At 43.9% G+C, this 144179-nt stretch overlaps 3 protein-coding genes across 3 annotated transcripts in view; 1 reads left to right on the top strand and 2 right to left on the bottom strand.

The window, feature by feature from the left end:
* Positions 1 to 12330, bottom strand: part of pnocb (prepronociceptin b) — an 18741-nt gene extending 6411 nt beyond the window's left edge. Inside the window, exons 1-2 of the mRNA XM_052024850.1 lie at positions 12280 to 12330; positions 1253 to 1395 (exon numbers count right to left, since the gene is read on the bottom strand). Coding sequence (XP_051880810.1) covers positions 1253 to 1375 — 123 coding nt within the window. The 5' untranslated portion in view covers positions 1376 to 1395; positions 12280 to 12330. The remainder of the gene's footprint in view (positions 1 to 1252; positions 1396 to 12279) is intronic.
* Positions 12331 to 40474: 28144 nt separating this feature from the next.
* LOC127574910 (serine/threonine-protein kinase PDIK1L-like) lies at positions 40475 to 55724 on the top strand. The gene is made up of 3 exons (XM_052024414.1): positions 40475 to 41420; positions 48359 to 48575; positions 50989 to 55724. Exons 1-3 carry the CDS (start codon positions 40878 to 40880, stop codon positions 51216 to 51218), a joined length of 990 nt encoding a protein of 329 aa, XP_051880374.1. The 5' UTR covers positions 40475 to 40877; the 3' UTR covers positions 51219 to 55724.
* A 5452-nt stretch (positions 55725 to 61176) lies between these two features.
* elp3 (elongator acetyltransferase complex subunit 3) lies at positions 61177 to 139315 on the bottom strand. The gene is made up of 15 exons (XM_052024394.1): positions 139185 to 139315; positions 135139 to 135238; positions 132356 to 132494; positions 131532 to 131602; positions 129764 to 129827; positions 128672 to 128740; positions 127851 to 128005; positions 119617 to 119778; positions 118261 to 118387; positions 103678 to 103871; positions 99216 to 99306; positions 97230 to 97295; positions 94871 to 95098; positions 93238 to 93319; positions 61177 to 62112 (listed from the first exon to the last, which is right to left on the bottom strand). Exons 1-15 carry the CDS (start codon positions 139204 to 139206, stop codon positions 62036 to 62038), a joined length of 1647 nt encoding a protein of 548 aa, XP_051880354.1. The 5' UTR covers positions 139207 to 139315; the 3' UTR covers positions 61177 to 62035.
* Between the last annotated feature and the right edge of the window lie 4864 nt (positions 139316 to 144179).

The raw sequence follows: 144179 nt of genomic DNA, 5'->3' as shown, positions 1-144179 counted from the left end.
GGGATTTTGGGGTGAAGGGAAGAGAGGGTAGGGGGCAGGGATTCGTGATTTCCCCTGGCTAGTGTGAAGTGGGGAGAAAGTGTTGGAGTTTATGGAGTCTCCCTGCTTATCACTTTCAAAAATCAGAAAGCTCCTGTTTGACTTCTTCCTCAGCAGGTTAAAGGAATCCCTGGATATTTCCATCAGTATATCGGTGAACTGCAAACCACATGGAGCTGCAACCCTCCCCGAGTAGGAACCGTAACCCATGTCCAGTCAGCTGGCATCCATCCTGGGCAAATGTACTGGAGAATATCCCTGGTCCTTGTCGAATGAGCCCTGCCAGAAGCACAGGGGGGCATGGAGTTTGGTTGTGATGCTGTGACCCATGGTTGAATGAGTGAAAACTACCTGCCTGAGGTTCAATGCACCCACCACACTTCAGGAAGCAACCAACACCTTCAGACGTGGAAGGGAGATACTAGAAAAGGAATTAACATGCAGAAATATTAAGATTCTCATTTTAATTACTGTACTGCTGCTTTTCCAGTTTTTTTCCAGTGCATTGCTTTCTATTCTAGAAAAGGGATATCATTGGTCCATGGATTGGGATTCATTGAAGAGTTGGAACATATTCTGAGTGGGTTCCAAGTCCCACTTCAGGGACAAGCAAAATCCAAGCTGAAGTCCCATGCAATGCTAAGGGAGCATTACTTGCTGGAGCTGACAAGGTATTAGAACCACAAAGGCCTGTCTCACCTCTCAAGTAATGGTCAAGAATCTATGGTGCAATTCAAAGAACAGCAGGAGACTCCTCCTGATGTCCTGGCAGTTCTTATCTCACTATATAAAAGAGATTGATTCGTCATCTATCATCTTCCTCCATACACATCAGCTGTTACATTTCCCTTTTGATTTAGTTCTGGAAAGCAGTTACATCCCCTTATTCCCTTGTGGAAGTATCATGCCTCCGCTTCACTGAATAAATCCTTTCTGCTTCAACACTCCATCCGTTTCATGTTCTCACGGCTCTCTCTATGTAAAAATCTCTTCTGAAATTCACCCTTGTACCTGTTGGGCACTATCTTATATTTATACTTCATATGGTTCTGGACTCAACCACATGGAAATAGTTTCTCCACATCCACCCTCTCCAAATTTACAGAATGAATCCCAGACTAAGCAACAGCATCGGGGAAAAGGATTTCCTACACATCCCGATAAAAGCAGGAAGATAAGAGAGTGAAATGGAGACAGTAATTCTGAGACTCACCAGTATATTGAACTGTTCTTGCTGATAGAGGTTCTTACAGGTAAGACACTCAGCCTTACAGTCTCCCTGACAAGAATAAATCAGGTGGAAGAGCACAGCAAGAGACAACAGAGAGGTCTTCATATCGGTTCAGTTGGGATCACCTGCAAGAAAAAAAAACATTAAGCATTCACTTTAAGCCTCAGCTTCATTCAGCAATCTGCGCATACCCTTCAAGATGTTCGACTCCTGTTAACTGAAACACAATACATAAAGAGAAACAAACTGATATTTCCATTGCTGGAATGGCAATAAGACCCTCCCTGAGTTACAAACGCCTGACTTATGGACACCCCGTACGTATGAACAAGCTCCCATAGATATTATTAAACTCAAACGAGAAATAGTCTTGAAAAGAAAACCAGTTTACATGTAACCTCCCCACAGTAATCAGACACCATTGTCTCTTAAAGATACCGGCTGCCAGTTTCACCACAGGAGACTACTTAAGGAATTGACAAACAATCGGTTCTATTGATACTTGTGCAATGATACTCTATTAAACAATGCTCCACTAATACTCCAAAACCATCAAAACCAGCCATTGAGTGTGGGCCATCCTGATTCTGTACCGTTGTAACTAGGCAGGTGGAGACAATAAATAAATGTTCATGTTAATTGGCCCTCATCAACGTCATTCATTACAATTCTGTGGGGGTATGATTACCATATCGAATGATTTCATGTATTTTCTGACTTATGGACAAAATTGACTGATGGCCATCTGTGAAAATGGAACACATTTATAACCCGGGACAGGAGGCATGGTGGTTATGTTACTGGATTAGTAATTCAGGGACCTGAGCTAATGATTCAGAGACAAGAATTGAAATTGCAGTAGAACATCTGAGAAATTTAAATTCAGCTAATTAAATACTATGGAGTAAAAAAACTAGTTTCAGTAATGGTGACGATAGCACTACTGGCTTGTTGTTGAAAAACCCAAGTCCGTAATATTTATGACTCTAATGCCTTGAGCAATCTGCTAGACACTTAGCTGCTTTCTCAGTTGCACTATTGCAACAAAACATACAAATAAGTGTCGACAGTCTAACATTATAAACCTAGCACAGTGCCTGTCAAAGGCACAAACAAGTCGCTTGACTGCCCAAGATAATTCCAGACAGTTGTGGTGGTACATTGGTAATACATCCAGTAGAGAGTGGCCCTAGGCTCTTCAATACTGACCTCATGACGTCCCATGGTATTAGAACAAACACAAGCAAAGTTTACCACCTCCATCCACTGATGAATCAGTGCACTTCCATGTTGAACATCAGTTGGAAGGAATGCTGGAAGCAAGTATCAAGGGCCTAGAATGTCATCTGGGTGGAGGCTTTAATGTACTTCACCTAGATAGGCTCAGCAGCACCACTATTGGTCTTGGCTGCCAGTTCAGGTTCTTGCCAATCTTCTTATAACCTGGCCCAGGTCCTGCCTTCTTGAAAGTGTCAGACAGCCCTCCATAGTGTTCTTTTCCAAGGTGTTAAATGGGACAGATTCATGACAGATCCAGCACCTCAAAACTGGACATCCTTTCAGTCTAATGGGCCATCAGCAGAATTGTGTTCCGTTATTGGTCTACAATCTCACAGTTCAACATATATCCTACTCTGCCATGACATCAAGCCAGGTTCCAATACTATTTCAATGAGTTTAGGACAGCACATCAAGAGGCAAGGCATCTTGCGCACTAGAAGTGAGGCCTCAACTAAACATTGGAAGGAGCATGCTATTGACAGTGCTAAGAGATCATCACAACCTCTAGGATGAGATCAAAGCTTTGCAGTCCTGCCTGTCATGAACTGAGGTGGACAATTAAGCAGCAAACAGGAAGATGGGGCCCCAGGAACAACCACCCTCAGTGATGGCAGAACCTAACACGTAAGTGCAGAAGGCAGATTAAGGCATTTGCAATCATAAGCCAGAGGCAACATATGTTTCATGGGTCACACTGTGTTCGGTATGGCCCATTGCCCCCACCCACCACACTTTTCCTATGGCTGAATTTTTGCCGCTGTACATTGACATCATGCTACTGTCAAAGGCCTTTGACCTATTTTTAAATGTGCCTTATAATCAGACATTTAAAATAAGCTCAAATAAATTTAAATAATTACAATTATTTTAAAGATAATAAATTAACTTAAAAATATCATACACAACGAGCAATCAAATAAGAACACTTACTTGCATTTGCCTTTCTAATCAAGGTCAATCACCCCACTCAAAGTCACATTTCTAGTGCCAGCCAGCCCTGGTGTAAAGCTGAAGGGCTGGTTGTGGAGTGCATCTGGCTATTCAGCTCAGTACGATGTACTTTCACCACCGAGACCAGCAGTGGTGGTCAGAAGCACTGGCATCAGACCTCCAGGTTATCTCTAACCTCTATGTTTCAATGTGAAGAGCAGACGTCAGAGACAAGCCAACTAACAAGAAGACATCACAATAGAACCAACAGCCACAGGTGTTTTAGCTCAAACCATTTCCACCTTGTCCTCAGGTCATCATCACCAAGGCCATTCTGTAGCACTTTTAAGTCAAACTTCATGTCAGGTTTTTGGAAAACATAGTACATAGAACACTACAGCACAGTACAGGCCCTTCAGCCCACAATGTTGTGCTGACATTTTATCCTGCTCTAAGATCTATCTAACCCTTCCCTCCCACATAGCCCTCCATTTCTCTATCAGTCATGTGTCTCTCTAAGAGTCTCTTAAATGTCCCTAGTGTATCTGCCCCCACCACCTCTGCCGGCAGTGTGTTCCAGGCACCCACCACTCTCTGTGTAAAGAACTTACCCCTGACATCACCCTTATATCTTCCTCCAATCACCTTAAAATTATGTCCCCTTGTGTTAGCCATTGTCACCCTGGGAAAAAGTCTCTGACTGTCCACTCGATCTATGCCTCTCATGGTAAAATATCTCTTTATGGCTCAGTGTCAAATCATGCTTGATACACTCCTAATGAGGAGCATTTTGAAATGTTGAAAATGCTGAATAAAGGCAGTTTGTTGTTGTTGTTGTTGAATTGAACACTGGGCTTTCCATTTCTGAAACAGAAGAATGAATGAAAAATAAAGCTTTCTTTTAATGATATTATTCACTTATGACAGTGAAATAATACCAGAAAATGCTGGAAACATTCGGCAGGTCAGGTGGCATTAGAATTTCAGGTTTATTTCAACAGAATTATATTCACCCCACAGGTGCAACTTGATCTGCTGAATACTTCCAGCATTTTTTTGATTTTATTTCAGATTTCAAGCATCTGCCATATATTTTGATTCTGAAATATACCGTATAACTCTCTAAATTAAACTGCAGATCTAGAAGAAATAAACACTCGTCTGTAAATGCAGATCAAATACCATATTGAATGGTCCAAAACTGAAGCATAGATTTACAGCAAACAATGAACAAGTCTTTGTATATCTGGAAGATATGAATACATAACACATCAATCTTTCTATGATACATCTCAAATAAAGATACCAAGTTTTATAGAACTGAAACACTGATATTAAACAGCTGAAATGTTGTGCTCTAATTGAAGTAGAGCAAATTAAATGCTTTGCTTTCCATGGCTAAAATACAATTCCATCATGCTGGTATTTTATATGTGAAAACCAAATACAGAACAAATAAGTTATTTCCTATAATATAAACAGATATAAACAAGCAAAGCATTGAGCTCGATATAACTGACCCACAGATATAAAATAGCTGAGAATTCCATACAAAGATATGGAACAATTAAAACAATCCATTCTATAACTGAAGCATGTAAATAAGCAAAAAAAAACTTGTTGTATCTAACAGTCACAGAACAAATAAAATACAAAGCATTCTGCAACCGACAGATATAGGATAACTAAAATACTGATCTTGGAGCTAAAACACATATAATGATTAAAACACAGACCTTCCAAAACAAATATACAGATATAGTTTGAATAAAATACTAAGCATTTTATGGCTGAGGGAGTGATTGAAGAAATAAAAGATTCTGCTTTCTACAAGTGAATTACATATATAAGGTAAATCAAACCACAAGATTTCTATAGCTGATTCTCAGAGATAAGTGTATAAACACTAAGCATCCTGTAACTAAAATACAGATGTTAAACAAATAAAAATTTGACTTTTTTGAACTGAAGCAAATTGAGTTAAAAACAAAATGAGCCTTCTGTTAGAGAAACTGATTTAGCACAAATAAGTCCTTTACTTTCTGCAACTGAATCAGATATAGAATAATAAAAATACTACTTTCTTTAATCATGTTAAATCTGTTCTCCAGGTGTAGAAAGACCAATTTCATTTACACTGTAAACAAAACACTGAGCTTCACAACTGAGACGGAAATGGAATAAATAATACCTTGAATTTTCTTTAACCAACACTGATAGTTATCAAATAAAATTCAGGTTTCTATTATGAAAACAGATCATTGCACAAATAAAACATTGCACCTTCTAAAATTATTTGATCTGAAATAAAACCTAAGTTTTTTTAAAATTTGGTTTACAAGTGAAACAGAAGGGTTCTCTAGCATGCACTAATTAAACAAGTAAATTAGTGAACCCTCTACAACTGGAAGTTATAGAACAAAAATTACCTATCTAACTGAACAGATGCAAACCAATTTGGGCAATGAGATTTATTCAAGTAAAACTCAGACACAAAAGAATAAAACTCAGAGCCTTCTATGAATGAAACATTTAGAACAAAAAAATCATCATATTTCTATAACCAGATGCAGATATATACAGTGAATAAAACTGTCCTTTCTAGAATTGATGGATATAGAACAAATAAAGCAATAAACTTTCTAAAAGTGAGACAGATAGTAAACAAATAGAAGACTAGATAAATGAGCACGCACATAGAACAAATCAAATAATATTCCTTTGTCAAATGTTACATATATGATGAATAAAACATTGAACTTGATGTGGTCGAAATACTAAAATAGCGCAAGTATGGCCCTGAGCTTTCTAGAATTTGAACAAAGATATTCAATGAATATATCTCATTTTTCTCTATCTGATACACAGATGTAAATCGAAGAACAGTCTGAGATTTCGAAATCTGAAAAATGGATAAAGATACAACAAAACTGCTATCTTTCCATAACTTACAAAAGGTATGACACAAAAAAAACAGAGCTTTATGAAGTGACGAATGAAAGAAAGAAAAATGAAAATAAGACTTGCCTTTCTAAAATATCTTTCATGACTTTAGGACATCCCAATGTGCTTATTACCAATGAAGTACTTTTAAAGTGTGATCACTGTTATACAAGGCAAGTGATTTGTACACAGAGAGCTCTCACAAAGAGCAATGCAATTATGATCAGATAGATAATGGAACAAATATTACAAATCTACTGCGCTTTTTGGAAACACTACCATGAGATATTTAACAGCTCCTGAGAGAGCAGACAAGGCTTCAGTTTAATTCCTCATTTCAAAGATGTTATCTCAGACAGTGAAGGGCTGTCTCAGTACAGTACTAGAATGTCAGCCTAGGTTTTTATGATCGAGATTCAGAAGTAGAACTTGAACACAAAATTTTCTGAGAAATTACAGTGCTTCCAAGTCAAAATTGGAAAGTATAATACCCAGGTTTTAATAATCGTAACACAGATATAGAAGAAATAAAACACTGATCTAGAACATAGATATAAGGAATACATTAAGCTGTCGAGAACGAGAATAGACATTAAATGATAAGAAATGTGAGCATTCGAGTTGAAACATACATGGAACAATGAAACACTGGCCAGGATTTTGAAGTTGTAATGACAATGAACCTATTACTGTTCCCTGTCATTACACAGAGAAAGTGAAAGCTTCTTCAGGATGTCACTGCATGCATGATTTAATGTGGATATGCTGACACCGTTGCTGGTGATTCAGTCTTTTTCCACAGTCACCACCGTTTTACACCCTTTTCAACTTGAATTAAGCAAAATCAATTGAACTTAAGGTATTTACAAATGTACAATATCCTGAAAATGTTACACTTTTTTGCTGGAGGTGTAGTTGAGTTTTTAATAGCAGGGTTTTTCAAGACAGCATTACCTCCATTTTATAGTCAAAGAAAAACTCTTGAATGGCAGTCAATATTATACTATTACTACTGTTAATATAGTAGGGAAGAGCAGCAGCCAGTCAGTGTGGTTGTACAAACAGACATGAGATAATGACCTGATAATCTATTTTTGAGCAGTTGGTTGAAGGATGAATATTGGTCAGTGCATGAGACAGAGCTCCCAGCTATTCTTCCAATATTCTCACAGGCTCTTTCATATTTTACTGAAGAGGGAGACACAACCTCAATTTAACATCTTATTTTAATGATGACTCCTCTGATAATGTGGCATTCTTGGAGGACAGCATCTGGATGTTGTGCTCAACAAGCTAAAGAAAGGGTGCTAAGGAATGTTGATGAACAGAGCGACCTTGGAGTTCAAGTCCATAGTTCTCTGAAAGTGGCAACACAGGTAGATAGGATGGTGAAGAAAGTGTATGGCATGCTTGATTTCATGGGCATAGAATATAAAAGTTGTGATGTTATGTTGCAACTTTACAAACACTGGTTAGACCGCACTTGGAGTATCGTGTACAATTCTGGTTGCCCACTATAGGAAGGATGAGGTTGCACCGGAGAGAGTGCAGAGGAGATTCACCTGGATGTTGCCTGGATTGGAGGACTTTAGTTATGGGGAGAGATTGGATAGGCTGGGCTTGTTTTCCCTGTTGCGAAGGGGGCCAAGGGGTGACCTGATAGAGGTATATAAAATTATAAGAGGCATGGATGGGGGAAAATAGAATCTTTTTCCCATGGTAGGGGTATCAAAAGCAAGAGGGCATAGGTTTAAGGTGAGAAGAAGGAATTTTAAAGAGGACTTGAGATGATCTTTTTTTACGGAGAGATTGTTGATATCTAGAACTCGCTGCCAGAGGGGTGGTAGAATCAGATACAATCACTCTGTTTAAGAGACATTTAGACAGGCACTCAAATAGGCAAGGCAGAGAAGAATACAGACCTAATGCAGGCTATGGGATTGGTGTAGACGGGCAAAACACTTGGCATGGATGTAGTGGGTCAAAGGGCCCGTTTCTGTGCCGTACAACTCTATAACTCTTTGAATCTCACATTTGATCTTTACTATGTTCCATTAGTTACTGGAAAATGAGAAGGAAAAAGAAATAGTATAATCCACCAAATAGAAATTGTGCTGTAACTAAATCTTTTTTGTTTCAGAAAATAAGTCCCACTGACTGAGGTTTGAGTCCTGTTCCATAATGGGCTAATATCATGTTTCATTCTAGGAGCTCTGTCCTTCAAGAGTATATAGAGTATGAGGATGTAGACATATACTTTGCGCTCTTAGTAACCTCCAGCTCATCTAAATACATTTCTCCATCATTGTCTTTGCTATTTAATGCTCCTGTGAATTGTTTCTCATTTCATTTCATGTTAGGGGCAATGCTAAACTTCCTGTTTGTTCTAAAGTCAGCGGTTTTCCTGGTGCTTCCAGTATTCCCTCAATGAAAGGTTAAAGCTGTGAAGTGCCTGCCATACATTAATGATAAATGTAAAAGTTGCAGCCTTTGCATAAAACAAAAGGACTTCCAGTCCTGAAGGGCATTTCCAATAAGACTGTTGGCAGAAATCCAAATCAATGGAGCAAGAGGCTATTTTCAGCAGTACACAATCTTTTAAATTGTTATTAGTTGACAAGTGAATGGTTATCCAAGTAGCTACTGCAGCATTAGTAATAACTTCATCTTCATACACAGTGTGTCATCTGTTTGCATGTGGCACTAGATTCACTTGTGAAAATATATTCTATGTTGGGACCTTGCCATCCATCTTCCCTTGCTTCTGTGTCACAATCACTGATGAGCTCCTATCGACAATAATGGAGATTTGGGATCAATAGGAGATTATTCAACCCCTGCTGGAAATGTGTTATTATTTGGTTAGTGCAATGCCTCTGAGTCAGAAGGCTGCGGGTTTAAGTGCTACACCAATGACCTGAGCACAAAAATGTATGCTCCAATGCAGTACTGAGCATTGCAATTCTGGAGGTGCTGGCTTTGGAATGAAACATTAAACCAAGGCTCCAGCCACCCTGTCGGGTAGATATTAAAAAAAAATCCACAATATTATTTTGTAGAAGTGCAGGCAAATTATCTCAGTCAATATTTACCCTCACTCACCACCACTAAAAACAGCTTATATGGGAGTTTGCCATGTGCAGATTGGCTGCTGCAAATTACAGTGATGTAGAAATTTACTGCATGAGCTGTAAAGTGCCTTGGGAGGCCCAGAGCTAGTGTAAGAAAGTATAGAATACATTATTCTATAATTCTTTGTTATATAACTCTGGGTATTATTCTTCCTTACCTCTAGCTACCTGCCTTGACTCCATATTTTCCATACCTTTACCTAAAAAGAATCTATCTGGGCCGACCAAGTACTAGTTGTTATCTACATCAGCAGCTTTTTGGGAATGGGAACTTCAGAATTCCAGGATCCTTTGAAAAATGTCTGACCAATGTTTAACAGTGTTAAACAAGGTATTAGTTTATTATTATTGCCGTGTGTACCGAGATACAGTGAAAAACTCTTATTAGCGTGCCGTCCAGGCAGATTGTGCCACACGTAATTATATCAGGGTGGTAAAAAGAAAACGGAACACAGAATGTTGTGTTGCAGCCACAGAAAAAGTGTAGCGCAGGTAGACAAATAAAGTGCAAGGGCCACGGCGTGAAATTAACTCTTTGTGTGAGAAAAGTGCATCCTCCTTTACTCCTGAATAGCCTGATTCTAATTTTAAGACTATGTTTCCTTGTTTGGATTGACCAGAGAAAATTGTGTCTCTTCGTCAATCCAAGTGAATCCTTTCATGGAGCAAAAAACAAGCTGTTGGAGGAACTCAGCGGGTCAGGCAGCATCTGTGGAGGGAAATGGTCCATTTTCTCCTCACTGAGTTTCTCCAGCAGCTTGTTTTTTTTGCTCCAGATTCCAGCATCTGCAGTCTCTGGTGTCTCTGAATCTTTTCATGATTAAACTAAACTGCATAAATCTAACCCATCCAAGCTCAAAGGAGTATTGCCCACATTTATGTTCTCAAACATAAGTTCCAAGTATCATCAATAATGCTAACACTCATTTTGTCAATATATGTATCCTCCTCTGAGCAAACTATCCATCAACAAGTAGTTCAAACACTTCAAAACAAACCAAATGGAGGCAATTAGTTGAAATAGTAATTGCATGAGTGAGGGTCACAAAAAGAAAGAATACTGTGGTTCCTGATCTTTGATTCTGGCTCCTGATACGATGTCTGAATCTCCTGTTCACTTTCTCTCTCTTTCCCTTCTCGACTGCAACTACAACCTGTATCAAAACCGTTCCTTTATCACAGAAAACCAATAGTGCCGACCAACATTCACTTCAAAACAAAATCTATCAGCTCGAACGTTTCAAGCATCATTTGATGCCCTGCATCAATAATCTTTCAGGATTAACAATTCCACTGCCCTTTGTGTGAAAAACGTCAATGTCTAAATTGTATTAAACAAGGTGAAAACTGATTGAGTTTACAGTCATTACAGCTCATGAAAGCAACTTTCTACCAATTCCTGCCCCTTTTGTTTATTTTGCATTTCATTTCTTTATCAGTGTTATTTAATTTTCATTGTTCTTTCCATTTTTCTGTTACAGAGCTTTCTTTCTATGTCCCTCCATCTCTCCTTGCCTGACTAATCGCGCCAGCCCTTCCTGAGTGAGTGACCCAAGAGTAGGTCTGGTGCACTGTGCTCCCAGTGCTACCGCCGGGGGTGGGGGGGGGGGGGGCGGATTGGATACTACGGTTAGATTCACAATGTCCACCCAAAGATACACACGCACACACACACACACACACACACACACACACACACACACACACACACGTACAGAACACTCATTAAACACACAGTCACACAGGAGGTTACACAGATGTCCATAACACAGATGTCCATGCATACAGACTTGAAGCTCAGTGCATAAATGCACACACACACACACTCTCACACACACTCACACACACACTCACACACACACACACACACACACACACACACACACACACACACACACACACACAAGCACATGGTGACGAGAAGCAACAGGACGAGCCGAGATAACTTCCTTGGCACCAACATGTGCTCTACAGCTATCAGCGGAGAGTGAACAATCCTGGATCCCGCTGCTCGGCGGGACTCTGTCATAGACCCCATCACCCTTTGAAGCAGCCCCATCGCTGCCCCCATCTGCACGTTCCACTCTCTCCTTGCCCCCGGTCCTGTTTACTGGCCCCGGACACCACAGCCCTGTCCCGCCGCCTCGCTTACTCCTGGATCCTGGCACCTCACCTCTCCCTCACCGCCTCTCCTCCCGGCGCCCAGCGTCCCCCGGCCGTCTGCCGACTTGTAAGAAAGTGGCTTCTGGCGAGAGATTGCACCTTGACAAACAACGAGGGAGTGCAAACCATCGAGAACCGGGAAGTGGGCGGGAATAAAGGTGGAAAACCCTGGGAGCGGCAGGTACAGGCGGTAGTGGGAGTGGACGGGAGACAAAATGTTTTACCTTACAATGGAAACACCGGTGAAGTTAAGGATTGGCGAAGGGAAAATGGGGACAAAATAGTGAGGTTTGCACGTTCCCATAAACTAGATGTACCCTTGCCGCAAGAGAAGGGATAATTTATTTATTTAGACCGTAAAGGAAAGGGCATGGGTGAAATGACAGAAGGATAGAGGGGAGGAGGGAGAGAGAGGGCGAGAGGCGGCGAGGGTTCCCAGAGAGAAGTTAGAGCTTAGCCTGGGGGATGAAGAGGGAGGAATAACGCGAGCAGTGGTCGTTAAAGCGAGAAAGTGAGCGGGGGGACCGGCGTCAGATGGAAAATCAAGAGCAAGTCGCCTACCTGAAACTGTCGGCGGACCGGGTACCTGTTCGAGCTCCGCTCCTCGCTCTCCCTCCCTCACTCCCTCACACACACTCACACACGCAGCAAGTTGCTCCGTCGGCTCAATCCAGAACCAGGTTGTGTGATTTAGCACTGCCCGTGTATCTCACTCCCTCCTGATATACCCTGACTGCACAGACAGATCAGAGGGCAGAGGGCAGACCTTCCAGGAACAGCCGCATTTTAATAGCTTCCTGGAACTCCTCACCCTCATTCATTCAATATCACAACATTTAGTCAGTCATCAGCCCCCTGACTCACAATGTCACCGACTTCTGAGAGTCACTCGGTTTATGACCCTTGAATTGTTCAGTCAGCGGCAGATCACTCAACACACGGTCATGTCAAGTGAGGGGAGCTCGGTTACTGGTCCTTGAGAGTCACTCAGTCACTCACACGTCACTCACACACCAGCCCCCAAAATTCACTCATTCACTAAGACATCACTCCGTCCCTACTCCCCAATATTCACTCACACCTCACTCAATAATTTGCCCCCCCCCCCATTCATTCAGTCACTCTACACGTCACTCAGTCATTAAACACGGAGTTACTCAGGTACCAACAGTCAAACGTCAATCTTGTTTTTACCTGTACTACATCTCTGCACTCTGTACTAACTCAATGTAACTGCACTGTGTAATGAATTGACCTGTACAATCGGTTTGCAAGACAATCTTTTCACTGTACCTCGGTATACATGACAATAATAAACCAATACCAATACCAACTACTGACAGGTAATGAACCCTAATGAGGGTGCAGTACAACTCAGGATCCAGGTCCGAACTGAACCGGTGCGATATAACTCAGGGACATGGCCTCGATGACTAGTTTAAGTTGCAGTGGATCCAACACAGATTGGGGACGAGGTACTGATGTCTAGTGTGAGTTAGTACATGGTTCAATATAACTCAGAGACTGGGCGGAATGGAATGTGCACCTGTTGCAATATAGCTAAAGGATAAGGGCTCCATGTCTCATCTGAATTAGTGCTTGCTGCATATTTGTCAAGGACCAGACCCCAATGTCTAGTATGTTAGTAGCCAGTGCAGTGTAACTCAGGGATCACGCCCCAATATCGACATTTCATTTGCACCAGATACGGTAGAACAAGGATCAGGTCTCCATATCTTGTATATGTTAAACACAGCGCAGTGTATAGGGACCAGATCCCATTGTCCTAAATGGAGTTTGCAACGGGTCTCACATCACTGAAGGATCAGGCACCATTGCCGAGTCTCAATCAGCACCTGGTGCAGTCTAACTCAGGGAACCAGCTCCAATATCTGGAGTGGGTTTGAAACAGGTATAGCATAATTCAAGGATCAGAGACCAATACCCGGTACAGTGTAACCCAGTGATCAGATCCCAGTCTCACTCCATCTCTGTATGTCCTCAAAGAAACCAATGGAAAATTGGCCTTGAACAATATCCACAAAAAGCGGGACTAGGTAGATGAATGAGTTCGCCTAATTATTTGAGTATTGATTAATGTCTGGCAGTTGGGAGCTGGAAAAAGGATGAAGTAAAGGTTTCTCTCCTCCTGTTAGATAGGTAGTGTTGCAACGGATCTTATTTCTGTCTGAGTGTAGAAGGAGTGATGAAAAGGAAAAGTCCTGATTTAAAACTGTGTCAGGTTTAGTCAACTAGTTGAATGTGAAACCACTTTGTTTGTTCTCATGGGATACTCAACAACAAACAATTCGTTTTTTATTTATATAGCATCTCTAACAGAGTAAAACATCCCAAAATACTTTGGAGTGCTATCAAACAAAATTTGACATGGAGTTACTTGAAGAATTAGAGCAGATAACCAAAACTTCATCGAAGAGGTAGACTCTAAGGAGGAAAGAGAGGTGGGGAGTGGAGAGCCTTAGGTTTAGGACCTTGGCAGCTAAAGGGATGAGCAACAGTGGTTCAGCAATTAAATTGGGGATGATCAAGTACAGGAGAGGAGAAGGGCAGATACCTCAGAAGGTTCTAGACCCAACAGGATTAGGGATAAAGGTGGATGGGAACAAGAGCATGAAGGGATTTGAAAACAAAGGTTAGAAGTTTAAAACTGTTTTAATGCTTAACTGGGACCCAATGTGGGTCATCAAACACTGGGGTTAACAGACAACAGGATGTTGGAGTATCTCAGGCTTACAGAGGACAGAAAAAGAGAGGCTGCCCATGACTGCAGTGGAGGTAACAAACGAAAAGGAGGTTGAAGATGGGATGGGAGTCTGCAAGGACTGATTGGTCAAATAGTCTCATGGGTCCGTGTCTGCGTGGGTTACCTCCGGGTGCTCTGGTTTCCTCCCACATTCCAAAGACGTATGGGTTCAGAAGTTGTGGGCATGTTATGTTGGCGCTGGAAGCGTGGCGACACTTGCGGGCTGCCCCCCCAGCACATTCTCAGTAACACAAAAAGACACATTTCGCTGTGTGTTTCGATGATGTGACTAATAAATAAATAAAATAAATAAAAGAAGAATGGGAAGACAAGGTTTTCCCTTCAGATCCCACCATTAACTCGGTGTCATTGCGGGCTGCCCCCAGAACACTCTACGCAAAAGATGCATTTCACTGTGTGTTTCCATGTACATGTGATTAATAAAGAGATCTTATCTCTTATCTAATACGAAGTCCCTTTCATTAAGTTCATTAATATGATGGTTAAGTATAAAGGTGACTTTATACTTAACCATCACATTAATGGCTTCATTCTTTTTCTGTGAGTGCCTCTGTCCCTTTAACCACTCCTTAGCTCCCAGTCTCTCACCTCTTGTGTATCATTCTCTCTTATCACTCCAGAATCAGTATCTGTGCTCTCAGATGCCTGGCCGCCACACCTTGAATTTCCCTGCAGTGGCCTCTCCTCCTTAAATACTTCCCCTAACATCACGGAGAAGTGGCGCAGCCAGTAGAGCTGCTGCCTCACAGCTCCAGCCACCTGGGTTTGATCCTGAGCTCGGGCGCTGCCTGTTTGGAGTTTGCCTGTTCTCCCCGTGACCACGTGGGTTTCCTCTGGGTGCTCTGGTTTCCTTCTGCATACCAAAGACATGCAGGTTGGTAGGTTAATTGGACGCTGTCAGTTGCCTCTAGTGTGTAGGTGAGTGATAGAATCTGGGGAGGACGGGGGAGTTGAGGGAAAGTTGGGGACAATAAATGGGAAAGAGTGCAGGATTGGTGTAAATGGGTGTTTGGTGCCAGCACAGACTCAGTGGGCCGAAGGGTCTGTTTCCATGCTGTATGACTCCGTGATTCTATACGTGAATAAGCCTACAGTCACCCCACATAATATTCCTTTCCTTGATGAGGTGTCTTTTCTGAAGCACCTTGGGATGTCTTCCTATGCCAAAGGATTTATCACAGTGAACATTTCTGTTGTTTTGATGCAATTTAATCGTCAGCTTTTGTTAAATGTTTTTAAACCAGAATGGATTATTGAGCTGTCGGAGAAACTGTGTGCTGTGATAATTCTTAACAGAATTTTAAAGATCTATCTGCCAGCATGTATTACTTCTTTGGGGTATCTATTCCACATCATGAAGTCTGACTATTGCATTGACTATTTTGATAAACTACTTTATGAAAAGATAAACTACTTTACGAGAGAATTGAACAGGCCAACAGGAACAGTTTCTTTTGCATCTTCCCAGCATTAGTAAACTTGTCTGAATATTGAGTCATTTAGCATTAACATGGACAGTGAATCGAGGCTTTGGATCAAATGAATGGTGAATGAAATCAAAAGAACATGTAAATTTCTCTGTCAAACAATGACCATCAATGTGGAACTCTCACAGGTCTTCTCAAATGTAGATGCTGGAATCTGGAGCAACAAACAACTTGCTGGGGGAACTCAGCGGGTTGAACAACATCTGTGAGAGGAAAGGAATTATCAACGTTTTGGGTCAAAACCCCGCATCGATCCCAAAGCGTTGACAATTCCTTTCCTCCCACAGATGCTGCTCAACCTGCTGATTTCCTCCAGCAGATTGTATTTCTCCGATGTGGCTCATGCTGGCAAAGATAACCTTTACATGCCATCGCTCGCCAGATCAGGAGGCTCCAGAGTGCTTTACACTCACGGACTTGCAGACAACTTTTAATGTAGGTCGCCCAGTCCCCAACTCCTCAGTGTACCCAGGAGTATAAAATGGATCTGGTTGAACTGAGAATTTCTTCTTCACAGTTAATGTTTTAGAGTGTGGGAATCGCTGGCAACACCTACATTTCTCCCCCACCCCAAACTGCCCTTGAGAAAGTGGTGGTAAGCTGCCTTCTTGATGCACTGCAGTCCTTCCGGTGAAGATACATCCACAGTGCTGTTGGGTAAGGAGTTCCAGGACTTAAAGCTCTTATCCATATGGTTGTACCTTTTGGTACCTTTTGGTACTGAATGCTTCAGCCAGTTTCTTCCCATTGCAGCATACCAGCCCATACTGGTTTACTTTCACCTCTGCTATAGATCCACTGATAATGAAGTAACATATTGTCAGAGCACACTCAGTGTCCAGGTGATATACTTTTCTCAATTTCAGCTTCAGCATTCAAAAGCACATTGAAATCACCACAGGAGTGCTTCAGGGAGGCAGTGCTTTGTCGTTACCTGGTGGTGTTTTATATCACTAAAAATTACTATAAAAACACACCTGATAGGTGATAGAATTTTATTTCATCCATTTGCACAGATGCAATATTCACTGTCTGAGCTGCATGTCCATAGTGAGTAAAAAAAAAGATAACATGCGTTGTGAAAACCTTCTTACCTTAACAGTTGTAATTCATGTGCTGAATCTCTGACTGGGTCACCTCGTGCCCTGCAAGCCATGCATCAGGAAGGGGTTGGACACACTGCAGGGCTTCTGATAAGAAAGATAATTGAGTTTGCACAAGGTACCCTGCACCTCATAAGTGAGCAAGAACAGATGGAGATGGAGACAGCAACAGAAAATCCTCGTTAGAAGCAGCAGGGTTGTCCAAGCCCTGCTCAGCTAGGCACAGATGGAGAGCTTTGTATGGTTATTGCATGGTTATTGAACAACATAATCCATATGGAGTAGCAGCAAGGAATAGTATCCCAGTCACATGGTGCATGCTTGCAGAGAAATTGGTCCTGAATATCATGCTGCAGGCACTTTCAATGGTGCCCTTGTCCATGGAGTGAGTGTCCACCTGCATGGACCATCAAACCCGGTAATCCAACAACGCAGATCTTCAACCAAAACTTGCGCACATTGAATCCTACCTTTAATAGGATGACATATACCCCAGCCTTGGAAAGACGAACAGGAGGGTATTTGACTGAAACATATAAGATATGGGGGGGGGGGGGGGTGGGGGTGCTTCTTGACAGGGTGGATACAGAGCGAATGTTCCCTCCTGTGGGAAAATTTAGAAATAAGCGGTCACCCACTTAAGACAGAGATGAGGTGAATTTTTTTCAAAGGCTATGAGTCTTCAGAACTCTCTTTCTCAAAGGTCAGTGGGAGTACAGTCTTTGAATATATTTAAGGGAGAGATAGATAAGTTCTTGATAAGCAAGGGGGTAAAGGGTTAACACAGAATGTGGATGTGAACTTACCATCAGATTATTCACAATTTTATTAAATGACAATAGAAATTTGAGGGGCCAGATGGGCTAGTCTTATTCATAAGATAAGATCTCTTTATTAGTCACATGTACATCGAAACACACAGTGAAATACATCTTTTTCATTGAGTGTTCTGGGGGCAGCCCGCAAGTGTCACCACGCTTCTGGCACCAACATAACATGCCCACAACTTCCTAACCCACACGTCTTCGGAATATGGGAGGAAACCGGAGCGCCCGGAGGAAACCCACGCAGACACACAGGGAGAATGTGTGTGGAGACACACAGGGAGAACTGGCTGGATTTGAACCCAGGTCGCTGGCACTGTAATAGCGTTACGCTAACTGCCACACTACCATGCCTGCCATAATCTGCATGTTCATATTTTTGGTGACCTCTTGACTGCAGTGAAGTTCTCAGTGACCCATTGCTAACAGGGAAGTGTGGGAGGGTCACAAGAGGATGGATGGACACACGGCAGGACCTATGGAAGTGGGGACTCAGCCCAGAGGGCTTACACTTCTCCTCGCTCCACCCATTCTCTCAGTCAGCACTCACCTGCTGCCTATATTACCGCTGGTCTTTAACAGCAGGAAATACTCAGCAGGTCAGCCATATCCGTGGAGGGAGAGACAGAGTTAATATTTCAGGTCAATGACCTCTCATCAGAGTTGAGTGAAGTCAGTTTATTTTACTGTTGCAAATGTTTTAAGTTGCAGATAAGGGGCAGTAGGGTTGTGAGAAGAAGCTGAAGTTGGCAGAATATCTGTGATTAGGTGGGGATGAAAAGAGGAAGGGAACTTTGGTCCAAGACCTTATCTAGAACAAGAGGGGAAACCAAAACCATTGAGGGTGAACACAAGAGACAGATGGAAATCCCGATGGAGGGAGAAGCAAAGCTTCCTGAAGGCAGGCGTCCTGGAAGAGAAGTGACAGTAAATTCAAAAGTAATCAAGAAACAAAACCTGCAAATTCTGGAGCAACGAACGCCATCTCAGTGCATCAGCCATGCCTGTCCTGGACAGATGCAGGTGATTCATTTTTGGAGGGACTCTTATCGATCCTGAAAGGACATTAGCTATTCAGAGGGGTGACAGCTGAAATCCAAGTGGGATGGACCAATGGGATGTCTAGGAAGAAAAGGGCCCCATATTGATGTTGGCAGATGATGATACATGTGTGTGCTTTATGTGATATCAGAACATTACATGTCCATTGTTTGTTTGGATCTTGTTGACATTTGCAGTCTGCAGGTGTAGTAATTGTTGAATGAGAGGCGTTCTTTCAACTTGCACAGTATGAGGACACCGAGCACTGACTTTGAGCGTTGGGGTTTGGATAAGGGATGATTGGACAGAACGCCGGACTTGTTTGCATTGGTGGTAGGGGATAAAGCAAAGAGGTGTCCAGTCAAGAAAATAGGATTACTGCTGGAGGCGGACGGAACATCCATAGATCCCTCAAGGTCGCCGCGCAGGTCGATAGGGTTGTTAAGAAGGCATATGGTGTGTTGGGTGGAATTCAGAGGATCCATGCAGTGATATGTACCCCTTCTTCTATGTTCCCTGCATCTCCTCCCTCTTTCTCCTTCTTACTCAAGGATCCTGTGACATTCTTTGAGGATGTGAGAAAGCACATTGATGAAGGTAGAGCAGTGGATGTGGTGTACATGGATTTTAGTAAGGCATTTGATAAGGTTCCTCATGGAAAGCTCATTCAGAAAGTCAGGAGGCATGGGATCCAGGGAAACCCGGCTATGTGGATTCAGAATTGGCTCACCCATAGAAGACAGAGGGTGGCAGTAGATGGAGCGTATTCTGCCTGGAGGTCGGTGACCAGTGGTGTTCTGCAGGGATCTGTTCTGGGACCCCTGCTTTTTGTGATCTTTATAAATGACTTGGATGAGGATGTGGAAGGATGGGTTAGTAAGTTTGCTGATGATACAAAGATTGGTGGTGTTGTGGATACTGTAGAAGGTTGCTGTAGGTTACAACAGGATATTGATAGAATGCAGAGTTGGGCTGAGAAGTGGCAGATGGAGTTCAACCTGGAAAAGCGTGAAGTGATACACTTTGGAAGATCGGATTTGAAGGCAGAATACAAGGTTAATGGCAGGACTCTTAGCAGTATGGAGGAACAGAGGGATCTTGGGGTCCACATCCATAGATCCCTCAAGATCACCATGCAGGTTGATAGGGTTGTTAAGAAGGTGTATGGTGTGTTGGCGTTCATTAATCGGGGTATTGAGTTCAAGAGCCGCGAGGTGATGTTGCAGCTCTATAGAACTCTGGTTAGACCACACTTGGAGTATTGTGTTCAGTTCTGGTCACCTCATTATAGGAAGAATGTGGAAGCTTTAGAGGGTGCAGAGGAGATTTACCGGGATGCTGCCTGGATTGGAGAGCATGTCTCATGAGGATAGGTTGAGTGAGCTAGGGCTTTCCTCTTTGGAGACGAGGATGAAAGGTGACTTGATAGAGGTATACAAGATGATAAGAGGCATAGATTGAGTGGACAGTCAGAGACTTTTTCCCAGGGCGAAAATGGCTAACATGAGGGGACATAATTTTAAGGTGATTGGAGGAAGGTATAAGGGGGATGTCAGAGATAAGTTTTTTACACAGAGAGTGGTGGGTGCATGGAACGCACTGCCAGCAGAGGTTGTGGGGGCAGATACATTAGGGACATTTAAGAGACTCTTAGATAGCCACATGAATGATAGAGTAATGGAGGGCTATGTGGGAGGGAAGGGTTAGATAGATCTTAGAGCAGGATAAAGTGTTGGCACAACACCGTGGGCCAAAGGGCCTGTACTGTGCTGTAGTGTTCTATGTTCTATATCTGTAATATGTATCCAACCCTTGCCGCTACAGATTGCAATAATGGTCAATAGACCACTACTAATCTTGGCACCCTGCCTGGTGTAAATTGAAATGCAGAAATGGCATCCAAACACATTGCCTGTGGCTTCCTCAGTAACATTTCTAGTGGAAGATGGATTTGGCTGGAGCTCCTCTGTGCTTGGAGTCATCAGTCATGTTTTCATTAGGATCCTTTCGACCCCCAGCAGCCAGTTCTTAAATCTGCTTGGGGTAATCAATACGCTGCAGAATGGAGGTATTATGGCAGTTGCCAAGGTCTCCTTCACACACCAGAAGAGAAGAGTACCTGTGGTTACAGCTATAGCATTGAACCCTTCCCAATGGATGAATGCTTCATGCTGCCCTGTGGCTGCAAAGCCAGGAGTTTGCTCGGTTGGACCGGTCTCATTGTCAGCAATGCTGATGTACGTGCCAACAATAAGACATCTGTTACCAGCCTGAAATGTTTCTCAGCAGCCAACTGAGAAGTCCTACATGTGACTCTGACTGAGCCCCAGAAGGCACTGATATTAAGGGTCGTGGTCACTTTCACAGCTGCGGGCAGTGTGTGTCCACCTGGTCTGATAGGCTTGCTTTAGAAGGTTGTAAAGCTCCACCACAAACTGGCCTGGTAGCTCAAGGCATTAGACAAAGAGCACCAGGAAACAGGCCCTTCAGCCCAACTGGTCCATGCTGACCAAGATGCCCCATCCAAGCTAGTCCGATTTGCTAGTGTTTGGCCCATAACCTTCTAAACCTTTCCAATCCATGTACCTGTCCAACAGTCCTTAAGAAGTTGTTATTGTACCTGCCTCAACCACTTCCTCTGGCAGCTCATCCCACATACATACCACCCTTTGTGTAGGAGAAGTTGCCCCTCAAGTTCCTATTAAATCATTCTCCTCTCACCTTAAACCCATGCCCTCTAGTTCTTGATTCCCCAGCCCTGGGAAAAAGACTGAGGGCATTCACCCTATCAATGCCCCTATGCTCCTCTCAAAACATTTTTTTCTAAAGGAAAGAACCAACACAACTCCGGTGAATGAAACCCTTTGCAGAGTCACTCCAAGGTGTAGCTGTGAAGATGCAGTATTTATACTGAGGTTACATTGTCAGCTCCCCAGCTCCTGCAGAACATGGCTTTTTCTCACCAGGGTTTCACTGCATCAGAGAGCTCACACTCTCCAGGTTAAGTCACAAAACTGCAGTTAATGAGTGATTCACAAATTTAAATTACCAAACTACTTTTCAAATAGGCGTTCTCTACTTGCTGCCTGACATGTTTTGATTAAATTCAGAAGTGAGCAATTTGACATCATGTTTTGAGGCTGCCACTTTGCAGATTTAACTCCCTCCCCCCCCCCCCCCACTTCCCCTTCTATAAAACCCACTGCAAGTGTCCAACTTTCCTCAAGCGAGTCCGAATGCACTCAAAGGTTTCAAGTGTACTCAGTGTTTTCATGTTTTCTCAAGCGTCTGAATGAGCTCAGGGTGTTTGAGTATACTTAAGGCTTTCCAGTGGATGCTGAAGCCTACTTAGTGGTCCAAGTATACTCTTCTGGTCAAGCATATTGTCAGTAGGTTTACAGGTGTGTCTGACTTGGGTTTGACAGAGAGAGAGAGAGAGTTGACAGAGAGAGAGAGAGAGAGAGAGAGAGAGAGAGAGAGAGAGAGTCAGAGAGAGAGAGAGAGAGAGAGAGAGAGCGAGGGGAGACAGAGAGAGAGAGAGAAGAGAGGAGAGAGGAGAGAGAGAGGAGAGGGAGAGAGAGAGAGAGAGAATGTTGGAGCTTGCTTGTGCACTTTCAAACCTCTATCCTTCTCTGGTGTCATGCTAACTCTCCACATTCTCGCTCTCATTTTCTCAAACCCCACCACCATAATTTCTTCTCCTCCCCTTCTCCCTTTACCTGCCTCTCCATAGCCCCACTCTTATTTTCTCTCATTACTCCCACCAGCCGACCACATCTCCCTCTTCTCTCCCTACGCTCTGTCACTTTTACAAGTGTTCCTGCTGTGGCTGGACTCAGAGCCCTTACCCGAATTCCTGGTGTTCGCTGAAAACAGTCCTGCCATCGAGGTAGCCGGAAGGAGGGAGAGGAACCAAGGACCAATGTCAGCTCGAGATAGGGAGAGGGGTGGTGCAAAGAGCCGGCCTGACTTTGGTGGTAGGGGGAGGGTGTTGGGAATGCATTGGGGAGGGCAAAGGTGGGGTATGACCTGACAGGGGAACAAAGACTTGCGAGGGGAACTGGGACCAGGGCGACATTGGTGGTGCTTGTTCAAGCAGGGAGGCAGTGGAGAGAGCGCCTGATTAACTGAGATTTGGCTGGTCAACAAGTACTGTGGAAGTAGGATGGCAATATAACGCAAATACACAATTTTATTTGATTATGCACGGTTATATGTTTTTGCTTAAGATTATTCAGAAGCATAATTATATAATTCTCCAGGGTGTCAAATGTTACAAATGGTTAATGGCTTTGCTGTGGAGCTGGATCAAACGTTCCTGAGAATAGGTGGTTATTGTGAGATGTACTTTTCTCACATGCAGTCGGAAAGGTTTGATTGGATTTGACACAAAGTGCCTTTTATCCTTCAGTGCTTTTATGGTATTGGCTGTTTTCGAAATGCCACAAGTATTCTTCTCATTGTCTGAACCAGCAGCTACAAATCAAGGTGAGGGATATTCCGTCACACCTTGGATTACTTTCTGCTGCAGCAGGTACCACTTTCATTGAAAAAGATCAATGCCGGGCACATAATCGGGTGCTTGTGATGTTTCAGGGCCTTAGAGACTAATTCAGAACCCAGCTCACTGCTGGAGTAAGCAAACATCGTGAAGGGGCAGGTCTCCCTTTACAACTGCAAGAGGGTAATCCTAACGCACTGCTAACGAGGATAATTGTAAAATTCATGGTGATATGTTGCAATGTTTTCCTGTGGAAAGTAGCTCCCTTCACAACTTCAGGACACCCAAATGTGCATGCCAGTCGGTGATGTAAAGTGTAGTCAGTGCTTCTTATCGAAAAGGTCAGTCACGGGGTCACAGCCTTTACTGGCAAGGGCAATAATTAAGATAAGATATCTTTATTAGTCACATGTACATCGAAACACACAGTGAAGTGCGTCTTTTGCGTAGAGTGTTCTGGGGGCAGTCTGCATGTGTCGCCACACTTCTGGCGCCAACATAGCATGCCCACAACTTCCTAACCTGTACGTCTTTGGAATGTGGGAGGAAACCGGAGCACCTGGAGGAAACCCACGCAGACACGGGGAGAACGTACAAACTCCTTACAGACAGTGGCCGGAATTGAACCCCGGGTCGCTGGCGCTGTGAAGTGTTACGATAACTGCAACTCCAAATGCCCTTGGAAAGGGTCACCTTCTTGAACTTCTGCTGTGCCTGAAGTGAAGGCAAACCTACAGTGCTGTTAGAAAAGCAGTTCCAATCCTTGAATTATATTGCGGCATGTTTATTCATCTCTCAAAAGTATAGATGAGGGACACTGGCCAAGGCTTGGAGTGCATTCTCTTCCCGTCCTCAGTGAGGGAACAGAGAAGGTAAGTGTAGCTTCAGCTATATTCAAAATTCTCAATATCGTCCAAAACAAAGCAGCCGATTGATCTGCACTCCTTTGAAGTGCTTAAGGATTTGCTCCCTCTACCCCTGCATAAAGGGTTCCTTCGGCAGCAGTTACCAAACCCATGCTCTCTGTTGTCTGAAAAGATAAGAGTAGAAGTCACAAGATCACAAGACAAAGGAGCAGAAGTAGGCCATTCGGCCCATCAAGTCTGCTCCGCCACCTCGCCATGAGCTAAACTATTCCCATCCAGCCCCAATTTCCGGCCTTTTCCCCATATCCCTTGATACCCTGACTAATTAGATACCTATCAATCTCCTCCTTAAACACCCCCAATGATTGGGCCTCCACAGCTGTATGTGGCAACGAATTCCATAAATCCACGACCCTCTGGCTAAAGAAATTTCTTCTCATTTCTGTTCTAAATGGGTACCCTCTAATTCTAAGACTGTGCCCTCTAGTCCTGGACTCACCCACCAAGGGAAACAACTTAGCCACATCTCCTCTGTCCAACCCTTTCAACATTCGAAATGTTTCTATGAGGTCCCCTCTCATTCTTCTGTACTCCAGTGAGTACAGTCCAAGAGCTGACAATCGCTCGTCATATGTAAGCCCTTTCATTCCGGGAATCATCCTTGTAAATCTTCTCTGAACCCTCTCCAACATCAGTACATCCTTCCTAAGATAAGGGGCCCAAAACTACACACAGTATTCCAAATGAGGTCCCACCAGTGCCCCGTAGAGCCTCATCAACACATCCTTACTTTTATACGTTATACCTCTCAAAATGAATGCCAACATAGCATTAGCTTTTCTTACCGCTGATCCAGCCTGGTGGTTAACCTTTAGGGTATCCTGCACGAGGACCCCCAAGTCTCTTTGCACTTCTGTATTTGGAATTTTCTCCCCATCTAGATAATAATCTGCCCGTTTACACAGGGGAACTCCCTCACCTGCTAGCTTGCCTCCAAGTGGCACAACATATTGCCTTGGAAATATGTCATAGAGCAGGCCCTTCGGCCCATCTCATCCATTTTGATCATGATGACTATCTACGCTAATGCCATTTGCATGCATTAGGTCCATATCCCTCCACTCCATTCCTATCTCAGGAAGGCGACATCCATCATCAGGGACCCCCACCATTCGGGCCGTGCCCTCTTCTCGATGCTGCCGTCAGGCAGAAGGTACAGGAGCCTGAAGACCCACACCTCGAGGTTCAACAACAGCTTCTTCCCCACCACCATCAGGATCTTGAACCGACCAGAAAAGCCCTGACACGATCTCAGACGATATTTCCATCAACTTGCACTAATGTCGTTATGTTTTTTTTTGTCATGTAAGTTATGAATAATTTATGTTAATTTCAGTTTATGTAATTTATGTTTGACATGTTTGTAATGGACTGTGCCCCTGCTGCATGGCATTTATACCCTGGGTATGTGTGCCCATGACCATAAACTTGAACTTGAACCCCATATTCCTTGATACCTTTACATCCTAAAGGCATATTTTCTAATCGGGGAGAGAATTCATTTCAAGAGGACTAGAATATAAAAGCAAGGATGTAATGCTGAGGCTTTATAAGGCATTGGTCAGACCACATTTGGAGTATTGTGAGCAGTTTTGGGCCCCATATCTAAGGAAGGATGTGCTGGCATTGGAGAGGGTCCAGAGGAGGTTTACAAGAGTGATGCTGGGGATGCAAGGGTTAACATATGAGGAGCGTTTGATGGCTCTGGGCCTGTACTCGCTGGAGTTTAGAAGGATGGGGGTATCTCGTTGAAACCTGCAGAATATTGAAAGGCCTGGATAGAGTGGACATGGAGAGGATGTTTCCAGTAGTGGGAGAGTCTAGGACCAGAGGGCACGACCTCAGAATAGATGGACATCCCTTTAGAACAGAGATGAGGAGGAATTTCTTTAGCCAGAGGGTGGTGAATCTGTGAAATTCATTGCCACAGATGGCTGTGGAGGCCAAGTCATTGGTTATATTTAAAGTGGAGGTTGGTTGGTTCTTGATTAGTAAGGGCGTCAAAGATTACAGGGAGAAAGCAGGAGAATTGGGTTGAGAGGGAAAAATAAATCAGCCATGAACGAATGGCGGAGCAGACTTGATGGGCCGAACGGCCTAATTCTGCTCCTATGTCTTATGGTCTTATCCAAAAATCTATCAGTCTCCTCTTGAATATACCCAACAGATGGAGTGGGTTACTTCGGGAAGGGAGAACTGGAGACATTAGGTGCCCTTCAAACAGAGGGAACGGATGTTAGAGAATGGAACTCTCCAGCTTGCTCTGTTTATCCATTCCATCCCTCAACCCTCCACTGTCTGACTGTTTCTCTTTCATACACCGTGCATTTCTCCCCTTCATTGCTTTTTCATGTAAAGGGTGAAGTGGAAAATTATAGCATTCCTGCTAACCCACCATGATGAACTCCAGTTTCCTCCTGTTATTGAAGACCTTCTTCTTTCCCCACCACAAGCTCCATATTCTCACCATCAATTCCATTTTCCAACACTCTCCTGGCTGACCTCCCTACTTCCATCCCCACCCCACACCATAAACTTCAGCTCATTGAAAACTCTACCTTTCTACCCCATCCTAATTATTCAGCATCCTTGGGTTCGCTGACCTACACTAGCTCCCAGTACTTCGACTAAAATTATCATTATCTTGTTTAAAGCACTTCACCCCATCATCTTTTCCTACCTTAATTACCTCTGCCAGGCTTACAGCCCAACACCAAATCACCTCCCTGTGCCTACCTTCCACAACAGCAATCCTTTCGCTCTAAGCTCTTGCACCCCTTTTAAAACTGTAGAGTGCTCTTCCTTGGAAGGTACCAACGTTCTTCATATTCACAGAAATGTGTTTCGAGAGAAGTCGGTCACTGCAGAACACCTCATTTATCTAGGTATTGGTATTGGTTTATTATTGTCACTTGTACTGAGGTACAGTGAAAAACTTGTCTTGCATACCGATCGTACAGATCAATTCATTACACAGTGCAGTTATATTGGGTTAGTACAGAGTGCATTGATGTAGTACAGGTAAAAACAATAACAGTACAGAATAAAGTGTCACAGCTACAGAGAAAGTGCAGTGCAATAAGGTGCAAGGTCACAACAAGGTGGATCGTGAGGTCACAGTCCATCTCATCATATAAGGGAACCGTTCAATAGTCTTATCACAGTGGGGTAGAAGATGTCCTTAAGTCTGGTGGTACGTGCCCTCAGGCTCCTGTATCTTCTACCTGATGGAAGAGGAGAGAAGAGAGAATAGCCCAGGTGGGTGGGGTCTTTGATTATCCTTGTTGCTTCACCAAGACAGCGAGAGGTAAAGACAGAGTCCAAGGAGGGGAGGCTGGTGTCCGTGATGCACTGGGCTGTGCCCACAACTCTCTGCAGTTTCTTGTGGTCCCGGGCAGAGCAGTTGCTGTACCAAGCCGTGATACATCCAGATAGGATGCTTTCTGTGGTGCATAGTTGGTGAGAGTCAAAGGGACATACTGAACTTCTTTAGCCTCCTGAGGAAGTAGAGGCGCTGGTGAGCTTTCTTGGCCGGGGCTTCTATGTGATTTGACCAGGACAGGCTGTTGGTGATGTTCACTCCCAGGAACATGGTGCTAGAGGAGATAAGTAATTCATTGTTCTGACCTCTGAAATTATCTTCAAATGAGCTTCGTCATCGTCAAAGTCATGCATGTAATGATTGGAGACTGCAGATGCTGGAATCTGGAGCAACAAACAATCTGCTGGAGGAACTCGGTGGGCTTTCGACCCAAAACATTGACAGTTCCTTTCCTCCCACAGATGCTGCTCGACCCGCTGAGTTCTTCCAGCAGATTGTTTGTTGCATGTAATGATTGTTTGGTTTTCAAGCTTCTGTCTTTCTACATTGGGCAAGAGTCTCTGAAGAAATTATTGAGGGTGAGAATAGTCAACGTGAGTTTAAATGGGCTGAATCCATAACATTTGCCTATTTTCCATGATATTTTGCTCTGTTTTCTGTGAAGATTGGTGCATAATAGAACATGGGTGGCTGACTTTATGATCTTTATCTTTATCTTAGTTAGTCACATGTACATCGAAACACACAGTGAAATGCATCTTTTGCATAAAGTGTTCTGGGGGCAGCCCGCAAGTGTCGCCACACTTCCGGCGCCAACATAGCATGCCCGCAACTCCTAACCCGTACGTCTTTAGAATGTGGGAGGAAACTGGAGCACCTGGAGGAAACCCACGCAGACACAGGGAGAATGTACAAATTCCTTACGAACAGTAGTCGGAATTGAACCCAGGTTGCTGGCGCTATAATAGCGTTAGGCTAACTGCTACACTACCGTGCCTGCTCAAATAAACTAATTTTGCTTTGTTATCTTTGGAATGCCACACCAGATTCAATGATGTGCTTCAAGCTTCCTTGAAGAAATGCAACATCACCGGCTTCCCTGGCCCATAACTGCTCAAAGTGGAGAAGAAACATTCAGGATGGTATTGAGAACCTTAAGGCCATGCATCAGGAGCACACAGAAGTCTTGTGTAAGTGGTGGAAGGAGCACCCCACCTCACAAACTATCCCATCTGCCCCATCTCTGGTTCCCACAAGGGTCTCATCAGCAATCTCAGAACCCACAAAAACTGGAATGGAAACAAGTCACCCACAATCCTGTGGGTTGGCCTAAGAAGAAGAAGGAGGACAACAAATAAACTCCGACCATAAAAAACCAAACTGCTGGAGAAACTCAGCATGTCGGGCAGCATCTGTGGAGGCAGAGGGATGGTCGACATTTTGGGTTGAGACCCTGCAACAGGACTAAAATGAACTTAGAATTCAGTCATTACTTTAACTTATGCAGAGTGTCAATCAACTATTACATCATTGTTTTTTCCTTGGAGCGACGGAGGATGAGGGGGGACCTGATAGAGGTGTATAAGATGATGAGAGGCATTGATCGTGTGGATAGTCAGAGGCTTTTCCCCAGGGCTGAAATGGTTCCCACAAGAGGACACAGGTTTAAGGTGCTGGGGAGTAGGTATAGAGGAGATGTCAGGGGTAAGTTTTTTACTCAGAGAGTGGTGAGTGCATGGAATGGGCTGCCGGAAACGGTGGTGGAGGCGGATACGATAGGGTCTTTTAAGATACTTTTGGATATGTACATGGAGCTTAGAAAAAATAGAGGGCTATGTGTAAGCCTAGTAATTTCTAAGGTAGGGACATGTTCGGCACAGCTTTGTGGGCTGAAGGGCCTGAAGTGTGCTGTAGGTTTTCTATGTTTCATTGCTTTACATATTTGATCTTCCCCTTCATTATAAATATCTCACTTGTAAACATTCCTTATTAGTATTTTTCACCAAATTGTAATAGTTTAACAGAACAATAATCTATGGTATGCTAGAGTGGTAGGAAAGTGGAGTGGGCATTCCATCCTGTCCTTGATAGATAATTTAGAGGTAAAGGAGTCTTGTCCAGGGGTCACAGTCTCAGAATAAAACATTGGACATTTAACTGAGATGAGGAAAGATTTCTTCTGTTAGTGGGACGTGAATCTGTAGACTTCCCCATCCCAGAAGACGGTGGAGATTTGGTCGTTGAGTATGTGCAAGTATGAGACTTCTGGATTCTGCAGCACTAGGGTAATTAAGGATTATTGGGAAAGGGCAGAGAGGTGGAGTTGAGGTAAATTTGCCCTGGTCTTATTGAATGGTTGAGATGTTTTCGTGTTCACCTTTTGCACCTATTTTTTAAAAGTTGTATGTTCTGGCGTAAAAGGATCAGTGCTAGCTTTGTGGAGATACAAGAGAGACTGCAGATGCTGGGAATCAGGAGTAACACACAAAGGAGCTGGAGGAACTCAGTGGGTCAGGCAGCATCTGTGGAGGGAAATGGACAGTCGACGTTTCGGGTCGAGAACCTTCATCTGGACTGGAAAGAAAGAGGGGAGATAGTCAGTATAAGGTGGAGGGAAGAGGTGGAGCAAGAGATGGCAGGTGATAGGTGGATCTAGGTGAGGGGGGGTGATAGGGAGAAGGAGGAGAGTGGGAATGATGTCAGAAGCTGGGAAGCGGTAGGTGGAACTGAGAAAGGACTGAAGAAGATGGAATCTGATAGGAGATAAGCATGGAATAATGGGAGGGAAGTGGGGTGAGTTTTCTTCCTCATGGCCTGCACAAGGTCCTACTTTTGCTTCACTAGAGACTTGGCCTGCATTGGAAAACAGAAGAGGAAAAGCTGCCATGAGGATACACAGTAGTCTTTTAGATTCAGAATTGTCTTGCACTTAGAAGTCAGAGGGTAGTGGTTGGGGACTTATCTGGCTGGAGATCCGTGACTGGTGGTGTTCCGCAGGGATCTGTACTGGCACCTCTGCTGTTAGTGATGTATATAAATGACTTGGATGAAAATGTGGATGGGTGGGTTAGTAAGTTTGCTGATGACACAAAGATTGGTGGTGGTGTGGATAGTGCAGAAGATTGCCAAAGGATGCACTAGGACATAGATCAATTGCAGATATGGGCAGTGAAATAGCAGATGGAGTTTAATCCGAGCAAGTGTGAGGTGTTGCACTTTGGGAGATCAAATGTAAAGGGAAAGTACACAGTTAATGGCAGGACCCTTAACAGTGTTGATGTACAGAGGGATGTTGGGGTCCAAGTAAGTCCATAGCTCCCTGGAAGTGGCTGCACAAGTTGTTAGTATGGTAAAGGAGGTATATGGCTTGCTTGTCTTTATTAGTTGGGGCATTGAGTTCAAGAGTCAGGAAGTTATGTTGCAGCTTTATAAAACTCTGGTTTGGCTGAATCTGGATTATTGTGTTCAATTTTGGGTGCCCCATTATAGGGAGGATGTGGGGGCTTTGGGGAGGGTTCAGAAGAGGTTTACCAGGATGCTGCCTGGACTACGGGGCATGTGCTATAAGGAGAGGTTGGACAAACTTGGGTTGTTTTCTCTGGAGTGTCGGGGGCTGAGGGGAGACCTGATAGAAGTTTATAAGATTATGAGAGGCACAGATAGAGTAGACAGCCAGTATCTTTGTCCCAAGGTCAAAATGTCTAATATTAGAGGGCATGCAGTTAAGGTGAGAGGGGGAAAGTTCAAAGGAGTAGTGTGAGGCAAATTTTTACACAGAGAGTGGTGGGTGCCTGGAATGCACCGCCAGGGGTGGTGGTGGAGGCAGATACAACAGAGGTGTTTAAGAGGCTCTTAGATAGGCACATGAATGTGCAGAGATGGAGGGGTATGGACGATATGCAGGCAGAAGGAGTTACGTGTCATTAGCTTAATTAGTTCGTCACAACATCGTGGGCTGAAGGGCCTGTTCCTGTGCTGCACTGTTCTATGTCCTATGCCAAATGGTACCAGTCCCATGATTTGGGAGGGATGGATGTCCTTTTCCTTTCGATTGAAATACAGGGCAACAACAGAAAGCCAGCCCTTTTGAGTTTTCCTCACCAATATATTAGATCATAGCTGATACATCTCCCGGCTCCATAAACCCACCTTTTCTTCACACCACTTAATGCCCTTCCTCAAAGAAAAATTATTGATGTCAGCTTTGAAAGCTCCAATTTACATCTAGTCTTTTGGCAGAAGAAAATTCCACTGTGGAATGAATGATAAACCCCAGCACATGAAATTAATTTCAAATTGTAACGGGAAAGTACAGGAATAAGAGATAACATCGCTTACCAGAGATAACATGGAAGCACTTTGGAAAATCAGAGCGACAGGAGTGGCAAGATTCCAGCACATCATTAAAGCACATTGAGCATTGAATGAGAGAGCTGCAGGATGTTGGACAATACACTCTGCAAATTTGTTTTCTAATTGTTGCTGTAGTCAGACGTGCAAGATCATTCACTATGTAATTGCCACATGCAGCACAAAAGACAGTTTACTATTGATCTACCGGATGGGAAACACAAAAGGAAAGCAGCTGTCTGCTTTAGAAAACAAGTATATACAAACCCTTTTCACCAGAGAGCTTGACATGGATTGCCCGCAGTTTCTCCAAACCTTGAAATGCTTATTGAAGGACACAAGCAGTGGGTCGTTCAGTCTACAGGTGTCCCAGAGGCTGCTCCTGGGAAGGTGGATGACCGAACAAGGGGAAGTGGTGATTGCTGTGATAGATCAAATGATTCTTGCTTTGGTCACTGAAATGCCATTTGCAGTTCCTACATCATTGGGCCATTGTCTATAGTTGGTTGTGGTGAGCGATGGGAGATTTATTGCATTCTATGGCAGCAGTAACATCAGCATTGTGATGACAATATACTGGGAGGCAAGCACAATGTCTTTGGGTTTTGAGCTTCCTGGCTACAGAGACTGATTGTCTATCCAAGATTGCATAGTTCTGTTCATCCTGATTACTTGCAAATCCGTCCATTTCCCTTTCTTCTGTAGTATTCTCCACACCTGCAAGCTTCTGAGATCTTTTTGCATCCACAATTCCACCATTAGCAATCATGCCTTCAACTCCCTTAGTCCTACACCCTGCAATTCTGCTCCTAAATCTTTCCAACCCTCGATCACTCTTTAAGTGCCATATAACTTACATCTTTCATCCAACTTTTGGTCAAGTGCCTTAATTTTTTTTATGTCACGATATAAAAAAGTAATGTTTGGTGAAGCTCCTGTTTAAAAACCTTCAGGTTGTTTCACTATGCCAAAGGTGATATATAAGTGTTAGTTGCTGTTGCTTGTTAATAATTCCTGTGCCCCGGGACTTCGTCAATGGTTGACCAATCAGCCTGGCTCATCAATAGGAGCCGGTGGGATATATACTTCCTGGGACAAAGGGCTGGCTCCTCATATAAAATTATATTGTGATACTGCACAGAACAATGTTATTTGGGCCAGAGTGCCTGTTCCATTTCTTTGGAAATGCTATCCAATAATCCCCTCTCCCTCTGCTCTTTCCAAAGAGCCATGCAGATCTTCTTTTCTCAGTTCCATTTTGGAACTTGTTATCAGACCTGCTTCCTTTTAAGCAATGCATTCCTGATCATGACAAGCTGCTGTGTTAAAATAAGTTCTCCTCATCTCTCTCTCTTGCCTAACTTTTGCCAGTTATCTTAAGTCTCTGTCCTCTGATTACTGACCCTCCTGCCAATATAAACATTTCTTCCTTGAAAAAGCATTATATACTTGCACCCCAATTACTGTGTCCAACTGATCATCTAACCATGGTGCCCATATATTAACCATTTGGCTCATTTTGGGAGTATCCTGGGTTTTAGAAACAACACTAAAAATAACATACCCTGGAATCAACAAGGGAGTTAATTCTAGTACTGAATATAGAGCCAGATTTAGTTAATAACCTTTAGTAAGGCATTTGACAAGGTCCCTCGTGGTAGGTTGATCAGGAAGATTAAGATGCATGGGATCCACAGTGAACTGGTAATTTGAATTCAGAATTAGCTTGCTCATAGAAGACAGAGGGTAGTGGTGGAGGGTGTTATTGTGGCTGGAGATCTGTGACCAGTGGTGTTCCGCAGGGATCAGTGCTGGGACCTCTGTTGTTTGTAATATATATAAGTGACTTGGATGGATATGTAGATGGGTGGGTTAGAAAGTTTGCAGGCGACACAAAAATTGGTGGAGGTGTGGACAGTGTAGAGGGCTAACAAAGGATACAGCTGGATACAGATCAGTCACAGATATGGACAGAGAAATGGCAGATGGAGTTCAATCCAGGCAAGTGGGAGGTGTTGCATTTTGGGAGGTCAAATGTAAGGGGAAAATATACAGTTAATGGCAGGACCCTTAACAGCAGTGATGTACAGAGGGATGTTGGGGTCCAAGTCCATAGCTCCCTGATAGTAGTAATGCAAATTCATAGAGTACTAAAAAAGGCATATGGCATGCTTGCCTTCATTGCTTGGGCATAGAGTACAAGAGTAAGGAAGTTATGTTGCAATTGTTTAAGGTTAAGCTGCACTTGGAATATTGTGTACAGTACTGGTCACCCCATTACAGGAAGGATGTGGAGGCTTTGGAGAGGGAACAGAAGAGGTTTACCAGGATGCTGCCTGGATTAGAGGGTATGTGCTGTATGGAGAGGTTGGACAGACTTGGACTGTTTTCTCTGCAGCACTGGAGGCTGAGAAGACAGATGAAAGAAGTTTATAAAATTATGAGAGGCATAGATAGGGTAGACAGTTGGTATCTTTTTCCCAGGGTAGAAATGTTGAATACTAGAGGGCATATCTTTAAAATGAGAGGGGGAAAGCTTAAAGGGGATGTGCAGGGCAAGTTTTTTTACACAGAGAGTGGTAGGTGCCTGGAACGGTCTGCCAGGGATGGTAGTGGAGGCAGATATGATAGTGGCATTCAGGAGGCTTCTAGATAGGCGCATGAATATGGATGGAGGATATGGATCGTGTCCAGACAGATGGGATTAGTTTAATTTGGCATCGTGGTCGGCACAGACATCGTGGGCTGAAGGGCCTGTTCCTGTGCTGTACTGTTCTATGTTCTTAACCTAATGAACATTTATCTAATAGCATTTATACTGTGACCAATTTCAATGCAATGTTTGAAATGGATAATTACTGAGTTTCTAGGTTTAAATAGAATAACTTCCATGTAATAAGGAAGAGACTGCCAATGATAATCTGTGCAAATATTCCACTGGGTAGAATCACATAAGCAATGGAAGTTCTTCAAAAAATGTACTGCAATACAGAAGCAGTTTGTACACGTGGTTTTTAACTAAAAGGGTTATGGGTACTAAAGAGGTAGGGGACATCATAAACCTAACTGAAAAGGGATATAAAGAGTCATTGGAGTACCTCTTGCCTCCATGCTGGATATCTACAACACACGATGCACACACAAGGTCTGCAGAATCATAGAAGACCCTTCTCATCCCTCCCACAACCTATTTGTCCCACTGCCGTCTGGCAAGTGGTACCGGAGCATCTGGGCCAGAACTACTAGACTGTACAACAGTCTTTTCCCCCCAGGCTGTCAGGCTCCTGAATACCCTGGAGACGGTTTCAGACAAATGCCGTGTCAAAAGCCCTGGTTTGCACAATGGCGTGTAGGAACTTTGGCTGCTGCTGAACATGTTTATACAAATAGTGCAACACACTGAGTTCTGTATTTTCTTCATCCTTTGCACTTTGCACTATTGGTACTTGCACAATTTTTTTTCTCTGTGGTTATTGTATGTCTTCTGTTTTATGTATGTCCTCTGTTGTGTGAGTCTGGGGGAAATGACATTTCGTTCCTCCATGTGTTTTTATAGCATATGGGTGAATGACAATAAAGTAACTTGAACTTGAATTGTTCTTTTTTCCCTTATAAGGGACGTGGATGCTGGTGGTAAGGTCAGCATTTAATTTCCAAACCTAATTGCCCCAGAGAAGTTCTTGAACCACTATTGTTCTTCTACTGGATAGTGAGTTCCAGAATTTAGATGAACAGATGACAATATATTTGCTAGTTAGGTTAGTATGACAAAGTGCTGGTGTTCCCAATGCTCTGCATGTAGGCATCATGAGTTGAAGTTGGTATGTTTTGAAGCTGGAGCACATTGAAGGAATATTGAACTAGGGGTGAAGGGAATGGACATTAGAGTGGGCGATCGGGTATGAACCAAGCTGGCTGCTTTGTCCTGGTCAGTGATGAGCTTCTTGAGTTGTTGGAGCTGCATTCACCCAGGCAAGATATTAGATAGATATTTCTTTATTAGTCACATGTACATCGAAACACAGTGAAACGCATCTTTTGCTTAGAGTGTTCTGGGGGCAGCCCGCAAGTGTCGCCATGCTTCTGGCGTCAACATAGCATGCCCACAACTTCCTAACCTGTACATCTTTGGAATGTGGGAGGAAACCGGAGCACCCGGAGGAAACCCACACGGACACGAGGAGAACATACAAACTCCTTACATACAGCGGCCGGAATTGAACCCGGGTCACTGGCGCTGGAATAGTGTTATGCTAACCGCTACACTACCGTGCCTGCCCTTTTTTCTTAGTTTTTTTAGAGCAAAGTATCACAATCAGGAAAAAGTGTGTAGCGGGTAGTTCAACACCGCAGACCCCTTAAAAGCAGATAATTGTAATATTGCAAATGATAATAAGAAAATAGAAGAGGTGTTGAATGATTACTTTGCAAGAATATTCATTGTACTTGAAGAGAACAGGAGCCTCGATATCCCACGAAAATATTGAATGAAGGAAAGCGAATGGCCAAAATCAATTGAACAAAATTATAGAGATTGGAATTAGAATTGGTTTATTATTGTCACTTGTACTGAGGTACAGTGAAAAACTTGTCTTGCAGACCGTTCATACAGATCAATTCATTACACAGTGCATTGAGGTAGTACGGGGTAAAACAATAACAGAATGCAGAATAAAGTGTCACAGGTAAAGAGAAAGTACAGTGCAGGTAGACAATAAGGTGCAAGGTCATAACGAGGTAAATTGTGAGGTCAAGAGTCCATCTTATCGTACTGGGTAAAATAATAACAGGAGTAAAGAATGATAAGTGCTCAGGATCAGATGGTTTTCATGCATGGAGTTAATGGGAATTTACCAGAAAACTGTAGACACTTTATCCATAAAAATTTATTTATTTTTTTGGCAGGAACATGTGCATTTCATTCCACTGTTTAAAGTAGGTAAGAATGGAATGTGAGGGAAGAGCAGTTAGCTTATCATCTGTTACTAGAGATATATTTAACCATATTGCAGACATATTTAACTTCTCCCTGCTTCAATCTCAGGTTCCCCCCTGTTTTAACAAGACCACTGTCATCCCGGTACCAAAAAAAAAGCAAGGTAACATGCCTCAATGACTACCGACCAGTGGCGCTGACATCCACCATCATGAAGTGCTTTGAGAGGTTGGTCATGGCACGCATCAACTCCAGCCTACCAGACAATCTGGACCCACTGCAATTTGCCTATTGCCAAAACAGGTCTACAGTGGATGCCATCTCCCTGGCCCTACACTCATCACTGGAGCACCTGGACAGTAGAGACACCTACGTTAGACTATTGTTTATTGACTACAGCTCTGTCTTCAATACAATAATCCCAAGCAAGCTTGTCACCAAACTCCGAGACCTAGGACTCAACATCTTCCTCTGTAACTGGATCCATGACTTTCTAACCAACAGAGCGCAATCAGTGAGGATAGGCCGCAATACCTCTGGCACAATTACTCTCAACACTGGTGCCCCACAAGGCTGCGTCCTCAGCCCTCTACTCTACTCCCTATACACTCATGAATGTGTGGCCAGATTCTGCTCTAACTCCATCTACAAGTTTGCAGATGATACCACCGTTGTAGGCCGTATCTCAAACAGCGATGAGTCAGAGTACAGGAAGGAGATAGAGAGCTTAGTGGAATGGTGTCATGACTACAACCTTTCCCTCAATGTCAACAAAACAAAAGAGCTGGTCATTGACTTCAGGAAAGGGGGCGGTGTACATGCGCCTGTCTACATCAATGGTGCTGAGGTCGAGAGGGTTGAGAGCTCCAAGTTCCTGGGAGTGAACATCACCAACAGCCTGTCCTGGTCGAATCATGTAGATGCCATGGCCAAGAAGGCTCACCAGTGCTTCTACTTCCTCAGGAGGCTAAAGAAATTTGGTTTGTCCCCTTTGACTCTCACCAACTTTTACTGATGCACCATAGAAAGCATCCTATCTGGATGTATCACGGCTTGGTACAGCAACTGCTCTGCCCAGGACCGCAAGAAACTGCAGAGGGTTGTGGACGCAGCCCAGCACGTCACGGAAACCAGCCTCCCCTCCTTGGACTCTGTCTTTACCTCTTGTTGTCTTGGTGAAGCAGCCAGCATAATCAAAGACCCCAGCCACCCGGGACATTCTCTCTTCTTTCCTCTTCCATCGGGTAGAAGATACAGGAGCCTGAGATGAGGGCACGTACCATGAGACTTTTAAGGACAGCTTCTTACCCCACTGTGATAAGACTATTGAACGGCTCCCTTATACAATGAGATGGACTACGACTCCATGATCTACCTTGTTGTAACCTTGCACCTTATTGCACTGCACTTTCTCTGTAGCTGTGACACTTTACTCTGTACTGTTATTGTTTTTACCTGTACTACATCAATGCATTCTGTACTAACTCAGTGTAACTGCACTGTGTAATGAATTGACCTGTACGAACAGTTTGCAAGACAAGTTTTTCACTGTACCTTGGTACAAGTGACAATAATAAGCCAATACCAATACCAATACCAATAGAGTCTAGGATAGAGTGACTGAACACCTTGGCAAATTTCCCACTGATCAGAGAGAGCTAGCGTGGATTTGTAAAGGGTAGGTAATGTATGACTTTTTTTTCAAACTAAACTTGTGGACAGGGTAAAGTCTTTAGATTTTGTTTGTACTGTTGGAAGTCCTTTGGTAAAGTTTCCCATAAAGTTGAGGTTCATGGAAATTAAGGCAGATGGAAAGTCTACATGTTGGTTATGGTGATTACCTGCCAGCTTGACTCTTCCCCCAAAACACTCCTAGCTCAGTATCACCCAATCACTGGGCATGATATGGCAGACATTACGTGGCCAGTATTTAAACTTCAGATTGTACCATTTCAGGCAAAGGCCACATCCTGCTGTTTGTTTGGTGCTCTCGCTTGGCTACAGTTAAATGGATTACCGCAGCATCTGCTCATTGACACCTCTTGGCACCTCCAGGCAGAATTTCTTCAGCCGAAGGGCGGTGAATCTGTGGAATTCATTGCCACAGAGCGCTGTGAAGGCCAAGTAATTGGGTGTATTTAAGGCAGAGGCAGAGATTTAAGGCAGAAATTGATAGGTTCTTGATTGGTAAGGGGGTTAAGAGTTACAGGGACAAGGCAGGAGAATGGAGTTGAAAAAAAAGTCAGGCATAATTGAATGGCAGAGCAGACTTGATTTAATAGGAACTTGAGGGGCAAATTTTTCACCCAGAGGGTGGTCAGTTAATAGAATGAGCTGCCAGACGAAGTGGTTGAGACTGGTACATTAACAACATTTAAAAGGTACTTGGACAGGTACATGGATAGGAAGGGTTTCGAGGGATATGGGCCAAACGCTGGAAAGTGGGACTAGTTTAGATGGGAATCTTGGTCAGCATGGACCAGTTGGGCCAAAGGGCCCATTTCCATGCTGCAGACTCAATGGGCTTAATTCTGCTCAAATACCTTATGGTCTCTCAAACATTTAACAATTATCTTGCTGAATTCACTGGCTAATTGTTTCCTCTTGAAGACAGAAGTCCCAACTGTGGGTCATTGCAGCCTAGAGGAGTTGCAACCCATTTCCATGTGCAGCTTGGGAGGGCGCAGTCCCTAAAAAAGTTGATCCTTTGGTTACATATTAGCTTTGCCCTAGGGAATCTTTGGCTGACTGATGTGGAGGGCAAGCTTGCTTATGGACATGGCCAGATCAGCAATTTGTAAACCAGGCAGGGTGCATGAAGAGTGAGTGGGTGGTTGAGACTGGTACATTAATAACATTTCTTCTGTGCTTGGATGTCCATTAACTGGGAACACAATGCATACCAAGTTATAAGGGGCACAGACAGATTCAATGTGCACAGTCTTTTTCCCAGGGTTGGGGAATCAAAAACTAGAGGGCACAGGTTTAAGGTGAGAGGGGAGTGATTTACTAGGAACCTGAGGGGCAAATTTTTCACCCAGAGGGTGAAACGAGCAGCCAGGGAAAATGGTTGAGGCTGGTACATTAACAGCATTTAAAGGTACTTGGACAGGTACCTGGATAGGAAAGGGTTAGAGGGATTTGGGCCAAACGCAGGCAAATAGGACCGCCTTAGATGAGAATCTTGGCCGGCATGGACCAGTTGGACAGAAGGGCCTGTTTCCATGCTGTATGATTCTAAGTAGGTTTGATGCCTTCTATGACAAGCCAATAATGTATTTAAAAGTCTTGTGCACATTATTAATAGCATCTTGATTGAGCTGGGAAGATATCTCTCTGCTTGGTTGGCAGTTTATGCTTAGTTTGCAGCTTTTTCATTTGATTGGCCCATTCCATATCGGTGACGCCTAAGGTGCTTGTTTGGTGACCTCTTGTCATCGTTATTGGTCTCTTAAAAAGTACCTCGTTAGTCTCATCAATTTGTCTGGGTGAGGGTTCAGTATTCTGACTAGGTAACTGGTGAACCACCTTTACTAAATCAGCAGCAAACTGGTCTTGGGTGATACTGAACTGCAGGGGAAAGGGGCTGAATGTAAGGTGGAACTTTTTCAAAACTCGGGAGTAGAAGATTGTGGGAGAATTGGAAAAGAAGTTATGCAGAGGAAGGAAAAAGAGTTTGGGGAAGTTTTAAGTGTCCAATGTTGTCCCATCTGATGAAGTGTTAGAAAGATTGTCAACTGTTCTTTGAAGGGGTTGCTTCAGGGATCATCTAGGGGTTATTATTTAACCCGCGCCTGTCCCTTTCTCTGGACAACACGCATGAGGTTGTGGATCCAACCTGCTGGGGTGTGGGGAGCCCTGCGGCCGGCGGCGGGGCCTCCGTGATGGCGCAGGGACCCAAGTACCAGCTCCTCCGGGAACTAGGCCGCGGCAGTTACGGCACCGTCTACGAAGCCGTGGCCAGGACTGGGGGCAGAGTGGCCGTGAAGAAGATGCCGTGCGGCTCGCCTGAGAGCTCCGAGTTGGCCCTGCAGGAGTTCTGGGCCCTGAGCAGCGTGAGGAAGAGGCACCCGAATGTGATCTGGCTGGAGGAGTGCCTCCTGCAGAGGGGCCGCGCCGTGCAGGAGATGAACCAGGCCCGGCGGGAATCCGACACCCACCTGCGCCTCATCGAGACCTGCTTGAAAGGGAAGTGCTGCCTTGACCCTCGGTCCCCCCACTGCCTGTGGTTTGTGATGGAGTTCTGCGACGGGGGGGACCTCAACGACTACCTGCTGGGCCGAGCTCCTGACTGCCGGCTGAACCTCTGCTTCATGCAGCAACTGAGCGCCGCCGTGGCCTTCCTGCACTCCAGTGGCATCGTCCATCGAGACCTCAAGCCAGATAATGTCCTGGTCTCCAGCCGCCCCACAGGACCCGTTCTAAAGGTGAGCCCTTCATTTTCCTAATCCCTGCAGGAAAATGTAAGGTGCAAAAATTGTTTTCTTTGTCTGCTTTAAGTAGGGCTGCAAAGAAAACCTGGGAACTATAGACCAGTAAGCCTAACATCTGTGATGCTGGAGGAACTCAACAGGCCAGGCAGCATCTGTGGAGAAAAGCAGGCAGTCAACGTTTCTGGTCAGGACCCTTCTTCAATTCAGACCTGAACCGTTGACCGCCTGCTTTTCTCCACTCACGCGGTCATGGTGAGAACGTACAAATTGTAAAGAGTTTGTACGTTCTCCCCGTGACTGTGGGTTTCCTCTGGCTGCTCTGGTTTCCTCCCACATTCCAAAGACGTTTGGGTTAGGAAGTTGTGGGCATGCTATGTTGGTGCCAGAAGCATGGCAACACTTGTGGGCTGCCCCCAGAACACGCTATGCAAAGAAGCATTTCACTGTTTCGATGTACATGTGACTAATAAAGATCTTATGCTGCCTGGCCTGCTGAGTTCCTCCAGCATCATCATGTGTTTCATCTAGATTCCGGCATCTACAGTCCTTTGTTTCTCTAGCCTAACATCTGTGGTAGGTAAATTACTAGAGGGGATTCTGAAGGATAAGATTTACAAGCATTTTAAAGACAGTGGTTGATTAGGGATGGTCAGTATGGCTTTGTGCATGGGAGATTGTCTCTCAAATTTGATTGGCTGTTTTTATTTTGAAGTAGCTAAGAAGATCGATGAGGGCAGAGTGATAGATGTAGCCTATATGGACTACAGTGAAGCCTTTAAGGTTCTGTATGGTAGGCTGCTATTGAAAGTAAGATTGCATGGGATTTGGGGAGAACTAACTAATTGAATACACAATTGGCATGAAGGTAGGAAGAAGAGGGTAATGGTATAAGGTCACTTATTGGACTGGAGGCCTGTGACTAGTGGTGTTCCCCAGGGTTCAGTGCTAGGCCCATTGCTATTTGTCATCTATATCAATGATTTGTACAAGAATGTACAAGATGCAGTTAGTAAGTTTACAGATGACACTAAAGAAGGTGCTGTCTTTGACAGTGAAGATGGTTATCAGGATTTACAGAGGGATCTTGATCAGTTGGGGAAGTGGGCTGAATGAGGTTAATTTGGATAAGTGCAAAATATTGCATTTTGGGCAGACAAATGAGGGTAGGACTTTCACAGTGAGCGATATGGCCCTCGGGAGTGTTATAGAACAGAGGGACCTAAGAGTACAAGCACATGTTTCCCTGAAATAGGCTTTGCAGGTAGACGGGAGTCAGAGCAATGAGTATATAGAAATTAGGATTTCGTTATAGTTGTCTTGTATAAGATGGTTTGAATATCGTGTTCAGTTTTGGCTACCCTGCTGTAGGAAAGATGCCATTAAGCTGGAAAGAGTGCAGGGGAAATTTGAGGATGTTGCTGGGACTTGAGGGACTGAGTTATGGAGAGAAGTTGAGCAGGTTGGGACTTTTTCATTGGAGTATGAGGGGTGATCTTAGCTATTTAAAATTGAGGGGCATAGATAGGGTGAATACAGTCTTTTTCCCAAGGTTGAGGAATCAAGAACTAGAGGACATGGGTTTAGGGTGAGGGGGAGAGATTGAATACGAACCTGAGGGGCAACTTTCCCACCCAGAAGGTGGTTGGTATATGGAATGAGCTGTCAGAGGAAGTGGTTGAGGGAGGTACATTAACAACACTTAAAATGTACATGGATAGGGAAGGTTTCGAGGGATATGGGCCAAATGCAGGCAAATGGGAATCTTGGTTGGCATGAACAAGATAGGTTGAAGGGCCTTGAATTAAAAAGTCTGCATATCTGCAGTGTCCTTTAAGTTTTTGAAATGCCCTACTGTCAATGAAGCAGCATTGATGTGAAACAAAAAATGCTCAGGAGGCTGGGTAGCTTTTGTGGAAGGAGAAGTAAATTGATTTATTATTGTTATAGGTACTGAGGTACAGTGGAAAAACTTGTCTTGCATACTATTCATATAGATCAATTCATCACAACAGTGCATTGAGGTAGTACAAGGTAAAACAATAAGTGTTATAGATGCAGAGAAAGTGCAGGTAGACAAAGGTGCAAGGTGATAGTGAAGTAGATTGCGAGGTCAAGAGTCCAGCTTATTGTAGAAAGGAACATTTCAATAGCCTTGTAACAGTGGGATAGAAGCTGTCCTTGAGCCTGGTGGTAAGTGCTTTCAGGCTTTTGTATGTTCTGCCCCGTGGGGTGGGGGGAGTCTTTGATTATGCTGGCTGCTTTACCATGGCAGCAAGAAGTGTAGATAGTCCATGGAGGGGAGGCTGGTTTCTGTGATGTGCTTGGTTGTGTCCACAATTCTCTGCAGTTTCTTGCAGTCAAGGGCAGAGCATTTGCCACACCAAGCTGTGATGCATCCAGATAGGATGTTTTCTATGACACATCAATTTTTTTAATAAAAGAAATTGAGGGTCAAAAGGGACATGCCAAATTTCTTTAGTCTCTCTGAAGTAGAGGTGCTGGTGAGCTCTCTTGGCCGTGGCATCTACTGGTTGGACCAGGACAGGCTATTGGTGATGTTCACTCCTAGGAACTTGAAGCTATCGACCCTATTGACTTCAGCACTGTTGATGTAAATGGGAACATGAATACCACCCTCCTTCCTGAAGTCAATGACCAGCTCTTTTGTTTTGCTGACATTGAGGGAAAGGTTGTTGTCATAACATTGTCACTAGGCGCTCTATCTCCTTTGTGTTCTGACCTATCGTTATTTGAGATGCAGCCACTATGGTGGTGTCATTTGCAAACTTGTAGGTAGAGTTTGAGCAGAATCTGGCCCCACAGTTGTGTATGTAGAGTAGGGGGCAGAGGACGCAGCCTTGTGGGCACCAGTGTCGAGGATAATTGTGCTGGAGGGGTTCCTGCCTATCCTTACTGATTGTGGTCTGTTGGTCAGGAAGTCAAGGATCCAGTTGCAAAGGGAAGTGTTGAGTCCCAGGTCTTGGAGTTTGGAGGTGAGTTTGCTTGGAATTATAGTATTGAAGGTGGGGCTGTAGTCAATAAACAATAGTTTAACATGGGCGTCTTTACTGTCCAGATGCTCCAGAGATGTGTAGGGGCCAGGGAGATGGCATCTGCCATAGACCAGTTTTGGCAGTGGCCGAATTGCAGTGGAGTTAATGTGTGCAATGAAGCACTTCCCGATGGTGGATATCAGAGCCACCGGGCGGTAGTCATTATGGCACATTACCTTGTTTTTCTTGGGTATCGGGATGATAATGGTCATCTTAAAGCAGGTGAGAATCTCTGATTTGAAGCGGGGAGAGGTTAAAAACGTTTGCAAATACCCCTGCCAGCAGTAGAGTTAATGCTGCAGGACAATGGCCTCCAAGGTAGTTTTGAAGTCTGGTTGCTGACAATGTAGGAACTGCAATTTGTCTCCACTTGATAGTAAGATCATCTGACCAGGTAGTCTTTCTTTCAGGTGTTGCTTTGAAAGATGAGTATTGACTAGACTCTGGAGATAGACCTTCTGTTCTTGAATTGTGGCAATGGACTTCCATGCTGCTTTGATGCACCTCCCTCGGTGCTGTGGATACTTGAAGTCCCAGTAATGCATGAAATTTCACCTTCTGTCTAGACTGGGCTTCGATCAAGACGTCTGGGGTCTTTCGATCCATTTGCCATATCTCCTATTGATTTCTTGAACATGTGTAATCTGACCTACCCTTCAATATTATCTGGTATGGATTACCTCTAAACTTTGTCATTAGGCTGAGGTCTAATACTGTAGGTATTGATATCAAAAATAATTTGCTTGCCTTGTGTGAAATGGCTTGACCCTATGAAATTAGATCTATATAAATTGTCCTTTTTTTATCATCCAAAATCCCCTTCTTGAAATTGATCCTGTTGAGAACATGGATGAATACAGCTCCCACGTTCCCTTGTCAGATGCATCAAATCAGCTGCTCCCGTAAAATCCTTGTCAGTGCTTTGCATAATAGGTTTTCACTTCTGCTCCTGGAGGGAGGAAAGTCACTTAAATTCCTCCCCAGTAGGATCAGATCGCTCCTACAGCTGACCTCAGTCTGCATTGTCTTTGTTGCTGTTTCTTACAGAACTGACTTGCTCTCTTCTCTGCACTCCTAATACCAACAGCTTCTCAAAAGATGAGCTGTCCTGTCAGGGTTAAACACCATGGGCTCCTCTGGGTCCTTTCCGAAAGGTGATGTTTGGTCACTAATGATGTAGCAATTATCCTTGGCACTGGAGCACCAATAATTTGTGAAATTTATTAAAGACCTTGCAGCCTATCCAGAGAACTCCCAAGTTTGTATTGTCTTCAGTACTCTAATTTCAGTAAGACTGTCTTACTCTTGTACTCAATAATAAAAGCCACTGCTAAATGGTTTCTCAACATTAAACGTTTCTCACTTTTTACAAACATGAACTGTTTTCTGACATTTTAGCTGAGAACCATTTAATCTTTCTGTCTTTGCCTACTCCGAGCTATGTCCCACCTAGCTTTGTATCATAAGCAAGATGAGATGTGCTGAATCCCTTAATCCAAATTTATGAATGTATTGAAGATTAATCAATGATCCTTGGTGTTCTGTGGTTACAGCCCACCAACCTAAAAAATTGAAACGCAAGATTCTGCAGATGCTTGAATCTGCAGCAACACACACAAAATGCTGGAGGAACTCAGCAGGTCAGGCAGCATCTATGGAGAGAAATAAACAGTCGACATTTTGGGTCGCGACCCTTCATCAGGACCGGAAAGGAAGAGGGTAGAAGCCAGACTAAAAGGGGAGGGGGAGGAGCACAGGTGAGTCCAGGAGAGAGGGGGAAGGTAGGTGGGAGAGGCAAAGGGCTGAAAAAGAAGGAATCTGATAAGGACAGTAGACCATGGAATGGAGGGAGGTGATGGTCAAATTGTGAGTGTGGGGGAGGGAAAAGAGAATAGGTGATGGGGTGCCCACGGGAATGAGGGAAGACAAAAAGCAAGGGGGAGGGACAACAGGGGAGCGGTTACCGGAAGTTAGAGGAATTGATGTTGATGCTGCCAGGTTGGAGACTACCAAGGTGGAATGAGCTGTTGCTTCTCCAACCTGCCTCAACGTGGCAGTAGAGGAAGCCGTGGATAGACATGTCAGAATGGGAAGTGGAATTGAAGTGGCTGGCCACTGGGAAATCCTGGCTGTTGTGATGGACAGAGTGAAGGAACTCGGCCTCTGTATCAGTGAGACCTGACACAGATTGCGTGACTGCTTCGAGTATGTTGTTTAACCTAAAAAGAATAACTATTAGTTTATTACTCCTGTTCACGTCTGTGTATTAGCATCAACATGTTTGTTCTGCAGATCTGACCTGAACCCCTCAATTTCTGACCACTTGTCCTTCGATTTGTTTAGAAAGGGGGCTATAGGTGACAGTTGCAAAATCAGCCGACTCATTCTCTCTCACTTCAATGTTTAGGCAGTCACCCAGGATTGACTGCACTTGCTTTCACTCTGGTCCTGTGGATTCTGAGGTGACTGACATGGGAATCTTGGACTCTAAACATGGGACAGGAGACACCTGATTGAGTGGGTAGTTTCATGAGGTGATGTGCTCCTGTTTATTCAGGGCCTCTGTGTTCCCAATGAATAGCCTCTACATTCTCAATATGACCATCCTCCTCTTGAAATGATCATGGGCCAGAGATTCCCAGGAGTTGATGGGTTGTTGTGTTCCTTATAAAGGCTTTGAGCACATTCTTGAATCTTTTCCTCTGACCACCTAATCCCTTCCCATAACGCAGCTTGGAACAGCATCTCTTTCGGGAGTCTGGTGTCGGGCATGTGAATGATGTGGCTACTCCAATGCTAACTGTAATTATGACTTGTTTACTTGCACCAAATGTAATGGGTGTTAGTCTATTTTAAACTTGGCAGCTGCAATTTGTTTTCTGCTTTTTATAATTACTGTGAATTTAAAGTGCAATATTTTTAAATCTGTTTCCCAGAAATGGCATTATTCTAGAGACCCTGGGGTTCTTCCCTTTGGACAGGGAGGGTGGTGGAGGGGAAGTTGAGATCTGAAGTGTACAAGATCATGGGGTCAGACAAAGTACATGCAGCTTGATGTAATTGTTCTTAATCATGATCTATTGATCAGCTCTAACCCTTGGTTGTAAACCTTTTTAACTGCAGTTATTAATGACTAATGTTCAATATCTTCTTGAAGACACTAATTTTAAAGATGCCACTTGCTATATTTCTACGGGGATAGGTAGGGCAGTAGTGGATTTCATGTTGGAGCAATTTCTGTGGAGATTGCTGTGAGGCATTTGTCTTTACATTCCCTTTGAGGACTTCCAAAAACATTTTAAAGCCAATAAAATACTTTTGACTTTATGCTTTGTAGGAAATGTGGCTGCCAATTTTCACATAACAAACTCCCACAGCAGTATGATAGCTAGAATCTGTTCCAGTTATATTGACTTGGATAAATGCTGGTCAAAGCACTGAGATAACATTAATCTTATTACCAAGTGGACAGATCTGTTTAACACCTCATCTGAAAGACTGCTCCTCTGACAAGGCAACATCCCTCAGTACTGTACTGAAGGTTTGGTCTAGATCTTCATGTTGGAGTGGTCAGGATGGGACTTGGATCTTGATTCAAAAACCTACTTTCAGTGGAGCCACAGCTGATACCATCACTTGAAGAGAAAATGATCCTCAGTTCTTGTACAAAATAAGTTCTTTGTATGGATGTCATCCTTGGATGTTTTGAAGCCCTGTATTTCTGCATTGATGGGTCAGAGTTCCTGTATTCTTTGTTGGGCAGTTATTTACTTTCAAGTTCCAATAAATGTGACAGGAAAACTGTTTCAGTGGCAATAGTCTTCAAACTTGCACTCTGAAAGGCTAGATGCTGGCTAATGAGACCTCTCCTTGTTTCAGGTGGCTGATTTTGGCTTGAGTAAAAAGTGCCAAAGCAAAGGCAGTGTGAGCCGGTGGCAAGTGTCTGCAGCCTGTGGCTCTGATTTCTACATGGCCCCAGAGCTCTGGGAGGGGCAGTACTCGAACAAGGTGGACATCTTCGCCCTTGGGATCATCTTCTGGGCCATGATGGAGAGAATCACTTTCAGAGAAGCAGAGTCCAAGAAGGAGCTGCTGGGTGAGTTTTTGCAAGGGGTTTTGAGCTATGGTGGGCCCTTGCTTGGAGGATTGCCCCATTGTCTACGCAAAGAGCTATGCGGTTGTTTATGCAAAGGAATGGGATAAGTAAAATACCCAAAATACAACCTCTCATTCCTATGTAAGACATAAAACTGCACAGCTCAGGAACAGGCCTTTCAGTCCATGATGTTGTGCAAAACTAATTAAACTAGTAATTAAACACCTACCTAAACTAATCCCTTCTGCCTACGCAATGTCCATATCCCTCCATTCTCTGCACATTCATGTGTCTATCTAAGTCTCTTAAATGCCACTATTGTATTTGCTTCCACTCCCACCTCTGACAACACATTCCAGGCACCCACCGCTCTGTTTCTAATAAAAAAAACTTGCCCCACTCATCTCCTTTGAACTTGCCTTCTCTCCTTAAATGCATGCCCTGTAGTATTAGACATTTTGATCCTGGTGAAAAAGATGCTGGCTCTCTACTCTATCTGTACCTCATAATATAAGCCTCTACCAGATCTCCCCTCAGCTTCTGTTTGGAGAAAATAACCCAAGTTTGTCCAACCTCTCCTTTATAGCACATGCCCTCTAATCCAGGCAGCATCCTGGTAAACCTCTTCTGCACCCTTTCCAAAGCCTCCAGATCCTTCCTATAATGGGGCAATGAAAATTGAATGCAATATTACAGATGCTCCCTAACTAGAGTTTTATAAAGCTGCAACATAACTTCCTGACTCTTGAACTCATCACCTTGACTATCAAAACCAAGCATGCCACACGCCTGCTTTACCACCCCATCAACCTGTGCAGCCACTTTCAGGGACCACTAACTATCACACTGAGTTCAATGTTCCAGTAAGCATTAATGAAATTGAATCTAGAAAGTAATGCATGGAAGATTTCACTTCTGGGCCACTGTCAACAGTAGGAAAATGAGCTCTTTTTGCTGCCTTTCCTCGGTTTCTGTTATTAATTTTTCTTTGGAATGGATTTGCAGCAGTCTGCTTTCTCATTAGCTTTACCTCCACCGTGGTGGTTTCTAATGATTCTTACATGAATAGAGATGCCACCCAAGTTGCCCCCATTGTAATAACCTGACTCTAGCTTGCATACCTGACCCATCTTTGAGTCCTTGGATTCATGGAGTTACTGGATTAAAGCATCTTGGCCATGATGCAACACCACCTCATGGGCACAATGTAATAACCACTGGCTGCTTTCTGGCTTGGGTCTTCTAGAGTGAGTAATTGTGTGGGTATCACTTTCCTAAATATTTGTTTCTGAATGAATAACCCAGACCTCTTCTTTCCCCACCCAACCATCTCTTTAGTGGGAAGGGTGGATCAAGAATATCTTTTCCTTTTTGGTAAGTCTGTCAGTATTACATTTTTCTTCTGAGTATGATCTAGCCTCAGACAAGCATTCAGAGTTTCACTTCAACAATGATCATAAAACCACTTGTTAGGAAGTGTGAGAGTAATAAAACAATCTTGCCTCCATTCTCCTTCACTCTAAGTGTCTGGAATAGAAATGGGCTGCAGTTTCTCCAAAAGTCATGTCCCAGATCAGAAACTTGATGCCTAATTTTCCTGCCATTTAAAATGTTGCTGTTTTATGTAATGAGGTTTCCTGTTGAGTCTTTAAATCATCAAGTTTCAAATTACTTGCTGCATTTCACAATTTGTCATCAGGGAGTACTCTGAGGCTGAAAATGAATTACAAAGCTAATTGGTTATCCATTATACAAATTGCCCAGTTCATTTTTACCATCTGGGGATGCAAATATTGCTGGCATTTATTGCCCCTGAGCTGAGGCAGTTAAGAATCAATGATGTTGGTGGTCTGGACTGGTGCATAGGTAAGGATGGTGGGTATCCTTTCCTGAAGGGTGTTCAAGCACCAGATTCAGTAGTGTTACTGGTCACTGTTACCAAGGCCGACTTGCTTATTTTCCCAGATTTATTTAATTTCCTGAATTTTAAATTCCCCTACTACTAAGGTGGGATTTGAACACTTGCTTCTGGCTGCTGGTCCAGTACCACCTGAGCAATTGTAGTCATGACATGAGTGAAAGGGAAATTGGATTCATTTTCTACAAATGCTCATCCTTGGAAGGAATATCAGGCATCCCATCCAAGGTATTTTCTGCTTCCCAGGTACGGAACTGGCTTTTCTGCTGGCAATAAATATGAATATTTTATGAACTGAGAAACCAGAATTTTTTAACGTCTAAGTTGGTGTACAAATACAAAAGTGACAACAGTTTGATCACAGATCTTTGTTGGGTGGTGGCAGGATTGAACAGTCTTGATTTGAGGTGGTGAATGATTCTGATGTAGATCTGAAAGGTCAGATGGTGTTTAGTTCCACTAACTAACCCTGGATATTTGGGACTGCTTTTGCAGGCACGTATTTTTCTCAAGGACGTGACTTAGTCCCTGTGGGAAAGGCATTGATGGAGAATCCCAGTCTGGAACTGCCAATTCCCATGAATAGTAAAAGAACTCTGAATAAAGGCATACAGAAGCTTCTACGGGACATGTTGGCCTATAACCCCCAGGAACGGCCAGATGCATTTAGTCTTCAAGCTCAAATTGAGCAAGTTGTGTTCACTGGAGCAAGCCTCAAAATGTAATGGTAAATGTGCAAACTGCTCCTTCCCTGCAGCTCAACAAGGAGACTGAAAATGGATGGGAAGAAGTGTTTCCCTACAGGGGAGGAATCTGATGACTACAATGGCTCCTGCCCTGGTGTGTAACTGATTTATTGTATTGGGTGCAAAGTGTTTATTAGCCATGCCCACTGCAGTTTTATAAATCTTGTTACAAGTTCAGGATTCTTGAGTCAAAGGCAACTTTCAAAAGATTTATTTCCCAGCGAGAAGTGAAGGGCCCAATTTAAGAGGTTGAACCTTGTTGTCAAAGAGTGGCTGTTCAAAGTTAGATGTCAGAGTTCCAGACTCCTCCTTCACTGGCAGGGTAAGAAGCTTGCCTTCATCCAGTACTGCTTATCAGCAGACTGAGATCACAGGACATCTCTAAGTGCTAAATTGCTTTTATTCTGTCCATTGTCCATTCTCTTTTCCTGTTGTTAGATGAGCAAGTAGTTGGCACCCTTTTTATATTTTGTGATCCATTTTTGAGGTGGATGGACTTCTGTGCATGCTCTCCAGTAACACTACTTTGTCACTCATTGTCTAGTTGGGCTCTTGCCCTGTGGTGATTCTGGCCAGTTCTGCTTTGTCGCTCATTGTCTAGTTGCGCTATTGCCCTGTGGTGATTCTGGCCAGTTCTGCTTTGTAGTGTGCTGGAGCAAAGGGCAAAATGGGGGAATGCAGAGTGAAGATAAGATTTGACTCTTTGGTACAAGTATCTGCCTGAGGGTCACTTTTGAGCAAGGCTCTTGGATTCTTGTGCTCTTTTTGTTATGGAATTTAACTTTAAGGAAGGTATTGTTGATTTTTATGTAGGTCTGTCCTGAGGATTTGCTGGTGCTAGTGGATATTCCATCACCCTTTGAATCATGACTTCATGCTGATCCTATGCCTAGAAGAAATTCCTCATTATTCCCAGTTCTTTTCCCCATGCCCTGCAGAGGTTGTATGGAGAAAGTTGAATTGGTGGAGTGGGTATGAGGGGGATCTCATGAGATGTGCTGTTGGTGATTTAATCTGACTTGACAGCCTGACGTTTTTATAGTGCTAGGTGTTAGTGGTGCATCTTGAGCTAATTCCTCAATTGCCCAGAATTACCATTCATAAACAAGGTCCTACTGCAATTCAATGCAAGTCTCTATCAGGCATTAATTGGCTTTTTCAACAGTGCAGGAGTAATGGTGGGAGGTGAGGCTTTATCTGGATAGAATATCGAGATCTGGAAAGACTCTGAACCAAATTTGTTCTCGTATTTAATAAGCTTGGCTTTGAAGAGGTCTTCCACCTTAAGTGGAGCCTTATACAAGTGGCTGTTACTACCTGATGTCACTACCTGATTTGAATCCTAATTCTTGAATTTTAACTTGCTATATTATTGATACTAATAAAGCATCTTCCTCTATCACCAGGGGGAAAATTTGAACCTACTTTGAGATCTCCAAGTGTACTTGTCTTTCTTTGTTCAATTTGTTGCAACAGTGATGGGTGCAGAGACTCGGCTGAGACAGTCCATGTGTTGAAAGGTCAATAAAGGACAAAAGGTTGGTTGCAAACATGCAGATCACAACATCTGTGCATCAAGTAAAACCTAACCTTTGCGCTTCAGTCATGCACAGCATATCCCTTCATGGTTTGTGACATTGGGTACTATTGAAGTATAATTTGAAAATGCTTTCATGGGTGGATCTATTAAATTTGGATAGCAGCATTGGAAGAGAAGCAGAAGCATTCTCCCCGGGCAATAATTCTCCCTTGATGGACATTAAGAAAACTGGTTCTGCTCAATCCCTCATTGTTTGCCTTTTCTGTTCTGAGACCCAGTGCTGCCCCTGTCACATTCTCTCTTGCAATCTTCCCTTCTAATCCTGAACCATCAGTCCTTGGCTGCCTCCACTTCATTCTATGCTTCCAAGCCTGAAATGATGGCAGTCTTTCTTTCCACCACCTTTGCCTTCATGCCTATTCCCTTATAGCTTGCGTTGGGTGAAAGATTACTTTCCTGATATCCTGAAGTGGTTAATAGATTTCAGTCACTAAAGCAACTTCAGCAGTTGTAAACACTTTACCTCTTCCCACCATCCTTGGACCCAAACCCTCCTTCCAGGTAAAGCAGCAACTTGGTATTCTGTATTTGGTGAGCATGTGGTCTCCTCTACATTGGTGAATCCAACACTGGGTAACTATGTTGCTGCCCATTTCTGTTCAGTCCACAGGGTAGACCCTCAGTCTTCATTTGCTTGTTATTTCAATTCTCCATCCACTCTTGCTCTGACCTGTCTTTGACATCTATTCCAGTGAAGGCCCATGCGAACTTGGAATAGCATCTCGTTTTTCAACTTGACAGATAACGACTCTCTAGTCTGAATTCAGCAATTTCAGATAACCTGCCTTTCCAGTTTGTGGCTGCACTGGAGAGTTCTGATCAAAAGTCATCAAGCTGTAGCATTGGCTGTGCTGCTTGCTTCAGCTGCTGCCTCGCCTGCTGAGTATCTACAGCATTTTCTGTTTTTAATTTCCTATTTCTAGCATTGCAATATTTTACCTCTCCAATACATATCACCCACCCCATCCCCCCTTTCCTGTTTTCACGCATTTCCCAGTAACATCTCCAGACAGATCAGCTGTCGTTAACAGGCCTTCACTGCTGCCTCTCAATTGGCACCACTGTCACTTGTATCCCTAGACCTTTCCTGGTCTCCATCCTGCGACCCATTCCCATTATCCTTGCCCTTCTCTGCAACTTAAGTTTTCTTAATTCTGTTAAACTTGTTGATGGGACACAATGAACCTCCTGAGTGTTTTCCACCTCAAACCATCTCCTGATGTTTCCAATTCTACTCTGGAGGAAACTTAGAACTGTGAAATCAGAGGGTATCAGCAACTAGATCAACTTTAATTGGTACATTTGTTCATCCAATTGGAATTGGCAAAGGGGACAGGGAACATATAATTGGGGAAACTGGGAATGAGGAAAGAATGCAGAAATGTAAGCTATTATTTTCCCCCCTCTCAGACTGGATGTGTCGTACATTGGATTATAGTGCAGAATGTTGCCTGCCTTGTACTCTTTCTCGAGTACTGAAGGTTAAGTCTTTCACTGGCATCTCTTCAATGACTGAAACCTATTAACCACTTGTCCATTTAAGATGCCGGGAAAGTAATCTGAGTGTCCCTTCACACAATGCAAGCTATTCTCAGCAGCCCAGTCAATCGATGGGTGATTCATTCTCTGCACTTGGACATTCAGATTAAACAATGGCAGTTAAAATTGCTTGAAACTTGCTGGAGGGAATTGCAGTGTGCTCTTCATAGCTGCAACGCTTGTGCAATTCATCTCCTGTGAATGTAATCGGCTCTTAATAGCCTGGCTTGTATTTTTTGATAGATTATTATGTGCAATATCTCTAAAGATTAATTTCCACACTAGCCTCTTCCATAGAGGAATTATGGCATAATAAGGGGAACATAGTGAAAAAATTCTTTTCAGGAAGATTTCTGGCTCTGACTTAGTATATATGAGATGGTCAATTGGCCCACAATACTGTAACCTTGTACTAGACTGAAAAGCAGTAGGGAACATCACCATCTGGGTCACATTGTGTGGAGCTACTGTGAAAATGGAAAATACCATGAGCTCCAGACCCTGAGAGTAGGGAAATGGAGCAATGAGGATTTATTCCTTCTATTAAACAATCCTCATTCCATATGTCCATTAAAAACATTCTTTGATTTTCCTCAACACTATTTTAGTCACCTTTCCAAAAGCTTCAATTAGGTTTGCATTGGCATGTCCTAACTCTGCATTTCCTCTGGCTTCTAACTGGATTGAAGGTGTTTCTCTCTCCTTGGATCAGTAATTTTCCAAAAACAAATTAGGTGAAATGATCCATAATTTCCTTGTACAGTTAAAAACAATGTTGGAAATGTGCAGCACCTCAGGTAGTGTAGGTGGAAAAAGATGGAATTAATGTTTCAAGTCAGTTGTAATTTCTGAAATATAAATTCCTGGCTTCTGATTGCCTTCCCTGAATAGTGGAGAGACGTACACAACTTTCAATCTGAAAGAACAGTTTCTGAATTGAGTGAACTTTTAGATTATAATTGGTGTCTATGTTGTTCTTGCCTACTTCCTAAAGTCATGGATTGGAAATTATCTGCTCCTTGAAGTTTTCTCTCGTATTGTTATTCTATTGCTACTTTTTGATTGAATCAGGGATTGAGACTCAAAATTAACTGTATTTTCCATGAGATGCCAAGGATGTTCTTTGTCTTTTCTACCTTGAATACTGGTGCCATTAATAGCAGATATTGATTCAATATCTATTCTTTTTGCTGTGATTGGTTTATGGGTACATTGCTCCCAATCACTCTTCCCAATTTACTAAAAGTGATGTCTTCACAAATTTCTCTATTTTCCTGTTGTAGTTCTTAATGTTTTGCCCTTAGTTTGGCAACTGGGTGGAATAAAGAACAAACTTTTGCCTCTTGTACTATTCTTTGCCTCTTTAGTTGACCATAGATTTTGAGTTCAGACTTGTGCCTTTTGGTGATTGGGGAGGGGGGGGGGGGTTGGTGTAAATGGATCTCTTGGAGAGCAGAAAAATTTATTTGGTGCTCTTGGTTACCTTAGCAGATTTACTCAGTTTTCTGTGACCTCTCATTGCATGGAGGTACATCAATGACCTTGATTTTTTGCAGTTAGTTCCAGGGTTTGGACCAATGAAATGGGGTGGTTACAAGAGATTGTCAGAGGTTGGGTACCTTGTAGTGAGAGACTCAACTCGTGTCACTCTTCTACAAGGCAGAAGCATGATTGGATATTCTCCACTGGTCTGGATGACAGCTACCTCAACAATATTCAAGTTGGATACCATTTAGGACAAAGTAGTCTGCCCAGTGGTACCCTATCCAGCATCCTAAACATTCATTTCCTCTACCACTGGCTCAGTGGGTGCAGTGTACACCATCTTGCACAAAAAATGGACTATACAAACTTGCTTGGGGTACTCCTGACACCACTTCCCAAACCCACAATCTCTACTGTGAAGGAAAACAAAGTCAAGGACAACGGGCACAATGGAACACTACCACTTGTGGCTTCCATCCAAATCTCAAACAGTTCTGATTTTTTTTTTGGTGGGGTGTGAAGAGAAGGGAATCTCTTCTCCTTCATCACTGGATGTAAATCCTGGAATTGTCTGCCCAATTGTGTTGGTTGCATCTTCAGAAGGACTCCAGTAGCTCACCATCTTCCTAAGGGCAAGCTGGGGCAAGGGAATAAATGCTGTCCTTGCCTGTGGTGATCACATCCTGAAAAAAACATTTGAATAAATACTCAAATGTTGGAACTACTGAGGATGATTGCTGGTGAATGTCGTATATTGTGGAGCATGAATCTGTTGAAGTCCCCGTGGCTTCAGATGGGCAATCTGCTTGTCTCTTGGCACAGAATCCACGGGGCCCATTCATTCCTGTTCAATGGAGATATTCAGCTGCAAGGGGGGGGAAATAAAAATAAGCTAAGCTGTGCTTTTAATATTGTTTGTTATGCTTTTGGTGATTTATTTGCTTGCTTTCCTAATTGTTTTGGATGCTTCTGAATGTCAGTCATTTGGAAAGCCAAATGTAGGGGAATGGGAGAAACTTTTGATATGGCAGCTTTGCTGTCTAATGTTTTCTTAGCAGACTTGTGGGTGGGGTTTGTTCTTTCCCATCCATGTGATCACCCAGTATTATGCAGGGCCTTGCTGGATGGTTTCTGGAGGCTTTCATTCACCAGATTCTTGCTTCTTGGGGGGGGGGGGGGGGGGTGGGTGGCAATGGATAATTGGACGTGACAATAGATCCCACTCAAATTCACTTTACTGCAGTCTACAATCATGGGTTTGTTTCTTCCTTTTATGTAAACATTTACTTTTAACTTCATTAAGAACTTAATCATATTGGGTCACAATGACATATATTCTGGCTCACTTCTTTAATACTAAGTCTTTTGTGGCTCTCTCCCTGATTAGTTCTGGGATGTATTGATGCAGTTGACTATCCAGTGTGACCTCAAGAAATGACTCTTTGATATGACTGTTGACCTTAGGATGTGAATGTTAAAATTACTTTGCTTTTGCAATATACGTACCTGATTTAAATATTGCCATGAAAATGCCACTGCCACTAGTCTGAAGTCACTTTCTTTTAATCCTTCCATAAGATCTTAACTACCTATTTACCACAGTTGTACAGCATGGAAATGGGCCCTTCAGGTCAATTTGTCCATGCTGACCAAGTTGCCTACCTGTGCTAGTCCCACTTGCCTGCTTTTGGCCCAAATTCCTCCTAAACCTTTCCTATCCATGTACCTGTCCAAATATCTTTCAAATGTTGTAATTGTACCTGCCTCTACCACTTCCTCTGGCAGCTTGTTCCAAATACACACCACCCTCTTGTCTTAATACTTCTCAATGAATTTACCTCTCCCTTGATTGATTGTTGTTTTTTCCTTTCTGCCAAGAGCATGCACAAAGATGTCAGTCAGATAACAATCAGCCACCTTTTCCCTTATTTCCAACAGAATTTAAATGCTTTTGTATGTTAATTCATGTTTTTGATGGATTTTAGGATCTTGCATGGAAATTGTGCTCTAAATGCTGGAAGCTTGGGCAAGGAAGAGGTTGGCTTCATTCATTGCCAAGTACTTACTGCATCTATTCTGACCGTGTGGGTAGACTGGAGCAGCTGGGTTGTTCTGGTCAAAGATCTAGAGGAGATTTGGTAACTGGGGGTCCAGCCAAACAATTTTTGAGAAATTGTTTTGTTTAATAGTGAGGGGGGGAGGGGAAATGCTGGGAGCATTCAGCAGATCATTTTGGAAGGGTCTTGACCCAAAATGTTGACTGTTCAGTTTCTTCCACAGATGCTGCCTGACATGCTGAGCTCCTCCAACAGTTTGTTTTTTTTTGATTAACAGATCAGGCAGCTATCAGGAGGGAGAGAAACAGATCTGATATTTTGGGTCAAGCACTCTTCATTGGAAGTGGGGCAAGCCTGAAAATGTGTGTTTTAGGTTTTGGACAGTGGGTGAGAAGAGGGAATGTCTGTGACAGGTGCAGGCCAAACTTGTCAATGTATCTAAACTGGCAGAGGGGGAAGGAAAACCAATTGAAACAACAGTTTGGCCACAAGGATGAAGAGATGGTTAACTGTAACTGTTAAATTCAATATTAAATCCAGAGGCTGCAGTGTGCCCAGATAGAAGGTAAGGTGCTATTCCTTGAGCTTGTGTTGGGTATCTTTGGACAAGGGAGGAGGCTGAAGACTGGTCAGAGTGGGAAATGGGAGAGAATTTAAAGTGAGAGGTGACTGGAAGCTTGAGTCACACTTGTAAAGTGGTCACCCAGTCTGTGACTGGTTTGCTCAATGCAGAGACCATATTGTGAGTACTGAATGCACTACATTAAATTGGAAGAAGTGCAAGTCGATTGTTGCTCCACCTGGAAGGACTGTTTGCCTCCCTGGATGGTGGGAGGAGGTGAAATGGCAGGTGTTGTCTCCTGCAGTTGCATGGGGAAAGTTCTCTTGAGAAATGGGGTGGAAACCAAAGAGTAGCAGAGGGAATGGTCCTTTTTTTTTGGGGGTGGGGGGGTGGGAAGAAGAGATGATGAGATCTTTTAGTCACATGTACATCAAAACACAGTGAAATGCATCTTTTGTGTAGAATGTTCTGGGGGCAGCCCGCAAGTGTCACCACACTTCTAGCGCCAACATAGCATGCCCACAACTTCCTAACCCGTATGTCTTTGGAATGTGGGAGGAAACCAGAGCACCCGGAGGAAACCCACGCAGACATGGGGAGAGCGTACAAACTCCTTACAGACAGTGGCCAGAATTGAATCCGGCTGACTGGCACTGTAAAGCATAATGCTAACCACACTACTGTGCAGGAAAAATATCTGGTGGCAGAATCCTGTTGAAGATTGATTTTGAGGATAATCTTGAGTGTGATAGAAGGGGAGTCTGAAACAAAATGCTGATGAATTCACCATTGATAGACCCAAGCAGTCTTTTCAGGAGAAACTAATTAAAGTGGTCTTTGTGCTTTTCCAAACTTTGGAATAGAATTGCTAAATGTGGAGTTGACAGTGCAGAATATCAGATTGCAGTGAGAATCTGCCTTGGGTGAAATATCAGTATTTTTGATCTGTGCCCTCTCCAGAACCCCTATCATAAATTTCTAACAATTAAATGAAAAGTTGTTTGGGGGGGAGGGATGGGGAAGGAAGGTGCAGGAAAGGGGAAATGTAACCTCTTAAACAACTGCCTTTCTATACCATAAACTGATTTTTTTTTGGGGGGGGAACCTTTAAACAAGCATCTTTTGTTGAATTCTTTTGGCACCAAAAGTTTAGTATTTCTTCTCATTTGAGAAGTTAACTCCACATTGCATTGAGCATTTGCCATGCAAAATGCTGGAGGAACTCAGCAGGTCAGGTAGCATCTATGGAGGGAAATACAAGTTGTCTTTTTGGGTCAAGACCTGGAATGTCGACTGTTTATTTCCCTCCATAGATGCTGCCTGACCTGCTGAGTTCCTCCAGCAGTTTTCATGTGTTGCTCCAGATTCTGGCATCTGCAGAACTTCTTGTCTCCATTGAGCACTTGCCCCTCCTTTTTATACTTAGTTTCTGCATTCTTGAATTGAGGAAGTCTTCCAAAATAACATTCCCAAGCCAGATGACTTGTGATTCCAGGTGGAGGTTGCCACCATCAAGTGGCTTACTTCAACTGTTGAAGTTTGAGTGCATACTTTCAATGCTATTTCAGAGACCTGGAGTGGTTGAAGTGATTCCAGCTAATGAGTGGGTGGGTACAGCTCTCCCCACTGAGGACATCCACAAGAGGTGATATCTTGAAGGGACATCAATCATTATGGACCCCCACCACCTGGGCTGTGCCCTTTGCTAAAGACCCACACCTCAAGGCTCAACAACAGCTTCTTCCCCACTGCCATCAGGTTCTTTAATCAACTTGTTTGGGTGGGGGGAGGGAAGGAAAGAGAGCCCCCTAATAATACCTCAGACTATATTTCTACCTCACACTATTGTCATTATGTTATTCTGTTGTAAATAAGTTTGGTTTGGGTTTGTCATGTTTGTACTGTACTGCTGCAAAAAGCCAATTTTCATGACATTTATGCCCATGACAAGCTTGAACTTGGGATAAAATGATAAATCCTGTTGACTGGGAGGGAATATTGCTTGACCAATAGTGACAGACATGGTTGGTTGAGCAACTGTGGCAAATACATCTGGAGGGGAGGTGTTAAAATGGATTCCATGTTAACAAAGTGAAGCAATTGGGAGGCTCAGGGATGCTATCTGGCAGAATCTGTCTGCTGAAGGGCTGCTGATGTGGAGTCACTATTCCATCCTCCTGAATATCCTTATTTTTGTCTCTTGCTAGCAATTTAGCATATCACTTTGTGTGGTGCCCTGTTTTGTTACTTTGTTTTCCAGTGAGTGAATTAACATGATGAATGAACTTCCCTTGGTGTAGTTATTCTACAATAAAATGCTTGAGTGCATGAAGTCTTGGACAGATTGCCTTGCTGGAACCAAATGTGCATTGTGATATTGAATACAAGACATATTTATCAACCTAAGTGCTCAGAGAAACTCTCATTGGTCATCTGGGGCAGTTTTAGTGGGATGTAATAGATGGCAAGCTGGTGAAGAAAGCCCAAAAGAGAAACTAGCAAATAAAAGTGGAACCTAACAAATCTTAAGGCAATATTCTGGAACTATTGGAGTTTTAAAATCACAAAAGGCTATGGAGTTCTTTTATTGTGCCAGAATTCACCATGGTTAACTGTTGTCAGTGCCACTATATGTGCAAGTTGACAGCTACAAATAGCAGCTTAAAGCATTAAATCCTCAAAGTTAACATATTTAAGAAAACATTTTTTATTAAAGATGTTTAAAAGTGCTCAGTTCACTTACTGAGTTTACAGATGAAAACAATTACAAACTTTACTACTTTGCCCAGAAAAACCTGATCTTTGCTGTTGAACAATGAGTTTCCAGTGCAAGGGGTGTCTCCTACCATTTGATAACTCTCCTCAGAACTTGCTTGTTGTGCCAGGATCAGCTGTAGTCGGTTGTGGGATTGGTTGGAGTAGATCACTTGTCACCAACCTACTGAGGCAGTTTTATGTTGCAGTTCGAACACTGTTTTGCTTGAGTTACCTGACCCCACCTATATAAGGAGGGGGACTGAGAAGGATCTTAGTGCAACTGTGATCAGAGGGAAAGGAAACTAGTTCAAAATTGAGCCAGTGTGGCAAAGGCCCACACAAGTAAAAAGGATAATGGGATGGTGTTCTTCATTAAGGGATTGATCCATACCTGGAAATGCATTTCTACTGGGGCCAAAAGGCTGGACTCATTTAATACTTAAATACCCTAACCACCATTTACCTTCTGAGGTAATTCAAATACCTCCTTTAACTGTAGGGATATTGATACTGAAGACAACTGAAGATTGTACCAGAGGTGCAACTTATTCCCTTGTAACAGTGTGTGTTGCATCAATCAACGATCAGTACACATCTCCAATGAAGATGTATCACACTGTCTAAAGCAGTACAATAATCTGTGTATCCCTAGACCAGGAGTGATGGATCAGAAGCTCAACTGAGCACTAAAACCCTGTGGTGATGCAGCAAAGGTGTTTTCTTTTAGGAGCACAGCTGCCCAGGGTCAGGACTTGCACACAGCTTTGTGTTCAGCAACTCCAGGGAAAGAGTGAGCTCAGTTCAGATGCTTGACCATATAGGGACCTTCCAATTCGTAACCAATCTTCCTATAGTAGTTCCTTGTACCAACCCCTGGAACAGAAAGGAAATCACATCAATAGATATTCATGAGAACGACATCTTTCTGTCCACCTGCTTGCAGGTAGACTGACTGGACCACAGCTCAGACCATCTGGCAAAAGGACCATCCACTGGGATGGTTGGAAAGTGTATTGGAAATGATTTCCTTACCTTGAAGTGGAGAAACAGGTTCTCTGTGCTGCAACAATACATCAATGACCATGTGCTGCTTTTTAAAGATTGACTAGTGTTCTGGACTCAGACTTGAATGCTGAACCTGGCATTCAATGCAGCCTAGAATAAGGTACTGGTCATATGTCAAAAAACTAAAACTTGTACAGAGGTCCACATGTATACAGAATGCCGCCACCAGCCCCCCCCCCCCCCCCCCCCCCCCCCCAACACGATCAGATGATCAGATACAGTAGTAGAAATCACTGGCAACAAAGAAATGCTGGTGTTCAGAAAGGTAATTGAAATCTCATGGGGGCTGGCGTACAAAAGGGAGAAAATGATGCTTCAGATTTACAGATACCTGTTTCACCCTGGGCTAATTGCAGAGTTTAACAGGATGAAATGGATTTAATAGGGTAAGTGCATGGAATTTAGTGGGGGAATCAGTTGGGCTAAGTAGTGAAAAATGAGGAATTCCTTTTATACACAAGGTTTCAAAGGGTGTCAACGCTGGAGGTGACGGAACTTTCAAGGCTAAGATTTTTGTAAGTGAGGATCAAAGGATATGAATAGGCAAATGGAGAGAAAGTACAGATTATCCACAGTGTAAGTAAGTGACAGAACAACCTCAAGCAGCTGAATGCCCTGCTCCTATTCCCTCATAACACAGATTCTTGCTAATGCTACAACAGCTGTCTCGCAGTATCCAAAGACTGAGGCAGGTGTTAACCCTGACATTACACAGAGCCTAATGACAGCTGCCCCACAATATGGAGAGCATCCTGAAGGATGACGCTGTACTGATAGCTTCTGCAGGCAATGAGTTGCTGTCATCAGGAAGGATGGGCTAGTGGAACAATTAGAGGAGTAAAATGAAATATCAGTATTAGCAGACATCTGTGTTTCACCATAAACCATTAAAAAAAAGCAACAGAGGCAGCAGTTAATCTTCCCTACTAGGGGATATAAACATTACTGGAATTCTGTTGACGTAAGTACCTCACACCCCAGTGAACACAGGAAATTCAGTCTCTAATAGAGGCAGCACATTAATCCCAACTGCACCGAAGTGCCTTTCAGCTTTCAAAATGGACCTTGATCATTAATTTCTGGCCCGCAACAACATGTATTCAACGTTGGTTTAAATTGTGTTTTCTGTACAACCACTCTTTCATTCCATCTCTTGGCTGCATTTAGGCTGAAGGTACTTTTTTCTCACCCCTGGCTATAAGGAAATTGCTCTAATTGAGTTTGGGCTGTATCAGTTCAGTCCTGGCAGGCTGTTTATTTGGGTCAGTGAGTGCACAAATTTTCTTCCCCAAAAGAATTGAGTATAAAAATCAATTGAAACTTTCAAGACATGCATTTTATTATTTTTCTGTTGGCTACAGAGATGAAAAGATGATGAAAAAGTGGGTAAAATCTGCTGAAATGCTGATCAATTATAACCTATTTACTGTTCTTGGACAGATATGCAGTGTGGATCAAACTGATCTCTCTGCCTTTTGGAAGAGCATGATCTGGGCTTATAGTTGGTTACAAAACCAATCCAGCAATTATCATCCCATCAAAAAGTGCTGGCCCTTCACATTTGGCACAAGATGCTAGACTGGGATGGCCTCTGGATTCCCACTCGAGTAGGGTGGCATAGTGATGCAGGAGCCAGTATTGCTGCCTCACAGCCCCAGAGATTGGGCTTTGAATGAAAAAGGAAAACTGGTAGCCAATTGTGCACAAGTCAAACAGTAATGTAATAATAGATCATTCGCTTTTAGTGGTGTAGATTGAAGGATAAGACACCAGACTAAGCCCCCAATTGCCTTCAAAAAGGTGTCCAAGAATCACCAAAGAGTTAACATAATACCTATATTTAAGAAGGCGGAATAGAACAGTTCCACAATTACCAGGACATGTCAGTGTAACCTTGGTAGGAAATGATAATGGAATCCCAACTGAACAAGAGAACAGCAATATTTAAAAACAAACGTTATAATGAACAGTCAGCATAAATTTCAACACCACTAACTAACCAAATTTTTTTCTTTGAGGTAACAGAGTGTACAAGGGTAATTCAGAAGTTTTAAATTAGCTAGATTTTCAATAACCTTTGATGTGCCCCATAAAAGAGTAATTAATTAGCTTGCAGAGTTAAGAGAACTGGGAGCAGAATGGATTGCTAGCTAAGCTTCAGGACAGAAAGCAGAGTGGGAGTGAAGAATAACTATTGATGTGGAAGCTTGTGGGTGGTAAAATGATTTGAACTCAAATCAAGAACACAATTTCAAAATTTGTGGATGATGTCAGTCTGGGCAGAGCATGGTGATGATCAATACTGAGGAGGATGGCAACAAGTCATAGGAAATATTAATAAATTTGTAGAGTGGGCAAATAAAGTTCAGCACAGGTAATGCAAGGCGGTACATTTTTGTAGGAAGAATAGGGAGGTTACTTGGAAGGTGTGAATACAGGTAGTATGGAGGAACAAAGGGATCTCAGAGTGCACATAATCACTGAGAGCTGTGCCTCAGTTTACCAAGGTTATTAATAAAATTAAAGTAAGTCCTGGGGTTTATTTCAAGAGGGATGGAATTTAAAAATAGGTAGGTTATGGTCAAGTTTAATCGAACATGATTAGTCCACAATACTGCATACACACCTTTTATAAAACAGGTTTCGAGGCATTGGAGCAGGTGCAAAGACTTATGAGGATGATTCTAAAAATGTGGGGATAAATACCAAAAAAGAATGAACAGACTGGGTCTTTCTTTTTTTCTCTTGTGAGAAGAAAGGTCTTTAAAATTATGAAGGTTTTTGTTAAAGTAGATACGGAGAAAGTGTCTCCACTGGTCAAGAAGACAATATATGACCATCACGATGAAATATGATAGGAAATTAAGAAACTTCTTTACCCAAAAAGTGGTAAGAATGTGGAACTCAAAGTGGTTGAAATGAATAGTATGGATACTGTTTGGGGAAGATTGGATGAGCCCATGAGGGAGAGGGGAATGTTGTTACCCTGCTAGATTTGGATGACGAAAGAGTGGGTGGACTTCATTAGCATTATGCCCGCATGGGCTGAATAGGCTGACTTACCAGTTTCTGTATTTATATTCCATAAAATCCGTTGTAAGATTTTGCCATTTTATGTTTACATTTCAGTTTGGGCCACAATTGAATAACTTATCTGAAAGACAGCACCTATGATATGCAATAGTCCTCCTGTTCTGCAATGGTGTTAGCCTAGACTTTTGAAAAAATAGAGAAACAAAGGATTGCAGATGGTGGAATCCAGATGAAAAACATGATGACGCTGGAGGAACTCAGCAGGCCAGGCAGCATCCGTGGAGGAAAAACAGACAGTCAACATTTTGGGTCAGGGACCTTTCTTCAAGACTGAAGATAAGAAAAGGGGAAGCCCAATATATAGGAGGGAACAGCAGAGCAGTGATAGGTGGACAAAAGAGGGGAGGCGGGGTGGGCACAGGGTGGTGATAGGTAGATGCAGGTAAGAGATAGAGATAAGCAGGTGCGGGGGAGGAGGGGAGAGCAGATCCACCGGGGGATGGGTCAAAGATATGGAGGCAGGTGCACCATGGGGGGAGGGGAGGAGAGGGGAGGGAAAAGAAGAGAAATAGGCTAGAAAAGAAAAGCGGCTGGGGGTGGTTGGTTTACATAAAGCAGGAGTATTCAACGTTCATGCTGTTAGGCTGTAAGGTCCCAAGACGGAAAATGAGGTGCTGTTCCTCCAGTTTGCGCTTGGAATTCTCCTGGCAGTGGAGGAGGCCGAGGACTGACATATCAGTGATGGAGTGGGAGGGGGAGTTGAACTGACTGACAATGGGAAGATACAGGTCGCAGTTACGGACAGAGCGCAGGTGTTCTAGAAAGCGGTCACCATCCCTTAGTGGATCTGCTCTCCCCTCCTCCCCCGCATCTGCCTGACACTTTCTCTTACCTGCATCTACCTATCACAACCTTGTGCCCACCCCGCCTCCCCTCTTTTGTCCACCTATCACTGCTCTGCTTTTCCCTCCTATATATTGGGCTTCCCCTTTTCCTATCTTCAGCCCTGAAGAAGGGTCCTGACCTGAAACGTTGACCACCTGCTTTTCTCCATGGATGCTACCTGGCCTGCTGAGTTCCTCCAGCACCTTGTTTTTTTTCAACCTAGACTTTTGTTGCTGGAATGGAACTTTCCACGTCTCTTTAAGACACAGAAGGATGCCACTTCAGTCCATCAAGTCTATGCTGGCTCACAGAGCCATAAGACATAGGAGCAGAATTAGGCCATTTCGCCCATCGAGTCTGCTCCACCATTCGATCATGGCTGATTTATTTTTCCCTCTCAACCCCATTCTCCTGCCTTCTCCCTGTAACCTTTGACACCCTTACTAATCAAGAACCTATCAACCTCCACTTTAAATATACCCAATGACTTGGCCTCCACAGCCGTCTGTGGCAATGAATTCCACAGATTCACTGCCCTCTGGCTAAAGAAATTCCTCCTCATCTCTGTTCAATTGGTTTTGGTATAGTAGATCTGTAAAGAGCAGCTTGCAATGAGTCGCCATGCTCTGGCACTATCTTGTAAAGGGATGTCCTTCTATTTCTGAGGCTGTGCCCTCTGGTCCTAGACTATCCTATGACTGGAAACATCCTCTCCACGTCCACTCTATCCAGGCCTTTCAATATTCAGTAGGTCTCAATGAGATCCCCGCTCATCCTTCTAAACTCCAGCGAGTACAGGCCCAGAGCCATCAAACACTGGCTCATGTGTTAACCCTTTCATTCCTAGGATTGTTCTTGTAAACCTCCTCTGGGTAACCCCATTCCCTGTAACCTATTCTCCCCATTCCCATCAACTCCCCTGCCCAAGATTCTACCACTCGTCAAGTCATTCTACTAGCTAGCTCTCACTACGACTGATTATGGTCAGCTGGAGCTGAGAAGCAGAGGCTCTACTGTGCAGCCCACAACCTTCTGATGTAGACGTGCAGCCAAGCAAGTCACAAATGACAGAGATACCAAGGATAAGGGATAATGTGATCAGAAGTGACAGATTTAAGTTGTTTGTCCAAAAACAAGCAGCAAGGTCAAGAAATGTCTAAGTAGCATTTTGAAGTGGGCTGGTCATTCATTCATCCTGTTCTCAATTGGATATTAATGCTTGAAGCTGACTACTTGAGAGGACTTTGGGAAATGAGCAGAGTATTAATTGGTTAGCTCTAACATACAGGTAACCAGGCACTTGGGCAAAATGGCCTCTTTCTGTGCCATACAGTGTAAACTCAAGTGTAAATTAGGTAAAAACTGCAAGGAAATGAGTAATTAGTTTGCCAAAATATTAAAACAAGTTCAATAACTTCCACGTTGACAAGTAATGCTGATTCAGTTGATACCCAAAGTATTGTGAATTCTAACACTGTTGAGTTACTGTTTTCTATGTGGGGAAACTTCAGTAGAGGTTAGACGATGCAGGATCAACCAGGGAATCTATATCACAGGGTCATTAATCATTGCAATTGTAACAGCTGTCAGCCCTTATCTTGTAATTACACAAACAGTTCTCTTAGTCATAAGGATCCTCTGAGTGTTACGAAGCATATCGTCACACACTGAATCATTATGTAAATTTTCTCCAGTTGACAGGCAGTTGTGGGGAAAAGAAGTGGAGAGCCATCTAGATAACATTTAACCTGCTAAATGCAGCTAGAGGCTTCCGACACACATCTGCAGGTGCAGTAACTACAGCTCACTGTGTAAACTACAATGCAATATTGTACGTGTAGGAATTACCTAGTGCAAAATTGCACTCCTGGTCAGTTTAAAATCATTTACATCTTAGCTTCAGCCCTCCAACATCTGAGTTCAAGCAAATGTTGCTCCAGATTTCAGCACTTGCAGTCTTTTGTCTCTCTTTTACACATTTACTTTGGATGGATTTTGGAGTGGGGGGGGGGGGTGGACTGAAGAATGCAGGGAAGTAGGGTCAATGTACTGAGTCGTAAAAGATTATGATTGTGTAGCTTAAGGAGAAAAGAAAGATCTCTGAGAATGGCTGGATGGTGGAATTGGAGGTATTTTCAGGATCATTGCCCATTCTTTGTTACTCTTGATTGTGATGAGCTGCCTTCTTGATCTGCTGCAGTCCTAGTACCCCCACAGTGCTGATGTGGGGAGAGAATTTCAGGATTTAGACCCAGCGATGAAGGGCTGGCGACGTTTTTCTTCAAGATTATGTGAAACCTGAAAGGGAACCTGCTAGTGGTGGTGTTCCCATGTACCGCTACCCTCGACCTCCTTGTTGGTGGAAGCCACCAGTTTAGGAAGGGCTACTGGAATAGCCTGGGTGAGTGAATGGTATATAACGACAGCCACTTGGTGCCAGTGGTGGAGTGAATAAACGTTTAGGCTGGCTGGTGGGGAGCCAGGCAAAGTAGGCTGCTCTGTCTTAGATGCACTACACTCATCCAGGCAAGTAGACAGTATCCCATCACGCTCTTGATTTGAGCCTTGTAGATCATGGAGTAGCTTTGTGGTGTCAGGCGAGTCACTCCCATGAGAAACCTTAACAGAAAGACAATAGCACACTGGGAGCAGAGGTGGGAATATAGGAGTACCTTGCATAACTGCTTGGAGATATAAAAGTAGCAGAGAAGAACAACAACTTGCATTGATGTAGTATCTTTGACTTATTGAAATGTCATGGAGCATTTATCAAACAAAAATAATGACAGTGCCACAAATAAGGTTCAAATAGACTGCAAAACAATATCAGAGAAACAAAGGACTGCAGATGCTGGAATCTAGATGAAAAACACGACGATGCTGGAGGAACTCAGCAGGCCAGGCAGCACCCGTGGAGGAAAGCAGGCAGTCAATATTTTGGGTCAGGACCCTTCTTCAGGACCGAAGATAGGAAAAGGGGAAGCCCGATATATAGGAGGGGAAAACAGAGCAGTGATAGTTGGACAAAAGAGGGGAGGTGGGGTGGGCACAAGACGGTGATAAGTAGATGTAGGGGAGGAGGGGAGAGCAGATCCACCAGGGAATGGGTCAAAGGGAAGGAGAGAAAGGGAAAAAAAGGGGTAGGAGAAAGACAGGGGCTGGGAAAGGGAAGAGAAGAAGCATGGTGGGTGGGTGGGTGGGTGGGTGGGTGGGTGGGGGTTACTTAAAGTGGGAGAATTCAATGTTCATGCCGTTAGGCTGCAAGGTTCCAAGACAGAAAATGAGGTTCTGTTCCTCCAGTTTGCGCTTGGAATTCTCCTGGCAGTGGAGGAGACTGAGGACTGACATATCAGTGACAGTGTGGGAGGGGGAGTTGAAGTGACCGGCAACGGGGAGATGCCGATCGCGGTTACGGACGGAGCGCAGGTGTTCTGTGAAATGGTCACCTAGTCTGCGTTTGGTCTCACCAATGTAGAGGAAGCCACACTTGGAGGACAGAATGCAGTAGATGATATTAAGGGAGGCGCAGGTGAATCTATGTCTCACCTGAAAGGACTGTTTGGGTCCCTGGATGGAGGTGGTGTTGGGGGCAGATGTCGTACCTATGGCGGGGGCAGTGGAAAGTTCCCGGGGTGGGAGTGGGGTGGGAGGAGTAAACTATGGATTTGCAGAGAGAGCGGTCCCTGCAAAAGGCAGAAAGGGATGGAGTGGGGAGGGGAAGCTATGCTTGGTAGTGGGGTCCCATTGGAGATGGCGGAAGTAGCGGAGAATGATGTGTTGGACGGTGGGATGAAATGTGAGGGACAAGGGGGACCCTGTCCCTAATGGCATGAACATTGAATTCTCCCACTTTAAATAACACCCCCCCCCCTCCCACAATCCTTCTTCTCTTCTTCCCTTTCGCAGCCTCTCTTTTTTCTACCCCTTTTTTTTTCCCCCTTTCTCTTCTTCCCTTTGACCCATCCCCCGGTGGATCTGCTCTCCCCTCCCCTGTACCTGCCCATCACTCTCTCTTACCTGCATCTACCTATCACCACCCTGTGCCCACCCCGCCTCCCCTCTTTTGTCCACCTATCACTGCTCTGCTTTTCCCTCCTATATATTGGGCTTCCCCTTTTCCTATTTCAGTCCTGAAGAAGGGTCCTGACCTGAAACATTGACCGCCTGCTTTTCTCCACGGATGCTGCCTGGCCTGCTGAGTTCCTCCAGCATCGTCGTGTTTTTCATCTTGCAAAACAATATCTGCGGCTGAGTGTAATAAGCCACTGACTATTGCATGTCGAGTCTCAAAAGATAAACAATATCTGAATGGATGTTGTTACAAGTCAGCAGTCACCAGTGCCACAGCTGTAAGCAGCCTGTGTGGTTTCATTCACTGCTCTTGGAAAGGAAAAGCTCTTCATTAGGGCCCAGCAGCTGCATGTTGCAGCCTGGCACAAACTCTGGAACTACCAACCACCCTGGCAGTGGCTGTTACTTCACACATGGTACGAGCCAGCATCATGCCAAAGAATAGTTGGTCAAAAATATATAACTCCCTCTTTAAACCAGAATTTCAATGCTGCATAATTAGGAAAAACAATAACCCAAAGTGGAACTGAATCTTGCTTTCAGCCATGACAGATTAATTTAGGATTTGGTCCAAAAGTTCAGCAGCTTGCGGTGCTTACATTTCACAGACAAAACAGTGAATGCTGATGAACTCCTCAACTGTAAAGCCTTTACATCAAAATGTAATCATTTCAGGATTAAACATCCCTGGAATGTTTTACTTTGCAAGTGACAGGACCAGAGCTAAACATAGAACACTACAGCACAGTACAGGTCCTTCGGCCCACGATTTGTGCCAATCTTTTAACCTCCTCTAAGATCTATCTGATCCTTTCTTCCCACATACCCCTCCATTTTTCTATTATTCCATGTGCCTATCATAGAGTCTCTGAAATGTCCCTAATGTATCTGCCTCTACCAGCACCCCGGGCAGCATGTTCCATGCACACACCATCTCTGTGTAAAAAAAAACTTACCTCTGACATCCCCCTGTACCATTATCCCCTTCATGTTAGCCTTTTCTGCTCTGGGAAAAAGTCTCTGACTGTCCACTCAATCTATGCCACTTATCATCTTGTACACCTCCATCAGGTCACCTCTCATCCTCCTTTGCTCCAAAGAGAAAAGCCCTAGCTCACTCAACCTATCCTCATAAGCCATGCTCTCCAATCCAAGCAGCATCCTGGTAAATCTCCTCTGCACCCTCTCTAAAGCTTCCACATCCTTCCTATAATGAGGTGACCAGGACTGAACACAATATTCTAAGTGTGGTCAGATTCTGTTCAAGTTCTTATACTGACAGAAAATGAAGCCTATTGATGACCTGAATCAATGGCTGAATATCTCATAACTTACAAGTTAACTGGGGATGGTTTTCCGGGACATACTCGTGTAATATTCACAGCACAGCAACAAGCCACTTGGTTTATGCCAATATTTATAATCTGTACCAGGCTACTCACACCTTGCTTCTCCATTCCTCTTAGCACATACCTGCATTACTTCCTCATCTGTATCACCTAGCCTTCCGATGAATGCATCTGGTATTCACCAAACCATTCCTTGTATTAGATGTTCCTGTCATTCTCTGAATGAAGCTTCTCACTAATTCCTTCTAGAGCAGGGATGGGCCTTGCCCCCACCAGGTCACCTGCACATGGCTGGTCATCCACCTCAGTCCCTGTTCCTGCCTTCTCGCAGTACCTCTTGATCCCGTTGACATTAATATATCTGCCTCCTTCTTGAACATGTCTTAACTAAAAGCAAAGCGAAACATTTAGCGAGTTGGGCAGTTCTGATAAAGGGTCTTTGTCCTGATAAACGTCACCTCTGTTTTTCTTTCCACAGATATGGCCAGACCACTGAGTGATTCCAGCATTTTCTGTCTTTGTTTCAGATTTCTGATATCTACAATTTTTGATTTTCACACTGAATGACTTGGCTTCCACTGCCTTCCATGGCAGAGAATTCCATCGGTACACCACTCCCGGAGTAAGGACATTTCTCCTCATCTCAGTTCTAAACGGCGTATCCCGGTATCAGCTGTTCCTCCCCGTATCTGGTCTCTCGGGTTTTCACAATATCTCCTCTCATTCTTCCATTATGCGGTGAATATAGGTCTAACAAAACCAGTCTCTCCCCATGACGGCTGCTATCCCAGCATCCAGTCTATTAAACCTATGTTGCATTCCCTCCATGGCAAGAACATCATTCTTCAGATAAAGAGACCAAAACAAAACACGCAACATTTCAGATGGGATCTCACTAAGTAAGACAACCTTGTTTCCGTGCTCAGTCCTCTTACAATGAAGGCTAATGCACCCGTTGCCTTCTAACTGCTTGCTGCATTTTAATACTTGCTTTCAGTGTCTGGTATAAGTGCATTTGGGTCTCATTGTACCTTCCCTTTTGCAAATCTATCACCATTCCGATAATAATCTGTCTTTCTGATTTTAGAACCAATAACTTCACATTTATCTACAGTAAACTGCATCTGCCATGCATACTCCGTCACTTGTCTAAGTTGCAATAAGAGCCTCTACATCCTCCATAGCTCAAGTTCATCACCACCTCCTCTCTCCCTCAGTTTCATGTAACATATCCAAGTTTGCAGATGACATTCAGTTTCCTCATCCAAATCCTATTGTGATTAGTTAGAGCACATCCACTGATCCTTGCGGCACCCCACCAGACAATGCCAGCCATCCAGTTCCCCCCTTGTCTAATCTATTGGTCACAGCCTCAAAAACTCCACTAAATCTGTTAAACATGGTTTCCCTTTCATAAACCTATGTTGACTCTGTCCAATCCTGTGAATACTTTCCAAATGTTCTGTTACATTTTTTATAATTTTCCCTGGTTGTGATGTTAGGCTTACTGGTCTGTAACTCCCCTGACTCTTTTTCCCCTTTTTATAAAAAGTGGGTTACATTTGCCACCCTCCCTTCTGTTAGAGCTGCTTTAGAGTCTAAAGAATTTTGGAAGATGACCACCAGTGCATCCACTATTTTCTGTACCACTTCCTTTAGTACTCTACAGTGTAGATGATCAGACCCTGGAGATTTGTCAGTCTTTAGCCCCATTAATTTTTCCAGCACTATTTCTTTATTAATACTGATTTCCTTTAATTCTTCCCTTTCTCTGTCTAATATGTCTGCAAAGTTACTTGTGTCCTCCTTTGTGAAGGCAGAACCAAAGCATATGATTAATTGTTCTGCCATTTCTCTATTCGTAATTTTGTATTGTCCACCTTATTTTTCAGCCCTAGTATAGGACCATCTTTTGTGCAAGTATTTTATCTATAGAGCTCTCATCAATTGAAAGACTGTATTAGATTACATTACAGCGTTCTTTTCCAGAGATGGGAGCTTCTTTTCCTTTGTGTTAAACCCAGGGTTTTGATATTGTTATTGTGAATCTTGAAACCTCAAATGGAACAACTTTTTTTGCAGCATGGTCAATGGAAGATATTCCAAGTGCATTTCAATGAATGTTTCACACAAGTATAATACAACTTCTGCCATTGACTTCTGTGCCGGTAGAAATGATTTGCTGGGATTTTCACGATCTTGTCAAAGCTTCATCTCCATTTTGCAATGTATCTACAATTCCATACCTCTCTGCTTTTCTACTTAACACAAGCACTTATTTTCCAAGCATATGCTGCCCCCGCCAAGCGATATTTTTAAATTTATTTGCCAATTACATGTCCATTCTGTAAATGACTCGTGGTTATATTGAGAAGGACCTGCAGCATATTACACCTTCCAATTTGATGTCATCTGCAGATTTTGAAATTGTACTTGGGATACAAGTTCAGTTCCTTTAGGTAAATTGTGAACAACAGTGCTTCCAGCCACAGGGACAAGATTATTAGGAACGCCAATGGAATATTGGACTTCACCTCAAAGAAGTTGGCACAAAAGATTGGAGGCTATTGCCACAGTTGTTTAACGCTCTAGTTAGGCTCTATCTGGAGTACAGTGTTCATTTCAGAATATCATAAATTGCCTTGGAGAAGGTGCAGCTTGGGTTCAAGTGAACAATACCAATATTTCAAAGCATTAAATTATAGAACAGATTTTATAGACTAGGTTTGAAACCCTTCGAATGTACATGGTGACCTAATCAAAGTGACCACCTCCGAAGGCAGGAGAGTCCAGAAAAAGGGGAGATACTCCTCTTCCATCGGGTAGAAGATACAGGTGCCTGAGGGCACGTACCACCAGACTTAAGGACAGCTTCTACCCCACTGTGATAAGACTATTGAACGGTTCCCTTATACAGTGAGATGGACTATGATCTCACGTCACTTGTTGTGACCTTGCACCTTATTGCACTGCACTTTCTCTGTAGCTGTGACACTTTACTCTGTACTGTTACTGTTTTTACCTGTACTACATCAACACACTTTGTACTAACTCAATGTAACTGCACTGTGTAATGAATTGACCTGTAAGATTGGTTTGTAAGACAAGCTTTTCACTGTACCTTGGTACAAGTGACAATAATAAACCAATACCAATACCAGATAATAAAACTAAAGCTGGGCTGGGCCCTTCGAGAAAATGGTCAGGCAGCATTTCTTCACAGGGCAGTGGAACCTGGAACTGGCTCCTAGAAAGCTGTGGAGAACGGAGGTCAATTGAAAATTTCAAATTAAAATTAAGAAATTTTTGGTAGGCAAAGTGGTGCAGTCGGTAGAGGCACTGCCTCACAGCAGCAGAGACACCGGTTCAATCCTGACCTCGGGTGCTGTGTGTGTGAAGTTTGCATGTTCTCCCTATAACTGCATGGATTTCCTCCAGACACTTTAGTTTCTTCCCACACCTCAAAGATGCGTGGGTTGGCAGGTTAATTGACCACTCTAAATTGCCCTGTGTGTGTGGTAGAAGCTGGGGGTGGGTGGGGGGAAACTGGGGTAGTGAGAATTTTAAAAAAGGTTTTAATGTAGGCATTAATGTTTAAATGGGTAGTTGATGGTGTGGAGTCGACCGGCCAAACGGCCTGTTTCTGTGCTGCATCTGTCTATGACAAAGTTATAAGGGTTCTGTATTCAACACAAGTAGAGGGATTTGAGAAATACACCTACCATGGCGTAATTGGTGGCAGAACAGGCACAAGGGGCTGAGTGTCCATGGCCTGTACTACGTTCTACCCCTGCTTCAAGTACTGATCAGAGCCTGTTTTGCTGCTCCTTTTTTGAACAGGTAATGGTTGGGTTTTCCTTTTAATTCTGCCTTTTTGTTTCTTTACTGGTAAAATCCTCTCCTCCTTTGCACCATCATCCTTTTGCCTTTTCTTCTCCCCTACTGTCCATTTTATTTCAGACCAACAGTTTTGTACCTTTCTTCCTTGCCCTTCTCTGTTTTTTTGTTTTTAAAAACTTGTTCCATCTCTATAATTTTCTAGTACTGGCAAATAGTCATCAGCTTGAAATTTTAACACAGAGAGACACAAGATCATATGAAATAGGAAGAATAGGCCATCTGGTCCATCAAGCCAGCTCTGCCATTCATGGCCAAACTTCAACTCCACTTTCTTGCCCAATCTCCATATCCCTCCATTCCCCTGGTGTCCGAGAAATTATTGATTCCAGTCTCGAAAATACTGAACCACAAATCATTTATAGTCCTCTTATCACCATCTCAAGTGAATAGTAAATCATCAGGCTTTATTCTGAGATTCGGCTCCTAGTTCTAGACAGTCCAGACAGAGAGAAGACTCCCAGTATTTATCCTACCAAGCTCTTCCAGTACTTTGTTCTCACCAAATATTGCTGCCCCTGCAGGGCATTTATACCAAGTTTCCTTTGTGCTCCTTCCAAATTTTACAATAGGAGCTGTCTGAACTACTGATTATTTAGCATCATAACACCCTTCCCAAATTTATCCTTCTGTAAAACGTGCTTTATGTTAAGATTCTATTGACATATTAAAGCTGCTCTGTGCTATTGTAACCATGGATATTCTTCATAGTCCATGTTGCCAGGTTAATCCCCCTTGAGGAGCCTCAAGTTAAACCTGAATGACGTGCTTGGGTGCCCACTTTGGGGCCAGCTACAACAAACTCAACAGCAATTCACTGAAGGTCAACTCTTGTATCATCTACTGCAGGTCAAACATAGGCTATTCCTGGTTAAATAGCACAGTTCCAAACACCTGCAATGGCTCTCATTCTGTTGTTTATTGCCTGCTTCCCCGACCATACTTCTGTTTTGTAAATGAAAACTAGTTTCTGTATAGCTGCGTGCACCTTGAAGTTTAAGTAATTTGTAGGAAGGTGACGCCAGGTTGAAGCATTAACACTGGCTGACTTCTCAACTGCTCTTCAGTTATGTCTACAATGGAAAATTATTTTCTAAGGCTTGTTTTCAAAGAGAAAAGAAAGGTTGGAAATGTCAGAGTTACAAGAACTATTCAAGGGAAGACTGGCAACGGAGGCCAGGAAAAGATAACATATGAAAATAAGGATATTTATGATTTTAAACTGATTTCCATTCAGGCAGAGATGGTCATATTAAGAACTGCTCACTTAAGATCAACCATGATCTATCTGAAAGGAAGAACAAGTGCAAGAGGCTCAGAGACCTCCTCCTGTTCCCATGTTTCCACCTTCCTTCCTTTACTCATTACAACACAGGAGGACATTCTGCCCATCAGGCTCACACTGGTTCCTAGCAGAGCAACCCCATCTGTCTCATCTACCCTCTTATTTCCCTGTAGCCTTGCAACTTATTCATTCTTAACTCCCCTTTCATTCTTTTCCCAATTATTTACACCATGGTAATTGCCAGTAGCTAATTCGCCCTCCAGCCGCTCTTTGGGATCTGGTAGGAAACTGGACCACCAACGGAAACCAACAAGGTCACAGGGAGAACATGCAGACTTCACAAAGGGAACACCCAAATTTAGAATTGAACCTGGTCCCTGGAGTTGGAGGGAAGACACACTAACTGGTTTGTAACCATACTGCCTTTTGCATATTCTAAACATAATGGGAAAAACAGAGGATGCCCCTCTGTTGGTGGCCATTAGCAATAAATTGGTTGTGAAATAAACACTGTTTGTGTAAGTGGGCGCACATGTTAATCATTGAAGTCCGTTAGTGAGACTTCTCAGCTACTTGCCTTGTACACGTTTGATGATCAATGACATCCCAACCATGAAAGGGTTTACGTTTGAACTACAGTTTTGTTTAAAACACGTCCATGTGTCCTTTCCAAAATTATACGAGTTGTTTTCACAACTTCATTACATGACATATTTTTGAGATAATGGAAGTAGGATCAGGAATGCTTTTTTATTACAAGTAGAAGAAATGTGGCATTTTCTCCCCCAACAGGCTGTGGGTATTGCAGCTCAATTAAAAATTTCAAGACTGAGCTAGACGTTTATTCTGTAACTAACCAACCACAATCTGACTAAATGGTGGGGAGGCTGATGGCTCACTTGTGTTCCTATTACACTCTGGTCAGACCACACTTAGAGCACTGTGTCCAGTTCTGGTCGCCTCATTTATAGGAAGGATGTGGAAGCGTTGGAAAGGGTGCAGAGGAGATTTACCAGGATGCTGCCTGGTTTAGAGAGTATGCATTATGAGGAGAGACTAAAGGAGCTAGGGCTTTACTCTTTGGAGAGCAGGAGGATGAGCAGAGACATGATAGAGGTGTACAAAATGGTAAGAGGAATAGATAGAGTGGACAGCCAGCACCTCTTTCCCAGGGCACCAATGATCAATACAAGAGGGCATGGCTTTAACGTAATGGGTGGGAAGTTCAAGGGAGAAATCAGAGAAAGGTTTTTTTTTAACCCAGAGAGTGGTTGGGGCATGGAGTGTGCTGCCTGGGGCGGTGATGGAGGCAGGTACATTGGTAAATTTCAAGGGATTACTAGATAAGCATATGGAGGAATTTAAAATAGAGGGATATGTGGGAGGAAGGGGTTAGATGGTCTTAGGCGAGGTTTAAAGGTTGGCACAACATGGGGGGCCAAAGGGCCTGTATTGTGCCGTACTGTTCTATGTTCTAAAACAAACTCTCTGCTTTTCTGCAGGTTTCTCTGGCTCTCTGATATATTACTTAATTGCTTGAGCCCCTCAACAGAATTGGATCACTCCCCCTGATATCTAGGTATTGTTTCTAGCCTCCACCTACTTTCTATTGTGCTTGCAAAATTGTTCTATTGAGCAAACTCTTCTTCACGAAGGTATGAAAGAGAAGCAAAAGTAGGATCTCAGCTGTAGTGATAGCTATTTGATTTGAAAGGCAGTTTCCCAAGTTGATCAATGTTACTGTTAGCAATTATCTTTTAGTTGATTTAGAATCTAACCTAAATTTCAGAGATTATAAACATGGCTGAAATTTCAAACACCCCTCTGTTTAACAGATGTTACATTTGTTGCCAAGAAAACTGAACTAAAGCTACAGGCAATTTACCAAAATGCTGAAATAACACAGCAATTATTAACTCAGGAGTGCATCGCCGGGTTTTAAGTGAGGGCAACACTTGCTGATCGGTGTGTCAGGGATGGACGAGAAAATTGCAGTCCATGATCTCCAGTAATAGCTTAACACCTCCAAGTAATCACTTCGTGCAATCTAGATCCACGCACTGATTTGTAAGAGACTGTGAAGGGATTAACTAGAGGGCTCAGGTACGATTTATCAGGTTCCAGGATTGCTGATTCAATGAATTATGGTGGGAGAAGGTTCATGTGGAGCATTATTCACTGGGAAAGCTTCCTCTTAACCCTTTAAACATCTTGCTGTATCAGCTTAAATTCAGGCCAGCAGCAGAGCACAGAGAGCTTGCTTCCTGGCTGCTTGAGCAACTCAGTTATTTTACATGTTCATTGATCATTGCCAGAACAGAGCAATGAAGTTTGGCTTGCAGCTCTAGCCAAAAAATAAAAATCACATAACTTACACTCAGATTATGCATTTAGCGTTACTGCCTCCTCCCAAGGTTATACACACTTCACTGTGGGGAACCTGGTCAACATTTGCATGCACATGGTTAAGTTTTACCCTTTGCTTCAGAGGACAAGATTCCCAATCCAGTGCAGGCTGGGATGAGAAAAGGAGATTTACAAAATGAAGTGTAGCTTCAACATAACAAAACTGTACAGGAGCAATCAGAAAGCTTTTCTACATTACTGCACATAGTTGAGGCGCAGTGTAAATGGCTTGTTTCAAGTGAAAATCGCTCTACAGCTGTTGGAGAGGAACAATGCTAAAGTCGGGGAAAACAGTGCAAAAAAGTGCTCGTTTTCTCTTCAATCTGCCTAATCACTTTAACAACACTGGCCAAAAGTTAAAGGTTTTGGTCTGTGTTCCAAAAATGTTGGAACTCTTTTTTTAAGAAAAAGTCAAAGGATTCGGGAATCAATCTAGTGAACTGAACATGTTTCTCTAAATGAGAAGGTATCCGTTCCTCCAGGTGGTCCGTGTAAAGCAAGCATTAGAATTTGGACAGTTTTATTTAGACTTCACAGTTTTTACTGCTTCTTCTCTGATGGTGAGGTACTGGCAGTTGATAGACAAGGTCTAAAAAAACCAATGATATCTGAAGTCCCCCAACAGTGATTTTTTTTTCCACATAAATTGCTTCTGAAATTGAATTTATATCCAACCAGGCAATTAATAAATGCAGTTTTAGACAGTCAAATTAAAAAAAAAATCATGACCTTATCCCCAGACAGCCAGCAACGAAAAGAAAATGGGTAGCTGTCCATCCACAGATAGTGATGCGAGCAGGTTAATCTCATCAGCAAGATTACAAGATCTGGCTGCAGTGCATGAAGAAATTTAAGGACTTTGCCAGAAATAACAAGGTAAGATCCTCTTTCAGATTTTGTTTCTGTTTAGGAAACTGCACCTCCCTACTATAATTCCAGCACTGGCAATTCCCCCCTCCCCTTGCAAACTTCCTGTTCTTCTCCTCTAATCAGAGCAGGGCACTTTGCTCTACCTCCTCCTCACAACATTTCCTTTTGCCGTCACGACTACTTCCCCCATTTGGCCAGCCCTGTTGCACCCTTGGTGGTCACACTATGTTATATAGCCTTGGGCAGCCTCAAAACTCTTTAGAAGGGCACAAAGTAAATCACTGCCCATATAGAAACATAGAAAAACTACAGCACAATTCAGGCCCTTTGGCCCACAAGGCTGTGCCGAACATGTTCCTACCCTAGAAATTACTAGGCTTACCCATAGCCCTCTATTTTACTCAGCTCCATGTACCTATCTAACAGTCTCTCAAAAGACCCTATCGTATCCGCCTCCACCGCCGTTTCTGGCAGCTCATTCCACGCACTCACCACTCTGAGTAAAAAACTTACCCCTGACATCTCCTCTATACCTACTCCCCAGCACCTTAAACCTATGTCCTCTTGTGGCCAACAATTCAGCCCTGGGGGAAAAGCCTCTGACTATCTACCCTATCACTACCTCTCATCATCTTATACACCTCTATCAGGTCCCCCCTCATCCTCCGTCTCTCCAAGGAGAAAAGGCAGTGTTCCCTCAGCCTGCTTTCATAAGGCATGCTCCGCATTCCAGGCAGCATCCTTGCAAATCTCCTCTGCACCCTCTCTATGGCTTCCACATCTTCCCTGTAGTGAGGCGACCAGAACTGAGCACAATACTTCAAGTGGGGTCTGACCAGGGACCTATATAGCTGCAACAATACCTCACAGCTCCTAAATTCAATTCCCCGATTGATGAAGGACAATACACCATAAGCCGCCTTAACCACAGAGTCAACCTGCGCAGCCGCTCTGAGCATCCTGTGGACTTGGACCCCAAGATCCCTCTGATCCTCCACACTGCCAAGAGTCTTACCATTAATACAATATTCTGCCAACATATTTGACCTACCAAAATGAACCACTTCACACTTATCTGGGTTGAACTGCATCTGCCACTTCTGAACCCAACTCTGCATCCTATCTATGTCCCTCTGTAACCTCTGACAGCCCTCCAAACTATCCACAACACCCCCAACCTTCGTGTCATCCGCACACTTACTAATCCACCCCTCCACTTCCTCATCCAGGTCGTTTATAAAAATCACAGAGTAAGGGTCCCAGTACAGACCCCTGAGGTACACCACTGGTCACCGACCTCCACTCAGAATACGACCCCTCAACAACGACTCTTTGCCTTCTGTGGGCCAGCCAGTTCTGGATCCACAAGGCAATGTCCCCTTGGATCCCATGTCTCCTCACCTTCTCTATAAGCCTTGCATGGGGTACCTTATCAAACACCTTGCTGAAATCCATATACACTACATCTACTGCTCTCCCTTCATCGATGTGCTTAGTCACATCCTCAAAAAATTCAATCAGGCTCATAAGGCAGGACCTGCCCTTGACAAAGCCATGCTGACTATTCCTAATCATATTATACCTCTCCAAATGTTCATAAATCCTGCCTCTCAGGATCTTCTCCGTCAGCTTACCAACCACTGAGGTAAGACTCACTGGCCTATAATTTCCTGGGCTATCCCTGCTCCCCTTCTTGAATAAGGGAACAACATCCGCAACCCTCCAATCTTCCGCAACCTCTCCCGTCTCCATCGATGATGCAAAGTTCATCGTCAGAGGCTCCGCAATCTCCTCCCTCGCCTCCCACAGCAACCTGGGGTACACCTCATCTGGTCCCGGCGACTTATCTAACTTGAAGCTTTCCAAAAGTTTCAGCACCACCTCTTTTCTAATATCTACATGCTCAAGCTTTTCAGGCTGCTGCAAGTCCCCACTACAATCCCCCAGATCTTTTTCCGTAGTGAATACTGACGTAAAGTATTCATTAAGTATCTCCGCTATTTCTTCCGGATCCATATACACTTTCCCCCTGCTGCACTTGATAGGCCCTATCCTTTCGCGTCTTATCCTCTTACTCTTCACATACTTGTAGAACGCCTTAGGGTTTTCCTTAATCCTGCCCGTCAAGGCCTTCTCATGTCCCCTTCTGGCTCTCCTAATTTCTTTCTTAAGTTCCTTCCTTTTAGCCTTGTATTCCTCCAGATGTCTAACATTACCTAGCTCTGTGTAACTTTTGTATGCTTTTTTTTTCTTTTGACTAGCTTTATTATAGCCTTCGTACACCACGGTTCCTGTATCCTCTCGTGACTCCCCTGTCTCATCGGAACATGTCTATGCAGAACTCCACACAAATACCCCCTGAATATTTGCCACATATCTTCCGTACTTTTCCCAGAGAACATCTGTTCCCAATTTAATCTTCCAATTTCCTGCCTGAGAGCCTCATAATTCCCTTTACTCCAAGTAAACGCCTTTCTAGCCTGTCTGTTCCTATCTCTCTCCAGTGCTAATATAAAGGAGACAGAATTATGATCACTATCACCAAAATGTTCACCCACTGAGAAGTCTGACACCTGACCAGATTCATTTCCCAATATCAAATCAAGCACAGCCTCTCCTCTTGTAGGTCTATCTACATACTGTGTCAAGAACCCTTCCTGAACACACCTAACAAACTCCACCCCATCTAAACCCCTCACTGTCTGGAGATGCCAGTCAATGTTTGGGAAATTAAAATCCCCCATCACAACAACTCTGTTATTCTCACAGCTTTCTAGGATCTGCTTCCCTATCTGCTCCTCAATAACCCTGTCACTATTGGGCAGCCTATAAAAAACACTCAGTAATCGACTCCTTCCTGTTCCTAACCTCCACCCACAGAGACTCCGTAGACAATCCCTCCACAACGTCCACCTTTTCCGCAGCCGTGACACTATCTCTGATCAACAGTGCCGCTCCCCCACCTCTTTTGCCTCCCTCCCTGTCCTTCTTGAAACATCTAAAACCCAGCACTTGAATCAACCAATCCAGCCCCGGAGCCATCCAAGTCTCTGTAATGGCCACCACATCATAGCTCCAAGCATTGATCCAAGCTCTAAGCTCATCCACCTTGTCCACAACACCCCTTGCGTTAAAATAGACACATCTCAAGCCTGTCTGAACACTTCCCTTCTCTATCACCTGCCTATGGTACTTACTCCTAGCCTCCTCTATTTGAGAGCCAAACACCTCTTCCCCAGTCTCTCCAGTACGGATCCCACCCCCAACAATTCTAGTTTAAACTCTCCCTAGTAGCCTTAGCAAACCTCCCCGCCAGTATGTTGGTCCCCCTGGGATTCAAGTGCAACCCATCCTCTTTGAACAGGTCATACCTGCCCCAAAAGAGGCCCCAATGATCCAGAAAACTGAATCCCTGCTCCTTACTCCAATCCCTCAGCCATGCATTTAACCTCCTCCTCATTCTGTTCCTATACCCACTGTCACTTAGCACAGGCAGTAATCCGGAAATTACTACCTTTGAGGTCCTGCTTCTCAACTTCCTTCCTAATTCTCTATAGTCTCTTTTCAGGACTTCATTCCTTTCCCTACCTATGTCGTTGGTACCAATATGTACCACGACCTCTGGCTGTTCTCCCTCCCCCTTCAGGATATCTTGGACACTATCAGAAACATCCCAGACCCTGGCACCTGGGAGGCAAACTACCTTCCGAGTTTCTTTCCTGCGTCCACAGAATCACTTTTCTGCCCACCTAACTATAGAGTCCCCTATCACTAGTGCCCTCCTCTCTCCTTCCCTACCATCTAAGCCACAGGGCCAGGCTCTGTGCCAGAAACACCGCCACTGTTGCTTCCCCCAGGTAAGCTGTCTCCCCCAACGGTACTCAAACAGGAGTACTTATTGTCAAGGGGTACAGCCACAGGGGTACTCTCTAGTACCTGACTCTTCCCCTTCCCCCTCCTGACTGTGACCCAATTGCTTGATTCCGATGGTCCCGGTGTGACCACCTGCCTATAACTCCTTTCTATCACCTCCTCACTCTCCCTGAGCAGACGCAGGTCATCGAGCTGCATCTCCATTTCCCTAACACAGTCCCTCAGGAGCTGCAGTTCGACACACCGGGTGCAGATGTAGCCTTCCCGGAGCCAGGGAGACTCCAGGAACTCCCACATCTGACATTGAGTACAAGAAACCGCACTCATACTCCTTCCTTAACTCAAGTCACCTACCTTTCCTCGCCCCCTTATGCCAAAGCCCCTTGAGCCAAAATCCAGAACACTCTGCTCCCTCTCACTCCACTGCCCGCTCCGACGCTGCCCGCTGGATATGGCGGTTTGCTTTTTAAACTGCCCACGCCACGCCTGCGCAGTCCAGCCCCCACTCCTCCCGATTAAAACTTAATCTTTTCTTGTCGGAAAAGATGACACCGAAGAATGGAGACCAGATGGACTAGCAAAATTCAAACTCAGTCGTTTACACAGAATGTCGGCATTGACACCACAAAAAGAGAAGGATGCAGCACAGAGAGCTTGGCTGGAATACTTGGGATTGGTCCCTTCTTTTGGTAATCAGTTGTGATTTGAATGGTATTATTCTTGTCTCAGGGTCAGAATATCATGGGTGCAATTTATTTCCAGTTAAATACCCCTGCAGTTGTTTAGAAAACTTGAGAATGGAAAAAGAATGAGGAGGAAAGCATGTATTTTGTGAAATGTACAAGAGAAAACCTTGAAGAGGGAAGCGCATTAGATTGGAACAATAATGTTTTTGAAAGCATTGAGTGCACTGCACCAAGATTGCAGGAAGTTCAAGACTTGACATTTCAGTAATGCTTTGAAGCTTGACTTCAGGATATATTTAACAGCACTGCAGATTAGAGACACATTGGAATGAACTTCAAAAGGTTGTCTCATCAGCAAACCTGTTGAACAATTTTTTTTAAATTAACATGCTATCCAATCCCTCCTGGTGTTACTCTGGCTGATCCAATCCCTCCTGGTGTTGCTCTGGCTGATCCAATCCCTCCTGGTGTTGCTCTGGCTGATCCAATCCCTCCTGGTGTTGCTCTGGCTGATCCAATCCCTCCTGGTGTTGCTCTGGCTGATCCAATCCCTCCTGGTGTTGCTCTGGCTGATCCAATCCCTCCTGGTGTTGCTCTGGCTGATCCAATCCCTCCTGGTGTTGCTCTGGCTGATCCAATCCCTCCTGGTGTTGCTCTGGCTGATCCAATCCCTCCTGGTGTTACTCTGGCTGATCCAATCCCTCCTGGTGTTGCTCTGGCTGCTGCAGTTCTCATCTTGTATAAATTCTTCCCTCACCCTTTTCTACTCTAGATCTGCACACTCTTGGGGGTTTCTCCTTTGCTGGACCTTTTCCATGATGTAATTCATACCCAAAGGCACTGCCCTACCTACCAAACTGGTTTTTAACCTTAAAGAATTCATCAGGCAGAGAAGGAAGTCGTTCAGTTTGTCATGCTGTAACTGGCTCTTCAAAAGTGAAGTTGATGTTTTTTGTCCATAGCCCAGTAAGTTCGTTCCCACACATACCTGCCCAATTAACTTCTAACATTAGTTACCAAATCTGCCTTTCGTGTAAATTTTGGGTTCGAGCATCTTTGAAAAGAACGCTGCCCATTTCAGCTCTGACCCTTGATCTATTACCAGTGACTTTGAGTCAATAGACTCTGCCACAGGGAGTAGTTTTTTTTTCCCTCTATCCACTGTATCAAAGCCTATCATCCTGAAAACCTCTTTCCGACCACTTCTTAACATTATTGGTTCTAAAGCGAGCTAACATTACCAACGTGTGTTCCGTCTCTGGTAACAGCATGTAAACTGCCTCTGTAGTTTTCCTAGTGTCTTTGAGTCCCGATGAAGGGTCTCAGCCCGAAACATCGACTGCCCTTTTCCCTCCATAGATGCTGCCTGACCCGCTGAGTTTCTCTAGCATTTTGTGTGTTGCTCCAGATTTCCAGCATCTGCAGTCTTTCTTGTGTCTCCGATATCCATCCACTGCCTGCCTTGGTCGAACATGTTGATTATGTAATTGAATTTGCGTCCTGAGACAGTATTGTCCCACTACAGAGCCGCCCTAATGTCCAGCTTATATTACTGCACTGGCAGAGGAAGAGGGGGCATGGTGTGGAAAGGTGACAGGAGAAAAGTGGCAAATTTTCATTGCCCCTCCCCACATCTAAAAGAACCCAAGAGAATTCATTCGATTTTCCCCATCCAGGAGTAGTCAACATTTCTTACTGAGCTGTCATAAATGGAACTGTAATTACCTATCACCCCTCAGGTGTCTACTAAATTGGATTTGCTGTACAACCATTCACGCAATTATTGACATTACACAGAAAATAATTTATCCTGGACTCTGCAGGAAACTTTTTTTGTGTGTGCAAGATCAATATTCTCTTCACAAATGCAGGCAAGTTACCATGGAATCTGGCACATTCTCCACTGTACTCATGAGGCAGATGATAAATAAAGCTGACAGTGGCTGTTCGAATGTTAGGGGGTTGGTGGACTTGTGAAGAGACTCAGCTGACAGGAAGTATAGGTGTCGACGGGTTAAGATGGGATTCAGACGGCAAGGGTGGGGAAGAGTGTGGGGTGGTGGGTTAGTTGGAAAGTCAGCAGATGGCAGAAGGTCAAGAAGAGGGAAAAACAACAGGAAGGCATTCAACAATGCCACTTATTCCATGACTAATCCCATTCAGATTATAGATAGCTAATATATACAGTTAAAACTCTGAGTTGTTATTTTCTCCTGATGTCAAGATACCATACTTACATTGTGGGACTGTACGTGACTAACCCAACACAGCGACTGTACAAGCCCCATCTATCTGATCTTGCAAGATACCACTGGGGAAAGTGGTATTTTACATTATAAACCGAGTAAAAATGTTTCTGATATAGTTTAGTTTATTAATCGTTACTGTTTATGGAGCAGTGCTTCATTAGATTGTTAAAAATTTACAGTCTATATTAACTTGGCATAATGTGAAGAAGCACAACATGATAATTAAGTTAAACACTATACTAACTGGAGGGGTAGTAGTGTAGCAGGAATCTGTTTAAAACTTGCAGACTGTGGTCAGGGTATGTGGTATCGCAGTTTAGTGTTAGAAATGACAGATAACCAGGACCAGGATATTAAATTGAGTACAATGAATCTGTTAATAGAGGACGATATCCAAAAACCAATGGCAGAGCACTGGGGGGGAATTAAAGGCATCATCACTGGAGCAAGGACATTCATGGCAAAGTACACAGTTATAATGACAACACAGATCATGGGAAAGCTCCGTCTGAGAACGAAGGTTGACAATGAATAAAACATTGAGTGGGGAGGTAAGGTAGCTCAGGAGACTGTACAGAAAGTGAGAAAAAACATATGAAAGTAGTGTCAGAGAGAGAGAATGTAAGCATGATCAGGAGGAGAACCTGCAGCTTGGAGGCAACCTGTAGTCAGGAAGGGGAGAAGGAAAAGAGACCACACCGCAGTCACTTGGCCTCTGATGCTTCAAGGAACAGACTGTAATCACCACCTTTGTCAACTATTGCTTCTCTGCGATAGATGCAGACAATATACCCATGATGTGTTGTAGTCGCAAGCAAGTCCCTTCAGCTAGATTAAACTGAATTCTGAAAGTTTAATAAAACAATATGGCAGAATCTTAGAACATGGAACAGTACAGCACAAAACAGGCCCTTCGGCCCACAATGTTGTGCCGACATAGCTAATCCCTCCTACCTACAGAATGCCCACATCCTTCTATTTTCCTCTCATTCATGTGCCCATCCAAGCCCCTCTTAAAAGTCCCCAATGAATTTGCCCCCACCACTCTATCAGGCAACGCAATCCAGGCATCCACCAGTCTCTGAGTAAAAAACTTACCCCTCGCGTCTCTTCTGAACCTACCCCCTCTCACAAACGCATGCCCTCCGGTATTGGATCGCTCAATAATGGGAAAAAGATATTGCTCGTCCACCCTACCTATGCCCCTCATCATTTTATACACTTCCAACAGATCACCCCTCAGCCTCCGCCGCTCCAGAGAAACGAGCCCAAGTTTGTCCAGCCTCCCCTGGTAGCACATGCCCTCTAATCCAGGCAGCATCCTAGTAAACCTCCTCTGCACCCTGTCTAAACCCTCAACATCCTTCCTATAGCGAGGGGACCAGAATTGCATGCAATACTCTAAATGTGGCCTAACCAGAGTTCTATAGAGATGCATCATGACTTCTTGACTCCTATACTCAATATCTGTGGCAAACCTTTGTAAGGCCACAGATGAAGATATGGGTGTAATTTTGATACCTACACAATGGGAAGGATATTATGCATGGAGGGTGCAGCACAGATTCACTTTGACACTGTCCAGGCAGGAATGCAGTAGAAGAAAGGAAGTGAAAAGCTGGATTGCTTGAAGAACAGGGAAGACTAAAGGGTGATTTGGTGGAGATGTTGATGGCTATATGGAGATGGGATGACAATAGAAAAAGACTGTTTCCAGTAACTTGAGAGGTCAGAAACAAGGCATGAGATAAGGAGGAGAAAATATTACGTTGAGGATTGACAGCCTGTGGAATACAAAGCAGGAACAGATAGACAAAGAGCTGACTATTTTCTCACCAGATTTCCCACACCAACAATATTGAAGACAACTGTGCCCAATTCTGGGCATCACATTTAAGAAAGGATGGAGTACTTCCTTGGAGTACACGGAAGTTTATTAGAATGAAAGTAGGAACGTTGGACAGTGAAACTGGAGTTATTTCGATAGGGGCAGTGAAGTTAAGAATTAATGGAGAGGCTTTGATAGAATGAATGAGAATAAGCTGTTTACAATGGCAGAAGGAATGATAGTTAAGGGAGACATATAAGGTAATTTGTGGTGAGAATCTCATTATACCAAGTAAGACTAATTGTTAACTATTTCAGATAGCTGGCACAAGCAGTGGGTCAAATGGTCTACTGTAGTACAAGGCTCACTGGTCCTCTGAATTAAATGGGGGGTGACATTTCACATATATATTTGGGCACAAGGAAGCAGTGTTTCTTTAAGACCACTGGTAGGATGACACAGATGTCTTTTTAAGAACATAGTTATATTTAATCAAATGCAAATAGCTCTGGTCTGTAATCAGCAACAAGAGCCCAAAAATTACTCTGAGCTGCTTTCCTTCTCTCCAATTAGAATCACAATGCACGTCCCATTGATGTTCATGTAGGTATAATGAGATCTCCAACATCCTTCAGTGTTACACTACTGATTCCCTTATGGCTTTTTATAATGTACAGAGCAGCCAGTACCAAGATGATAATGTCAGCTTTCAGAATATAATGACAGTGCAAAAGCAAATTTGCCATTGGGTTAACGAACCAAGACCAGGAACAGTGTCCCCAGTTGCACTTAGACCAAATGCTTTCTCCTGAGTGTGATGCAGGCAGCACAGTAGGGGAACTCATTCCTGTCTCTCTCACACCGAGGAAGGAAATTTATCATAATTATCCACCCGAATCTAAATGCAACTCCAAGCCCTCAAAGTGCTCAACACTTAATTGTTCCTGATTTGAGGAGCCAGTTAAGGGCAGACAGTGATGTCCCTATCCTAGAAGCATAGAAAACCTACAGCACAATTCACACCCTTTGGCCCACAAAGCTGTGCCGAACATGTCCCTACCGTAGAAATTACTAGGCTTACCCATAGCCCTCCATTTTTCTCAGCTCCATGTGCCTATCCAACAGTCTCTTAAAAGACCCTATCGTATCCGCCTCCACCACCTTTGCCGGCAGCCCATTCCACGCACTCACCACTCTCTGAGTAAAAAACTTACCCCTGACATCTCCTCTCTACCTGCTCCCCAGCACCTTAAACCTATGTCCTCTTGTGGCAACCATTTCAGCCCTGGGAAAAAGCCTCTGACTATCCACCTGATCAATGCCTCTCATCATCTTATGCACCTCTATGAATACACCTCTATGAATACACCTTTATCCTGTAATAGAATAAAAAAAATGAACAACATTTAATTTTCTTGTGCTTTGAATCCAAAGCAGGAGAAGGCCACTTAGAAACATAGAAAAAAACTACAGCACAATTCAGGCCCTTCAGCCCACAAAGCTGTGCCGAACATGTCCCTATCCTAGAAATTACTAGGCTTACCCATAGTTTCTCAGCTCCATGTACCTGTCCAAAAATCTCTTAAAAGACCCTAGTCTTTTAAGTCCCCTCAAGCCTGTTCCACCATTTAATAAAGTAATGGCTGATCCAACTGTAACCTCAACTCCACATTCCCACCTGCCTGTGGTATCTTTTCACTTCTTGTTCATGCATTATCTATCTACCTCCGCCTTAAAAACATTCAAAGATTCTGCTTCCACTGCCCTTTGAGCAAGAGAATTCAAAGACTCGCATCTCTAAGAGAAAAAAGTTCACCTCTTCTCTGTCTTAAATTGATCCCGAGTCTCCCACAAGGAAACATCCTCTCCACAACCATCCTGTCAAGACTCTCAGGATCTTGTGTTTTAAGCAAATCCTCTCCAAAACTCCAGTGGATAAAAGCCTAGGTTGTTCAACCTTTCCTTATAAGTCAATCCAGTCTAGTAAACCTTTGATCTGTCTCCAGCATATTTACATCCATGACCAATACCATATGCAGCATGCCCGATGTGGTGCAAACCCAACTTGTACACTGATGCCATCTCATCTGCTCAGTGTGACTCCAGTCCTTTCCAGACTCTTTAGGCATGCAGGGTTATCACTGACGAACAAATAATGCCATATTCCCAGTGTGGCTCCATTCCCCAAGAGCAAATTAAAAACTGTGTTTGATAGAAATTACATAAATAGTGAAAATATATAGAACATAAAACAAAGCAAGTCAGAGGTTATTGTACGGAATTGGTAGAAACTAATAAAAGGCAAATTTTATGGTCTGGACAATGGTTTAAACCCAATAGCTATGTATGTTATTTCATATGTCCATAAGACATATGACCTATAAGCCATGCTGGCTCACAGAGCAATCCCATTTCCCCACTAATGTTTCACTGCAAGCTGTTCTCCCCACATTCCCAACAACTCCTGAGATTCTACCTCTCACCTACACACTCGATGCAATTTACAGTGGCCAGTTAACCTACCAACCCGCACGTCTTTGGGATATAGGAGGAAACCCTCGTGGTCACAGGGAGAACATGCAAACTCCACACAGACAGCACATAGGTCAGGACTGAGCCCCAGTTGCTGGAGCTGTGAGGCAGCGGCTGTACCAGTTGCACCTGTGGCTATGGTACAACCTCATTATTTTCATAAATGCCAGAGGAAATCTGATTCTGATTTAAAAGTTCTGCCTGGATTAGTGGTCAACTGGGACATTCAAAAGAAATTGTTATATTTTTGATAAGGATGTTAAAGGCTATGGAACACAGAAAGGTAAGATGGAATCAAGATTCATATCAGGTTTTGACAGGCACAGTAGTGTAGCGGTTAGCGTAATGCTTTACAGCGCCAGCGACCCGGGTTCAATTCTGGCTGCTGTCCGTAAGGAGTTTGTACGTTCTCCCCGTGTCTGCGTGGGTTTCCTCCAGTGCTCCGGTTTCCTCCCACATTCCAAAGAGGTATGGGTTGGGAAGTTGTGGACATGCTATGTTGGCAACACTTATGGGCTGCCCCCAGAACACTATGCAAAAAGATGCATTTCACTGTGTTTTGATGTACATGTGACTAATAAAGAAATCTTATCTAATACAGTGGTGTAATAGTCATGCAAATTGAATGGCTCATCCTGTCCCAAGGTACGAAAGTGCACTCTCATTTACCACTTGCTCTCATTGCCCCAACTCCTAACACAACACCAAGATGTGATTTAAGTTGGACAAACATGGTTGATAAACTGAAGGCCCAACAATCTCTCCCTATTGTATCCTGTGCTTCTCCCCACTTCTATCGGGCAGAAGATACAAAAGCTATGTACCACCAGGCTCAAGGACAGCTTCTATCCCGCTGTTATCAGACTCTTGAACGGACCTCTTGTATGATAAAGATAAACTCTTGATCTCTCAATCTACCTTGTCATGGCCTTGCACCTTATTTGCTGCCTGCACTGCACTTTCTCTGTAACTATAACACTATATTCTGCATTCTGCTATTGCTTTTCCCTTTGTAGTACCTCGATGTACTTAGGTTTGGAATGATCTCAACAGATGGCATACGAAACAAAGTTTTTCCATTGTATCTCAGCACATGCGACAATAATAAACCAATTAACCAATTAGTGTAGCTATTTGGCTCCCAACATTCTTCAGGCCTTACTACCAATCCGGGAAGTGGAGCAGGCCATTCAGAGGCAAATAGGCTGTGGACCCTAACCCAAGTCCTCACCCACTGCTGGCCTTCTGACAGCTCTTATTGTCTAGAGGGCTTTAGCACTGTTTCTGAGCTTCTCTAATGACAAGAGAGATTTGTAAACAGAAATACCTAATATAATTTTGAAAAATATCAAAATATATTCAACACATGAAAATTAATTCACTTAAATGAATAAAAAACAGACCATATACTTTAACATCTTTCATGAGGTTCAACAATCAAATTCATATGAATGGGGCCATGCTAGATTTGCCAACAGTGGCTGGTATAAAGCTGAAATGCCAGATACAAAAGTGTATCTGGTCCCTGAATTCTCTACGATTAGGAATTATTCAAGGACATGGTGGTGACTCCAGGAATGTGTAGAAGGTCAGATGCACTAGCAATCGACTTCCAGCTTATCCCATACATCTGTGCTCAGTGCACAAGTCCGTAACATGCTGACACACGTCAGCATTGCAGCTCACTGGCAGCCCTCTATGGAGCAGTTAGCTTGCCAAAACGTAATAACAAAAGGAGCAATAAATTGTATTTGGGACTGGCTTGCTTATGTTATCAACCTTCTTAACAACCTTTGTATTTTCATTGATTGCTCGGATCTTCACTCTTTCAACTAAAACTATATACAAGAAGAAATAACAAAATAGCATACTGATTAAAGTTTGCGAGACAGCAATCTCTGAAATGTTCCACATGATCTTTAAAATCATTTGAAATGCACGTGTGTCGTGGACTGAATGTGAACGTTACCTGAAATCACTGCAATTTTGGAAGATCCGTGCTCCTCCCGAGCAATCCGCTCAGCCTCCTCCATTAAAAGCATTCCGAAACCCTGACAGAAACAAAAATAGAATATAGGACTGAAGCAGCAAGAACAGATAAGCAAAGGCACTCCTGAAGGAGTTGGGGTCACAGCATCAGAGTAGAGAAGACCGTCACACATCCATGTTAGCTCTCTGCAGCAAAGTCTCAATTCTTTGATCCCTTTCTGATAACCTTTCACATTCTTGTTTTACAAATATTTGTTCATTCCCTTCTACTTTGTGTTTCATTCACTCTTCTGACCAGACACTGGACGTTGTAACAGTAGAGCAACAAACAATCTGCTGGAGGAACTCAGTGGGCTGAACAACATCCGTGTGGAAGGAAAGGAATTGTCGACGTTTCGGGTTGAAACCCTGCATCAGTCCTGGAACCGATGCTGCAAATTGTGTGTTGCTCCAGGTTCAGCATCTGCAGTCTCTTGTGTCTCCATTGTAATAGTGGCATTTGCTCAAAGTAAATTAGAGAATTCCTGAGATCAGCAGCATAGCATTCTCTAACCTAATGGTAGATTTTAATTAGGACAATGCAACATGTTAGTGGAAATTTCAATCAACTAAGTAACAGTCATATTTTCTGATTTAGTTATAGGATGCACGTATCCTATTTATTGCCCATCTCTAACTTCCTCTGAGAAGGTGATTGCGAGCTGCTTTCCTGAACCAGTTAACCCTTCTTGTGAAGGTACTTCCATATTGCTGTTGGATAGGAAATTCCAGGGGAACCTGCAGGCAGTGGCTTTCCTTCACACCTGCTATTTTTACCCTCTTTAGTGATAGAGATTATGGGTTTGGAAGGTGCAGTAGCAGTAGCCTTGGTAAGAAATTGTAATCCATTTTAGCTGTAGCCATGGTGTACTGGTAACAGAGGGCATGTATATTTAGGTTGGTAGATGGGGTGCCTATCAAGTGGGCTGCTTTGCCCTACAGGTAGCTAAATTGTTGTTGGAGCTACACTCATCCAAGTACAGAGTATTTCATCACGTTCCTGACTTGTGCCCTGTAGGTGAATGAGGTAGCAAGTCACAAGATTGCAGTTAAGCTTCTGTTCAGTGGTGGGTACTGAACCTCCCCCTTTCCCGCAAGGAAGTTGATGGTGGAGTATTCAGTGCTGGCAATGTCACGGGCAGCTGTTACTGGAGATGGTTATTCCTTGGAACTTGCAAATGTTACTCGCACACATCCCAGTTCCTATCTAAATGTCATTTGGACCTTGCTGCATACAGGCATGGACTGCTTCATTTCTGAGAAGTTGCAAATGGGCTGCCGGCAACGGTGGTGGAGGCTGATACGATAGGGTCTTTTAAGAGACTTTTGGAGAGGTAGATGGAGCTTAGAAAAATAGAGGGCTATGGGTAAGCCTAGTCATTTCTAAGGCAGGGACATGTTCGGCACAGCTTTGTGGGCCGAAGGGCCTGAATTGTGCTGTAGGTTTTCTATGTTTCTAAGTTCCTAGCGTCACAATTGATAGCCACTTCCTGCAAAAGCTATTTTTGTGGAAGACTACCTGTCCTGGCACTCAGTTCTGTGGAATTAAATTTGCCCAAATTCTTTGTTCTTACCTGATGCTGGAACTTGGATGGATCCCTTGCACTAACAGGTACCACACTGCCATACACATGGAGCTCCCGCACAATAGAGACTCCCCCCTTTAACTCTGCTCTGAAAGTTTCTTCAGAGCACTTCCGCAAGCGGAGTAACCCGATCAGAATGTCTTGCTCAGGATCTTCGTATGACAGGAATGTTTCCCAGCCACCGCTCGCAACGTAATCTCTTCTCACCAGTTCCACCTGAAAGAGATTAACTATACACTCATACAGGGTTCAGACCATTAAATTAATGGCCATCAGGTCCCCCCAACTACAGGTGGCAGGCTTTGTAATTATTTGTCTGATGTGGCATGAAATATCAGTGAGGGGAAACAGAACATAGAAGACCTAACATTGAGACAATGTCTGACCCGTCCAGTCCGTGAAGGTGTTTATCTTAATTCATATGCCTGCTCTTTCTGCACCCCTTTATTTTCTTTCTACCACCTCTCTAACATATTCTTAACCAGTAACACAAGCAGTGCTTCAGTCACGAGCTTCAAATGTGCATCTTACAGATCGTATCCAAGCTGTGCCCACCAGAGGAGTTAATTTTGTCTGTACATATTCCATCAAATCTCAGCATTTTACACATTTCAATCAAATCACTCATTAACCTCTATAAACTCAATGCAATAAAAAGCAAGCTTATGAAACTGGTTTGAAGAATGGGCTGAGGAGAGGTGTTGGATAAATGAACAAAAGATATCTTTATTAGTCACATGTACATCGAAACACACGGTGAAATGCATCTTTGACACAATGTTCTGGGGACAGCCCGCAAGTGTCGCCACGCTTCTGGCACCAATATAGCATGCCCGCAACTTCCTAACCCGTACGTCTTTGGAAAAACCGGAACACCTGGAGGAAATCCATGTAGACACAGGGGAAAACGTACAAACTCCTTACGGACAGCGGCCGGAATTGAATCCGGGTCACTGGCGCTGTGATAGCATTATGCTAACTGCTACACTACCGTGCCTGCAAGATCACCCATAAAAAGGTGTCAGATGGTTTTGGAGAAAGCTGCATGGGTTAAATACCAATAAATCACTCTGGTAGCTCAAGGTACAAATGCCTGATTACCTGAACTATTCATGTTCACCGTGGATTTGAATGAGATTAGGCGAATTGTGCTATCAGGAGCAGAACTTTTCCCCATGCAGACGGATGACTTACAGGGACCCCATCCCTGTTCAGTGGCAGCTCTCCTTTTCATCTTCACACCTTATCTCTGAGCTGCAGCTCAACACATTTTCTCCACCAGAGAGCTGATAATCAAAAGTTAGTAAAGAAATGAAAGAAGTGCTGCAGAAGCTTATCCAGCCCTGCGGGACTTCAGTCAGAGTGCGATGCTCCTTCGTAACTCAAACTTCTTTCTATCATCCAGGAAGAACACTGATTTTAATCTGATAACAGAAAGTAATTAAAGTGATAAGGATGTAAATGGGTGAAAGAAGAGAAATATGGAGAGGGGGGTGTGGGGGTGGAGAGGAAGTGCCTGACTATTTACTCTAACCTCCAGGAACTACTGCAAAGTGAAACTTCCCATAACTTGGCAACAACTCCCCTTGAACTACTGCAAAATGAAACTTCCCATAACTTGGCAAAAACTCCCCTTTGCTTATTCTTTCACTGGCGTCACTGTGATTCCAGGTAGCTTGAACTAATGGCACATGGCAGAGACTTGTACTGAAGGAATTCAACAGTGGAGCCCACACTGCACTTGTTGAACTTACTGTGGAGAGCACTGCAGGCAAGCTGCCCACTAGGACATGTGCTCGACCTGCTCACACACTAGTCATTGAGCAGGGTTCAATGATGCTTCACAGGAGAGGCACTCACCCCTGGCTATTTCTGTCGACCAGTAGTAAATGATTCTTTCTGCCACGTGGTTAAAACTGAGAGCAAAAATAGAAAGGCAAGTTGAAAGGTACTTAAGGTGGAAAGGTAAATCCAAGCATCAACTCCATGTGCTGAATGGTTCCATTTCTATGCTTAAGAATTCATGTAAAGTTCACAAAATGATGGCAATAAGTATCTTCACACTGGTTAATCTTGGGAATGGACTCTGGGTAGGCAGTGAAAGCCTAGTTGGATAAGGTGGACTGTAGGCTTCTATGGAAGGATGAACTAAGTGGCTGCATCAGCTTCCTTCCACAGTTACATCTGTTAACATATGATTCACTAAATAACGTAAGAGCCCAGAAACAGAAGGCTGGTTTTCAAAACACAAATGCAATGTTTGAAAACTGTAAGATTACCAATCTGACTACAAGTTGTCATCCTCTTCTGATAGAGATCACCTAGTCACATCAAGAGCAACACCTACCTGATACGGTCGGACCTTATGATGAATTTCCTGGATCCCAACCTCTCTCGTTCGAACATCTCGACACTGAAAATGAAACAGATAAATTAGCAAATTTCTGAAGCGCATAAGTGGGAGCATCTGAAGAACTGCCGGCTGAGTGAAACTTACAAAGACTTCCAAATACACAGCCTTGTACTGGATTGTACTGCACTGTGTGACAGCTTAAATGGAAAAAGGCCATACTCCTGGCTGAGCTATTCCAGTACAGCTGTCACATCCTCAAAATGGCAAGTTGTTCAATAAAGAAGCAAAAATACAATCCACCTTAAGAACCACCCACTCCCAGCCACCCCTAACCCACCACCAATCTCTCTCTCTCACACACACACAGACACACACACACACCCCTAATCCACAGTGATGAACGAGATTGTTGCCAATTATCTCGGTCCTGGTATCACTGCAGAAATTCTTCAGGGTGTTATTAATCTGCTTCGACTGAGACACTTCCCACATCGTAAGATCAGGAATGGGGATGCTCATTGCTAACTGGGCAACGTCCATCCCCTCAGACAATGAAATGGGCTGTGTCCGCATACAACAAGACCTGGACACTACATGCAGGCTTGGGTTGGTAACTGGCAAGCAGCATACGTGACACACTAGTGACAGGCCATGGCCATCTCCAACAAGTCTAAACCGTTCCTATTGATATTCAATGCCATGGCTTCATTGAATTCTTCACACTTTTTTATGAGAGGAGTGGGCAAAATATGCAAGTGGATCAGCTGTGTAAATGAAGTAACTAAACCAGATCAGAGACCGGGTATTCTGCAAGAATTTGCTCAACTCCCGACCCAAAGTGCACAAGTCAAGAGTGTGACAGAATATTCTTCACTCGCCTGGAGGAGTGTAGTTCTAACAATATACAAGGAATCTCAGTGCCATCACCTTGATTGGCAACACTGAGCATTCACTCCATTCACCATCATCACACTGTGGCTGCATTGTGTGCCATCTACAAGATGCTCTACAGTGGTACAAGCACCTCGGGGCAATTTGGGATGGACAATAAATGCTGGCATTGACAGTGCCATCCACATCGCAAGGATAAATATAAAAAGCACAATTTGGACTCTAAGAGATCATATGACTAATGTTTCAATCATCCTGTATACAAGATAAGATTCCTTTATCAGTCACATGTACATCGAAACACACAGTGAAATGCATCTTTTGCGTTGAGTGTTCTGGGGGCAGCCCGCAAGTGTCACCACGCTTCCGGCGCCAACATAGCATGCCCACAACTTCCTAACCTGTATGTCTTTGGAATGTGGGAGGAAACCGGAGCACCCGGAGGAAACCCACACAGACACAGGGAGAACGTACAAACTCCTTGCAGACAGCGGCCGGAATTGAATCCAGGTCACTGGCGCAGTAATAGCGTTCTGCTAACCACCACACTACCGTGCCTGCCCCTATTTGTCACCAACTAAAATAGGAACATAACAAATAGAAGCAGGACTAAGCCTCTGGCCCCTTGAGCCTGCTCCACCATTCATCAAGATCATGGCTAATTTTCCATCTCAGCACCATCTTCTTGCACTATCCCAATATTCCTCGCATTCCTTAATATCCAGAAAATAATCAGTTTTGAATGAACTTAATGACCGAGCCCACACAGCCCTCTGGGATAGAGAATCCCAAAGGTTCACCACCTCTTTAGTGAAGAACCCTTTCCTCATCTCAGTCCACACCCACTACCACTTATTTTCTGTGTCCCCTGGTCCTAGACTCCCTGGTCAGAGGAAACAACCTCCCTACACCAAGTCTGTCAAGCTCTTCTACAATTTTGCAAGTTTTGATGAGCAACATTTGTTTATTGGTGACATCTTACTGGATTACTTAATCACGTGACACACATCTTGATATATCTTCATAAAATCACTCAGAGTGTTTGGGAAGAGTTGAAAAATAAGAGAAAAAATCCTTTTCATGCCTTACCTCAGTTCCCCAGTCCTTCATCCTGGCCAGGGCTAGTTCTCGCAGGTTTCCATGCTCCACCCCAGAGCTCACTAGAGGCATTGGAATATCTCTGCAAACAACAAACACTAAATAATCTACCACACAGACACATTCATCAGACTAACTACTGCTCACATGTTCTACAAAGACCCTTCCCAGTCTACAATAAAATCAGAGAATCAGTAGGTCAGACAGAGCCTGTGGTTGTTTCACGTTGCTGTCCTCTTGTCAGACATCAAACCTCCCTCCACAGATCCTGCCTGACTTGCTGACTATATCCAGTATTTTCTGCTTTTATTTCTGATTTCCAGCATCTGCAGTGAGAGAGGGGAAAGTGAGAGAAAGGAATCAGAATTCCAAGCACATTATTCTTTTGTGATATCCAAGCAGCAAAGAAAATTCCCAAAGTGATTCTTTTAGTAGGATGGAGGAGGCTTATTCCTTACTTTTTATAGGATTCTGCTACTAAATGCCTCCTGTAACACATCCATGTATTAGGGCCCTGGCTGCTGTATCAGGCTCTTTCAGACCAGAAGATAGCGGACTTTCTCTCAGGGACTTAACACCTGTAATCCAGGACACTTCAGTCCCATACTGGGAGGATGCTGCATTATTCGACATACCGTGTTTAAAATGAGAGGTAAACAGAGGCCCAGTTTGCACTCCAAGGTGGATAGAGAATGTACTATCTTGAAGAACGGCTGAGGGGTTCCTCCATTGTCCTGGGCAACATTTATCCCTCAACCAACATCATCAGCAAGAAGGTACCTTGTCATTTGTCGGATCTTGCTGTATGCAAATTGGCTGCTATTTCCATACATTACAACAATACTTAAGCCTCAGTAGGATGTAACAGTAACAATAGAGATCTGTTATAGCCCTAAAAAATATAGAGTATCTCTAGATAAAATGGTGGAAGATAGGACCTGAGTCCATTTAGGAAACAATTAGATGCTGGAAATGAGGTAAATGTGTCAAATTGGTTGCATATAAGCCCTTCCTATTTGCTGAACTACAATGGAGCAAGAGGAACTAAGACAGGGGGAGCTGCTTCAGATTGCTATGGAGACCATAACTGAACCCCTCCTGACTCACATTACAGGTCATTAAACCAGAGCAGAGCCGCAGAATGACAGCAATCCTTGGAAGGGGACATTCACACTAGGGAATAAGCTCTTTCAGTATCACTACAAGCAGATGGAGGAAATCATTCTAATAATTCATGGAGAAGGATGAGGAGGTGGTGGTGCAGGGCTGATCTATTCCTCCTTTTAATATCTAATTTACTGTACTAGAGTTTGACTGAACTTCCTTTTGGCTTTAGTTCTCCTGTGCCTATCACACTGCAGTACCTTGGTCAAGATTCACAAGTGTCACAGCTATTCATCACCTTAAGCTATGTGTTTCACTTTGAATTGCCAATTTAAAACCCACAGAGTTACAGAACTGAAGTAATGGCCTTCCATGAAAAAGCTATTTTATCATGCACGTACTTGGAGAAATGGTAACCCATATGCCAGCTCAGATGGGTTAAAAGACACCGAATAAAGAAGCAAAATAGCAGGCTTACTTTAATGTAGAGACATCAGAGAAAGGGTGCAATTTATGAGCAAGAGGCCAATAAACTTAGAGTGCTGCAGGCACAAGTGATGTGAGAATATCATTCTTTGCTCAGTCTATTTTAACACTTACAATAAATTCTATTTTTCAAAGGACCAATATTCTATTAGGTTTAAAAAAATTTCAAGCATGGTTCACAGTACAGAACACAATGATCATTCTTCAACAGATTACTTTATGGCCAGTATAGATATTTATCAATCCCCAAAGAATAAAACACCTATCTAAACGTGCAAATCTTGGTCATTACTGTGAGCATAATGTGCTCTTCTATCCCATTATGTCATGTGGAAATTGAATTTTTTTTCTATTTTCTTTGATGCATTAAACACCCATGATATTAAAACAAAGGCCATGTGGATTGAAACAGGGAGTTGCAAAGAGATATAGACATTTTAAATGAATGGGGAAAAACTGTGGCAGATAAGAATTAAATTTAGTCAAATGCGAGGTTGTGCACTTTGTTTCAAGAAAGAAAAACTGAAATATTTCCTTAATAGGAAGATACTAGGATCCATGGAAAAGCAAGAAAGTTAAGGTGCTGATAGAAAAATTGCCTTTATCTCAAGAGAGTTTAGAATAACAAAAGGTAGACACTTTGCTCTATCTGGAGTATCTGATTCAGTTTTGGGCACCGTATTCCAGGGAGAAGATATTGGTTTTGAAAGGATCTGACACCATTCACCAGACTGGTACTAAGGATAATGGGTTAAATCATGAGGACATGTTGCATATTTCTTTACATACATAAAACTGAGAAGTAATTTAACCAAGGTCTTTAAGTTATCTGGGGGTTTAACTGGATCAAGGTAAATTTCAGCCAGGTCATTTAGGAAAGAAACCAAACAGTATATTTTTTAAACAATGATGGGAAATAATTATCTCAAAGGCCGAAGATAATGGTCCACATTTGAAATTTAAGATTGATATTGATATATTTTTGTTGGTTAGGGGAATCAATGGATATAAAGGAAAGGTTGGCTGATGGGACTGGTATGTAGATCACCTGTAATCTAATAAAGTACACTGAATGGTCTTCTCTTACATATGAGCATGTGGATCGATCATCCAGTTCCTTCTTCCTGAGCTTTAACCAGATGTCAGTTAGCATTTCATAACCAGCAAAAATATTTACCTCCTTAACTCTTTCAGACATCAGCTGACCTGCCGTATAATTCAATCAAGTTCTAAATATGGATTGCATTCATTTGTAAATTTACTTAACTAGGAACAGAGGAAATCTGCCTTGCAGTGTAGTGAATTCAAAAACATAAGGGTGGAGAGGTGGTGTCAAACCTCCAGATCCACCGCACTGCCCTGTCTCAAGATCTTCCAAATAGACTGACTGGGACCCTTTTCCATGAATTAGAACAATATTATGTCCAAGCAGGAGAAACATTCAAGGAGCCTTAAACCATCCTCACCCCAGATCCTTGTCAAACCACTAGGCATTGAAATAGCAGGACATCCAAAAAGATTTGGGTCACTTTGGTTGTTCACTAAGAAACTAAGCCTAAGTTTAAGACTTCAACCTTTCCAAAGTTGCCCTTCAAGTACAGCCGTATGCATTGACGTGACAGGAGTTGAGAATGTGGCTGAAAACGTCTCAAGCCAGAAGCTATTTCCACCCTCCTTGATGCTGATGATACAAAGCTTTGTGAGCTGCAAGGAGAATGCAGAGAAGCTTCTGGAGGACAGGGACAGGTTAAGTGACATATGGCAGATGGAGTGTAATGTTGATAAAAGCAAGGTCATGCACTTTGGTAGAACACATAGAAAATAAGCGTTTTTGAGAGATTAAAAGATGTTAATGTTCAGAAGGACCTAGGTGTCCTTGTATATGAATCACTGAAAGTTAACGTGCAGGTTTAGCAAGTAATAGGAAGGTACATTGGCCTTTATTGTAAGAGGTTTTGAGTACAAGAGCAGAGACTTCTTATTCCAGTTACATGGGGCACTGGTGAGACTGCATCTGGAATATTGCCTCCCTACTTGAAGAAAGATACTCTTGTGACAGGAGTACAATGAAGGTTCACCAGGTTGATTCCTAGGGATAGCACAAGTTGGTACTATGAGTCGGGTTTAAACAGACTGGATCAATAGTTGACAGGTGCTCTTACTGAAATGTCACAGGACTTGACAGGATAGATGTAGGGATGACATTTCCCTGAATGAAGTATCTTCAACTAAGTATCATAGTTTCCAAAGAAGGATTCGGCCATTTAGGACAGAGACATGGGGAAAATTTTTTCATGCAGAATTCTCTATTCAAGAGGGCTGTGGAGGCTCCATCGCTGAGTGTATTCAAGACAAAGTGATAGGCTTTAGATGTTAGGAGAACCAAAGTATATAGAGCCAGTACAGAAGAGAGGTACTGCGGTAATAGATCAGCCATATGTTATTGAATGGTGCAGCAAGCAGCAGGGGCTACCAGTGCTAGTTTCTTCAGTTGTTATATTCTTGTCTGAGCACAGGGCTCTGCTTGGGAAAGGATGGGATGAAGCTCAGTCATGGGAGGGAAAGCTGCTGCTATGATGTACTTGAATGGGAGAATAGCAGCTAACCACTGGGTACAATATAAATGAAGAATGTCTACTGTATCCTAACACGTTACAGTGGACATAGATGCACAAATGAGATATACCACACTGTGGATGCATTTGATACTGTGTAGTTTGACTGAATGAATCCTACTTTCAACAACTGCAGAGCAATTGTTACAGAGTACTTTGATGTCTCCAGAAATTAAATTGCCCACACAAAAGAAAACAATTATTCCTTTCTCTAAAGAAGCATAATGAAAGCTGTTGCCACGATGTACCTCTGAACGCGATATACTCGTGTCCACGGGGGTACAAGTGCGAGAATGCGAGCCACTAAATCCACCAGTGTGCTGGGTGAGTAACTCTTGTATCGGCCGGTTTTCCAGAGCTCATAGAGTCCCGTGCCACGGATCACCAATGTGGGGTACAGCTTCATACCATCAGGGCGAAAAGCAGGATTCTCGAAGAACTCCTGAAACACAAGAAACATTGCAAATCACTGGAAAAGGAACCAACACGGCCATCCTGTACAGTTCCCGGTTAAGTGCCCAGACTCTGAGGACAATGCACACATGGTGAGTAGCGATGATGCTCCTTAACAACTGTCTTTGATAACCCAGGGGTGCAGGTACATAGTTCCTCGAAAGTGGCGACAGAGGTAGACAGGGTGGTGAAGAAGGCATTTGGCACGCTTGCCTTCATCGGTCAGGATATTGAGTACAGGAGGTTAGATGTTATGTTACCGCTATACAGGACATTGGTAAGGCCACATTTGGAATATTGTGTGCAGATCTGGTTGCCCTGTTATAGGAAGGATGTCATTAAAGTACATAAAAGAGTTACGATGATGTTACCGGGACTGGAGGGTCTGAGTTATAAGGAGAGGCTGGTATATGCCAAGACATTTTCCCCTGGAGCGAAGGAGGCTGAGGGGTGACCTTATAGAGGTTTATAAAATCCTAAGGGACATAGATAAGTTAAATAGCCGCAGTCTTTTCCCCAGGGTAAGGGAGTCTAAAACTAGAGGGCATAGGTTTAAAGTGAGAGGGGAAAGATGGTGGTGGATAAATGGAACGAGCTGCCAGAGGAAGCTGTAGAGGGGAGTACAATTACAACATTTAAAAGACATTTGGACAGGGATATGGACAGGAAAGATTTAGAGGGATCGGGGCCAAACTCAGGCAAATTGGACAAGCTAAGTTAGACAACTTGTCGGCATGGACTCTAACTCATGGAAATTGCCAGTCAATTTACTCTGTGTTCTGAAATAACCTCAATGATAATAATTTATTGCCTCATTAATATTGATTAATCAATACTACGTTAATAATGTGAAACATTGGCTGGTTTATAAAAACACAGGAGAATGCATCTCATCTTACTGTGTCACTCCAGTGCTAGTTATTTCCTGTGGATCCATCCTCTCTTTCATTTGTCATGCAGTTACATGACAAAACTGGGCTGGTTGCCAGTTTGAACCAGCTCAATTCCAGTCATACAGGCTTCAGCAGAAAAGCCAAGAGGCAACATGGCACATCACAAATCAACAGCAGCAACACTTGCCCAGACTCTCCCATTTGTACTGGAAGACTCTTCAGCAATGAAAGCACGTCCAGGAAAGTTATGCTTTCAATTCCTTCCCACCCCCCAAACCCACAGCCCACCACACACACTGACCACCATCGCTCCTGATGTCCGTGGCTTCCTATGGCCCATTATGCATGCAGGTGCAGATAATCAACAATGGACTGTGCACGTGTTGGTTCAAGAGGGTGCCGGCCTGTTCCAGAGGCATGCACACTTCTCCCACCGCATTACAATCTACTTATCAGTTAACTGTTTACAGAGTTCCATGGGCTGATCCAAACCCAGGGGTAATGCATTCGCAGTGGAGGATAGAGGCTCCAGTGCAGTTCATTCCTCCACTACCCACATACAGGCACCAACAGTCTGACGCATTCAGATGAGGCAAAATCACTGAAACACGAAAGATTTCACAGAACTATTCTGAAGATGAGCCAATTTATCCTCAACCAAAATAACAGCAGTTTGTCTGGTCATTATCTCAGTACTATATGTGCGAATATCTCTGCACAATTTGGTTACTGTGTTTCCTAGATTTGAACACATTTCCAAAAATACATCACTCGAAAAGCTAGAAAATGTGAATCAACCAGGAGCTATTTAAAAACCAAAGGATCGTTTACAGAGCTATAGAGCAAATAGTATGGTTGAAGAAGTCCAACTGAATTAGCCATGATCAAATGGCGGAGAAGACTTGATGGGCCGAATGGCCTAATTCTGCTCCTATGGCTTATGACCAGCACGGCTTTAAATGGCAGAGGGATTGGGCCAGAGACCACTGCAGGTGTCTATCAGCAGAGCTTCAGAACCATTAGATTAGATGGTCAGGCAGGAAAGAAATGGAGTGAAAAGGGAAGCTGGATTAGCAAGTCAAAGAACATCCGGAACGTTAGGCCACAGGTACAAAATTAACAGCAAGAGATTGGCAAACGAGGACAGAAGAAACAACTTCACAGAATTATCAACACGTCAAATTCACAGAAACTGGCAGAAGTCGTCAGTGCTTGAGAACAGATGATTTAAGGGAAAACTAAACAAGCATACGACAGAGAAGGGAATAGCGGATACTACTAGAGTTCGAGACAAGGATGCGAGGAGTTCCTTGGAGCATAAAAGCTGGTAATAGACTGGACAAAGTGGCCTATTTAGTGTATAATTTTTCACATATTAGAAAGATGATGGGAAACTGAGGGGGGAGGGGATGATGATGAAGGGAGATCCAATCTAGTGGTTGGTGAGGAAAACAATCATCTTAAGGTTGGTCAGTTGCTACTACCTTCTGAAACAGTCTCTTGTAATCTGCTTGCAGTTCAGCTGAAGACTGACTGCCAAAATAATCAGTAACCTAAAAGCAGAATACAGATGACACCAGCAAATTTGTTGGCATCACAAAGTGCGGCAGATATTCTATTTCATTAAATTGTAATGAAACTAAAGCTGCGTTTCAGCTCAGCATTGTCTAAGGTATTTCTGGAGCTCTGTCTAAATATAACCAGATACCAGAGGTGGCAATGGGGAACTACGTTGTCATTTTAAGGGACTTGGCAAGACAAAAATCCAATGGAAAAGGGAAAATCAATGGCTGAGGCTTTCCAGTACTTCTGAAGAATCTGGACCAGTGGAAAAGCTCCAGGGATCTGAAAGGGGCATTTAGAACTTTTTGGGATAAAGAACTGGTATCCTTAGGTGCTTAGGATGAGACAGATAGGAAGTCAGGCTATGTCTCTTTTGTGACTAAGAAGCACTTAGAAAGAGGACTTGAATTCAATGTGAGTGAATTACTAGAACATACAGTGCCATGATCAAAGCAATGAAAGAGAGCCAAGAAAGGAAAAATGAAAGCCACTGAGGAGAACGGAGCGGGAACACAAGGTCAGTGTAAAGAGAAAGGTGCAAGGGAGGAATCTGGAAATTCAGTTTGGAACAGTGATGCAAGTAGCAATCTTGCTATAATTAGACAAACAGCAGTTTTGTCCAAGTCATCAGAAAAATCCTTTAAAGGGTATTCGTGGAACCTGTCGCATTTAGAGACAAGAACAAAGGTTGGGAATGGCTGCTTCAGCTAATCTGAAACAAATGCGACCAAGACCTGGAAGCTGCAGAGTAAACAAGGTCCACAGATCCTACTGGGTTCACACACAAAAGGTTGAAGCAAGACCACTACAAGCATCAGATTCCAACTATCTGTCTCAAAGTACCCCAAATGAAATGCCTATCCTCAACGTGACTGTGGTTCTTAATGGTGATCTGACAGGAGTCAATCAGTTGTGGACAGCAGTGGACAAACTGAGAGAACAACATGTGGGATTACGAGAAACGCATCAGGAGACAAGACAAGCAAATAGAGGCTCATGTAACACTGGTAATGTTTGTCCTACGTGCTCAAGGATAGCAAAATTGGCTTCAAGGTCTTCAGAAGGGAACCGCAGAGGAGGTCTGTAGCCGAAACTCCAAAGGGAAAGCATTGCAGAGAAGCACTGCAAGAATATGAGGGTCTGAGAAAATGAGCATTTGTGATAGCACAGAGGTAGAGGGCAATGAACCCAATAGGTGTGCATATTTCACCAGAAGAGGGCTAGGAGATAGGAGCCAAAAATGGAACTGAGGTGGATAAATGGCATAATCTGCCAATAGATCCAGTGTAAAATGGAAAGTGAAAGAGATTCCATTGAAGGGTGTCAGAGAACAAGTAAGCTGCAATTTTCTTAGGAGCGTTATTATGTATACGTGCATAAGTTCTTGACTATTGAACGGTTCCCTTATACGATGAGATGATCTCTTGACCTCACAATCTACCTTGTTATGACCTTGCACCTTGACAATAATAAACCAATACCAAAACCAGATTTATCAATTTGATGCAGCTAAGTGTACAAGTTTACCATGAATCAGCCCTGATGCAGACTCTTGAACTGAAATGTCGACTGTCTCTCTGCCTGCACGGATGTTGCCTAACCTGCTGAGTACCTCCAGTAGTTTATTTTGCTACCCCCAGGAGTCACTCCGGTGAACTTACATTGCACTCACCCCTATTGCAAGTATATTCTTCCTTTGGTAGGGAGACCAGACTTATAAATGGGATTACTAGGGCCCCATATAATTTCATTAAGGTATCTGTATACAAATCATTTTGCAATAAAAGCCAATTTACAACATTGTTCCATTGTTCAAGAAGGATAAAAGGGATAATCCTGGGAATTATAGACCAGTGAGTCTTACATCAGTGGTGGGCAAACTATTGGAGAGGATTCTTAGGGACAGGATTTATGAGCATTTGGAGAAGCATAGTCTTATTAAGGATAGTCAGCATGGCTTTATGAAGGACAAGACAAATTGATGAAGGTAATGCGGTGGATGTGGTAATATATAGATTTTAGCAAGGCGTTTGACAAGGTTCCCCATGGTAGGCTCACTCAGAAAGTCATGAAGTTTGGGATCCATGGAAAATTGGCTGTGTGGATTTGAAATTGGCTTGCCCACAGAAGGCAGAGGGTGGTTGTAGAAGGGGAGTATTCGACCTGGAGGTCAGTGACTAGTGGTGTTCCACAGGGATCTGTTCTGGGACTTGGATGAGAAAGTGGAAGGATGGGTTGGTAAGTTTGCAGACATGAAGGTTGGTGGTGTAGTAGATAGTGAAGAAGGTTGTCGTAGCTTGCAACAGGATTTAGACAGGATGCAGAGCCGGGCAGAGAAGTGGCAGATGGAGTTCAGTCTGGAGAAGTGTGAAGTGATACACTTTGGAAGAACGAACTTGAAGGCAGAGTACATGGTTAATGGCAGGTTTCTTAGCAGTGTGGAGGAAGAGAGATCTTGGGGTCCAAGTACGTAGATCCCTCAAAGCTGCCGCACAAGTTGATAGGGCGGTTAAGAAGGCATATGGTGTGCTGGCCTTCATTAGCCGGGGGATTGAGTTCAAGAGCCAAGAGGTAATGTTGCAGCTCTATAAGACTCTGGTTAGATCACACTTGGAATATTGTGTTCAGTTCTGGTGACCACATTATAGGAAGGACGTGGAAGCTTTGGAGAGGGTGCAGAGAAGATTTACAAGGATGCTACCTGGGCTGGAGAGCATGCCTTATGAGGAGAGGTTGAGAGAGTTGGGGCTTTTCTCTTTGGAGCGAGAGAGGGAGGATGAGAGGAGACTTGATAGAGGTGTATAAGATTATCAGAGGCATAGACAGACTGGACAGCCAACTTCTTTACCCCGGGGTGGCAATGGCCAAAACGAGAGGTCAACTGTTTAAGGTATGTGGAGGAAAGTTCAGGGGAGATGTCAGAGGTAGGTTTTTTTTTTACACAGAGAGTGGTGGGTGCCTGGAATGCACTGCCAGGGATGGTGGTAGGGGCTGATATGATAGGGTCACTTAAGAGACTATTAGATAGGCACATGGACAAAAGAAAATAGAGGGTGATGGGAGGTGAAGTAGAGAGGGGGATAGATTGAATGGGGATAAGGTTTATATGGGTCAGCACAACACTGTGGGCCAAAGGGCCCGTTACTGTGCTGTACTGTTCTACCTTCTAACTGCTTGTTGAACTTGCACATTAGCTTTCAGTGATTAGAGTTCAAGAACACAGAGGTCCTCTGAACGCTAACACTTTGCAGTCTTTCACCATTTAAGAAAAATGCTGTCTTTCTACCAGAGTTGATGACCACACGATTTCCTACATCATATTCCATCTGTCCTAGCTTTGCACATTCACTTAGCCTGTCATTGTACCTCTCTGCATCCTCTCCTCACAGGTTTTATTTTTTGTTGAGCATGTCCTTCAGATGCCTGCAAAGTGATCTGTTTTCCCTCAAAGTATATTGGAGCCTCCAATCCAAGAAAAACTTGAGTTTGCTGTTAATTAGCTCCCAGATCGTCTGGTCATTCTCGTCAAACCAGTTCTAGTATTTTCTGGTAGTGAAGTAACAAATGTTTACAGGATGACTTAGTCAGTCCAGATGCTACGTACACTGGAACTTTTGTTGGTTGGAGGTTGTCAGGCCTCTGCGAGGCACCTCTTGCCACCACTGCTTTGGAGCCTGGCTATGGAGATAACAGAATGGAGTAGGCAGTTATCATCCAGAAGTCTTTGGTATCTGTCATGGCCTGGGTGATGTGGACATCCTTGTGATCTCTCTCTCTTGGTCAATGACTAACAGGAGCCGGTACCTGGCTCAGGGGTGTAGCTAATAGGTTCTAGTATTTGTCTATTTGACAACAGGGTGTTGGTTATGGCAAGACTGTGTCCCAAACATTTTGTCAAGGAGGATTTTGTTGAGAGTTAGCTTTCCCTACTCCGCCCCATCAAGCCTTTTCAGAGGATTGTTCCCTTTCCAAACCTGGCATTGAAATCACTGAAACATAGGCCAGAGTTTTCCTCAGCATAGGAGCCCTTCAGCATCCAGGGTTGGTGTATTTGCCCTTGAATAGGAGGGTCCTGACTTGTTGTTTATCCCACAGGGAAGTCATTGAGATACCAAATAAGCACATTCTTGACAGCAAATTCATGCCACGAAGATAGTGTGCATCTTCTTGTTTGCACTTCAAACTAAGATATACCCACTGTGTTGTTCTTCAAGTTGGCTATTTCCTATCTGTCCTGTCTCATTCGGGGTGGTGACATCAATGTCGAAGCATCTGAGATCTTTCATTATGACTGTGACGTTTAGGTCTGTTGCTAACGGGAATGCCCAATTGGGTCCAATGTTTCAGGTCCTGGATTTCACGCTAAGGAGCGGAAGTTGCCTATGCGTGTTGTTTTTAAACATAGGATGAATGTTGTATACCAGCTACCACACAGGCTTTCCCAGTTGAGTTCTTGATCTAATAGCAAATGGATTCAGACTGGAGGCCAAACTCTGCTGCATGAACACTGATACACACAGACGCACTGTTCAATCTGTCACCTCCAGCCTTAGTCATATACTGTGGTTTACTGCCCTTTTTTACCTCCTTCTCTCTCTCTCCTTCCTTAACTCCTGGGTTTACATGTGCAGCCTGCTAACCTATGGGAACTGTTCTGGAATAGGTGGAAGACAGAATAAGAACATTCACCATCTCCACAGCCACCTCTTTCAAAAGCTGAGGATGCACGTCATCAGGTGCCAGGACTTGAGAGCTTTCAGTTGCACTAGTTTCTCCAATTTTTGTTTAAACGAATGCTAATTTCTTGCAGCACTTTAGACTGACTATTCTCCACTTCTTCCAAGAGGTTTTATTATGGCTTCTTGCATGAAGATGGACAAAAAAAGTTTTCTTTACCATTTCCTTATTCTTCCACTGTCTGTAATGCACCCATAAATTTTGATAATCCTTTCCCTTTTTTGTTACATATCTACAGAAGCTGTCACAGTCTGTTTTTATGTTTCTTGCAATTTATTCCTTTACATCACATTTTGCACTGCTTTATCATCTACTGACTACAAAGAACATCTGTTTTTCAACCTTTCCACCCATCAATCGAGCAGTAAAACCCATGAGTAATCTGTACCATCGCAAGTTTTCAAAAAAGGCATTGATTGGTTTCTAGCTTTAAGCTCCATGTCACTAAGTGCTGCGACACAAGTGCTCTGACGCAATTATGAGTTTAGTAATAACAAAATTCATTTCAACTCTGCCTTTCCCAAGTTGTTACAAGGACTTATGCAGTCAGTCAATGCCTTGAGCTCGCTTCTTCATGGACCACACCCAGAACTGCTGCAAGAGAGAGCAACTGGTGTCAAACCCCAACGCTATTGATTTAAAAAAAACAAATAACAAACCAACATGGAAAGATAAAAAAAACCTCAACGAACTGTCAAGAGCACTGATAAAGGCCCATCGCAGTTGATTCTATCTATTGAGTATCCCAGACCTAGCATTAGTAAGACATTAGTCGTAAAATGGAGCAGGAAGGAAGACAAACCAATGCTGCTGGATCAGCTCCTCTGGGCAACCCATGCCACACCTCTTAAAAAGGGAATTGGGCTGCCAAGATCGGGAAAAGCATGGTTTAAACATTTTTTTCCCTTTCATTCTCAGAAATATATCAAGTGATGACAAACACTTTGGGAATAACATAACAAATGTACATACAAAGATTTCAAAGTGATGGACAGACCAACTGATCCATTGACCCTTCTCCAATCAGCCATGCCACAGTTGAGCATTCTCTTCCCTCCCACCAGTGGATATATAATCTCCTGGCACAGCAAATCAAAACCAAGGTTTCCTTTCCTCTGCATTGTACAAAACTAATTTAGCAGATACAGAAACACTAATTAACTTATTCCAGACCTTTTCTCAACACTAATTTGTGCTCACAGCCAGATCGAGTCTGCTTGAAACCAAATTCTTTGCTTTCTTATTTTAGTCAGATTGGTTGACTTGGGTCTAACCATTAACCCCGAACTGTGGCACAACATTTATTGTCAATTCCATTGTCTCCAGTTGTATTTTTAAACAGCAGATTTAATGTCGTGAAATATTCGAGGTGCTTCACAGGAGCATTAGCAGGCAAAGTAACATCTCAATCCTCAGTACAGCAAATGTACTCAGGTTGGGAGAGGGTGGGAGAGGATTACTGATCGTTTCTTATGGGGACCACTCTGCCTCATGTAGGGGCAAGCAACTGATGATGACAATGATGGCCCAAAGCAGAGATAGGTTTTAAGAAAAAAAAACTTAAGAGACACAGAGAGTTAGAAAAATGGAGGAAATTTTTGGAGATTGCAACCCTAACTAGCTGAATACAAGGCCACAAATAACCTTGGTTAAGATGACCACAAAATTATCATGAAATCCTATCTGGTTCACTAACGACTTTAGCCAGTCTGGGCGACAAAACTTCAGCAATGCAGTCGACCTTCCACTCCCCCCTGAAATGGCTAAGCTGCTCAGTGCCTCATTGTCCTTATACTAAAATAGAGAAAGGATAAAACTGGATGGACTTCCTGGTATCAACCTTGGCATCAAAAGTTGCTCCCCACCCATTCAACCTTACAAAGTCCTCCTCACAAGCATCTGGGGACTGTTGTCTAAATTAAGAAAGCTGCCCCACAGACCAACTGAGGTATTGGCATTCTCAGAAATCAAGACCATGTGCTGGACTGCACTATCGTAATCACTGCACATGTTCTTTCCCATTTGACAGGTTTGACCCATCAGAGGCAACTGTATACTGACATACAGATGGAGGGAATTTTCTTGGGAGTCCTCAGCATGAATTTTTAAATTTTTTTTATTTTATTTACAGCGTGGTAACAGGCCCTTCCGGCCCAACGAGTCCGCGCCGCCCATTTCTTAAACCCATATTAACCTACCTGTACGACTTTGGAATATGGGAGGAAACCGGAGCACCCGGAGGAAACCCACGCAGCCACGGGAGAACGTACAAACTCCTTACAGACAGCGACAGGAATTGAACCCCGATCGCTGGCGCTGTAATAGCGTTACGCTAACTGCTACGCTACCATGCCGTGAACTTCAAGCTCCATGAAGTATCCCCTACCTCCTTCCCTCAACTGATGAATCAGTGCTCCTCTACATCAAGCACTATTTGGAGGGAGTACTGAAAGTCACAGGGGCACTGAATGTGCAGTGTACACCCCATTATTGCAGTTTGCGTAACAGAAATTTGCGCTTATGGAATTCACAAATTACTACCAAAGGAATAAAAATTTGCTCTAACACAATTTATGTGAGAAAAAATAAACACAAATTGCAAAAGAGACAACAAACTGTCAATTTTCGAGGGTTTGTGTTATGGAAAAGCTCAGTGTGGAGAGTTTTACAAGGACACAACTCTGCTGTAACATGGGGATGAACCAAACACTGAGTGGGGACATCAGTGAGAGTGGATCGGTAGCAACACCACTGGCAGAGCTTGATGACTCCTCAAGGATACAGATGCTAGAATTGGTCTGCAACAAGTAGTGAGTGAATCAACATAAGGGATAAACCTACTTTACCTTGGTCTCAGCAAACTACCTGTTGCAAATGGAGTCATACAGTATGCAAACAGGCCCTTCGGCCCAACTGGTCCATGCCAACCAAGATGCCCCATCCAAGCTACTCCCATTTGCCAGCATTTGGCCCATAACCTTCTAAACCTTTCCTGTCCATGTACCTGTCCAACTGTCTTTTAAGTGTTGTTATTGTACCTGCCTCAACCACTTCCTCTGGCAGCTCGTTCCACATATAAACCACTCTTTGTGTAAAAAAGTTTCCCCTCATGTTCCTCTTAAACCTTATCCCCCTCACCTTAAACCTATGCCCTCTAGTTCAATGTGTTTGAGCATGACCACAGTGATAAGAGTGATCACGACAGAGCTCCACAGGGCAATGCTCTTGGCCCAACCACTTTCAGCTGCTTCATCAATGACTCAGAAGTGGAGATGCTGGCTGATGTTTGCACAAAGTTGAATTTTACTTGCACCTGCTCAGCAAATGAAGCATGCAGCAACACTTAGAACACATTCTTTCCCATTGGCAGGACATCCAGGTATGGGCTGACAGGTGACAAGTAACATAGTGTCCCCACCACCAACGCCCCTCGCCCTCAAGGAGAAATTCAGCTGCAGCAGTCAATAAACAGCACAGCTACATGAGTAGATCAGGGACTAGATGTTCTGCAGTAAGTGGTTCACTGCAGAAAACCCCAAAGCCTTTTCATCCACAAGGCATGTTAGTAGTGTGTAGTCACTTGCCTAGGTGAATAGAGCTCCCACAACCCTTAACCAGCTCAATATAATCCTTTGAAAAGTAGCCTACTTTGATGCTATTAGGCAGGAACTTGGGAGCGTAAATTGGGAACAGATGTTCTTGGGGAAGTGCACAGCGGAAATGTGGAGGTTGTTTAGGGAGTACTTGCATGGGGCTCTGGATAGGTTTGTCCCATTGAGGCAGGGTAAGGATGGTAGTGAAGGAACCGTGGTTGACAAGAGACATAGAATGTCTTGTTAAGAGAAAGAAAGTAGCTTACCTGAGATTTAGAAAGCATGCATCAGACAGGGCTCTGGAGAGGTGCAAGGTAGCCAGGAGGGAGCTTAAGAATGGACTTAGGAGAGCTAGAAGGGGGCATGAGAAGTCCTTGGCGAGTAGGATCAAGGAAAACCCCAAGGCATTCTACACGTATGTGAAGAATAGGAGGATGACTAGAGTGAGGGTAGGACCGATCAGGGATAAAAGAGGCAACATTTGCCTGGAGTCGGAAGAGGTAGGGGAGGTCCTTAATGAATACTTTGCTTCGGTATTCACCAGTGAGAGGGACCTTGATGTTTGTGAGGATGGCGTACGACAGGCTGATATACTAGGGCACGTCGACATGAGGAAAGAGGATGTGCTGGAACTGAAAAATATTAGGATAGATAAGTCACTGGGGCCGGATGGGATATATCCGGGGAAGAGATTGCTGCGCCTTTGGCGATGATCTCTGCATCCTCATTGGCCACAGGAGTAATGCCAGATGATTGGAGGGTGGCAAATGTTGTTCCTTTGTTTAAGAAAGAGAGTAGGGATAACTCTGGGAATTACAGACCAGTGAGTCGTACCTCAGTGGTGGGCAAATTACTGGAGAAGATTCTTAGAGACAGGATTTATGGGCATTTGGAGAAGCATAAGCTGATTAGGGACAGTCAGCATGGCTTTGTGAGGGGCAGGTTGTGCCTCATGAGCCTGATTGAATTCTTTGAGGATGTGATAAAGCACATTGATGAAGTAGAGCAGTGGATGTGGTGTACATGGATTTTAGTAAGGTGTTTGATAAGGTTCCTCATGGAAGGCTTATTCAGAAAGTCAGGAGGCATAGGATCCAGGGAAACTTGGCTGTGTGGATTCAGAATTGGCTTGCTCATAGGAGACGGAGGGTGGTGGTAGATGGAGCGTATTCTGTCTGGAGGTTGGTGACCAGTTCTGGGACCCCTGCTCTTTGCGATTTTTATAAGTGACTTGGATGAGGATGTGGAAGGATGGGTTAGTAAGTTTGCTGATGATACAAAGGTTGGTGGTGTTGTGGATAGTGTAGAAGGTTGCTGTAGATTACAACAGGATATTGATAGAATGCAGAGTTGGGCTGAGAAGTGGCAGATGGAGTTCAACCTGGAAAAGCGTTAAGTGATACACTTTGGAAGATCGAATTTGAAGGCAGAATACAAGGTTCATGGCAGGACTCTTAGCACTATGGCGGAACAGAGGGATCTCGGGGTCCACATCCATACATCCCTCAAGGTCACCATGCAGGTTAATAGGGTTGTTAAGAAGGCGTATGGTGTGTTGGCGTTCATCAGTCGGGGTATTGAGTTCAAGAGCCGCGAGGTGATGTTGCAGCTCTGTAGAACTCTGGTTAGACCACACTTGGAGTATTGTGTTCAGTTCTGGTCACCTTGTTATAGGAAGGATGTGGAAGCTTTAGAGAGGGTGCAGAGGAGATTTACCAGGATGCTGCCTGGATTGGAGAGCATGTCTCACGAGGATAGGTTGAGTGAGCTAGGGCTTTCCTCTTTGGAGAGGAGGATGAGAGGTGACTTGATAGAGGTGTACAAGATGATAAGGGGCATAGATTGAGTGGACAGTCAGAGACTTTTTCCCAGGGTGACAATGGCTAACACGAGGGGACATAATTTTAAGGTGATTGGAGGAAGGTATAAGGGGGATGTCAGGGATAAGTTTTTTTTTCACACAGAGAGTGGTGGGTGCGTGGAACGCACTGCCAGCAGAGGTTGTGGGGGTAGGTACATTAGGGACATTTAAGAGACTCTTAGATAGACAAATGAATGATAGAGAAATGGAGGGCTATGTGGGACGGAAGGGTTAGATAGATCTTAGAGCAGGATAAAATGTTGGCACAACATTGTGGGCTGAAGGGCCTGTACTGTGCTGTAATGTTCTATGGCACCCATCCATCTAAGCATTCACTCCTTCAACCACTGTTCCTGTGTGGCTACAGAATGTGCTACCTACAAAATACACTGCAGCTACCTGCCTGGATTACGCGAACATCTCCCAAATCTATAACCTTGTTCACCAAGGAGGACATGAGACAGCAGGCGCAGGGTTACATCATCACCACCTACAAGTTCCCTTCAATATTGCACGCTCTTGGAAATACATTGCCATCCCTTCATCCTCAGGTGGTCTAAATCTTGGAACCCAACAGCACTGTGCAAGTACAGCAGTGGTTCAACATGCTGGATCACCATCACTCTCTCATGATCAATTAGCTATGGGGAATATAAACCATGAACAGGCAGATGGGATTAGTTTGGATTGGCATCATGGTCGGCACAGACCTTCTCCTGCACTGTACTGCTTGATGTTCATCAAAAAATGTAAAGCTCCTTATTGCACACTTCTTTCCACTACAGGCAATTGCATTTCCTTTAAGGTCTCACTGCATTCTCTCACTTTACAGTGACCAGAATAAGTGATGTCACTATCAAAGGAATGGAGCATTTACAGTATTGGTTTCTACTATAAGCACATGGTCAGAAACATGCTGCAAGGTTCCTTTGCCCTAACAAAGGACACACATTCAGAACATCCCTCAGCTTGTCACTGTATTGCAATTATATTTCAGTTTCCTATGCAAGCTCGGGAATGTGACGATGAAGTTTATGACCAAACAGGTAGCTTGGTGATCTGAACTCATGTCCACTTGAAAAGTAGTGGACACAAGTTCATTTTACATGGGACAACCCACCCATGTGATTAACTCAAGCCCAACCAGAGCAATCATCATAAGGTCTCTGTGCAAGCAGCTTCAGAGTGCTCAGACTCAGAACCCCACAAGAATTTTATGGATCAGATGATGCTGTTAGCTAGCTGGTAGAACCACAGGGAACACTGGAATCACTAGTGAACATACTCAGCTCTGACTTCATGACATTGTGAATGTGGTAATTGATGAAGCAGCTGAAGATGTTTTATCCTGGGACACAGCTTCTGATGAACTTGAGCAGTGATGCGCTGGGACCGAGGGTGATTCACCTCAAACAAACACAGCTGTCTTCCTATGTTCTGGGGACAACTGCAGCCAGTGGAGATTCCTTCTTGATTCTGACTGACTGCAATCTTACATGACCTCTTTGGTGTCACACTTCGGCAGATGCTGTCTTGATGTCAAGGGCATTCACTATTAACTTGCCTCTGGAATTCATTTCTTTTGTCTACTGTACTGTTGGACCAATCAAACTGGTCAATCACATTGCTACATCAAGCCAACCCCCAGATCTCTCGCTTGTAAACAACATTAGATAGATAAAAGTACGATCAATATTTGAACAAAGGAGGAGTGCATAGACAGACACTCACTATGAACTGCTCGATGTCTCGCTCCAGACCAACGTTAGGGAGGTCAGGCATCATGTGTGCCACAACTTTAAAGCCAGCATCCTTTGCCAGCTGAAATGACTCGCACACAGCTCTGACTGTGTGACCCCTGAAGAAAGAAGAGAAGCAAACGTTAACTTGATGATTCACGAGTTCTTTGCAGTGGGTTCCCAAGAGACACACATTAATAAAGTACAGTCCAGCACCACCAGTTAGATCCAAAATAAAATCACACTGAAGTTTCCTTTTACATGAATCAATAACGACAAACATTTTAAAATCAAATCACTTTATCAGAGTCAGTCACCGTTTTGTCCTTAAATCAATCTTTACAAATCTGTTTAAGCTGTAGATCTCAACAAACTTATCGTTGTGCCTGGATGTAGAGAGATGCTTTAAAAGTGATATCATTTTCTCTACACTCAACTTTGGGACAGTAACCTCACTTGGCAGTCAGCTTTTATCTCTTTCACCCAGTGATTGCTAGTGTCCTCGTGTACACCACCAACTGAACATTCCTTCAATCAGGCTATCAGTGAGCAGAAAAGAATACTGGGCCACCAAGTGTGAGGGGACATCTGTATGGAACAAGGAGGGATGAAGCGAGGGCGAGTTTCTTACAGAACAAGGAAGAAAATACTAGGAAGAAAACAGTAGTATCATATTTTAGGAAGGAAGGATATATTGTATTTTGTTTCAAAATTGTACTTCACCAGTGTCCTTGTTACACATCTGGACTTCCAGAAGACATTTCATAAAGTCCCTCACAGGGGATTATGTGCTGAAGTTGAAGATCGTAGAATTGATGAAAAGTTATTGATCTGCTGGGAAATTAATTGAATAATGCAAGACTGAATGAGGATTAAAGGCAGAATTCAAATTGTGGGGGTGACTCACAGATTTGTTCTGGAGCATCAACTATTCTTCTATTTGTAAGTGACATAAAATGATGGGATACAGAATCACATTACCAGTAACACAAAGATCGGATAATTTGTGAGCAATGTATACATCTGGAAGACTAGGATATCCTGGGATAAAGTTACAATACATCTGTGGAAAGCCCTGCTATGACTGCAGCACAATTACTCTTCTGTTCTGAACACCACACCGCAGGAAGGATGAACTGTCCTTGGAGTGAGTGCAACAACAATTTACGAGAATGTAACAGAGAAGCAGTTGTACGTTGCTTTCAAAGTTCAGTTTCATGGATATTGAGGCATCAGCCTCAAGATATCACTGAGGTTTAGCACAAGGGTCAGGATTAAATGGGGTACAAAATAGGGATAATTTTGAAAATATCTGTAAGAAGCATTTAGGTTTCCAAGCAATACCCACCTGTTGGTGTCTCTGGCTACATCTTCATAGACACTCTGCACTCCAATCTCCAGTCGTGTGCACCCGTACTGCAGCATGTCACTGAGGTGGCGTTTCAGGCAGTAGTCTGGTCTGGTCTCAATCGTGATCCCAACGCATTTGGTATTGCTACGCTCAGAGTACCTGTAAATCAGTTTAAAACCCATTCACTGATGCAAAGGTCACATGGATGGAGGCAGTGGCAAAACAACAAACAGCTCTTAAGTCATTGTTACATCGGAACTGTAAGTTAGCCAGGATCACAGGGTACACCACGATGTCAGTAACACTGCTGCTGGCACCCATGGGAAAGCACATAAAACATTTTTCTGGGAGAATAGAGGGGATACAGTGTACAGTTAATTACTTTTCTTCTATTAAACTTATACATTCATATGACTGGCTTTTAATCTGTTGAGATGAGGTGTCCCATTCCCCATTAACACCAGTTCAAACTGACTGCATCACTTAACTCAACAGTGGCCACCTGTGCAACAGACATGGATCACAGCACTGAATTCTGGAACAGAGGTGAGAATGACTGCCCTTGACATCGAGGCAGCATTTAATCAAGGGTGGCATTGAGGCAATATGGTGAAAGCGAAGTCAAGTGCCTCAAAGGGAAAACATCCCAGTGGCTGGAGTCATTCCGCACACAAAGGAAGAAGTTTGTGGTTGTCAGAGATCAATCACCCCAGTCCCAGAACATCATTGCAGGAGTTTCTCAGGTCAGTGCCCTAGGCCCAACCATCTTCAGCTGCTTCATCCCCAACCATCTTCAGCTGCTTCATCAGTGACCTTCCTTGTATCACAAGGTCAGAAGTGGGGATGTCCACTGATGATTGTTCAATGCACAATCCCACTAGCAACACCTCAACATATGAAACAGTCCATGGCTGCATGCAGCAAGACCTAAAGAACATTTGGGTTTGGGCTGATAAGGGGTTAGTAATGGAAGTGCCAAGCAATGGCCATCTCCCAACAGTTCTAATCACCTACCATTGACACTCAATGAAACATGAACAAGTGAGAAAGAATTACAGAAAGGCAGGAACATTTATGCAGGAAATTACAGAGGTAGCCTGAAGGGATGGATGTTAATGGAGAGTAGGAAATCAGGATGCACGGATTGAAGGAGCTGGAAGAGGTTGTGTACAACACATGGAAGGATTTGGAATACTGTAAAACTGAAGCACTGGGGGACCTGAAGCCATTATAAGTCGGCAGGTACAGGGGCGATGAGTGAACTGAAGACCATATGACATTGGAGCAAGTGAAGGCCACGTGTCTCCTCGAGCCTGCTGCATCATTCATTGATCATGATGGATCTTCTACCTCAATACCAGTTTCCTGCACTATCCCCATATGCCACAATTCTCTTAACATCCAAAAAGCTTTTGTTTTGAATGAACTCCATGACTAAACCTCCAGATTACAGAATTCCAAAGATTCACCTCCCTCTGAAGGAAGAAACATCTTCTCATCTCAGTCCAAAATAACCTAGCCCTTGATTCTAGACTCAGCCGGGGGAAAGAGCCTCCCTGCACCCAGTCTGTTGAGCTAATAAGCATTTTATACATTTCTTCATTTTGAAGTTCTCCACTTGTTCTTCCAAACTTTCCTGTATAAAATACTCTGATAATAAAAGCCAAAATACTATTGGTCTTCTTAGTTGTTGGTTGCACCTGCACGTTGAATTCCTGTGTCTTGTGTACAACGACACCTTGGCCCCCTCTGGGAATCAATATTACTCAATCTCTCACCATTTAAAAAACACTCTGTGCTCCTGTTTTGTGCACCAATCCAAGTAACTTAACATCCTTCCACTTCACATTGCATCTGCCATGTTCCAGATCACCCACCCAGCTCGTCCACATTCCCTTGAAGCCTCTTTGCATCCACTTCCACACTTACAACCCCAGCAGGTTTAGTATCTTCAGCTAACTTGGAAATATGATGCATTTTCCCCCCCTCAGCCAAATCATTGATATAGATTGTGAACAGCTGGGCCCAAGCACCGATCCCTGTGACTTCACTTGTACTAACCTGAGAAAGATCAGTTTATTCCCACTCCTTCCTCTCACTCCAATAACCAATCCTCAATCCAAGTCAGTATATCACCTCCAACTCCGTCTTTTAACCTCGTTCACCAAACTCCTGTGGGACCTTAACAAAAGTCTTCCAAAAATCCAAATACACCAGATTTACTGCTTGCTCCTTATTTAATCCACTAGTCATATCATCAAAGAATTCCAACAGATTAGTCAAATGTGATCTTCCTTTCGACTCTGCTCAATCCTAGTATTCTCTTCGATGTGTTCTGTTATTACATTTCTTCATTCGAGATTCCAGCACTTTCCGAACCACCAACATCAAGTTAACAGGTCAGTAGTTTCCCTGCTCCCTCCTTTCTTAAATAATGGGGTCACATTTGTTACCCTCCAATCCACAGGAACAATTCCAAAACCAATAACATTTTTGAAGCAGATAACCAGAGCATTCACAATCTTGGTGGCCACTGCTTTCAAAACTCATGAAGTGCAGGTCATTGAGTCCTTGAGACTTACTAGCTTATACTCCAGTATTATTTTTTGATTAAAATTTGGTTCCTTCAATTTCTCATCCTCACCAGTGCTTTGATTTTCTGGTACTTCCAGTAGATTTGAAATGGAAAATAATGTTCTGAGCAAAATGAAGTCCTTGGGAGTTGTACAACTAGTCAAGGGATTAAGGCACAGCTACTTGTGGTATAACACAGCAGCACTGCTCTCTTATTTCTGTGCAACATATTAATGACCCACAAGAACTCTGCAGAGGGGCAGCCAGCATCACTGCCAAATTTGCCCCCTGCTATTCCAGTCATGGAATGAACTCTTGCACTGTAACATGGAAGATAATTTTAACAGAAATTAATCACTTTACCTCGCTTTTCAGCTAACTTTTCACATTTATCATGTCATTTCATGTCATCCAGGTCAGTGGTAATAAATCCAATTCTGATTATCATAACCAACTGCAGTTTTTAAGTCCCTGGACTGCTGGTCAGTTGAACCTGTCCAGTTGTTAGAATGACCGCTCTGTACTTCTGTTCTCTCATTCCAGCCCACCTCCTGCTTGCTGAATTCAACCAGAACATTGATGTGGATGGAAAATTGTTGCATTATAACAAAGCAATCATTTGAGTCTGAACATAAAAAACTCAAATAATTGCAGTAACCACTAAATCATAAAAATACCATCTGTTAATAAATGGGGCACTTCAATCAATATGTAATAGTGAAGTGGATAGCGTAACATCACTACAGCACCAGCGATCTGGCTTCAATTCCCGTCGCTGTCTGTAAGGAGTTTGTATATTCTCCCCATGTCTGCATGGGTTTCCTCCGGGTGCTCCGGTTTCCTCCCACATTCCAAAGAAGTACAGGTTAGTAAGTTAATGTGGGTGTAATTGGGCGACGCGGGCTCGTTGGGCCGGAAGGGCCTCTTTCTGTCCTGTATAAATAAACTTTTTTAAAGTTTAACCTCATTGAAATTCACCACAAAATTATTCAAAATATTTTCTGAATATAGACTATAATTGAACAATCAAAGGTTGCCAGCTCCCTGCAGCCCCCTCCTCCAAGACCATGATCATAAGACATAGGAGAAGAATTAGGCCATTCGGCCCATCAAGTCTGCTCCACCATTCGATCATGGCTGATTTATTTTTCCCTCTCAACCCCATTGTCCCTGTTACCTTGACAACCTTACTAATCAAGAATCTACCAACCTCCACTTTAAATATACCCAATGACTTGGCCTCCACAGCCATCTGTGGCAATGAATTCCACAGGTTCACCACCCTCTGGCTCAAGAAAGTCCTCTTCATCTCTGTTCTAAAGGGATGTCCTCCTATTCTGAGGCTGTGCTCTCTGGTCCTAGACTCTCCCACTACTGGAAATGTCCTCTCCACGTCCACTCTATCCAGGCCTTCCAATATTCAGGAGGTTTCAATGAGATTCCACCCCCCCCCCCCCCAATCCTTCTAAACTCCAACGAGTATAAGCCCAGAGCCATCAAACACTTCTCATACGTAAACCCTTTCATCCGCAGGATGAAATTTGGACTGTTCCACTTGGAGAAAGAATCCGCAATGTCCCAACAATCGCACCCTCCCAACCCTCAACACCATTTTCCTCTCTTGCAAGTAATACCGCTTTTTCCCCAGTCAGAAACACAGACCTTCCAACCTACAGCCAGCATCACTATGCAGGAAGCATTATCCTGGGGTTCATGCCTAGGCATCTCTTGAAAATTTCACCCTCCCTCCATAGTTGCCACATCAAAGTCAGTAATCTCCAAAGTCAGTAATCTCCAAAGTCAGTAAGGAACTTTTCCTTGGTGACTATCCACTGACAGTATGAACACAAAAAGTGTGTAAAAATACTCAGTGTCTCGTATTGTTCATCTGTACTGCCTTGAACAACAGTTTCAAGCTTGCAGATGAAATCAGCTCAACTTTCCAAATCCTTGCCAATTATCAACCTTTTAAGCTCCCCAAGGGTTGGCGATCACCGTAACCTTCTCTTTGATAGCTTTTCTGTCGTGTACATGTCATCATTTCCTGTGTCAGAAACCAGCTTCCAATCAATTCCCCAAGATAATGTCTGAAGTCACCAACAAGGAGAAGGTATCGGGTTCTGATAACTTGCTAAGCAGCACCCTATTACAGTACAACTTTCACATGACTTATGCATTAGTCTATTCCTACGTCAGCTATAGTTCTCACGGTAACACATTTATGGGCAGCTTCCCTCTGTGTGAATTCACACCAAGCTGTAGCTGGACTGTCTGTCCAAGCCCAATTCACTTCAAACCATTATAGTGGGATCTGGGGGTCCATATCCACAGATCCCTGAAAGTTGCCTCACAGGTGGATAGGGTAGTTAAGAAAGCTTATGGGATGTTAGCATTCATAAGTCATGGGATCGAGTTTAAGAGCCGCGAGGTAATGATGCAGCTCTACAAAACTTTGGTTAGACCACACTTAGAGTACTGTGTCCATTTCTGGTCGCCTCATTATAGGAAGGATGTGGAAGTGTTGGAAAGGGTGCAGAGGAGATTTACCAGGATGCTACCTGGTTTGGAGAGTATGGATTATGAGGAGAGACTAAGGGAGCTGGGGCTTTACTCTTTGGAGAGAAGGAGGATGAGAGGAGACATGATAGAGGTGTACAAAATATTAAGAGGAATAGATAGAGTAGACAGCCAGCGCCTCTTTTCCAGGGCACCAATGCTCAATGCAAGAGGGCATGGCTTTAAAGTAATGGGTGGGAAGTTCAAGGGAGATATCAGAGGAAGGTTTTTTTTACCCAGAGAGTGGCTGGGCCATAAGAATGTGCTGCCTGGGGCTGTGGTGGAGGTAGGTACATTGGTCAAATTCAAGAGATTACTAGATAAGCATATGGAGGAATATAAAATTGAGGGATATGTGGGAGGAAGGGGTTAGTCTTAGGCGAGGTTTAAAGGTTGGCACAACATTGTGGGCCGAAGGGCCTGTATTGTGCTGTACTGTTCTATGATTCTATGAAAGATCACTACCATCATCTGATCAATTGGTTCAATCATACCTCAGAGCAGTACAGAGTGGCAGTCATTTTATCCACATTCCCACAGCAAGGGAAAAGGATGAGGCAGCAACAATGCTTACAATGGGGAAGGGAAAGCTAGCTTTGCTCCACTGCGATCACCTTTGGAAGCTTTGGACTGGCCTGTCAAATGCAGAACTGATTTTGGGATGAGTATTTAAACTACTAAGGAAGACAACTATAAGAGCACTGCCTGGTTTCACACAAACCAAAGGATTTCACACATGGAAATGATGCATCTTGGATGCATCTACAGTTTTAGGTGGCCCAGCCATCCAACTCATAATTGATGCAATAGTAGGTGACAGGTTCAAAACAGAACTTCTCTTAATTTTAACTCACACTTAAACTGGCAGAAATCCTAGAGAAAATGGGACATTGTGACAGGTTTTCTCCAGAGGAGCCTCAGTAAGTGTCACCTAATGCTGTGGTCCTTGGTTTGAAGACCACATTCATTGAATTTCACAATGCTTGTCTGAATTGCTTAACAAGCATACAGGATGCACAGTGATTTTTGTTGAGTGACTGCCGTCCAGTTTTCTACGTTACTGTAAATCTTAGGTGATTCATTAGGTTAAATGGTTGAGTAGCAGACATATGAATAGCTCAGGGATCCCCATTTTACTTTCCACTTATTAGTCGTCTGAAATAGGCATCAGAACCCTTGCAACATGAGACAGAGGAAGGACAGAGGTGCAGAGCTTTACTATGTCAACCTATTCGTTCACCAGATCCAAAGCTGGAACACCTCATCAACTGGGATACAGATCTACAACATTTGTAACATGACTGGTGTTCTAAACAATGACTAATTTACTCATGATTCAACCCTGCGCATAGACTTTACAGTGGCAGCAACATCTGATGAAGCGAGTGAGGGGCGGGTGGAGGGAAGGAGGAGTAGGGAGAGGGAGGGGTAAGAGGGTGAGGAGGCAGCTGCCGGGGTGGAAGTACCAGTCCGACAGGAATGTGGGATGGGGGACCTGGGGATGGGTCAGGGGTTAAGGGTGTGCCGGCAAGGTGGAGTGGGAGTGAGGGTGGTTTAGGAGGGCAGGCAAAGGGGAAGCAAATGGGGCATGTGAGTGAATGCATGACTGCAGGAGAGAGCGACAGTGCATTGCAATAAATGGGCCAAGGACCAGGAGAAAGGAGAATAAGTCCATAACCAGTGATAAATCACGATATTCTTTGCAGAAAGAGGAAAAAGTAAGATATAAAAATTTAATATCTTTCCACCAGGAATTTAATATCTTTCCACCATAAAGTTGCCCGAGCACTGTCAACATCAATTATAACGGACATGACTTGATTGAGACTGGTAAAGGAACCTGGACAATCAGGACAAGAGGGCTGAGAGAGCAAAAGTAAGGCATGGTCACAATGGAAGCTCTGCACATCTACAGCTGGAAAGGTCCAGGATCTGCAGTTTGAAATAATCTGTGCAGCAAGCCTTTGATCATCGGTGGTCACCTCATATAACTTATAGAACAGTACAGCACAGGAACAGGCCCTTCGGCACATCATGTTGTGCCGAACTAATTAAAAGTCTAACTAAACTAATCCCTTCTGCCTACACAATGTCCACATCCCCCCATTCCCTGCACATTCATGTGCTTGTCTAACAGCCTCTTAAACACCTCTATCATATCTGCCTCCACCACCACCCCTGGCAGCGCAATCCAGGCACCCACCACTCTCTGTGTAAAAAACCTTGCCCCGCACATCTCCTTTGAACTTACCCCCTCTCACCTTAAATGCATGCCCTCTGTATTAGACATTTCTATCCTGGGAAAAAAAGATACCGGCAGTCAATCTCTGCCTCTCATAATCTTATAAACTTCTATCAGGTCTCCCCTCAGCCTCCGCTGCTCCAGAGAAAACAACCCAAGTTTGTCCAACCTCTCCTTATAACACATGCCCTCTAATCCAGGCAGCATCCTGGTAAACCTCTTCTGCCCCCTCTCCAAAGCCTCCACATCCTTCCTATAATAGGGCAACCAGAACTGAATGCAATGCTCCAGAGTTTTATAAACCTGCAACATGACTTCCTGAATCTTGAACTCCATGCCTTGACTAATAAAGGCAAGCATGTCATATTGCCTTCGTTACCACGCTATCAACCCGTACAGCCATTTTCAGGGAGCTATGGACTCAGACCCCAAGACCCCTCTGTACATCAACACTGTCAAGGGCCTTGCCATTAACAAGTTACAGTCCCGCTCAGTTCAGCTCGGACTCAGACAGTGTACTGTCCCACCCAGACTCACAGTGAAATGTCTTGAAACATTCGGTGTCTCAAAGACCCCACAAGGATGTTGCTGCTCAGACTATGAGCATGTATTACTGCATCTGTCCTGGAGGATCTGTGAGAGGGGTGCCCTCTGCTGGAACTGTGCAGTTAATGCTGGAAACTAGATTCACGGTCACTGTGTTTGAGACATGGAGGTGTAGAGAACCTCTTTCGGGGTGGTGTGACTCTGTGTTGCAACCAAGGACAGCATCCAGGCAGGGAGGCCTCAGCACCTAGATGCTCCAGAGGAAAGCTTTCTTAGTTCACCAACTTGCCAACATTCTTCAAGCCACACTTACTTGACAGCCTCTGCCACACTACTGGAGGTGTGCCCAGAGAGGGCATCGTGCAGGCTCCGGATAAAGTAGTCCCTGTATTCCTCCTGGAGTGCCATGAACGTCCCACCCATGACAATGAACTCGACCTTGTCCACACTGTGCCCCAATTGTTTCAGCTAAATAGAGGAAAGGCAAACAGAGTACATTGTCATCATGGGTTAAATTAACCCAAAAAGTCCAACTTCCTGCACGATCACTAAGACTAAAAAACTTCAATGAAACATGCCTCCTATAATCATCACTTACTCCTGCAAACCTTTCCCAAGATTCAGGTGTCCACCACATCAACAAAATAACCGGATCTCACATCCCATTCCAACCATCTTATTAATGGTACCATTGGCTGAGCTTCCCAGCTTCCTAACAGGAGCAAATATGGGACCTCCCAAGGTTGTACTACTCAAACGACGTGGGTGGGGATTGCGGAGAGAATAGAGAAGCGAGCGAGGCTGACTGAGGAGAAAATGCAACGATGGATAGTGGGGTAACTGAGAAGGGTGGAAGAGGAAGATCTAGTTTTGGGGTTGGGGGAAGAGTGACATGAACTGGAGGAAAGCCATAAAACCCTCTAAAAGAAACAGTTCTATGTGAACCAAATCCCTCATGTACTGAAGTGTGACATTAAAATGTTGTTGGTTCTGTCATCTCAGATATTCCTCAATCACTTGCTCTGCCACACAAGAGCAAAATTATTTGAGTTGAAAGGCAGTAACTGAGTCAAGGATACATGGGCAGATATTTGCCAATGCCAAATAAGAATACAGGCCTCTCACTCCACATACCTGCTCCACACGATGCCTTGTCTGTAAGAAGGGGTCATATCTTGCACGTATGGCTCGCATTGATGTCGGCTGTTCAAAGGGAATAATGGGAAAGATGTAAGTGTAGTTCCAAAAACAATAGGAAAATAATGGCTAGATGGGAATCAAGAAACTGCTGATGCTGGAAATCTGAAATAAAAGACAGAAATTTCTATAAACATTCAGGTCAGGCGTCAATTACGGAAAGAGAAACAATTAACATTTCAGATCTGGGAGCCTCCATCAGAACTGGGAACGAGAGGAACGAGTAGTTAAACAAGTTAGACCTGAAACATTAATGGTTTCTCTTTCCACAGGCGCTGCTTGACCTGTTGAGTCTTTGCAGCATTTTCTGTTTTTATTATTAATGGATAGGTGGGAGCCCAGATACAGCATTAAATCAGGTCAGGCTGCAACATTTACTTCAGCTTAACAGTTATTTAATACTATTGTTTACACTGGGCCACACTTTTTGCCCATAATTATCTCCACCTCTCTGTGAAAATGTACAGAAAGACCACGTGCTCCCAGAACTTTCAGTGAATCATCAGTGCTTTAATGCAACATTTATCAATGTAAACATCTCTGGAGGAAGAAGAGATATGAGGAAATCTGAGGGGCATAGAGCACAAGACTAAGGAGGCAACAATGTGGACAGTTAGTACACATGTGAAAAGAACCTTCTTGTAATACTTCACAGAGTGAGTTATCGATACAAGGCTACAGTCATTACTGAAGGATTAACAAGTGAGTGGTTACTATCAGTTTATATAGTGATTCAAGGACAAGAGTCATAAAATCCTGCCCTTGGAATGATGCATTGGTAACAGCTGAGACACAAAGATAAGCCCCTGTGGTGCTGATGTTCTGACCCACAATGAGAGTTTGGAATAAACAGTTAATTCTAACTGCCGATCTGGTGTATTTCAATCAAGATATTTTTAAGGTTCTTGGCTGGAATAAAAGACAATTTTGGTTTTCCAGCCAATGGAAGGTTTAATCCTGAGAGACTGAGCCAAAGCAGCCCTCAATCAAGTAATGATCACTGAGCATCAGTGAATTGGCAGCTCTTACCTCATATCCTGTGTAAGACTGGGTTGAATATTCAAAGTCAGAGTCTGGGCCCCCAGGGCAGTACCTAGAATTCACAAAACAAGATTTAGAGCCATCTATAAAATGGCCAGAAGTTAATTGACTGCTATGGCACTTTTGCTCCCTGCAATTTATTGTCTATTTCCTGTGACTTTCTGCTCAATCAAGTTTGCCGGTTCTGTAAATTAATTATCTTCCCCCATGTGCCAATTCTGGTATTCCAGATCTGGGCTTAAGTGAAGGAAGCCAGATACAGGCACTTGGCTTTAATTCTCCAGATTTTAAATGATAAAAGGTCACCCCATTGAAACGTAAATTTTAATATTTATTTATTAGTCACATGTACATCGAAACACACAATAAAACACACACACAGTGAAATGCATCTTTTTATGTTAACAACCAACACAATCTGGGAGTGTTCTGGGGGCAGCCCGCAAGTGTTGCCACACTTCCAGCGCCAACATAGCATGCCCACAGCTCCTAACCCGTACGTCTTTGGAACGTGGGAGGAAACCAGAGCACCCGGAGGAAACCCACGCAGTCACAGAGAGAACGTGAAAACTCCTTACAGACAGCGGCAGAATTGAACCCACATCACTGGCGCTGTAATAGTGTTACACTAACCGCTACATTACCATGCCTGCCCATTTTTTAAAGGGCTTCACACAATGGAGACTGGGAGGGTGTTTCCCTGGCTGAGGAATCTAGAACTGGGGGGCTGAGATGGGTATCACAATCTCAGGATAAAGGATCAGCTATTTAGCAGAAAGTTGTGAATTTTTGGAATTCTCTCCCACGCAGGGCTGTAGATGCTCAGATACTGGGTATATCTAAGAGTGCGATCAAAAGTTTGAAGATGGGATGGAAGTTTGTGGCAACCTCAAAACAATCAAATGACTCACTCTCACTCTGATTTCTTATGTTCTTCAGAGCTTTACTGACTTTCAGATTAGCTGCCAGAGATGACAACCATTCGGCCCATCATGTTAAAATTGGCTCTTTTGAAGAGCCATCCAGTACATCCTACTCTCTGCTCACTTCCCATCTCCCTATAAAATGTTCTCTTTTCTGGTTTTATTCAATTCCTTTTTTAACATCTGCTATTTAACCCGTATCCACCACGATATCAAGCACCAGTTAATCTGTATCCACCACGATATCGTGTAACTTCGGCTCTCTTGCAGGAGACCTTAAACTGTCCCCTCTGGTGCTTTCAGCCATCAGGAATGGCTTCAGTTTGTTTACTCATTCAAACACATCATGATTTTAAAAACCTTCATCTTTTCTACTGCAAGGAGAAACTTACTTTCTCCAGTCCATCTATGGAACTAAAATCCCTGATCTTCAATTAATACAAGTAAATCTCTCTTGCACCCTCTCCAAACCTTTCAGATCCTTCCTACAGAGGACACACAAAGTGCCACCTGTTGGGCATAATGCACCAACTGGGGCTGGGGAGTGTCTCGTAAAAACTTTGCATAGTTCTTGGCCTGCTTCTCTGTACTTACTCATACAGCCCAGGAGCCCATTTGTTCTTTAATGTCAGCAATTTAGCACAAAACTACTGGCATCTCCCAGCAACTCCCAGCCCAATGTGTTCTGTACTTTAGTATTTAGTACTAAAGACTCCAATCATCAGTGGAGTTTCCAAGTTTTCTAGTTTCAAGAATGAGGCTCTGGCAAATAAGTTGATTGTAAGAATTGGGGCAGGTACAAAGAAACTTTACATTCAGAGGGTGGTACTTACACACAAATATTTCCCGTGAAGGTGATGTGAGGACATCGGTGTGGTTTACACATCACTGCAACCACAGCAATCTGTGGGGAGAGGAGAGAGAGCCCTATGAGAGACAAACAGCAGCAGCAAATTGGATTTTTACAGGAATCAAGATGAAATCCAATGACCCAGCCTAAGGTTGAATCATCCTCAGTATGCTGGAGGCTCAGCCCCACACCAAGATGGAAAGCACCTGGCAATCAAAGGAACTAAAAAACTAGAGCAAAATCAGAGCTGCTAAAAATCTGAAATAAAGGCAAAACTCAACAGGATAGGCAGCATCTGATAGAGAAAGAGAGTTAATGGTGTGGTTGAAAACCTATTTTGGTGACTACTCCCTTTAGAAGGAAGCATCTGTTCCAGGAGCCACGGAAATAAACGCAACAATCATTCATTTTGAGTTTCCTCAGTAGCTAACTTCTCCATCCCCTCAACAGACAGATAGATAGATTTAACCAGATAGTGGAGCAAACTTCTCCCCAAGTCCCAGTGTGAATGCAAGTGCAGTGAGTCAGGCAGTGCACTTTTGTTTTTTTGAAGCAGGGAGAGTTATCAACCTGATTACTGGGTCCAGAAAGCAAATGTTCATAAAATGGAAACTCAAGTGATCAAAGGCTGTAACATAATGGACAGCTGCAAACAGATGTACAAATTTAGAAGATTTCTACATTAGTGAAACAAATTAAACCTCTGATTCAACCACTTAAGAACTCAGACAACAGGATTTTCTCTCCATGCAGTGTCTGTGTGCATGCTTCTGTACTTGTTTGGTTGCACCGGACTTGAATCCTTACCCCGCTGGCTGTCCGTATGGGTTTTGCTTTCAGTTTTGGCACCAACACCTTCTTGTACTGAGGAGGCACAGCTGCAATAATGTCCACGAGCCTGGGCTGTGAGGTCAGTCCGTACTTTGAAGCAGTCTTTGTTTTCACTCTTTTTAAAATAAAAATGAAGGGAACAACATTAATAGACTTCTTGCACAGAAAAACTTTAGACAGGAAACTGAAAGTAACTGCACCCAGCTCCACTGGAATCCGAACTCAGCAGCTGTAGTTAGGAACTTGGAATTTGCAGTGACAAATTGTGTTCCAACTTGCTCTACGAAACCCCGAAAGGAGCCAATATCATTAGAAAACAGTTCATCAACTCGGAATTCATCAGAAGGCTGCAGTCCAGCTGCACCCAATTAAATATCTCTTCCATCTACAAGTTTTTTTTTAAAAAACTTATTTTTTTTCTCTTAGACAGGAAGTGGAAGTTAGGGCCTCTGCTCTTTCCTCCATCAAGGGATGCAAACAATCCTTTCAGGTGAAGCGGCTATTCCTTTGCACTTTCTCCAATCAGGGGAATGCATTTGGTGTCACATCGGAGGAGCCACATGCAGACAGGATGACTGCTTTGTAGAACAACTCCATTCAGTAAGCAAGTATGACTGTGAACTTCCACTCACCTGTCACCTCAAGTCTCCATTCCACTCCCAGCCTGACCTCCTACACTGTTCTGACAATGCCCGGTGTAAGTGAGGAAAAGCACCGCATCTTTTGTTCAGCCACCGTGCACGGTAGTGTAGCGGTTAGCGTAACGCTATTACACCTGGGTTCAATTCCGGCTGCTGTCTGTAAGGAGTTTGCACGGTCTACCCGTGTCTGTGTGGGTTTCCTCCGGGTGCTCTGGTTTCCTCCCACATTCCAAAGACATACTGGTTAGGAAGTTGTGGGCATGCTATGTTGGCGCCAGAAGTGTGGCAACACTTGCGGGCTGCCCCCAGGACACTCTACGCAAAAGATGCATTTCACTGTGTGTTTCAATGTACATGTGACTAATAAAGAAATCTTATCTTCTGCCCTCTTCCTGTCTAAGAGAATGACCGGGGGGAGAGGGGTCTTTGATGATGTTGGCTGCTTTCCACAAGGCAGCAGGAAGTGAGTCCAAGGAGGGGAGCTGGTTTTCGTGATGGATTGAGCTGTGTCCACAACTCTCTGCAGTTTCTTGCGGTCTTGGGCAGAGCAGTTCCTATAACAATCCATGGTGCATCCCAATAGGATGCTTTCTATGGTGCATCTATAAAAATTGGTGAGAGTCAATGGGACACGCTGAATTTCCTTAGCCCTTCTGAGGAAGTTTAGTATTGTACATGAGCACCCAGATACAGTGATCTTCTGACAGCATGCCCAGACTCTAAGCGGCCAATCAGATTGCAATTGTTTTCATGTTTCCCTGATGATATTAATAGGCCTGACAGCAAAGATTACAGATCAAAGCTATTTAATTTTATGTAAATTATCCAATCAGTTCAGCAAAACGTATAACAGAGGATGGTGAATGTTTAGTGCTAGAGAAATTTGAATCTGCAAGTAATTTTAATTGTGATTTTGAATTAAACTGACAAAGAAATTCAAAGGGGTAGGTGAGAAAAGTTAGCTTGAGCTAATATGATGTTAAAACTAGACTCGCACCATCTGATGTGATATTAGGAAGCACTTTGTCACACAGAGTTGTCTGAAATACTGTCCCCAAAAACCTACTGAGGTGAGTGTTAATTAAAAAATTCAAAAATCTATCAATTTCAATCTTGTTACTCAGGTAGAAAACCAAAGCAGGCAAATGAAGCCATGATATAATTCAGCCCTGATCTAACTGAATTTCACCAAAGACTCTTGCAAATTTCTACAGATGCAGGGTGGAGAGCATTCTGACTGGTTGCATCACCGCCTGGTACAGAGGCTCCAATGTGCAGGATCGCAAGAGACTGCAGAGGGTTGTAGACTCAGCCAGCTCCAACACAGGCACAACCCTCTCCACCATCGAGGACATCTTCAAGAGGTGGTGCCTCAAGAAGGCAGCATCCATCATTAAGGACCCTCACCATCTGGGACATGCCCTCTTTACATTATTACTATTGGGGAGGAGGGACAGAAGCCTGAAGTCCTACATTCAACATTTCAGGAATAGCTTCTTCCCCACCACCATCAGATTTCTGAACGGTCCAAGAACAGTACCTCATAATTCCTCTTTTGCACTATTTATTTATTTTTGTAACTTGTAGTAATTTTTATGTCTTGCACTGTACTGCTGCTGCAAAACAACACATTTCACAACATATGTCAGTGATAATAAACCTGATTCTGATCTCACTCAACAGATTGAAACGTCACCCACTGCTGATAATAAAAGAGCAAGCTGCACTGAATTCTGCATGGCATTGTTGTCATCACTGTACGCTCCTGGTCTGCTGTTTACTGGCTCACTTGGGGGAAGTAGAAGTCCTACTTGGTGCAAGTCCAACTCAGTAATGGATAGAAGGCTGCTTGGGGAAGAGGTGGCTGTGAAGAAATTTATAAGGGTGGAAGACAGTAGAATGGGCATGGGAAGGTGGCATCAATCTGGGCCTTTCATTGCTCTTATCTTCAGCAAAACAAAGTGACCAAGTGCACTGCACGCATACTTTAGGGCAGCTTCTTCCCAGATCTAACCTCTTGGTACGAAATAGATGGCTCTGATAGAGAGCTCCATGCCAAATGTTAAATCTGCTTGGTAACCATGTTAAAACCACAAGTAGTCCAGTGCAGATTCTTACTTGTTAAGGTTGACATCCTTCCCTTGCTCATGGGCTTCAATCAGCTCTTTGAGGACATCGGCAATTGTCATCATCATCCGCTCAGCATGGCTGAACTCCACTAGAAAAGATTTAAAAAGGTTAATTAAATTTCTTTAGAAAGCATCTCTGACAATAGAGAAACTTCTTAACACTACTGTAAGCAGATTGTCCTGGATGGAAGCTAAAGATCTCATGAAGGGAGACCAAAAACACAAAGAAATCAGTCTTGGAGGAGGAGAGGCATTTAAGTGGAAGGGAATTCTGGAGTTAAAGGTCCAGGCAACTCATTGCTTGGCCATTAATGGAGAGGCAAAGGGTACAGGGGATTGGGGGAAGACTGGTATTCTGGTGTGTGCAACTCACCTCCTGACTTTCCAAAGCCTTTCTACCATCTACAAGGTACAAGTCAGGAGTGTGCTTGAATTTTCTCCACCTTCCCAGATATGTGTAGCTCTAAAAATACCCAAGAATGTCAGCATAATTCAGGACAAAAGAGTTTCCTTGATTGGCACCAGATCCACCATTTAAGCAGTCATTTCCTCCACGATCAGTGTATCAAACCTGCAAACCACACCCAGAAAGGCAAGGGTAGCAAGCACAGCTGAACAACAGCAACAAGTTCCCCAATTCATACAACAACCTGACTTGCATCTTCACTCCCTGGTTCTCTAGGGTAAACACAGATAAATGGAGCTGAGATATAGATTAGCCATGAAAAATATAAGATAGTGGAGCTTTCTGGAGGAGGTGGTCTCCTCTGTTCTGCATTATTCCCATCTTCTAGCACCATTTCACCTGGAGACCACATTTAGTCTTGACACTGTTTTTATCCATTCATGAAAATGTGGATGTTACCAGCATGTCTAGCATCTATTGCCCATCCCTTACTGCCTCTGAGAAGCCATCGGTGGGCCGACTTCTCAAATTACTGCATTCCTCACGAACATACTCTTGTTCAGTAGGAATTTCCAGCTTTCTGACCCAGCAATGAGGGAATGACATGATATTTCCAAGCCACAATGGTAGGTGTCCAGGCAAGGAAGTAGTATGTGATTTTCCCACATTCCTGCTTTCCTTGTACACAAAAGGTATGGTTTGAGAAGGTGCTGTCAAAAAGAAGCCGTAGAAAATTACTGAGGATAGAATCAGCCCATTCCACACATTGTCCACACAAGCTTCCTCCCGTCCCAACACCATTAGCACATCCTTCTGTTCATTTCTTTCTTGTGTTTATCTGGCATCCCCTTAAATGTACCCACGGTAGTCCTGATTCGTGTCTGCATGATCTCATTCAGCAGGGGAATAGTTGCAAGAGGTTAAATGGCCTCGTACTGTTCTATTTATTCTGTTCTTATCCATCTCAATGTCCCCTTGGGATATCTAGATTTTATTTGTTTATGGGATGTGGACATCGTTAGCATTTATTCTCCATCCCTAATTGCCCCCAAACCATGGAGACATTTAAGAATCAATCACATGAAGGACTTCAGTGAACCAGATTTGTTTTAAAATCATACGATATAGGAGCAGAATTAGGCCATTGAGCTCATCGAGTCAGCTCTGACACTCAACCATGGCTGTTTTTTTTTTAAAACCCCATTGTCCTACCTTTTCTCCATAACCCTAAATCCTTTCACCAATCAGGAACCTATTGGTATTGGTTTATTATTGTCACTTGTACCAAAGTACAGTGAAAAACTTGTCTTACAAACCGATCTTACAGGTCAATTCATTACACAGTGCAGTTACATCAAGTTAGTACAGAGCGCATTGAGGTAGTACAGGTTAAAAAAAAACAGTAACAGTACAGAGTAAAGTGTCACAGCTACAGAGAAAGTGCAGTGTAATAAGGCACAAGATCACAACAAGGTAGATTGTGAGGTCATAGTCCACCTCATTGTATAAGGGAACCATTCAATAGTCTCATCACTGTGGGGTAGAAGCTGTCCTTAAGTCTGGTGGTACGTGCCCTCAGGCTCCTGTATCTTCTACCCGATGGAAGAGGAGAGAAGAGAGAATGTCCCGGGTGGCTGGGGTCTTTGATTATGCTGGCTGCTTCACCAAGACAACGAGAGGTAAAGACAGAGCCCAAGGAGGGGTGACTGGTGTCCGTAATGCGCTGGGCTGTGTCCATAACTCTCTGCAGCTTCTTGTGGTCTTGGGCCGAGCAGTTGCCATACCAAGCCGTGATACATCCTGATAGGATGCTTTCTATGGTGCATCGGTAAAAGTTGGTGAGAGTCAAAGGGGACAAACCAAATTTCTTTAGCCTCCTGAGGAAGTAGAGGGGCTGGTGAGCTTTCTTGGCCATGGCATCCACGTGGTTTGTCCAGGACAGGTTGTTGGTGATGTTCACTCCCAGGAACTTGAAGCTCTCAACCCTCTCGACCTCAGCACCATTGATGTAGACAGGTGTATGTACACCGCCCCCTTTCCTGAAGTCAATGACCAGCTCTTCAGTTTTGTTGACATTGAGGGAAAGGTTGTTGTCATGACACCATTCCACTAAGCTCCTTCCTGTACTCCGGTCTCTGCCTTAAATACACACAATGACTTGGCCTCCACAACACTTTGTGGCAACAAGTTCCACAGATTCACCACCCTCTGGCTGAAGAAGATCCTCCTCATCTCAGTTTTAAAGGGACATCCCTTTATTCTGAGGCTGTGCCCTGATCCTAGACTTCTACAGACATCTGGTATAATTGTTACCAGCAGTGATGCTAGCTTCCCTGCTTTAAGGTATTGGGTGGGAAGTTCAAGGGAGATGTCAGAGGAAGATTTTTTTCACCCAGAGAGTGGTTGGTGCATGGAATGCACTGCCTGGGGTGGTGGTGGAGGCTGATACATTGGACAAGTTGAAGAGATTGTTAGATAAGCATATGGAGGAATTTAAGTTAGAGGGATATGTGGGAGGAAGGGGTTAGATAGTCTTAGGAGTGGTTTAAAGGGCGGCACAACATGGTGGGCCGAAGGGCCTGTATTGTGCCGTATTGTTCTATGGTTCTAGGTTAACTAAATCCTACTGTGGTCACCCTGGGCTGGGGGAAATCAGAAGATGACATTTCCAACAAAAATTCAGCTTGAGCTGGCAAAATCCACGAGTTCAATCAGCCTGGAGATCTAGAGAGCAAAACGGAGAACACTTCACACCAAACCGAGGGACGGCAGCAGAGTGTGAGGACCCCACTCCCTACCTAACTCCAGACCTCCCCTCCCCAAGACCAGCACTGCACTCTGAACCCCGGGTCCCTGTCCCTGTCCGGACCCCTGCCCTCCTCTGAACCCCGGGTCCCCGTCCCTGTCCGGACCCCTGCCCTCCTCTGAACCCCGGGTCCCCATCCCTGTCCGGACCCCTGCCCTCCTCTGAACCCCGGGTCCCCATCCCTGTCCGGACCCCTGCCCTCCTCTGAACCCCGGGTCCCCTGCCCTTGCCCCAGCCTAGCACACAACCCCCAGCCCCTTGCCTCTGCCGCTACCCAGCTCTGTACCCTTACCCGGCTCTGTACTCCCACATCCCCTACCCTGGACCCTGCCCCGACCCAGCTCTGTATCCCCAGATCTGTTACCCCAGACCCTGCTCACACCCAGCTCAGTACCTCCAGATCCCTACCCCGTATCCAGTTCTGTACCCCCACCCAGCTCTGTACCCCCACCCAGCGCTGTACCCCCACCCAGCGCTGTACCCCCACCCAGCTCTGTACCCCCACCCAGCGCTGTACCCCCACCCAGCTCTGTACCCCCACCCAGCGCTGTACCCCCACCCAGCTCTGTACCCCCACCCAGTGCTGTACCCCCACCCAGCGCTGTACCCCCACCCAGTGCTGTACCCCCACCCAGCGCTGTACCCCCACCCAGTGCTGTACCCCCACCCAGCTCTGTACCCCCACCCAGTGCTGTACCCCCAGATCCCTACCCCGTATCCAGCTCTGTACCCCCAGACCTCCTTCCCCCAGACCCCAGACCCCGGCCCCCCGGGACCGGGACCCGGGACCCGGACCCGGAACCCTCCCCCCGGCCACACCGACCTTTCCTGCGGGGTTTCCCCATGCCGGCTTCAGGATCTTGAGTCTGGAGCAGCTATCGTAAACTGAAAGCCCGTTCTCCGGCAAAGTCGTGAAAGTTCCCGTCGCAAAACAGCTGGCGGAGCCGAGGCGAGGCTGCTGGTCACGTGCCCCAACCTCGGCTGCAGTCGGGCGACTTCGGGAGGCAGAGACCGGCGGGGGCGGGGCCTCATCGGGGGCGGGGCCGTCGCCGAGGGGCGGGGCGCAGCGCACGGCGTTGGGGGTGGGGCTAGTGATTTGTTCAGCCAATCACAGAACGGAATTTTGCGCTCAGCTTCCAAGCGCAGCTCATCAATGGGACCTTGAACGTTTCACCCATGGGTGCTGCTGTGGGTGTCACCTCCGTCACCTTGTCATTCCTCACCCACACCTCCCAAACCGGAGCCCCGCACCAAGAAAGGCAGTATTGGTTTATTATTATCACTTGTACCGAGCCTGCATTTCATACAGATCAATTCATTACACAGGGCATTGGGGTAGTACAGGGTAAAACAATAACAGAATGCAGAGTAAAGTGTCACAGCTACGGAGGAGGTGCAGTGCAGGTAGACAATAAGGTGCAAGGTCACAACAAGGTAAGATAAGATTTCTTTATTAGTCACATGTACATCGAAACACACAGTGAAATGCATCTTTTGCGTAGAGTGTTCTGGGGGCAGCCCGCAAGTGTCGCCACGCTTCCGGCGCCAACATAGCACGCCCGCAACTTCCTAACCCGTACGTCTTTGGAATGTGGGAGGAAACCGGAGCACCCGGAGGAAACCCACGCAGACACGGGGAGAACGTACAAACTCCTTACATACAGCGGCCGGAATTGAACCCCGATCGCTGGTGCTGTAATAGCGTTATGCTAACCACTACACTACTGTGTAAGGTCAAGAGTCCATCTTATTGTATAAGGGAATAAAGTAATAGTAGATGATAATAATAAAAGAAACTCAGTGGGTGCATAGAACACCGCCATCTGCAGGTTCCCCTCCAAGTTGCACACCATCCTGTCTTGCAAATATATTGGATTTCCTTGATCATTCCTGGGTCTTAATCCTGGAACTCTCTTCCCAACAGTATTGTGGGAGCAGTTTCACCAGAAGGACTGCCATGGATCAAGAAAGTGGTCCACTACCATCTTCTCAAGGGCAGATGGGGAACATAGTACCTCCACCAATTCCCCTTCATCCACAGCACATGATGCTTTGTCAAAGAAATGCAATAAATTGGTCAAACATGAATTCCCTTTCACAAAACCGATCATACAGATCAATTCATTATACAGTGCATTGAGGTAGTACAGGGTAAAAACAGGGTAAAATTAGTTATTCTGTGGCAAGTGATTCACCTCCTGACATCCTAAAGCCTTTCCACCATCTACATGGCAGAAGTGGTGGTTGTGATTGAATACTCTGCCTCGCTGAGGCAAGTCTAACAACACTCAAGAAACTTGACACCATCCAGGATAAAGCTGGTCACTTGATTAGAACCCCATCCACCATTCTATTCATTTCCTCCACGGCATGGTATGGCTGTGGTGAATATCATCAACAAATGCATTCCAGTTACTTGCTAAGGCTACTTCTACAAACCCTCCTAAACCTGCAAACTCTACCATCCAGGACATGGGCTTCAGGTGCAAAGAAGCACCAACAACTGCATGTTCCCCACCAGGTCACCTCACTACAGAAAGGATGTCGAGGCTTTCGAGAGGGTGCAGAGGAGGTTTACTAGGTTTCTGCCTGGATAAGAGGGCATGTGCTTTCAGGAGAGGCTGGACAAACTTGGGCTCTTTTCTCTGGAGCGGCGGAGGCTGAGGGGTGATCTGTTGGAAGTGTACAAAATGATGAGGGGCATAGATAGGGTGGGCAAGCAATATCTTTTTCCCATTGTTGAGTGATCCAATACCAGAGGGCATGCATTTAAGGTGAGAGGGGGTAGATTCAGATCAGATGTGAGGAGTACATTTTTTACTGAGAGAGTGGTGGATGCCCGGAATGCATTGCCTGATAGGGTGGTGGAGGCAAATTCATTGTGGGCTTTTAAGAGGGGCTTGGATGGTCACATGAATGGGATTTCTGCAGGTAGAAGGGATTAGCTATGTCGGCACAACATTGTGGGCCGAAGGGCCTATTCTCTGCTATACTGTTCTATGTTCTAAGATGCACATCATCCTGACCTGGAAATACATCATCAATGGCTTTAGAGATAGTGGATGTTCTGGCTATAGTCTTCCAAAGTTCTATGTTTTTGGGAGCGTTCATGTGTCTGGGAGGGTAGAACATGTAACCACACTACTTAAGGAAAGAGAAAACGGGAGCAACACACACAAAAAGTGCTGGAGGAACTCAGCAGGTCAGGCAGCCTCCATGGAGGGAAATAAACAGTCAACATTTCAGGTCGAGACCCTTAATCAGGACTGGAAAGGAAGAGGGCAGAAGCCAGAATAAGAAGGTGGGGGGAGGGGGAGGAGCACAGGCTAGTAGGTGAGAGGTGAGTTCAGGTGAGAGGGGGAAGGTGGGTGGGTGGGGGAAGGGAGATGAAAGGGGGTGATGTGAGAAGCTGAGAGGTGACGGGTAGAAGAGGCAAAGTGCAGAAGAAGAAGGAACCTGGTAGGACAGGACAGTAGACCATGGAATAAAGGGAAGGAGTTGGGGAATAGATGGGCAGGTCATGAGGGCAGGGGAGGGGAAATGGAAGGGGTGAGGAGGCCACAGGGATGAGGGGGAAAAAAAAGAGGGTGTGTGGATGCTGTGGCAAGGCAAGGGTTAAGACAATGTGCAGGGAGGGATAGTTGAGGCGAGAAAAGTCCTTGAGGGCACAGCTCCCCTTCGCACATTTGGCATCCGGAGACAAGATAAGGATGCAAATGAAGGATGTGACGCACACACTAACTATTGGACAATTACTTTACTAACTCTAAGGTCTTATTGGCCATGAACTTGTAGTTTCTCTTGGCTATTAACACCTATATTATGGTACTATGATTGGTGATTGACTATGCAAATAAGGGATTTGACTGTACACAAGGTTTCCAATTGGTATTGGAATTGGTTTATTATTGTCACTTGTACCAAGGTACAGTGAAAAACTTGCCTTGCACATCATTTGTACAGATCAATTCATTACACAGTGCATTGAGGCAGTACAGGGTAAAAACAACAGAATACAGAAAGTGTCACAGCTACAGGGAAGTGCATTGCAGGTAGACAATACAGTGCAAGGTCAAACAAGGTAGATTGTGAGGTCAAGAGTCCATCTCTTCATACAAGGGAACCGTTCAATAGTCTTATCACAGTGGGACAGAAGCTGTCCTTGAGCCTGGTGGTATCTGCCTGATGGAAGAGGAGAGAAGAGAGAATGACCCGGGTGGGTGGGGTCTTTGATTATGCTGGCTGCTTCAGCAAGGCAGTGAGAGGTATAGACAGAGTCCATGGAGGGGAGGCTGGTTTCCGTGATGCACTGGGCTGTGTCCACAACTCTCTGCAGTTTTTTTATGGTTCTGGACAGAGCTGTTGCCATACCAAGCTCTGATGCATCCAGATAGGATGCTTTCTGTGGAGCATCAATAAAAGTTGGTGAGTGTCAAAGGGGACATGCCAAATTTCTTTAGCCTCCTGAGGAAGTAGAGGCGCTGGTGAGCTTTCTTGGCCGTGGTGTCTATGTGGTTGGACCAGGACAGGCTGTTGGTGATGTTCACTCCCAGGAACTTGAAGCTCTCAAACCTCTCAACCTCAGCACCATTGATGTAGACGGGTGCATGTACACCGCCCCCTTTCCTGAAGTCAATGACCAGCTCTTTCGTTTTGCTGACATTGAGGGAAAGATTGTTGTCATGACACCATGTCACTAAGCTCTCTATCTCCTTCCTGTACTCCGACTCATCATTATTTGAGATACGGCCTACAACGGTGGTATCATCTGCAAACTTGTAGATGGAGCTCGAGCAGAATCTGGCCACGCAGTCATGAGTGTTTAGGGAGTAGAGGGCTGAGGACGTAAACATTTCCTTCAACCTGTGTTGCAACCCATTTGCAATAGCATTTATCAAGACGGGCGTCCCCGTCTCTAGGTCTATTCTAGAATACCTTTGAAATACGGTATGCACGCGTTCTCTATACTCACTAACACCCCCATCTACCCCTTGCGCAGTATTTTGTATTTTACGGTAATCAATGGTGGCAGTGGCCAGATTATCCCAAAGCACATTATAATCAACACCTTGCCCATCTCCCGGCCACGGGAACTTCTCTCTAACTTGTCACCACTTCGCTGACCCCAAACAGGCATCCATTACTGTGTGTAGATCAACTTTCAGAACACTTCCATCTTATGAATAAACTTCTCTACACCCTCCTTGGGGTTAGGAGCCGACACAGCTATGCTCCGTAATTCAGTACTAGACCAGGGTCTGGAAACGAACAACCTCTGCTGTAGTTGGTCCTGGAAAGGCACGCATCGGGCACAGGCTCGCACTGGGATTGTGGGACCCAGCACGGTCTGCTATCGGACCATCATTCGGCGAAGGAGCACCCCCACCCCTGCACGTCCCTATCTGCTATTGTCCGCCACAGTGCTATGGGGGGGGGGGGGGGGGGGGGGGGTGCTCCTGCTCCTGCAGTGGTGGGGCACTGGCTGGTGGTGACACCGCCAAATCATCGGGAGGCTGTGCTCGCGGCAAGTCCTTGCAACTGCGGCTGAGAGAGGCCAGAGGATTATAACCATCTAGTTCATCCTCAGCTTCTGATACCAGTTGGTTTAAGTTGTTTCCCTTTAGCCACTGAAGCAGACACCATGACCTGTTCTTTCCTCCATTATCTTTTGTTCACTTTCCTTACTCTTTCTGCGAGATTCATCTAAAGCTTCAGCATCTCACTTCTCCAGTGACTCAATGCAGACCGACCCACGTTCCTCGAATACCTTCTGTAGACACCCCAGGCGGTCCACGTTGAATGTGCCGCCTATGAAGCA

Source organism: Pristis pectinata, chromosome 10 (genome assembly GCF_009764475.1).
Source record: "Pristis pectinata isolate sPriPec2 chromosome 10, sPriPec2.1.pri, whole genome shotgun sequence".
Lineage (NCBI taxonomy): Eukaryota > Metazoa > Chordata > Chondrichthyes > Rhinopristiformes > Pristidae > Pristis > Pristis pectinata.
This window is presented reverse-complemented; position numbering and strand designations above follow the sequence as displayed.

What these genes read in the sequence shown, in the direction of transcription:
- LOC127574910 (XM_052024414.1), top strand. Translation starts at nt 40,878, where the DNA reads ATGGCGCAGGGACCCAAGTACCAGCTCCTCCGGGAACTAGGCCGCGGC. An exon ending in CCACAGGACCCGTTCTAAAG is followed by an intron (nt 41,421 to 48,358) that starts GTGAGCCCTTCA and finishes TCCTTGTTTCAG; the next exon opens with GTGGCTGATTTTGGCTTGAG. An exon ending in GTCCAAGAAGGAGCTGCTGG is followed by an intron (nt 48,576 to 50,988) that starts GTGAGTTTTTGC and finishes CTGCTTTTGCAG; the next exon opens with GCACGTATTTTTCTCAAGGA.
- elp3 (XM_052024394.1), bottom strand. Translation starts at nt 139,206, where the DNA reads ATGGGGAAACCCCGCAGGAAAG. An exon ending in GGGGAAACCCCGCAGGAAAG is followed by an intron (nt 135,239 to 139,184) that starts GTCGGTGTGGCC and finishes AATCTTTTCTAG; the next exon opens with TGGAGTTCAGCCATGCTGAG. An exon ending in GAGACATCGAGCAGTTCATA is followed by an intron (nt 103,872 to 118,260) that starts GTGAGTGTCTGT and finishes CTTGTGTTTCAG; the next exon opens with GAGTTCTTCGAGAATCCTGC.